Genomic DNA, 143,287 nt, shown 5'->3' with positions numbered 1-143,287 from the left:
TTTCTTGGCGATTAGTAGTTTCTTGGTCCCGAGTGCCCGTCCTGTTAGTTCCTGCCTCTTGTTCTCCAGTCCTGGTCCAGCGTTCCAGTCCGGTATTTCGTCGCGTCTCAGGGTTCCAGTCGTACTCACAGAGTAGCGTTTCACTGTTCACCGTAGTTCAAACACCGTGTGTTTCCTGGTCTCGTGTTTCCTGTTTTACTTCTACCAAGTGTCTTACAGTACGAACAGTGCACTTTTAACATCACTCTGCACATGAGGTCATTTTACTTTTCGTCCGTAGCAACGCGCGTCCGCACCCTACCAAATTCGTGATGGTAGGGACAGGGTGATGGTTTATAACTATTTCTTCTTTAACACTGATTGAGTGAACACTGACTTTTATTTCTGCATTTTCCAGACCAAGAGCAGAAAGCAAAGGTATTTTAATTCTTTTTTTAAATTTAATTCCCTTCCAGTCCCACATCATCATTCAGTCCTACTTGTCCTTGCAGAGTCCAGTGTGAAGTGCAGGATCCAGAGGTGCTTTCAGGGGCGCTGATAGATGTGGCCAAACATCTGGGTTCTCTGAGCTTCAGAGTCTGGGAGAAGATGCTGCACATTGTCACATACAGTGAGTACTGGGCACCTAGTAGAAGCCCTTTTATATACTAAATGGTTGTGTTTGAAAAGCAGCACCAGTTTTGGGGTCCCTACTCAACATGTGTCACTCTTGATTTACTATGCTTTTCCCTGTGTAAAAAAGGGACTGTCGGTACTGACTGTGGTAAAAGGAGCTGGAGGAGGCTGTCTTTTAAAGGGTTACAGTCGTTGGTCTGTGTCGGTACTACGAGAGTAACTTAGGTGTTGGTTGAGCAGATGTTTCTTTTTGTCCTGTAATTTATAGCCCTGATGAAGCTCAAAAGTCTGGGCAGGAAGTGTAATATGCAATACCTTACAAAAATATTCAGGCCCTTCACAAAATTACACATTTTAGTGCATAAGAAAATGAAGCTGTAATATTTTGTTCCATGCAACATTTTAATTTAAATTAATAAAATTTAAAGTGAATTATTTTCAGTCAACATAAGTGTCTCATCACAAAAGTTTAAAAAAAAAAAAAAAAACACTGAAACACGTCGCTTGCATTTTTGCATATTGTGGCACGCAGCACCATAGGTTTGGATGGGGCAAAGAAGGATGCAGAGGCAGCGTTCATTTTGAACACCGGCACCAGGGAAATAATGCTCTCGGTCCAAGGACCCCGTTTCCTTCAGCACCTGCGCCTACAAGCAGCCTTCCCAGCCCCAGACTCTCTCTCCCCACGCACTGGTAGGCACAGTCACCCCATCATTTTCCCCCTAAGTGCCCCCAGTGGCTGCACACCCACATTTAACATTATTCCCCACAGTGCAGCTGTTTACAATGAAACATCTTCCCACCCAAACACACTAATGCGGGTTGTTAAAATGTTTCTTTGCTCCTACCATGTGTGTGTGTGTGTGTGTCAACCCAGAGAGCATTATTTGAGATTTACATTTATTCATTTAGCAGATGCTTTTCTCCAAAGCGACGTACATCAGATTGTAGGATAATCTGAAGGTGACTGCAAACAGCCTCAGGCAAACAGATTCAGATTTTTGTCTGGACCTGTTCAAAAATGAAAAATATCAACATATGTATCCAGAACTTTGATAAAGTGACTAAACGTTAAAACAATTTTCATTGTAACCAAAATTATGAGATGTGATTCCAGCACCAAACATAACCTGAACACCATTTATTACTTCAGTTGGGATTTAACTCCTCTGAACATTATTCGAAAACTACTATAGTTCATGTGTTACAGGTACATGTGTTATGCGGTACCATAGTGGATACACACACACACACACACACACACACACACACACACATTTTCAGAACCACTTGTCCCATACGGGGTCACGGGGAACCGGAGCCTACCCGGCAACACAGGGTGTAAGGCCAGAGGGGAAGGGGACACACCCAGGACGGGACGCCAGTCCGTCGCAAGGCACCCCAAGTGGGACTTGAACCCCAGACCCACCGGAGAGCAGGACTGTGGTCCAACCCACTGCGCCACCGCACCCCCTCCCATAGTGGATACAGCTGTGTTTAAAGCCAGATGTTGCAGGTTCAAATTCCACATCCAGCTCTAGTATCTTTGAGTGAGGTACTTTGCTAAAATTACCCTGTTGTGTAAATAGGTAAAAATTAATAAAGAAATTTAGTTTTCTTCATTTAAATTACAGCTTTCTTAAGAAGTTGTTTCAAATTTGCAGTGTGGAGCTCAGTGTTTAAGTGTCTAATTCATGCTTTACATTTTCTGTGGATCCCACAGCTCCTGTGACTCTGGACCCCAACACTGCTCACCAAAAACTCTCCGTGTCTGATGATCTGACCAGTGTGAGAGACACTGGAGTCAAAAAGCAGCTTCTTGACAACACAGAGAGGTTTACTATGTATGCAATGGTGTTGGGCTCTGAGGGGTTTACTTCAGGAAAACACAGCTGGGAGGTGGAGGTGGGAAACAAAACTGACTGGACTATAGGAGTGGTGAAAGAGTCCATCAACAGGAAGAGGGAGATTACAACCAGTCCAGAAAATGGATTCTGGGTTGTTACTCTGTGTAATGGAGATGAGTATAAGGCCTGCACCTCACCAACATGTCTCACACTGAAGAATAAACCCGAGAGGATCGGGGTTCAGTTGGACTATTATGGGAGGGAGGTGTCCTTCTTCAACTCCACTGACATGTCACACATCTACACTTTTACAGACACTTTCACTGAGAAACTGTTTCCATTTTTCTCTCCTTGTTTAAATGAAGATGGAACAAACCCTGGAGCTATGAAGATCTGTCCAGTGAAGGTGTCTGTAACTGTGAATAAAATGTAATGAGCGTTTATTGTTATAATTAGTTTATTGACTTTGTGTTGTCTTGGGGCGGAAGCAGACTGGTGGTCACATCATGTGACCTATATCTCCAGCATGTAGGTTTCAGCTGCCTGTCTAGACACATTTGGGAAGAGGCGGGTGCTACCCCCTCTACTTTTGGATTTTGGTAGATGGAATTGGTTAGTTTGGTCATCCCAGATGCTGAAGACCCTTCTTGTTTTGATTCAAAGCTAGGGTAGTCTTCCAACTTGAGTTAGTTTAGTTTGGTTTTCCTAAGTTCTTTGGCACCATCTTAGCTCCTTTTCCCCCTGGAAAGTGTCTTTATATTCTGTAAATAGTCACCTGAAAATCTGCACCAATTAGCACAGTAAAAAGAACTTGCACTTAAGCACTTTGTTGTATGTGTGATCTTGTTGCCCCTTGTTACCAAATTCTCACCATTCACCTGATGATACACCCTAGACACCTGGGGTTCTAACAAGTGGGAGTGGCCAGGAGTACCTGAAGGCCATGGGATCCCTTTTCAGATGTCAGCCTGTCTTGCAACCCAAAATAAAATGCTGCAGGTCACTGGTAAGGGCATAAAACATTAAGGCTGAAGCATGGGGAGAGGGGAATGCATCAGTGTAAAAGGAGTACAGCACCAAATACACAACCTCTCACTTTACACCAAGAGCTAAGAGGAGCTCTGTATGTACATTAAATCAGCACTAAAACCCAACAGAGTAAAAGTCAAGCATGGATTTTATTAAAAAGCAAACCCGAGCTCACTATAGAGACTACAGCTTTCCTCTTCCCCTGCCACAGTACTTAAAATACTAAAATGTGGAAGAGTAGCCCACACGAGTGGTACTCATTCAAGTTAAGGAACTCTTAAGGGTTCTTACACAGAGTTAGTTTGGTACTTTACAGCCACTTGGAAGATACTAGAAGGCACCAGAACATTTACATTTATTCATTCAGCTAACGCTTTTCTCCAAAGCGACTTACATTGTTAACATTACCCATTTATACACGTTTTGTCACTCTCCTCTTGTTACCTAAGAAGAAGTTTGTGCTAAATTCTCTCCTTAAAACCAGTTAAACACTTTTACTGTGAAGTAGCGAAGCCTCCTTGTCAGCTGTCTTCTTAATTTGATTTCATGTTCTACTCAGAAGCCCTCAGTCCTGCTGCTGACATTACAATTTAAATAAACACCTCTGTAAGCTGCTGACCACCTTGAGTTATTTCCTGAAGAGAAGTTATTTAGTTGTACCTCTATGTACTGAGTCTATTTCCTGTTTTAAAGGTATGGTGTACAGTTACATATTTAGCAGACATTTCTCTCCAAAGCGACTTCCAATGAGCTCTATGTAGTCTTACCAGCCCACACACCTTATTCTCCAAGGTGATTTGCACTGCTAGATATATTACTTACAATGGATCACTCATCCATACATCAGTGGAACACACTCTCTCTGTTACTCACACACAATGGGGGAACCTGAACAGCACGTCTTTGGACTGTGGGAGGAAACCAGAGCACCCAGAGGAAACCCACACAGACACGGGGAAAACATGCGAACTCCACACAGACTTGAACGAGGAACAAATCCACGTCCTCTTGCACCACCCAGGTGCTATGAGACAGCAGCTCTACTCACTGTGCCACTGCCCTCTGTATGAGTGTAGGACTATAGGACTGTAGGGCTCTGACTGGAGACCTGAATTTCAGTGGTCAGACTGTAAGAGGTTAGTTCACATTTCCCTGCAAGGGGTGTGTCTGGTCTGAGTGCAAAGTGAAAGTGAAATTATAACAGAAGGTTTTCAAGCAGAGAGACAGGAAGTAAAAGAATCTATGGCGACTAAAAGTTTGTCTCTGGATGAGGAGCTCATTTGCTCTGTGTGCTGTGAGATCTTCAAGGATCCTGTTCTACTAGCATGTAGTCACAGCTTCTGTAGATCCTGTGTGCAGCAGTACTGGGAACAGAAGAGCTCTAGAGAGTGTCCTGTGTGTAGAAGGAGGTCCTCTATTGAACACCCTCCACCGAACCTGGTTTTAAAGAATATTATAGAGTCCTACTTCAAGCAGAAAAGTCAGTCAGAGGCTGCAGAGAAGAGTGAACTTTGCTGCAGTGTCCATGGAGAGAAACTTTTACTCTTCTGTGAGGACGACCAAGAAGTTCTCTGTGTCGTGTGTCAGACTTCAAAAAAGCACAGAAACCACCAGCTCTGTCCAGTGGAAGAGGCTGCACTGGATATAAAGGTAGTTTATTTCACATCTAATATTAAAAATACTGAAGTTATGAGAGCTGAAAATACCTGAACTTGAAACAATCAGCAATCTGTATAAAACTACATTTATGAGACTTAAATTACTCGGCAGTACAGACGCTCGTGAACAATCGGTGTTAGTAAAGATGACTCATTGGTTTTGTCAAATCAATAATAATAGTATAACAATGATGAACATGATATGTACTTCCAGGAACAACTCAAGACTGCACTGAAACCACTAAAGGAAAAACTGGAAAAGTTCAATGAAGCTAAAAAACAGTGTGAGGAAACAGTGAAACACATAGAGGTAAATGGATGATTTATTAAAGTTTTTAAATGAGTCAGTGAGTGAAGAGGTCTTTCCCATCAGCACACTGATCCTAGAGCTTGGAAAGGACACCTTGTGTTGGTTATGTTGTTCTTTCGATGAGAGACACTAACTGGTATCATTGTCATGATGATGATCTACCTGAACTGACAGCAGTATTAACTCCTCCTACAAACCCATGAAGCACTTTAGGTCACCAGGAGACACCAGTAAGAGATGAAGATCCTCACATGAGCAGTAGATCTCCTACACGGTGTCATGTGTGGTGTGTAAAGAAAGCAGTGTGTTTGTCAGGGGGTGTATCAGAGGAGCTTCTCTTTTGAATGGATCCACAGGGACATGGAGAGGACTGGTGATGATTAGATGTCACACAGAACTGGAACCAACTATTAAATGTCCATATGAGGTGGACTAAAGAGTTAAGAGTGATACCAAACGGTACAGTTTGTGTTAAATTTGACTGTAATTTTCAGAATCAGGCCCAACACACAGAGAAACAGATAAAGGAGGAGTTTGAGAAGCTCCATCAGTTCCTGCGAGATGAAGAGGAGGCCAGATTGGCTGCACTGAGGGAGGAAGAGGAGCAGAAGAGTCAGAGGATGAAGGAGAAGACAGAAAACATCTCCAAACACGTCACCACCCTGTCAGACAGAATCAGAGACATTGAGGAAGATCTGAACAATGAAGACACCAAATTCCTGATGGTAGGATGATGGTTTATAACTATCTGTTCTTTGACACTGACTGAATGAACAGACTGAGTTATTTTTACTTCTGTTTTTCAGACCTTCAAGAGCACACAACAAAGGTATTTGTTTTAATTAGTATTTTTAAAATTTTTTTCAATTCCCTTCAAATCCCACATCATCATTCAGTCCTACTTGTCCTTGCAGAGCCCTGTGTGAAGTGCAGGATCCAGAGGTGCTTTCAGGGGTGCTGATAGATGTGGCCAAACATCTGGGTTCTCTGAGCTTCAGAGTCTGGGAGAAGATGCTGCACATTGTCACATACAGTGAGTACTGGGCACCCAGTAGAAGCCCTTTTATATACTAAATGGTTGTGTTTGAAAAGCAGCACCAGTGTTGGGATCCTTACTCAATATGTCACTGTTTACTATGTTTTTTCTGTTTTACATTTACATTTCGACTTTTAGTAGATGCTTATCTCCAAAGCGACATCCATCTCATAGAAAGTACAATGTGTGCTTTAACATCAACAGAAGGAGAAACTTAGATGCAGACATGTGATTCTAAAGCACAGTTAATTTGTTACTTTCCACCATATGAACCAATGTACATCACATGAGTAGCTGCATAAAGGTTTGTCTCTTACTCAACAGTTACAATTACAAAATTATTGAATATTAACATCTTCATGTTCTTTATGCACTTTATAGATCATGGGAGAAGTGAGTCTGAAAGACATGAGTTTTTAGACCCTTCAAAATGTAGACAGAGATTCAGCAGTTCTGAGAGAGAGGGGGGAGGTCGTTCCACCACCTTGGAGCCAAAACCAAAAACTTTTGCACTTTTATTTTTGTGTGTGGAACCACCAAACGGACAGAGGTGGAGAAGCATTGCAGTCTGGTTGGGTTGTAGACAGGGATTAGGTCTTGAGAGTAGTTCCATTGATGCTTTTATCGGCCATAACCAGAGTCTTGCATTCGATCCGGGCAGCTATAGGAAGTCAGTGCAGACAGACGAGTAGAGGAGATACATGGGAATGCTTTGCCAGGTCAAACAAACCTCATCCAGTAGCGTTCTGTATCAGCTGTACAGGTTTGATGGCAGTTGCTGGAAGGCCAGACAGGATAGAGTTGCAGTGTCCAAGTGGGATATCACCATTCCTGGACAAGTAGTTGTGCAGAGCCTGTTGTTAGATAAGGACGGATCCTACAGGTGTTATGCAGGATGTATCTGCAGGTCCGGGTTGTGGCTCGATGTGCTGAGAGAAAGACAGGCTTGTTTTGAAAGGGGACTGTAGGTATTGAGAGTGGTAAAAGGAGCAGGAGGAGATTGTTTTATAGAGATTTACTGTAAGTGGGCTCTGTCGATACTTTGAGGTTTATTATTGGGGTCGTTTTGGTGTCCTGCCATTTATACCCCTGATAAAAGCTCTCAAAAGTTTTGGCATCAAGTTTAATAAGCAGAACCTTGAAAAAGTATTGCGATCCTTGACAAAAACATATTTTACTGGATAACAAAATGATGCTGTAATATCTTGTTCCATGTGACATTTGTCATTGTTTTGTTCCACACGATGACGGACTCACTGCAGTGCACTGCAGAGTTCTTCAAATCGACGTTTATTACAGCAGGCAGACGTAATCCGTGAGAGGTCGGGGACAGGCAAAGGTCGGGCAATCGGCAAACAGAATACACAGGGCAAAGCGAGAATCGTGGTCAAAGAATAAAGAAGCAAAGGTCGAGGCAGGAAGGAGTCCCAGGTAACGCAGGCATGCAAGAGAAGTCGCTGAACAAGATTCCGCATCGTCGTCTCCTCGGCGTCCCTTTTCATCCCTGTTCCCATGAGGGAACAGCAGGTGTCGCCGATGTGCTGGTGGACAGAGACGTGACAACATTTTAATTCAAGCTAAAAATACTTTAGTACTAGCAAAAAATACTTACTTAATTCAAGCTACAAATATTCAAAATTACCTGTTTTAATTCAACATTAGTTTTGCACCACAAATTAAAAAAAAAGGCTATGCGCTGTGGAGTTTATGAAGTTTTCTTTGTTTCAGTTACAGGTTTATTCAGAAAAAAATGTCAAATTTTTGGTGCAAAACTAAGTGTGTCAGTGTCATGTTTTCATGTTTTATATTCTCTGTTTATCCCACAGCTCCTGTGACTCTGGACCCCAACACTGCTCACCCAAAACTCTCTGTGTCTGATGATCTTACCAGTGTGAGAGACACTGGAGTCAAAAAGCAGCTTCCTGACAACACAGAGAGGTTTTATCGCTGTGTCAATGTGTTGGGCTCTGAGGGGTTTACTTCGGGAAAACACAGCTGGGAAGTGGAGGTGGGAAACAAACCAAAGTGGACTGTAGGAGTGGTGAAAGAGTCCATCAACAGGAAGGGAAACATTTCATACAGTCCAGAAAATGGATTCTGGGTTGTAATCCTGAGGAATGGAAATGAGTATAAGGCCTGCAGCTCACCACTAAAATATCTCACGCTGAAGAAGAAACCCCAGAGGATCCGGGTTCAGCTGGACTATGACAGGAGGAAGGTGTCCTTCTTCAACCCCACTGACATGTCACACATCTACACTTTTACAGACACTTTCACTGAGAAACTGTTTCCATTTTTCTCTCCTTGTTTAAATGAAGATGGAACAAACCCTGGAGCTATGAAGATCTGTCCAGTGAAGGTGTCTGTAACTGTGAATGAAATGTAATGAATGTTGTTCAAACTTGTGAGCTGAAATATTACTGTAAAGTTTACTTTCCACACAATATTCGTCACTTGTGAGAAATGTTCACAGAAGAGAAATTAACTGAATTATAGTGATGTATTGGAATATAATAAAAACTGTCAATATTAGTTTTTTGGAATATGTCTTTATCTGTTTTCTCCCTTGTGGGTCTGCAGGTGTGTCTGTCTACATGGAGAGACCTACTCACACACACACACACACACACACACACACACACACACACACACACACACACACACACAGTCTGAAGCTGCTCATCCCTAGTGGTGTTGTGACAAGCTGGAGCCTAGCCCAGCAGCACAGGGCATGGGGGACACACCCAGGATGGGACGCCAGTCCATCACAAGGCACCCCAAGCAGGCCTCGAACCCCTCACCCACCAGAGTGCAGGGTCCAGCCAGGGCCACTGTGCCACCGCACCCCCCTTTCATGGAAAGACCCATGATGTCCATTTCATCCAGTATGAAGCCAAAGGTTGAAATAAAAACCAGCTTGTCCAATATTAGAATAACAGGACAGCTGGTACTGTTGTGCTTAGAGCTACTACCTCTGGATCTAAAAGTCGCAGGTTTGATCCTCACCTCCAGTTGTGGTACCCTTGACCAACATATTTACCATGAATTCTTCTGATTTAAAAAAAAAAAAAAAATTGCCCAGCTGGATAAATAGTTGTGAGTTTGTAAATGTAATAATAATTGTAACCTTAACATTGTAAGTTACTTTGGAGAAAGGTTTTAGAGCAGCATGGTCCCCACAAACTCTTTACCCTCCTGCTGTCTGGTAAAAGGTACCAAAGCATTCGGACCCTCACAGCCAGACTGTGTAACGGTTTTTTCCCCCAAATCATCAGACTCCTCAATACCCTGGACTGACACCAACCCACACACACACACACACACACACACACTCACTCACACAGAGACCACACATCATTCCACCCCCTTTGCAATTTTTTACACTGTTAATCCACTATACTAACCAACTTCTTTCCTGCTACTTTGTATGTCTGTATCTACAGCAATTATTCCATTTTTTCAAGTGGTTATTGTTTTTTGTTTAGTAATTACTGTACTGTCTTGTGCTGTTTTGCACACGTCTTGCACACGTGCACTTTATGCAGTCCTGTGTCAATAGCTTTGTGTTGTCTTATGTAGCATCATGGCCCTGGAGGAACGTTGTTTCGTTTCCCGTGTACTGTAAGTTCATGATTGAAATGACAAAAAAGCCACTTTGACTTACATTTATATTTACATTTATTTATTTAGCAGACCCTTTCCTCCAAAGTGACTTCCAATGAACTCTATGTAGTGTTATCAGCCCACACACCTTATTCACTGTGGTGACTTACACTGCTAGATACATTACTCACAAAGGGTCACTCATCCCATCACTGACTTGATGATTTGAGTAAAACAGAGTGATATCAGGAGCAGAGTGAACAGGTAGCACTAAACTCCTGAAGGACTGAGGCACAGTCGGGTCCTTCTGCACACAGAGACTTAGACAGGTGACAGGTGACAGGTGTGTTCCGACTCATAGCGCCCTCTGGTGGTGACCTGTGTGCCTGCAGCCCTGTTCAGAACACTGCAGAGTGAAGGAGGTGCAGCGACTCCTCTGTGCCACAAGGGGGCAGTAGGACGGACTGTCGGGGGGCTCGCAAAACTGCTCTAGTAAATCATTAAAACTTCAGAAGAAATTACTGAAATATGTACATATATGTAAATCATTATTTGACATTATCTGATGAAAATTACTCAAATAGCAATAAACTAACAATGGAATTTTCCATATTTAGCAAACAGTAACTTAAACCTTTTTGTAGAGGTTAACATTTACAGTTATCTGACACTTTCTTCCAAAGCAGCTTACCTAGTGAGGTTACAATTATTTACCCATTTATACAGCTGAGTAATTTTATTGGAGCAATTTAGAGAAAGTACTTAAAGGTAGTACAGCCAGAGGTGAGGCTCAAATTCTGGGTCTAAAGGCAGTACCTCTAACCACCGCACTACCAGCCATGTCCTCACACGCATATGTGTTTGTATTATCAGTGTTTTTTCTGATTTCCTTTCAAAGGGTGTGTCAGGTCTGAGTCCAAAGTCAAAATGAATTTCTGTGAAAACGATTACTCATCCGGAGATATTGGAAGTAACAGAGTCTGTAAAATGGCAGCTAAAGGTTTGTCTCTGGATGAGAAACTCATTTGCTGTGAGATCTTCAAGAATCCTGTTATTCTACCATGTAGTCACAGCTTCTGTAGATCCTGTGTGCAGCAGTACTGGGACCAGAAGAGCTCTAGAAGGTGTCCCTTGTGCAGAAGGAGGTCCTCTGCTGAAAAGCCTCCTGTCAACTTGGTTTTACAGAATGTTACCGAATCCTACTTCAAGCAGAAAAGTCAGTCAGAGGTTGCGGAGAAGAGTGAATCTCATTGCAGTGTCCATGGAGAGAAACTTCTGTTCTCCTGTGAAGACGACCAAGAAGTTCTCTGTGTCGTGTGTCAGAGAGTCTATCAACAGGAAGGGGGAGATCACATATGGGCCAAAGAATGGATTCTGGGTTGTTGATCTGAAGAATGGAGATCAGCATGTGGCATCCACCTCACCACCAACACGCCTTACACTGACAAAGAAACCGCAGATGATCCGGGTTCAGCTGGACTATGACGGGGGGAGGTATCCTTCTTCAACCCCACTGACATGTCACACATCTACACTTTTATACTTCCACTAAGAAATTGTTTCCATTTTTCTCTCCTTGTTAAAAACATGATGGCAGAAATGCTGAAGCTCCGAATATCTGTCCAGTGAAGGTGTCTCTAACTGAATAAAATGTAATGAATGTTCTTCAAACTTCTGAACTGAAATATCACTGTAAAGTTTCATTTTGTTTCAACACTATTTTTCACTTCTGAAAAATGTAAAATGTGCACTCAACAGGAATGAACTGGAGATGTAACCAAATTAACAAGTAACCAAATTACAGCAAACATATAATAAAAGCTGTCAATAATAGTCGTATGGTACATGTCTGACCCGTCTTCTCCATCGAAAGTCTGCAGGTGTCTGTCTGTATGGAGAGACCCACAAAGTCCATTTCAACCAGTAGGAAGGCAAAGGTGTTTAATAAGCATCATATGGTCCAATATTAGTATCAACATTTTCCCGTTACAGCTGAAGGTGTCCAGTATGAATATGAAGCAGTTCCTGTATCTCCAGCCTTCCTCTGATGTACGTGCCACGATACCTGAACTTTAGGCTCACCTCATAATGTCATTATCAGCTAGTGACCAGGTCGAAGGTGTCGAGTAACGAGCCGCTCAGCAGATAGTCACACGGTCTTACAGAATCAGAGACACACAGCTCTTCATAGTGTATGTGGAGTTAAAAACTCATGAAGAGCTCTGTTAATCAGATATCCAGGATACACTGAGGGCTTTAGTCACTTCCACACACTGATGGAGGGCTTGAAGGACACAGTGAGGGACTTGAGTGTAACCCTTGTGTTTGTGTGTGGAGGCTGAAGAACTCATTATTCAACAGGCACTAACTGTGATGGGGGTGAGGTGACTCTTTAGTCCTCCACCTTATGGGTTGAAGTGTGAACGCTTAAGACTTGGTCAGATAAGGAACCCTTGAACATACACTGGTAAACAGTAGACTGCTGGTCATTGAACTCCCCCTTAGTGGTACAAACTGTACCAATGCACATCAAGACCAACTCATTCAGACCCAAGCTGAAGGTGAAGGGGGTGCAGTTTTTACAGCACAGCCTCACTGTGCTCTTGAAATAGTCTTTACCTCTCCAGTTGCATTAATATGGATTTTTTTCCTTTTTTCTGAATACTTATGCAAGCAGGGATTTATCCCACAATCAATGACCAGACTGTCAACATACCAATAAGATGCTGCCCAACAAAAAGTCTCGCCCTCAACAAACACCTCAAGATCATTTTCAGCAGATTTACTCACATAATCTTTTTATGCAAACTTACATTCAGCCGCAATACAATCCATTTCTTCAACATAACCAACATTTTAAATTACACTTTATCAAATATATTTTCCAAAATGCATGAAAATAAGCAAATTCTGTACCATAAACCAAAACAATATTAAAATACTGTGTGACAAAAAGGCAAATTGGTATACGAATCCATGTAGTGACAGTGTATGGGGGAGGGTAACAGAGCCAACGGGAGAGCAAATTGTGAATGAGGTGGACAGGACGTGGACAATTCCCAGGAGCAAGAGGAACAGACACCCCCAACCCTACCGACATGCGAGAAAAGCTTCTTTAGGGAAGGCATCACGGCCGTGTTGCATTTTCACAGGAAGTGAAGTTCGGCTGGTACGAACACGGCCCACAGATGCCCTCCACTAAGGACACCAGTGTGTCCTAAGCATCCCGGAATCCTTTGGAACAGTTCTCAGTATTCCTCTGAGTAGAACGGAGGAAGCACCACATTCATGCAGCTCCAGGTGGTGTTACTATGGTATGAAGCCAGTCTCAGCAGAAATCCCACTGCCACTTTCTCTTTGAAAGCCCTAAATAATGTGATACAATTAGGACTCAAACCTCTTTTTAAATTTATATGCAACAGTTAAGGGTTTTGGGGGGGGAAGCCATCTGTATTTTACGCTGTTTCTCTCCTGCCATCCAGGGAAAGGAGAAAGACGCCCGAAGTCCCTAATGAGAATTAGTCATGTTTGTGTGTTGAGTCGGGGACTCCGGTCCTACCACGTTTCATCAAGGTCGGCACCACTCTGGGGAAGAAAGAGAAGGAAGAGCATGAGAGCAGAGTGAGAGAAAAGGACACACACACACACACACACACACACACACACACACAGTACCAAAAAATATGTGATGGAAGATGAAAATGGACACAGTGCTCGCTGCTTTTTAGGGGCCACATAAAGGGGAAAAAAATTAGGGACAGAATAGAACCACAAGAAGAAATTTAGAAGTCCATCATCCAAGTGTCTAGGGACAACACGGAGACCTCACTGCCATGGTAACACCCTCAACAATCCTCTAACTTATCCCAAACCCAGTCTTGACCAGTTTCTGAACTGGGCCACTGAAAATGTACACCAGAGCATGGAGAGTGGGAGGAACCAAAAAAGAAAACCCCCACACAATTTAGTGATTAATATTTTATTCTCATGACACAATAGTGTGAGTAACAATTATTGAACATTCCACCCTTTAACATTCACTTGTTTTCATACACTGTACACACCTTGTGAAAAACACACTCACTGTGAACTGGACCAATCTGAGCAGAGAGGAAGCACAGGTCATCACCCCCAGGTGGCGTACCATACAGCATGGCTTCTTATTGCGATTAAATGCGAGTCAGGGCAACACCAACACAAGACACTTAATGATTGTTTTATTAGCGATTGGTAAATGAGTACGAATGAAGTCATCCCCGATCGAAGTTTCTCCTTCTCCCTGTACCGAGATCTCGACCTAACCTGTGAAGATTCATACGATTCCAGCATGTTTTCTGCAGACAGTCAGTGTTATGCAACCATGTGAGTCACCAAAACAAATCTTTCACTCTCACTTTTTAAGCCACCTACTGACTGATCTCTGGGAAGACCATATAGTACCGCTAATCATGGAGATTTACAAATATTGTTTATATGTATCATGTGAAGGGGATGAGGATAATAGAGACATTATAGAAGCACTTTTTAAGTATTTTAGCATCAGGAGAAGGTCGGGCGGAGGCGAGTGCTCCATTTCTCAGGTCTCTTCCAACCTTTATTGTGTGTCCTTCAAGTCTGACCAAGGTAAGGTCTTATGGAAGCGGAGAAAAGGATTTTTTCATGTTTCAATGCTAAATATGGCAGTTTCAGTAAATGTGGTTCATATGATATGAATAAATATAAAAAATATGCATCTTCACATTTATTTTTTGTCATGTTTAAAAGTTAAACACTTTCAGATTGTTACAGCACTTTTTGTCAGGTTTGTTAATGATGTAAAAAATAACACTGATGTGCGGGCTCGCCAAAGCAGAAGATATTTGTTATTAAAAATATGGTTTATTTTACACATTACTCCTTTCCAGAATTACAGACATATGCAGCAGCTGAAAGCGAATTAACATTTGTTTTGTGGAAAATGAAGTGTTTCGTGTTTTTATGAGATTTTCAGCAACGTTTCGGTGAACATGTTTGTCTTTCGCAATGAGGGACGTTCAAAAACTAAGCATAGCAAAATGTGTAAATACATTAACAATCCGATGTGAACCAGTTATCATTATTGATTCATGCATGTACCTGCAGCTCGGTTATGACTGGGATTTATTTCTCAGTATGAGATTTGTTTTGAATTTGAATTATTACACTGTCTTCAAGGTGCTTATTGCAGTGCTACTCTATTTTCTTCCTTTATTATGCAGTAGAGTATATATGAGAAATAACTGAATGAAATAGCTTCCATCAGTGTTATCATTCAACAAAAAAATTATTATTATTATTGTTATTATTATTACATACCTGTAGAGGTTTTTGGTGCCTTTTGTTTGTGTATTTTTGATCGGGTTTTTGAAGATTCCCATCTTCTTGAATTAGAACAGCCCCAGAAACGCCGGCGCTTGCATCTACCTTCAGTGTAGATGGTAAAGCAATTCTCGTGCAGCCAGAACGGGAGCGTTACACAGGAGAGCCTTGACACTTTTTAAAGCATTCCTCAGGCCACAAGGACTTATTTAATGGACTAAGCAGTTTCGTGAGGAGGAATACCACAGCAGAGAAGTTTTAACAGAAATTTCAATGGTAACCAGCCATCCCTAGAAAGGTACGCAACTTTCACTGGGTTGCAGGAGCAGGAAATTTGCTAATAGCCGTGATTTTAGTCTCAGAAGGATGAACTTCATCTTGAGCCACCTCTTTGCCAAGATATGCGACTCTAACTTTACCAAACTAACATAATGCTAAATTAGGTGTTAAAGATGCCTTTTCAAGTCACTGGAAGATTAGTCTAAGAGTTTCTGAGGTGGTCAGACCAATCAGAGAAATACACCACCAAGTCATCTAGATATGCATTATAGTTTGGTACATCTGCTAAAACTAGATTTGCTAATCTCTGAAACGATGTAGGCGCATTTCGCAGGCCAATAGCTGTAACTGCATACTTTACTGAACTATCTGGTTTATATTCGCCAAGAAACTCAGACTTTTGTCTCATGGCTCTTGTGTTTAGCTTGCTGACTCTGTTGCTATGTGTGTTTGTTTAGTTATTCTGTCTTTGGTTTATTGTTATGATTAGTTGTTTATTGACTTTGTGCCGTCTGGGGGAAAAAGCAGACTGGTGAATACATCATGTGACCTATATCTCCAGCATGTAGGTTTCAGCTGCCTGCCTAGACACATTTGGGAAGAGGCGGGTGCCACCCCCTGTACTTTTGGATTTTGGTAAACAGAATTGGCTAGTTAGATTATCCCAGATGCTGAAGACCATTCTTGTTTTGATGCAAAGCTAGGGTAGTCTTCCAACTTGAGTTAGTTTAGTTTGGTTTTCCTAAGTTCTTTGGCACCATCTTAGTTCCTTTTCCCCCTGGAAGTGTCTTTGTATTCTGTAAATATTATAAATAGTCACCTGAAAATCTGCACCAATTAGCACAGTAAAAAGAACTTGCACTTAAGCACTTTGTTGTACGTGTGATTTGGTTGGCCTCTTGTTACCACTCCTCACCACTCACCTGATGATACACCCTAGTCACCCCTAGACACCTGGGGTCCTAACAATTGTTGTTATTATTAGTAGTATTATTTTTATTATTATTATTATTGTTATTATTGAAAAAATGCAGAAGTCTTTTCTTCTTTTTTGTGGTTCAGTTCATAACCGGGTTCTGTCCCAGAAACAACACATATTAACCACAGAACATTCGGAACTGACCCTCAAGTTACATTTGGAGCAACCACCTACACCTGCTTCAGACGGAAGAAAGGTAGAGTATTGTTAAAAATATTGTACTTTTTCATGTGCATTTGCTGCTTCTTGTCCAATATTATATGTCTTTTAATCATATGTGACCGTTTCATGCTTTTTGTTTTTTTTTAAACAAATGATTGAAGCAATAATAAATTGCTTAATATATATTTGCTCGATAATGGAGCATATTGTCTTTATTTAATAAGATTGGACTGTGGCATTATTATATATGATTTTTTTCCACAAAGATGGGTATGTTCTAGATGGATATAATATTATATAATTATTTCAGGAGCGTGCTTCACTTTCTGTGTCTACATCCACTGGTGACAAGGATGAAGGTGTGTTTAGCAGACTTTTTTGAGATCATGCCATTCCAGTCAATCATATATCATGACTGTATGCTAGCTTATTAAAGTGAAAATACAATTTAGTTTTGTTACATCTCCATTACACAATTTGCTTATTTATGGCATGATTACATCTGAGGTTGCATATGGCATATTTATCATTATAATTATTGCATTTAGGCACTGATATCCTTTCAGCAGAGGAAGACTTAACAAGATACATCAAACTGCCCAGTGTAGAACAGTATCACTTCCTTATCAAACCCTCTATCCAAACAGAGGTTGAGAAGGACTACCCAAAACTGAGAATTTCTGTGGACCAAAGCACCGGCTCTCTCATGCTTCAAGGCCCTCCTAGGAGTGTCCTGGCTGCTGAAGTAAAGTTTCACGAATCACTGACAAGACTGAAGGTCAAGCATCTCTCTTTTCCCCAGACCATCATTTACTTTCTGAAGTCCAAATCACCACAGGAAGTGTCTGCAATGTACTTCCTGCAGTTGGGCATTTTTGCCACCTTGGATGTATCTGTCCATGAGGACTGTGTCACACTGCACGGCCTGTCGCTTTATGATCTGCAAAGAGGAGAGGCCATCCTAAATGAGAACATCTCCACCAGAGAAGTGGAGCTGAATGAAGACACTGAGCCAATCACCCAGACAGAGGAGTTCATCACATTTGTCAATGAGTTTAACAGCAGTTCAGTGCAGGTAATGTGTGGGCAACCAGGAAAGGAAAACCAAGAGGGAAAGTCCATTACCCTGGTTGGTCATCTGGAAGACATAACTGTAGCAAAAGAGAAGATTCTGAAGTTCCTTCAGCAAAAGAGTGAGAAGACAGAAATCATACAGTTAGAGGGTTGCAATGGACTAATGAGAAATCTGTCTTCTCTGATGGACTTTCTGGAGCTAAGTGACCTCAAAGTCAAGATCTGCTATGTCCCACTGTTAAACATGCTAGAATTAAGAGGCTCACAGAAAGACATTGATGAAGCTAAGTTGGCCATTCCAGAGAAGACAAAAGGAGTGCTGTGTGAGACTGTAAAAGTGTGTTGGCCAGGAGCCTTCACCTACTTCAGCGGGAGTGGCCAGGAGTACCTGAAGTCCATGGGATCTCTTTTCAGATGTCAGCCTGTCTTGCAACCCAAAATCACACGCTGCAGGTCATTGGTAAGAGCATAAAACAGTAAGGCTAAAGCATGGGGAGATGGGAATGCATCAGTGTGAAAGGAGTATAGCACCAAATACACCACCTCTCAGTTTACACCAAGGGCTAAGAGGAGCTCTGTATGTACATTAAATCAGCACTAAAACCCAACAGAGTAAAAGTCAAGCACGGATTTTATTAAAAAGCAAACCCGAGCTCACTATAGAGACTACAGCTTTCCTCTTCCCCTGCCACAGTACTTAAAATACTAAAATGTGGAAGAGTAGCCCACACAAGTGGTACTCATTCAAGTTAAGGGACTCTTAAGGGTTCTTACACAGTGTTAGTTTGGTACTTTACAGTCACTTGGAAGATACTAGAAGGTACCAGAACATTTACATTTGTTCATTCAGCTGACGCTTTTCTCCAAAGCGACTTACAGTGTTAAGGTTAGCCATTTCTACAGCTGGATAACTTTACTGGAGATATTTTGGGTAAGTGCCTTGCTTAAGGGTACTACAGCTGGAGGTGGAGATCTAACCTATGACCTTTGGATCCAAAGGCATAGCTCTAACTTCTATACTACCAGCTGTCTCTTCTAAACATTCTAAAAAGTATCAAAATTTGCTAATTTCAAGAATGTGGAATATTTTTCTAAAAACTAGTGACAGCTTTTAGTGCAAGTAGCGCAAAAAAAATGCTTAATCTAACAAAACTGGTTGGAAAATCCAAAAAATCGACATCATAAAATTTTTGCTATATTGTGTTATGAGTATATACCTGGAAAAAAAAGTCAAACTTTGCTAAAACAGCATTGCGAACCTCACTTAAAAAGAGGCACAAACAGTTTCAAATTTTAAAGCACACATTTATTCTTTCTAAAGGTAGTAAAAACCCTCAAAAAGCAGCAGCAATATTCTTAATCTATAGCTCCAGTTATTTTTTGCTGAATTTTTAAAAAATTGTTTCTTAAATTGATGACATCTGTACAACGATTCATGTGTTGAAATACATTTTTAAGATGTACAACTCCACCTTCTATATATTTGCAGGTGTTTCTTGAAATGCTGCGTAAAACCTTAGGTAAGGAACATAACAATTTGTGGTGCTTTCAGTTATGCCTTTAGATTCCACTGAAGTCACTGCAAAAAATGTACCACCATCATTTGGCAAAAGTTGCCAGATATTTGCTGAAATTTTCTCCTCTGCCTTTTCCTGTAAGCATTTAACATTGATTTGATGAAGGCTGGGTGTCCACACACACACACATTTTCAGAACCGCTTGTCCCTTACGGGGTCACGGGGAACCGGAGCCTACCCGGCAACACAGGGCGTAAGGCCGGAGGGGGAAGGGGACACACCCAGGACGGGACGCCAGTCCGCCGCAAGGCACCCCAAGCGGGACTTGAACCCCAGACCCACCGGAGAGCAGGACTGCAGTCCAACCCACTGCTGGGTGTCCAGTAAATGTTTTATCATATTTCACTGCATGTGTTGATTTTTTCTAAATCAAATATATAATCATGTGGGCTTCAGTTAGCATAGAGCCACAACCATATGGCTTTCCTGTGGGTGCATGAAATTTATATTATAATGATGTATTGATGCATCTTCTAAAAACACTCATGACAACCAGATTAAGTTCACCCATAATTCAGATGCACAAGTTTGCAAAACAGTTTACAGTTTACAAAAAAACGTATAGGCAGCACAATTTTCTTTTTCCTGCTGAATTGTGTGTAACCCCTATTCAGAATTCACACACTGATAAAAATATTTATCAGAAAATCTGAAAACCAAATATGCAGTTTGCATAATTCATATGTTTTGACCTGCTATGTTTCATCATTGGTGGCGTGGTGGCGCAGTGGGTTGGACCACGGTCCTGCTCTCTGGTGAGTCTGGGGTTCGAGTCCTGCTTGGGGTGCCTTGCGATGGACTGGTGTCCCGTCCTGGGTGTCCCCCCTCCCCCTCTGGCCTTATGCCCTGTGTTGCCGGGTAGGCTCCGGTTCCCCGTGACCCTGTATAGGATGAGCGGTTCTGAAAATGTGTGTGTGTGTGTGTGTGTGTGTGTGTTTCATTATTTCCAGCAGAAATTTCTGAAATAACATATGGTTATGATATAAGATGCAACAAACTAAAGCAGGAAGGTAAGTTTCCTCAAAAACATTACTTCAGCTTTCATCCATATGCCTGTATTGAAATAGTTGGAAATATTTTGTAATAGATTTATTTGACTTTGTTGTACATTATTTGATTTCAACTTTAAGTTTGAGTTCAACCATCTTACTCCTGTTTGACTTAGGTATACTATTTTTCAGGTACATTTTCCCTTCCATTTAAGATAAATTATTTAATTGTTCTTTATTTAAAAAAAAATCTTTATGAAAACCTTATGTTCTTTTTTTCCAACTTAATTTCTGAATTCATTAATGTAACCATGATTTGGGCTTTATATTGAAACCTTCTTTCAGACACCATGGTGGCATAGCACTTATTTAGACTTAAGTTAATTTATGTAGTAGACACTTTTCTCCAAAGCAACTTCCAATGAACTCTATGTCATGTTTCCAGCCCACACACCTTATTTCCCAAAGTAAGTTACACTGGTAGATACACTACTTACAATGAGTCACTCATCCATACATGAGTGGAACACACATACACTCTCTCTGTCACTCACACACTATGGGGGAACCTGAACAGCATGTCTTTGGACTGTGGGAGGAAACCCATGCAGACAAGGGGAGAACATGCGAACTCCACATGGACTGAGCAGGGATCGAATCCACATCCTCTCACACCACCAAGGCGCTGTGAGACAGCAGTGCTACTTGCTGTGCCACCATGCTGTCCCCTTTTCTTTGCAAAAAACCGCATTCTAACAGGGCTAACCCCCCTCCAAAATTAGAGCGACAGTGCTCACCCTAGTGCCATCATACAGAGTCCGCTCGAGAGTTGAACACACACACACATACTGTCTGAAACTGCTTGTCCTGAGCGGGGTCGCGGTGAGCCGGAGCCTAACCCGGCAACACAGAGCACAAGGCTGTAGAGAGAGGGGACACACCCAGGGCGGGATGCCAGTCTGCCGCAAGGCTCCCCAAGCAGGACTCAAACCCTAGACCCGCCAGAGAGCGGGACCCAGCCAAGCCCAACATCCCACTGTGCCCCCCTGACAGTTGAACAATCACGTAAATTTCCCAGGTACATACATGTAAATGACACATCTATTTACAGTTCCTCACCCCTACCCAAAGGGGCACCTTTGAGTGGTATTTGACTCTTAAATAGAAGACTATTATCAAAATATTGCACTGTGCTTATATATGTACATATTTCATACAAACAAAATGTTATATATCTGGTAGCATGATAAATACTTGTGTTATATTTCCAAGATTTATACATTTGGAAGGCAGTATGTTAGTAAATCCCATTGATTTCACTAGGTAGGCAAAGAAAGTCAATGGAGGGAGTCAGTTAAAAATAGTTATGCAGAGAGCTGGAAACTAGGACTGAAATAATGCAGAAGTAGTAGAATGTAGTGAGGAACTATTGGGTTTTAGATGTGGTACCAGTTTTCTTAAACTTGCAGATAGAAACTTATAAAGCTGAAATCACAAGCCATCCGGCATTTTAATCTAAGCAGCTTAACTTTTACCTGTAATTGAAACATAAGAATCTGTTAAATAGGTTTAAGCCTTAATCTGTATAGTGTTTATGTTAAATGTCTGGAAAATGCTCTTGAAAATGTACCTTTGGTGTCATGATCACATCTGTTTCTTCAAATGCATTCATTAATTAGTACTCTTTTCCACTGGAAATAGAAATAACAATATAAAAAAAAATTTATTTTAAGAATCTTATTCTGGTTTTGGAATAAGTGAACAAGAGACAAACCTGGTCCAAAAAATGTGACGGTCCATGTCGTCCCTGACGAAAAGGAGATTGAAATAACAGACATCATCATCAATGCTTTGTGTCTTTCCCGAACAGGTACATATTATATCCGTATTTTATATCTTAATAATTAATCTAAATGAATAAACACTTACAGTACCAGTCAAATGTGTCACTAAACTTCCTTGAAAATGAGAATTTTTGTAAGACATTCAGATCAAAGAATGAAACAGGTCTTGTCAGCTCTTCTACTGCAATCCCCCGAGATGAAGGACACTTGTGGGTTGTTTTGACTCTGCTCTCCAGATTGTCCCAAACAGGTATTTAAAAGGTTGACAATGTATATACACCGTTTTTACTTGTACTGTATTTCTACATATGTGAGAGGCTGGAATAGGGTGGCTCCTCATGTTACGATTACTCAAGTTGCACATTTTGAAACATTTTGTGGTTTATTTATTTTAATTGAACATTTGCCATTTTTCTGTTTCCGAAATTTCTGTTTGTTGTAGTATGAACGCAACTTGTTTTTACTTGCTGTGCTGACACATATATACTAATGGGCTTCCAAACAACAATTATAGGAATAGGAGTTTGTGAAGCCAGAACAGCTTTATTTTCAATAATTTTTAATTAATTTTAATTTTAATATAGCTTGAGGTGAATGGAAATATTACAGTAAAAACTCTTAAAAGTATAATTTATTCATTATAGTCCTTTAGCTATGTCCAAAATTCAAACCAAACCAATACACACACACACACACATTTTCAGAACCGCTTGTCCCATACGGGGTCACGGGGAACCGGAGCCTACCCGGCAACACAGGGCGTAAGGCCGGAGGGGGAGGGGACACACCCAGGATGGGACGCCAGTCCGTCGCAAGGCACCCCAAGTGGGACTCAAACCCCAGACCCACCGGAGAGCAGGACTGCGGTCCAACCCACTGCGCCACCGCACCCCCTACCAAACCAATAGATAAATCAAATGACATCTGTACTATTAACCTTTTCTTGATAGTTACTTAGTCGTGAAAGTACTTTAGATTGACAAATAAGTCCAATTATGAACAGACTTCTGGCAGTAAGTTCTACTTTGTAAGATGGGGAGCCAGTATACTTTTAACTCTCTGCTACCCTCTTCAAAAATATATGCAAGCAAAAGAAAAAAAACTGATGATTTTAAAAAAGAAGCAAAATAAGTACTTTTTTTTCAAATACAGTTTCATTCATTGTTTTAAAAGTCATTTATTTCTTTTAAGAAAGCAAATTACTGAATGCAGCAGGAACACGTGAAAGAAGAACTGGCAAAATTAGGTAATGTGTCTACCTGCCTTATGGCTTCTTATTAAATTTATTTTGTAATTTTATAATTATAGGATTTCCTGATAGCTAACGCTCTCATAGATCACACCTTTTAAAGCATGACCTCTTTCGCCTAGAAAGTATTTGTGAGGTTTTGTGTCTTCTTTGCAAGCTAACTGTGACAAGACCTGGAACCTTCCTCTGACGTTTCAGGTCGATGGAGAGACATCACCATCACCGGCCCAGGAAATCTTCCCTGTCGACTCCTGGTCCACGTGCCGTGCCTCTGCGGCTCCAGCATGAAGGACTACCTTCAGAGCACTATTGAGGAGAACAAGAGACGCGGGTTCAGAAACATCACAGTTTATATTGATAGAAATGGTAAATTCTGAGGCTTTTTATCTTTTCTTATTTAGACAGCAATGACTGCTTTGTCGATCTCCCTTTTTTTTAAATGTTGGCTTGTCTTGTCTGTTCTCTGATGTAGATCTTCATAGCAATTTTTGTGAAAAGCACTTTGCCAGAGATTTGATCCCTATTGCAATAAATGCCATGAGTCCTGAGAACACTCTGAAAATTGTGGTCTCCCAGAAAGAACTCTTTGAGACGATCAGAACTGAATTTCAGACCTTTTGGGAAATACATGGTAAGCGTTCCTAAAATGTAACAGATAATGCACTCCTTGTTTGGTATATACTATGTATAATTTATTTATCTGAAATACTTATTGCATGTCTCGTGTAATATCTCTGCAGGAAATTCACAGGATTCTTGTTGTTTTAGGCAGTTGCGATTTTCCAAGACAACTGATAATGTTTGGAAATTATCATAACAAAAATGTACCCACAGGTATTAATTTGCACGTCTGAGACTTTATTTAAATTAGTTTCATTCTCTGCTGATGTCTTAGCCTTTCTGGAAAGCAGACTCTGTTTTGCTGTGAAGGAGCCAGACTCACTACACCAGCACTCCAGCCTGTGTGAGCCAGCAGTTATAGATATTTTCTCCAAGAGTAAAAATCTCCTGAAGAAAGCCAAGTCTGCCATTGAGAAACACTACAGCGCCTTTATCTCCAATGAAGTGTTGGTGTGTCCTTTCATCCGCTTTGCTGGTAAGGCAGTTGAAGACCAGGTGTATATGCTCCGACAGAGTCACGGCGTGAACATGACCATTAAAGACGGTGCAGTCAATTTTAATGGTTTGGCAGTGAAGACTGAGGAAGCCAAAGAGGAGGCGTGGAGGCTGCTGAAGGAGGCCTGGGACCTCAGGGAGAAAAGAAAACAAGAAAAATTTTCAAAAAATATGCAATGGCTTTTCTACAGCCAGGATAACCGTCCAGTGAACTTACTGCCAGAAGACAACTACAACGTGGAGATCCAGTGCATGTGCCTGAAAAAGCCGGTCAAGATCAAGGGTGAGGAAGGGGAAACCTACAGTGCTGATTTGAAGAAGATGACTGCCTGTAATGAGGCCACCGGCTTGGAACACAGGCTAGAGAGGACAGAGGTGGTCGGTGAGTAGGTTTTTTTACATTTACATTTTACGTTTACATTTATTTATTCAGCAGGCACTTTTCTCCAAAGCGACTTCCAATTAACTCTTTGTAGTGTTATCAGCCCGCACACCTTATTCACCGTGGTGATTTACACTGCTAGATACACTACTTACACTGGGTCACTCATCCATACATCAGTGGAACACACACACTCTCAGTGAACAGCATGTCTTTGGACTGTGGGAGGAAACCAGAGCATGAGAACAAGCAAACTCCACACAGACTGAGTGGGGATCGAACCCATGTCCTATAGCAAGTTTTAACAAGTAAACACACTTATTCCAGCACAGTTTGCAGAGTCTGTGTGTTTGCGTGTCCTAAAGAAATATACTTTCATCTGAAAAACTCCTTAAATGAATGTGCATAAATCATAATTTGAAAAAATTAAAAATTATGTTTAGTTTTTGAAGGAGTGTCCTTCACATGACTTCTTTAAATGTATGTACTTCAAGTTTTTTACTATATAAATTTTTTTTTCATGAGAATCAGAGCTCGGTAGGTACTATCCACACTATCATTATGGTGAATTCCTGGTCCTCACATTAAGCACATTCACATCAGACACTTTATGTTCCTTTTCTTACAGCAGTGTCTGGCTTTCCTGGGAAGTGGAGTGACATGGAATCTGAAGCGTATAAGAAAGTGCCACTGGACATGGAAACACTGGAGTACATCTGGGTGGAGAGGATGTTCAGCAAAACCATGTCCAGCCACAAAATAGTGACGGTGAGACACCCACTGCTTTTAGAGCGCATGTTTCCAAAACCATCTCACACAGGTGTCATAATTTTTAAATATGGTTAAAGCAGTCCCAACCTCTGACAAATCCTCCCTTTGCAAAGTTATTTATTTTGTTTTATATTATGGAGTATAATTATTTAGTTTTGGCCAGAAGAAAGGGGTTAGCTTGAGATTCACAACTCCACTTGCGTGGCATGGTGGCACAGCGAGTCGCACTGCTGTCTCACAGTGCCTCGGGGGTGCGAGAGGATGTGGGTTCAATCTCTGCTCAGTCTATGTGGAAGTTGCGTGTTCTCCCTGTGTCTGTGTGGGTTTCCTCTGGGTGCTCTGGTTTCCTCCCACACTCCAAAGACATGCTGTTCAGGTTCACCTATAGTGAGTGAGTGACAGAGAGAGTGTGTGTGTGTTCCACTAATGTATGGATGAGTGACCCAGTGTAAGTAGTGTATCCGGCAGTGTATGTTACCTTGGTGAATGAGGTGTGTGAGCTGATAACACCACATAGAGTTCATTGGAAGTTGCTTTGGACAAAAGCATCTGCTAAGGAAATAAATGTAAATGTATTTGGGTCGATTTATATGCCATACCATAGATTTATATGCCAGCCTTTGTTCAATTAGAATATATGAAATGTTGATGTAATGCACTCATTCTATTTTCCTGTGAGATGTATGTTGCTTTGGAGAAAAGCATCTGCTAAATGAATAAATGTAAATGTAAATATAACTGTACCCACCGTTTCATTGACTGTCCCAGATTGAGAGGATTCAGAATAAAACACTTTGGAAGAACTTCTCCTCCTCCACCAGTCAGGAAGTCAGAAACCTTTTCTATGGACTCAAGCCTAGGAATGTTGACCAAGTTGTGACAAACGGCTTCTTCCGGCCTGAAGAAACTTTTTTCTCTGGTAAGAAAGGTATGTCTAGGTGTTTTCAGAGTGTCCGTAAAGACTCCCTGTGCCTGAACCCATAGGAACACAGTGTGGTACATGGATAATTCAAGTAGCCAACTTCATAAAATGGGTAAACGCAGAAGAAGTGACACCAATCTAACATAAATGATCACCTGCCCAACAGTGTTGAATTCCTTATGATACTGAGCTCAATTCAGTTCAGATAATAAATAGCAAAACAGAAATGGCAACATAACAAGAGAAATGGTGTAATGCCAAACTAACAAAATGGTAAACGGAAAACGTATTACCAGGGTCGTCAGGTAACACTATGAGTACCTCCAAAAGGATGGCCAGATCTTTCAAATCATAAGAATGCAGTTCAAACATCAACATTTCTAGTAGATACTTGGGCCAACTGCATATTCGTACAGGGAGCTTCTGGTGCGGTCCATAATGAGAAAACACATTTTCTTGCCAAATGTGTAAGGGGGAATCAACCTGCATCCCATAACGACAAAAAATAAAATTCTGGCTTCGGCTGAACAATTTACTTACAAAGCTCCTCTCCCTGCAAATCACTTAATATCTGATCTTTTATGATTGTGACAATATTCGAGGACACATGCACCAAGAGGCAAGAGTAGTTAATAGCTCATTTACACATAGTGGGCGGCCTAGTAGATAAATACGAAGATGAGTTCATACTTACTTGCTCAAGTTTTGGAGCGTAAAACACAAAACTTGTAAATGAGAAGATGAAAAATGGTCTTAGTTGGCTATTAAAATCTATTGAAGAGCTTTTCCTGGAATGGCATGGGTGACAAGAAGTATATATAGGGAAAAAGAGAAAGGGACGTTTTCTAATGGATCCAAGCCCTTTTGACTGACCATCGTTCTGTTTGTCTGCAGCCCTAGGACGAGGTATCTACTTCTATGCGGATGCATCTGCCGCACACAGGAAATGCCATTATGACGGCAATAATCGGAAGCATATGTTCGTAGGGCGAGTGGAGACAGGAAAGTTCGGCGTAGGAAGAAAGGGGATCAATGCCCCTCCTCCTGTCGACCCCAGCAACGGTGCAGTGCTTTACAACAGTGTGGTGGACAGCGTGGAAAACCCTAGTGTGTTTGTGATGTTCAACACTGACAAAACCTACCTGGAGTACTGCATTACATTCACAGAGTGAGGCACCAAAGCAGGCGTGTGTGTGTGTGTGTGTGTGTGTGTGTGTGTGTGTGTGTGTGTGTGTGTGTGTGTGTGTGTGTGTGTGTGTGTGTGTGTTGGGTTCGTGACATCAAGACAAATGCCTGCCTTCTATTTTCACCCTTTAGGAAGGTATAATTGGGGGACATGGTGGCACAGCAGGTTTGACCTGTGTCTGCTCTGTGGTGGGTTAGGGGTTCAAATCCCTCCTGGGGTGCCCTGTCACAAAGTGAGATCCTGTCCTAGGTGTGTCCCCTCCCCCACCAGCCCTATGCCCTGTGTTGCCAGGTTAGGCTCTGGCTTGCTACAACCCCCACTTGGGACAACCATCTTCAGCCACTGTGTGTGAAATTGTACATGTGCAAAAAAACATAGTACAGTTGTGATTGTTTATTACATTTTTCCTATTCCAGTAATATCAATGAATATTAGATGATGTTACTCAGTCCCACAAGCCCGTTGTCCCATCTGCAAGAATAACCCAAAGTTTTTCTTCTCGTATTGGGAGCGAAAAGCTATTTTCTACAGAAAAGTGTATTGATAACTAAGGATTCAGTTACCTCTGGGTGTGTCTGCCATTAACCAAACTTCTGCAGCAACAATGTATAATTAAAACACATGCTTGCAGGGTTTTACCAAGGTATTCAATTATATTTACATTTATTCACTTAGCAGACGCTTTGCTCCCAAGCAACTTACAATGGATACTATGGAGTGTTACTAGACCACACACCTTATTCACCAAGGTGACTCAGACTGCAACATACACTTCTTACAAGGGGTAAGTCATCCATGCATCAGTGAAATACACTCACTCCGTGACACTCACACACTATGGGGGAACCTGAACAGCATGTCTTTGGACTGTGGGAGGAAACCAGAGCACCTGGAGGAAACCCACGCAGACATGGGGAGAACATGCAAACTCCACACAAACTCCACTTAAACTCATGACAAAATACATTGGTATTGATCTTAGTGTTATTAGTAGCATTGATATGCATATTGAAACTTTTTATTTACTCCTGCTGCAAAGGTAAAAATAATGGGTTTTTGATTTTAACAAATAACTTCAAATAAATGTATATGAAAGAAAAAAATATTATGGCTTTTCATTAGTAATAACATGTGTTTGTCAGGACTTGGGTTTCCGAGTCTGTCAGACCCCCTGTGCTACCGGAAGATACAAACTGGATAAAAACAGAAAACTCATTACATAACAAATGATATATGTATACATGTGCCTGAAACTTAAAAGTGAAATAATACTTATATAAAATTTTAATGTGAAATAATGAAATGGTAGCGATTCTGCATGTGACTCTACGCTTGAGGAGGTCACTACACTGTACTGTATGATGAAATGCAGAATCTCCTGCAGGCTGGAGAAGATGTAAATAAAATGGACCTTAATCAGTAAATTGGATCATCTCATGTACAGTCACTTAGGTCTCTGTAGCCAGTTCTGACACGAGAGGAATTCCCATGACCACCCCCATTCACCACAGTATGGATGTTGTCTATCATCAAGTCCATCTCCTCTCACCTCCTAATTGTTTTACTGAAGGGTTAGAATATTAAATCACTTCACTGTCAGTTTCCTGCTTTCAGAGATAGACAGTGAAAAGGCCTAAAAACATCACAGCATCTGTCTCCTGACGATCTGACTTCTGCTACATCCACGGCACCTATGTGCCTATAGGGGGCGCCACAGAGTGGGGCATGAGCATCATGTTAACAAGACAGAAATCAAGTTGGATGTGGAAGATTTAATTTAGTTTTCTCCATATATACAAATCAAAATCATAAATCATAACAAAAATTATGCAGAAAAATTTGCATTACTGACTTCACAGAAGATGGACAGCTGGAAAACCACTCTCTGCTATTGCCAGATAATGATAAAAAATGTCTACAAGGTTGAATAAAGTTTTATATATAATCTGAGCTCCTTTAACTGTCCTGTTGGCTCCAGCTTCAGAATAAAACTATAACTCCATGTTAATATCTAGTCAGTTATTTTTCTATAAAGTTTTATTTTAGTTTAGTTTAGTTTAGAAATACTGAAAAGGAAAAGGGTATCAGCTTTTGCTCCTGGGAGGGGGTTATTATCAGGGGAAATATGAATACTGAAATGTCCTCGAATATTTTTTTACACCTGCCAATACAAAAATGAATACACCGAGAGGAAAAGAAACTCTTCTGCCTCTAAGATGGAGAAGCCATCTGCTTGGTGTGTCAGAGAGCGAAGCAGCACCGCAACCACACAGTGTGTCCTGTTCAGGGAAAAGGCAGCCGACTTGAAGGTGACATCGTGGCTGCCTTACACTGCCCGTTGAAAGGTTGAGATTAATTTATAATGACATTACATTTATTCACTTAGCTGACACTTTTCTCCAAAGCAACTTAAAATATTAAAGTACTGATAAGTATTTACTCATTTATAGAGGTAGTTAATTTTAGTGGAGCAATTTAGGGTAAGTACCTTGAGCAAGGGTACTAGATCTGGAAGTGAGGCTTGAACCTGCAACCACCAGGTCCAAAGGCAGTAGAGCTAATTGCTATGCTAGCGGCTGTGCCAATCCATATAAAACAAATAAAAACAATGAAAAACCTAACTCCACTTTATGCCCATCTGCATAAATTTTTTAAAGAAATGTGTGTTGACTGGAGGGGGTGCGGTGGCGCAGTGGGTTGGGCCACAGTCCTCCTCTCCGGTGGGTCTGGGGTTCGAATCCCGCTTGGGGTGCCTTGTGGTGGACTGGCGTCCCATCCTGGGTGTGTCCCCTCCCCCTCTGGCCTTACGCCCTGTGTTGCCAGGTAGGCTCTGGTTCCCCGTGACCCCGTAAGGGACAAGCGGTTCTGAAAATGTGTGTGTGTGTGTGTTGACTAGCAGGACTATGTGTGCGATTTTGCACATTTGTTCCACCTACTGGGTGTAACTCTGTCCTTTTCACACTATAGGAGGAGCTGAAGGAACCTCTCAGACTGATGAAGGACAAACTTAAGGCCTTTGGGCATGTCAAGGATGTGGAAGTGAAAATGGCTGTGCACATTAAGGTGAACAGAGTACACTGGCATGGCTTTTACATTGTCCGAAAATACTCAAGTGCAAGGATTTTCATCTTGGGTTTTACAATAGACAATGCTTGTTGACGTGTGTATTGACATGTACAGTATGTAAAGATCAAGGCTGTCATGTCTTGGAGCTCAGTGATGCCCTCAAGGTTTTACAACATTTAAAACACATGAATGCCACACATGGTCACACTAGAAACCACTGTTCCAGTTTCAGTACATTATTTTCTTAAAACACACCGCAGACTCAAGCCAAACAAACAGAGAAACAGATAAAGGAGGAGTTTGAGAAGCTCTTACCAGTTCTTGTGAAATGAAGAGGAGGCCAGATTGGCTGCACTGAGGGAGGAAGAGGAGCAGAAGAGTCAGCGGATTAAGGAGAAGATTGAGAATCTCATAAAAGAAATGATCACTCTGGCTTTAGCAATCAGAGGAGTGGAGGATGAGATAGAGATCCCTGATGTCTCCTTCACTGAGGTTGTCTGAATAATATGCACTTCTTGTCAACTTGCCATTTACAAAATTACTGTGAAATTTTTATGATCACAAGGTCTTTGGAGGTTCTCTGAAAGCTCAGTTTTTTACACATGGTCTATCTGTAATAGAGGCCTGGCACTCTTGCTAAACTACAGCAGATTTTAACTTTATTTTTATTTTCATCCCGAGAATTTCAACAAAATTGAGAGCAGGTGGGTAAACTGAACTTGTTGCTCTCTTCCAGCATAAATAACATGCAAGGTATTACCTAATGGTTGGTTGTCACAGAGCCCAGTGTGAAGTGGAGGATCCAGAGGTGCTTTCAGGAGCGATGATAGATGTGGCCAAACACCTGGGTTCTCTGAGTTTCACAATCTGGGAGAAGATGTTGCACATTGTCACATACAGTGAGTATGTTGTGTGTTCTCAGCTAATCTTGTAAACCTCTATATGGTCCAAAATGAGTTTCATTTAAAAAAAAGCCATGGTGACAGAATATAAACTCAAAGCACAACAGGAACCTGCCTTTATAAATTAGTCTTTAACTTTGGATGACCTTGTTCCTGTCTAACTTTTCCATTTTTCCTCATTCCCCTTGAGCACCGGTAACAATGGACCCTAACACAGCAACGTCGTCTTTGGTGATATCTGATGATCTTGCGACGGTGAACATAACTAGTGACGTCCAGGATGTACCAAGCAACCCAGAAAGGTTCTACCCCAGCGCATGTGTCCTGGGCTCTGAGGGGTTTTCCTCTGGGAAACACTGCTGGGAAGTGCAAGTTGAGGACAGGACCTTCTGGGCATTGGGTGTGGTGAGCCAGTCCAGCGGGAGAGTAAGGTTCCTGCATATTCAGCTGGCCGCAGGTTGTTGGGTCATCCACCTGAGAAAGGGCAAGTACGCAGCGTGCACAACCCCATGGACTCCTCTCACACTGAAGAAGAAACCCCAGAGGATCCAAGTTCAGCTGGACTATGATGGGGGGAAGGTGTCCTTCTTCAACCCCACTGACATGTCACACATCTACACTTTTACAGACACTTTCACTGAGAAACTGTTTCCATTTTCCTCTCCATTGGTGAAAGAGAAAACACCTCTATCATTATGTCCTCCCAGTATCAAAATAATAAAAGATCCCGATGAAGGTAACAGTGTTTGAAGATACAATTGGGTGTTATATCATGGAATCAAAGTGGGTAAAATGTTAATGCAAACAACAGAAATCTGAAATAAATTATAATGTTAAATGTTATACAGTGTAACTGCTGAATTGTGTTTTGACTGGAAGTTACTATTTGTTGTAAAGTTTTAACTGAGAAATAAAAGAATCATGGCTTCACCACTGAAGGTGTGAAACTTTCAAAAAATATTATTTCAAAGGGGAAGTAAGAATTTGTGAAAACACTTCGACACATTTTGACAATAAAAATAGTATGATTAATAGATCATCTGAAAACGTACACTTATTCAAAAATTAAAAGAAACCACATTAATGCGAAAGTGCTAACGATGTTTTGGAAACGTTTTTACTTAAAGAGAACCCCTGTTTATCCAATCGCTGGAGATGAATCGCAACTAGCTCCTCCCCTTTTTCGGAAAGCTGAAGGAGAAACGTAAAATGTCCGTAACTTGATCCATCAATCTTTAAGTATTTGAACCAATCACTGGCAAGAGTACGTGCTCGCTCCTCCCCTTCGCATCAAACCTGAATATTTATGCCGCTGACTTGAAGTGTCCGTAAATTTGGTGCTCCAATCATAGTTTAGAATTTTCAACCAATCATTAACAAGCGAACGAACACTCCCATCGCCTTTGCTTTCAATGATGAATATTTAACGACACGGAAAAACGTCCGTCAATTTGATACTCCAATCAGCAGTAGGAATCATCAACCAATCACTGTTGAGAGAACAGGCATACCCCTCCCCTTTGCTGGAACGCTCAAACAGAGCAGCGTCGTCAGGGCGCCTGAACGCAGGTAGGAACGCGATGTACTTTTTACATTAATTTCATTTTTGTCTCATGTCTTTTTCCTGTTTTAGGACCGTCGTTGTGCTGGTTGTCTGCTTTTCCCGACGGTGTCAGGCAGCAAGTTGGGTGTCAGTCATGTAGGTTGTGTGAAAGCCCGAAGAGGACGGAACTCGAACTCGTGGAATTGTCCAGAAATAAATAACGTAAAACAGTCGATAAGAGTCGGGCCCGCGGAGGTGTGAATAAAGCGGTTTAACTTGTAGAAAAGGTGAGTGTGCCGCCGGGTTCTGTCGCTTCTCACACGCCTTTTCCCTCAGCAGTGACACTACCTGAGGCGTTTTGACACACCGAACAGGCCGCAGCGCTACCAGCTGCTGCTAACCGACAGCTAGCAGCAGCTCTACCGTTAGCCGCTGACTGACTAACCAGTTACGATACCACACTATTGTCTCGTCTACTTCCTTAAGCAGCCGCCGTTTCCCGCGCTCTGGTTGCTAAGCGTCCTTACTGGGAGCTGCATGCTAAAGGCTAAGAGCTAAATGCAGTGCCAGGGCTCGCCTCGTCGTCGTTGTTATGTAACGTTACCGTCCGTTGGGTCCAGAACCTGCTAGTTCTCTACCCAGAATTCCTAGCTGTAAAAGTCAGAGTAGCCTAGCACGTATCAGAGGGTCCACTTATATTTGTTTCATAACCCGAAGGGTTGTTGGTTGAGTCCCACTCCCTGATATTGCAGCTGTGCTGTGGGTTTTGGTTCCTGTCGGTGTAGTAAAATACCCAGCGAGCTTTGCAGTTTGGTCAAAAACTGTAGTCACTTGGATGAATTTTTGTCGCTGGTCTGTTCATGGGTCTACAGTTGAGTTATCACAGTTTGTTTTGTGGTGAAGAACTATCCCTCAGGAATGCAGAAGCGTAGTGTTCAGGAAGGGTCTCAAACCCCCTCTTTCAGACCCATTTCTCTCCTGGTCTCCTGACTGCTGCATATGGGTCCAACACCATCTGCTAGTATGATTATCCATGTATTTGCTGTTTTTGTCCTTCGTATACACAGCTACTTGAAGGATGTGAATCAGTGACATGGTGGTATCGGATTAACAAGCTGTGCTTTGATAGTCCTGTCTGTGTTTAAGCTCTTTCTCTGTAGTAAAATTAAATTATTTATTCTGAGTTGTATTACAGTGGAGAAAATCATTTAAATATTGATGATTGATGTTGAGGTGCTGGGCAGAAATGCCAACTTTATTACTGGGTCTTTGGTCTCCTTTCATCCCCTGTATGTGAAGGTCCAGGATTTGAATCCCTCTTGTAGGTTTGATCTTTTTGGTTAACAGTGGCTGTGCATGTGTGCAGAAGAAAGACTCTGAAGCTGTGAACAAGGGGGTGTTTCAATGAAAACTTTGACACCAAATCGTAATGTAATGAAGATGGATTAACAAAATAACCTATTTATTTCAAAGGAATTTTCACAACTCTACAACATCGGCATTTCCAGTTGATACTGGAATAAGAGGTATACATGTCATTTAGCAACAGGCAGTTAATGCAAACATTTAAAAAAAAAAAATGTTAACTTGGTGCTACTATGATAGCATGGTGACTGCATAGTTTAATGGTCAGAAATAAAGGGGTGTTTGTTATGCCTACTTTAACATTTTCTTTTCCAGTGTTATTTAAAGGAACACAAAGTTGTGATCACCCACTTGAAACTGCCAGGTTAGGTGAGACTCTGTTTCAAATTATTGGATTAATTACATTACTGTTTATTCTGGCAGCCCAGTACAGGAGAGTATCTGAAGTTTCCCCAAACTAAGGCAAGACTGTAATCCAAACTTCTGAAGTGTGTTCCAGCCATGTTGAATGTTTTTGTCTTGCTAGTGTTTGGATTTGGAAACTCTGGGTTGCTTCCTTAAGCACATCACTTCCCATCTTGCTAAACTATGATTGGCTGATTCTGTTGGGGAGGAGTTTTGCAGTTGTTGCCCCAGTGGCAGTAGGGTTCATGTCCTTGGCTTTCTTGCATCGTGAGGTCACACTACGTGAGCTCAAGAGACAATACGTCTCTGGCTCGACTGCAGGAGACTGACGCTTGTCTGCATGAAGACCTTTGGGGAACTTGTCTAGATTTTCACCCCATTGTCTCAATTTTATTCACCCAGTCTGCAAATGCAGTTACACACAAACACAAAACCACAAACCATAATCTTGTGTAGATTTTTTTCATTTCAAAGAAGCTGCAGAAGGAAGACATTGTGTGGCATAAACAATTTACATTTATTCATTTAGCAGATGCTTTTGTCCAAAATGATGTACATCTCAGCAAAAGTATAATTTATGCATTGCATTAAGAGAAAGAGACATAGCTGCAGACATGTGACTCAAGTAAACCTAGTTTACCTACCACTTTCTGCACCGAGGTTCATCGTTCAAGTAGGTGCATTAAAGGCTTTATCTGGTGATGCTCATGAAGTTACGGTGCATGCTTATTTACACTGTACATGAGCTGGAGAGATCTTGGGCGAAATGTGTCTGGAAAAGGTGTTTTCAGACCTTACTTGAATGTAGAGTTTCCACAGTTCTCGGTGTGAGGGGAAGGCCGTTCCACCACAACGGAGCCAGAAACGAGAACCTCCGAGCTTTACCTTTTGTGCGCGGGACCACCAAGCGAGCAGAAGTAGATGAGCGAAGGAGTCTAGCTGGGGTGTAGCAGTTGATCAAGACCTGTAAATAACTGGGAGCAGTTCTATTGATGCATTTGTAGACAATAACCAGGGTGTTGAATTTGATTCGGGCAGTTATTGGAAGCAGATTTCCAGTCCCCCCCCCACTCCTTTCCTGAGATGTGGTGTGTATCTGTTGGATGATTGGCTGTGAAGTGCAAGCGGGAGGCTGCTGGAGAGGGGTGTTTGACTACTTGTGGCTGTAGCTGAGGCATGGATGTGGCAGTGTGCTGCTGAGCTGTGTATGTTGACTAATCGTGAAAAGGTACTCTGCTCAGAGTGGTAATTGAGTATGTAGAGGTGTGTGCCACCTGAAAGGAATAACTTACGATGCTGTAATGGATTCATATTCTAACTGCCTTTTAATTTTCTTTCTTTGGCCAGGTATGTATGTAAAACTGTTAAAGCATGAACATTCCAAGCCTTTTTAAAGATTAATGGGTTTTATTGTATTTCCAATTTGCACCCCAATCTGACAAGTATCATTATACCTGAAAAGATGGGAATTCCTCCTGGCTGTGCACTCAGCAGCATTTTGCATGCAAGATCTCAACTCATGTTTTTTGTTTTTTTGGTTACCATGCCAACATGTGTTGCAAAAAAGGGTGCGAACAACCTCCGAAATCCCGAGAGGTGCTTGCGTTCTTCCCATGCACCTTTTTTGGCTGGAAAGCAAGAACTGTAGATGTGGGGAGTGATGACGGGCTTCGTCGTGACTCTGCCCTGTTGTCATTATTTTAGGAGTGTCTAATGCATTGCACCACCATTGCTTCTCCAGGCAGCACAGGGTTCAGATAGTTTTTGGATTCTGTTCTGTGTGTTCATGGGGGTGGAACTGAAGCAGTTGTCTTCACTCTCCTTCAGGTCCTGTAGGAAATTGGTGTCAAAAATAACAAAGGTAATAAATGCAGCTGTTCACTCCAGCCGATCTGAAAGATTTGGCATTTCGCTTGATTGAATAAATGGCCCTTGGCCTGGGGGTGAAGCGGAGAACCTCAGATGGTCTGCTTCATGCAGACACTAATTTGACATGTTAAGCCATGTTTCTCAGGCAAGAGTTTTGTGCCTGTATCATCCTATATCATTTAACTATCAGACTCAAGCAGATATGTGTTCCTGAAGTTGTTGTCAAGCAGTTAGTTTTGGGTGGGGTGATTCTGCACACTTTTAGACTTTCTTCTTAATACTGACCACTCTGACACTCCTGCCACATTTTTGCTCTTTGGAGGGTTTCCAAAACTGAGTGTGAGTTTTGTGCTCTGAGCAGAGGACATGTTGCCGCACGCTGTAACAGCTCAAAAATTCAAATAATTGTAGTGACGCAATGAACGACGCCACAAACTTCAGTGGTGGGAACTTGACATGAGGTGGTAACTTAGTTGCTTAACTCACCCATGAAAGTGTAAGTCTCACACAGCCCCCAGTGTCCTGAGAACTCGTTGATGATAAACTAAACATTTGGATACTTGTGGTGATTGAAACCAACCCCACCTTTCCTTATGATAGCGATGTATCGTCCCTCTTGGCAGTCTGGGAATGGAGGCCTCTTCCTCACTTTGCTGTTTTCATATCTGTCAGATTCAGTGCGTTCTGCAGCTGGGCTATGTTTATGGCTTGCTGAATCTCACACCTTTTGGTTTTGTGGCACTGTGGTCTCGAGTGCTTCCTCTCAGGTTGTGAGACTCCTGCTTGTGTTTTTACAGACCTTGCATCTTTTCTCAGTCAGACCTGGTTTCCCACTCCCTAGTAGATGCAAGTGTAGATGCCCCCGGTTGAGTGGGGCCCAGACACGCTCCCTGCTGCGGCACGACTTGTGTAATCTTTGGCATTGGGAAATCTTTCTCACTTCAGCCCACTTTTTTCTTTTTTTTTTTTTTAAAAAACCTATTTAATGTTCCTCTTATTGAGAGAACCTTAATACAGAAATTTGGAGGATGATACTTAGAATTGTGGTCTTGTAGGAAACCACTGACTTTGTTACTTCAGGTTCTGGTGGTTTCTTCCACACCCTTTAAATAGTGTGAAATTTGCGTGCTTCAAAAATTTTTTTTAAAACCCCCCCCCCCCCTTTTTTTTTTTTTTTTTTTTTTTGGCCTTGCTGTTTCCTGTCACTGGAGGACTCGAGGTGTGCTGAGCCTGGAGCAGCAGGGAGGGTTCAGTGAAACAGGCCCTTGACCTTAAACTGGGTTGGAGAAGCCTCTGTTTTGAGTGTGGGGCTCGTTCGGTTGCTGTTTGCTCCTCAGCAGCAGGTATACGTCGTGTTAAATGGGAACACGTGATGTAAGAGGGTGATGAGAAATGTCTGCTGCGTACAGGAGAATATCTCAGCTGGTCAGGAGCATATGATGTGTAGCACTTAGAATTGGTGTGTCGCTTCAGTTTGCCGTGTGCCTTGCCAGGCTGCCTATGTTGCTCCTTTGCTGGTGCTAAAGCAGCTGCTGACTATGAATTGTCCAACCAGGGCACGTGGTGAGATGGACTGCAGCTGTAGCTCTGAGGCTTGTTGCATCACCTCTGGTGCAGTGACCAAACTGGGATATAAAAGTGTTTGGATACTTGTTTAAGATGTGTTGTGTTCTGATGTCACCACAGTCCTCCTGGTCCAGCTTTTTTACAGATCAGTAAAGGCCAAATGGCTCGTTGATCCCTGGGACCCGTTGCGTAGGTAATACTCTGTAGTGTCTCCTGTTTGCCCCTTTGCCTGATTTATCTGGTACTAAGTCTATTTTTGAACTGGTGTAAGGTGCTTACCACCAGGGCTGGATTAAAGGAGCTTAAAGCAGCCCCATTCACAGCACTGCAAGCTTGCAGATGAGCACAGTCCAGCTACTGCACGCCAAGAAGCTCTTCCTGTAAGCAAACAACAGAAGCTGTATAAGCTGTGGAGTCACCTCAGCTACAGTTTGATTGGAAAGTGGTCTTGTAAAGGATCATGAAGGAACTTTACATGTCTTGTAGGAAATCTCATACACCATGAGACTGATGTGCAATGATCAAGGAGACAGGTGTAGTCTGGTCCTAACCATGAGACCATATGGGTGGAATATTGACAGTGGGTTAAGTCATTCTGCAGATTTTCAGCATTAAAAGTTTGCATTTTGGTTTAATATTGCTTAATATTAATATTTAATATTCTTCCTGTAGCCAGGCCCTGGCAGCGCCCTGCACCATGGGGGCGTTTCTGGACAAGCCCAAGACTGATAAGCACAATGTCCATGGGGAGGGCAATGGGCTGCGCTTTGGCCTGAGCAGCATGCAGGGATGGCGTGTGGAGATGGAGGACGCGCACACAGCTGTGCTGAGCCTGCCACAGGGCTTGGAGAACTGGTCCTTCTTTGCCGTCTACGACGGACATGCCGGGTCCCGTGTGGCCAACTACTGTTCACAGCACCTGCTGGAATGCATTACAGGCAGCGATGGCTTTCGCACGGCCGGCCGGGCTGAGCCCACTGTGGAGGCTGTCAAGAGCGCAGTGCGTGCCGGCTTCCTGCAGATAGACGAGGACATGCGGGGCTTCTCGGATGCCCAAGGTGGGCCAGATCGCAGCGGCTCCACGGCCGTGGCTGTGCTGGTGTCTCCGAGCCACCTGTACTTCATCAACTGCGGCGACTCACGGGCTGTGCTGAGTCGCAGCGGACAAGTGCGCTTCTTCACACAGGACCACAAACCCTGTGACCCACGTGAGCGAGAGCGCATCCAAAATGCCGGCGGCTCCGTCATGATCCAGCGGGTGAACGGCTCACTGGCCGTCTCGCGTGCCCTTGGTGACTACGACTACAAGTGCGTCGATGGCAAGGGTCCCACGGAGCAGCTGGTGTCTCCTGAGCCCGAGGTGTTTGAGATCCTGCGATGCGATGAGGATGAGTTTATGGTGCTGGCCTGCGACGGCATCTGGGACGTTATGAGCAATGAGGAGCTGTGCCAGTTTGTGCGCTCCCGTCTCGAGGTGTGGGACGACTTGGAGAAGGTGTGCAACGAAGTGGTGGACACCTGCCTACACAAGGTAGGAGTGAGTGCAGCTCTCCGCAGAGCTGCTTGTTGAGGGTTTACTGTGTTCAGTTCTAAACCTCCAAGTTTACATGGGCCTTGTAGTGTCTATGTACCAAAACTGTCATGCTATGCTCCTTGTGTTGCTTGCAGAACATGGCTTTCTGTGAGTGTACGAGACCCATTTCTGATTGCTTTGGGATATGTCCACCCCTTTCCCCTGTTATTTCTAGGGGAGCCGTGACAACATGAGTGTGGTGTTGGTGTGTTTGCCAAACAGCCCCAAAGTGTGTGAGGAGGCGGTGAGGAGAGAGGCGGAGCTGGACCGGTACCTGGAGAGGCGTGTGGAAGGTGAGAGAGCCACAAAAGTACCGTTGTACTTTATTGTAGTGACGGACGAGGGACTTCTGGCTGCTGTGATTTCCCATCAGGCTTTCTAAGCACACATTTGTGTGTTTAACTCCACCTGCAGAAATTGTGAAGTCTGCAGAGGACAGCATTCCTGACCTGGTTCATGTCATGCGCCACCTCTCCACAGAGACCATTGCCAATCTGCCACCAGGGGGTGGCCTTGCTAGCAAGTAGGGAGCACTTCTTGAAACATCCTACTCATAAGTTGAAAGAACTGAAATTTCAGTGAACTGTGCTTTATATTTTGGAGACATGACACTTTTGTCTCTTGCAGGCGCAGCGTCATTGAAGCTGTGTACAACAGACTGAATCCTCACAGAGATGAGGATGGGGTGAGTGACCTTTTGTCGCTGATTTCACCACGGGCACATAACTCGGCAGCCTGCTGACATGTAGGTACACAAATGGACAAACTAGATTCAGGAACACCTTCTGAACACAGGCAGATCTAATGTTTATAATGGTCAGGCACTCCAATTGATCAGGAAGGCAACTACAGCGCTGAGGTGCACTGATTTTACTGTAGTGTCAGCTAATAATCTTTACGATACAGTGGGAATCCCACCCCCACATTCTGACATGTAAAATATGGTCCTCCTAAGATTCCCCCCCCCACTGGAGATGACACATTTTGATTATCTCCCAACAAATACTTAAATGCTCATGTCCTTACTTTTGTTATAGACAACATTCTACAAGCTCCGTGAAATGATACCACACGTTTTAGGGTGTGACATGATTCAGGAATATATCCAGAATTTTTTCTTGCTGGATCTGAGAGTGTTGTGGCTTCAGCATGTCCTGAAGGGTTGGGTAAAAACGAAAGTCTAAATAGGGAGGTGATGGATCTTAAATTCTAAAGTTGGACCAGGGCATGTTTGTATTTCTCCTGGGATGAACTTCACGTGGTTGAAATGATGAAATTAAAGTTTACATTTGAATGTAAATGTAGCTTCTGGGGCTTGGAGTGCTAACTGCTGAGGGATTCTAATGCATGATTAACACAGCTACAGTCTAAAGTGGCTACAGTGGACCTCTGAGGATCATTTTGCTGCATTGGGTGATGGTTACCTACTAAGCCAGGTAGCTATAGATCATTAAAAAAAAAAACTGCATTAAAACTGTGGTTGTTGAAGAAAACATTACCTGCTTGTTTTCCCACCGTAGCACATTTTCTATTCAGCTGCCAGTGAGATGAATGGCTTCTGCATGCTAAGGCTTTGACCAGTTGGGGGTCATCTTCACTAATTTCACCAACTCCTCCCATCCAGTGGCTGTATAGGTAGCTGCCCTTTTACACCCAGTTTAACACCTGCTCTGCCACTGACCCTGGGCTCTCACATCAGGATGCCCAGGAAGCTGATGGAGGCAATACCGCCACACACCTGCTGGAGGCGCTGCGCCAGTTCCGTATTAATCACAGGGGCGAGTACCGTCAAGTACTGGAGGGGGCGCTGTCCACGTTCCAGCAGCCATGTGAGGCACAGGCAGATAGCCCCTCCCCTGACAACGAGAGCCAGGAACCTGCCCCTGCTGCCACGCCCATTGGAGACCCTGAGGGATCTCCTTCAGGAGCTCCTTCACCCACTGCATGACCTCTGAACTTGGATGCTCCGCCTGCACCTGCTGCATTCCAACCTAGCCAACGTACTTCCTTGATTACAGGCCCCGGGGCCTCGTGGGACCCTTCTGATGACATCAGGGGGCCCCGTGCAGATCTTCTGTTCAACAGGACAAGGTTTCATGGCTGTGAGAAGTAGAGAAAAACAAATTCAAGTGAAACACTCAGTCTTCAAAGGACCTGTACTGGAATGCAGGGGACGATGGCTGGACCGCCTTGTTCTGGACTCTGCTGACAGACAACCTGGGGGAGGAGCTTCCAGGAGTCGCAGTCCAGGGAGCTCTGAGACACTGTAGTCTCTGCCTTCCTCACACCTGCATATTGCACGGCTTGTTGACCGGTCACGCAGACGTCTTTGGCTGAGCTTCCACGCGACCACATGTCGGACACTGTCAACAACTCCCCTGAGCTCGGGGCGGTGCATTCTGGTCCTTGTAGCGCCACGGGGGACTTGAGATGTTTAACAGGCACTCTGTAAAAGTGGCGGTAATTTGTAAGTTAACAAGAGGGTCGGTTCTGCGACACAGTAAGCCGCAGCAGTCAGTGTGTACTTTGGTGTTTTCCGCAAGGTGCGTATGGTGGTGTGTGCTTGCATTCCAGGTGTACAAAGGACTAATTTTCAGGCTGTTCCGCGTTGTCCTGTCGCATGCCATGGGAGACATCTGGAGCAGCAGTTTTCTTTTAAGTTAAACCTTTTTTCATAGTGTGAGCAGCATAAGGGAGGTCCTTGCTGGATTGCCGCTCTTCTCCTAGAGTTCATTAACAAGATTGTCTTTATGGTTCACCTCTTACCAACTTCTGTCACGTCATTTTTTCTGGTGCACATTGTCATTTTAGACCCGTGGGGGTGGGTCTCCTTTTTTACTTCACTTTGGCTCTGTGTACATTGACCAAAGCCTGTGTGGTCGAATTCTGTGTCTGAAGGAGGTCTCGTATGATGAGTTAGAGCTCTGTCTAGGTGAGTGGGCTGAGGCTGGTGCTCCAAGCGAAATGGGTGGGACAACTGCTGTACATTAGAAATGGGGGGGGGGGCAAGTTAGGTCGAGATCTCGGTACAGGGAGAAGGAGAAACTTCGATCGGGGATGACTTTATTCGTACTCATTTACCAATCGCTAATAAAACAATCATTAAGTGTCTTGTGTTGGTGTTGCCCTGACTCGCATTTAATCGCAATAAGATGCCATGCTGTATGGTACGCCACCTGGGGGTGATGACCTGTGCTTCCTCTCTGCTCAGATTGGTCCAGTTCACAGTGAGTGTGTTTTTCACAAGGTGTGTACAGTGTATGAAAACAAGTGAATGTTAAAGGGTGGAATGTTCAATAATTGTTACTCACACTATTGTGTCATGAGAATAAAATATTAATCACTAAATTGTGTGGGGGTTTTCTTTTTTGGTTCCTCCCACTCTCCATGCTCTGGTGTACATTTTCAGTGGCCCAGTTCAGAAACTGGTCAAGACTGGGTTTGGGATAAGTTAGAGGATTGTTGAGGGTGTTACCATGGCAGCGAGGTCTCCGTGTTATCCCTAGACACTTGGATGATGGACTTCTAAATTTCTTCTTGTGGTTCTATTCTGTCCCTAATTTTTTTCCCCTTTATGTGGCCCCTAAAAGCAGCGAGCACTGTGTCCATTTTCATCTTCCATCACATATTTTTTGGTACTGTGTGTGTGTGTGTGTGTGTGTGTGTGTGTGTGTCTTTTCTCTCACTCTGCTCTCATGCTCTTCCTTCTCTTTCTTCCCCAGAGTGGTGCCGACCTTGATGAAACGTGGTAGGACCGGAGTCCCCGACCCAACACACAAACATGACTAATTCTCATTAGGGACTTCCGGCGTCTTTCTCCTTTCCCTGGATGGCAGGAGAGAAACAGCGTAAAATACAGATGGCTTCCCCCCCCCAAAACCCTTAACTGTTGCATATAAATTTAAAAAGAGGTTTGAGTCCTAATTGTATCACATTATTTAGGGCTTTCAAAGAGAAAGTGGCAGTGGGATTTCTGCTGAGACTGGCTTCATACCATAGTAACACCACCTGGAGCTGCATGAATGTGGTGCTTCCTCCGTTCTACTCGGAGGAATACTGAGAACTGTTCCAAAGGATTCCGGGATGCTTAGGACACACTGGTGTCCTTAGTGGAGGGCATCTGTGGGCCGTGTTCGTACCATCCGAACTTCACTTCCTGTGAAAATGCAACACGGCCGTGATGCCTTCCCTAAAGAAGCTTTTCTCGCATGTCGGTAGGGTTGGGGGTGTCTGTTCCTCTTGCTCCTGGGAATTGTCCACGTCCTGTCCACCTCATTCACAATTTGCTCTCCCGTTGGCTCTGTTACCCTCCCCCATACACTGTCACTACATGGATTCGTATACCAATTTGCCTTTTTGTCACACAGTATTTTAATATTGTTTTGGTTTATGGTACAGAATTTGCTTATTTTCATGCATTTTGGAAAATACATTTGATAAAGTGTAATTTAAAATGTTGGTTATGTTGAAGAAATGGATTGTATTGCGGCTGAATGTAAGTTTGCATAAAAAGATTATGTGAGTAAATCTGCTGAAAATGATCTTGAGGTGTTTGTTGAGGGCGGGACTTTTTGTTGGGCAGCATCTTATTGGTATGTTGACAGTCTGGTCATTGATTGTGGGATAAATCCCTGCTTGCATAAGTGTTCAAAAAAAAGGAAAAAAATCCATATTAATGCAACTGGAGAGGTAAAGACTATTTCAAGAGCACAGTGAGGCTGTGCTGTAAAAACTGCACCCCCTTCACCTTCAGCTTGGGTCTGAATGAGTTGGTCTTGATGTGCATTGGTACAGTTTGTACCACTAAGGGGGAGTTCAATGACCAGCAGTCTACTGTTTACCAGTGTATGTTCAAGGGTTCCTTATCTGACCAAGTCTTAAGCGTTCACACTTCAACCCATAAGGTGGAGGACTAAAGAGTCACCTCACCCCCATCACAGTTAGTGCCTGTTGAATAATGAGTTCTTCAGCCTCCACACACAAACACAAGGGTTACACTCAAGTCCCTCACTGTGTCCTTCAAGCCCTCCATCAGTGTGTGGAAGTGACTAAAGCCCTCAGTGTATCCTGGATATGTGATTAACAGAGCTCTTCATGAGTTATTAACTCCACATACAGTATGAAGAGCTGTGTGTCTCTGATTCTGTAAGACCGTGTGACTATCTGCTGAGCGGCTCGTTACTCGACACCTTCAACCTGGTCACTAGCTGATAATGACATTATGAGGTGAGCCTAAAGTTCAGGTATCGTGGCACGTACATCAGAGGAAGGCTGGAGATACAGGAACTGCTTCATATTCATACCGGACACCTTCAGCTGTAACGGGAAAATGTTGATACTAATATTGGACCAGATGATGCTTATTAAACACCTTTGCCTTCCTACTGGTTGAAATGGACTTTGTGGGTCTCTCCATACAGACAGACACCTGCAGACTTTCGATGGAGAAGACGGGTCAGACATGTACCATACGACTATTATTGACAGCTTTTATTATATGTTTGCTGTAATTTGGTTTTTACATCTCCAGTTCATTCCTGTTGAGTGCACATTTTACATTTTTCAGAAGTGAAAAATAGTGTTGAAACAAAATGAAACTTTACAGTGATATTTCAGTTCAGAAGTTTGAAGAACATTCATTACATTTTATTCAGTTAGAGATACCTTCACTGGACAGATATTCGGAGCTTCAGCATTTCTGCCATCATCTTTTAAACAAGGAGAGAAAAATGGAAACAGTTTCTCAGTGGAAGTGTAAAAGTGTAGATGTGTGACATGTCAGTGGGGTTGAAGAAGGATACCTCCCCCCGTCATAGTCCAGCTGAACCCGGATCATCTGCGGTTTCTTTGTCAGTGTGAGGCGTGTTGGTGGTGAGGTGGATGCCACATACTGATCTCCATTCCTCAGAGCAACAACCCAGAATTCATTCTTTGGCCCATATGTGATCTCCCCCTTCCTGTTGATAGACTCTCTGACACACGACACAGAGAACTTCTTGGTCGTCTTCACAGGAGAACAGAAGTTTCTCTCCATGGACACTGCAATGAGATTCACTCTTCTCCGCAACCTCTGACTGACTTTTCTGCTTGAAGTAGGATTCGGTAACATTCTGTAAAACCAAGTTGACAGGAGGCTTTTCAGCAGAGGACCTCCTTCTGCACAAGGGACACCTTCTAGAGCTCTTCTGATCCCAGTACTGCTGCACACAGGATCTACAGAAGCTGTGACTACATGGTAGAATAACAGGATTCTTGAAGATCTCACAGCAAACGGAGCAAATGAGTTTCTCATTCAGAGACAAACCTTTAGCTGCCATTTTACAGACTCTGTTACTTCCAATATCTCCGGATGAGTAATCATTTTCGCAGAAATTCATTTTGACTTTGGACTCAGACCTGACACACCCTTTGAAAGGAAATCAGAAAAAACACTCTGATAATACAAACACATATGCATGTGAGGACATAGCTGGTAGTGCGGTGGTTAGAGGTACTGCCTTTAGACCCAGAATTTGAGCCTCACCTCTGGCTGTATTCCCTTTAAGCAAGGTACTTTCTCTAAATTGCTTCAAAAAAATTACCCAGCTGTATAAATGGGTAAATAATTGTAACCTCACTAGTGTAAGCTGCTTTGGAAGAAAGTGTCAGATAACTGTAAATGTTAACCTCTACAAAAAGGTTTGTTACTGTTTCCTAAATATGGAAAATTCCATTGCTAGTTTATTGCTATTTGAGTAATTTTCATCAGATAATGTCAAATAATGATTTACATATATGTACATATTTCAGTAATTTCTTCTGAAGTTTTAATGATTTACTAGAGCAGTTTTGCGAGCCCCCCGACAGTCCGTCCTGCTGCCCCCTTGTGGCACAGAGGAGTCGCTGCACCTCCTTCACTCTGCAGTGTTCTGAACAGGGCTGCAGGCACACAGGTCACCACCAGAGGGCGCTATGAGTCGGAACACACCTGTCACCTGTCACCTGTCTAAGTCTCTGTGTGCAGAAGGACCCGACTGTGCCTCAGTCCTTCAGGAGTTTAGTGCTACCTGTTCACTCTGCTCCTGATATCACTCTGTTTTACTCAAATCATCAAGTCAGTGATGGGATGAGTGACCCTTTGTGAGTAATGTATCTAGCAGTGTAAGTCACCACAGTGAATAAGGTGTGTGGGCTGATAACACTACATAGAGTTCATTGGAAGTCACTTTGGAGGAAAGGGTCTGCTAAATAAATAAATGTAAATATAAATGTAAGTCAAAGTGGCTTTTTTGTCATTTCAACCATGAACTTACAGTACACGGGAAACGAAACAACATTCCTCCAGGGCCATGATGCTACATAAGACAACACAAAGCTATTGACACAGGACTACATAAAGTGCACGTGTGCAAGACGTGTGCAAAACAGCACAAGACAGTACAGTAATTACTAAACAAAAACAATAACCACTTGAAAAAATGGAATAATTGCTGTAGATACAGACATACAAAGTAGCAGGAAAGAAGTTGGTTAGTATAGTAGATTAACAGTGTAAAAAATTGCAAAGGGGGTGGAATGATGTGTGGTCTCTGTGTGAGTGAGTGTGTGTGTGTGTGTGTGTGTGTGTGTGTGTGTGTGGGTTGGTGTCAGTCCAGGGTATTGAGGAGTCTGATGATTTGGGGGAAAAAACCGTTACACAGTCTGGCTGTGAGGGTCCGAATGCTTTGGTACCTTTTACCAGACAGCAGGAGGGTAAAGAGTTCGTGGGGACCATGCTGCTCTAAAACCTTTCTCCAAAGTAACTTACAATGTTAAGGTTACAATTATTATTACATTTACAAACTCACAACTATTTATCCAGCTGGGCAATTTTTTTTTTTTTTTTAAATCAGAAGAATTCATGGTAAATATGTTGGTCAAGGGTACCACAACTGGAGGTGAGGATCAAACCTGCGACTTTTAGATCCAGAGGTAGTAGCTCTAAGCACAACAGTACCAGCTGTCCTGTTATTCTAATATTGGACAAGCTGGTTTTTATTTCAACCTTTGGCTTCATACTGGATGAAATGGACATCATGGGTCTTTCCATGAAAGGGGGGTGCGGTGGCACAGTGGCCCTGGCTGGACCCTGCACTCTGGTGGGTGAGGGGTTCGAGGCCTGCTTGGGGTGCCTTGTGATGGACTGGCGTCCCATCCTGGGTGTGTCCCCCATGCCCTGTGCTGCTGGGCTAGGCTCCAGCTTGTCACAACACCACTAGGGATGAGCAGCTTCAGACTGTGTGTGTGGGTCTCTCAATGCAGGTAGACACACCTCCTGTAGACCCTCAATGAAGAAAACAGAAGACATATTCCACACACACTTTCAGAACCGCTTGTCCCATACAGGGTCACAGGAAACCGGAGCCTACCTGGTAACACAGGGCATAAGGCCAGAGGGGAGGGGACACATCCAGGACAGGACGCCAGTCCATTGCAAGGCACCCCAAGCAGGACTCGAACCCCAGACCTACTGGAGAGCAGGACTGTGGTCCAACCCACTGCACCACCACACCCCAAGACATATTCCAATCAACTAATATTGACAGTTTCTATTATATATATTGCATCACTATATTCAGTTTGTACTTCCAACACAATGTTCCGGTGTAGTTGGGTATTTGGGGTGTAAAATAGTTATTTAAATATGGAGAGGGTTATGGTTTTCTAACTTGATGTTTTTTTTTATTCCTATATTGTACGTTTTTTTGCTGTTTATTGGTAGGAAAAATGTCATTTAGGGACTTCCCAATCGGTGCTGGTGGGGAAAGTGCTCGCAACCTTGTGGGGCGAGATGTTCCGGTAAAGAAGGGGAAGAAGAGGGAGTAGGAAGGGGAGTTGGAACACCGCGTGGGGAGAAAGGGAGTTTTTTGAGACCGGGCTAGGAGAACGAGCCGGTTTGGGTTCGTTCTCGCTCGGGTGTTTCGATAAACTACGCCGCGAGCATAACAACCAGGGGGCGTCCGGTCAGTTGGTTTTGAGTAGTTTAAGGAAAGATGGGGAATGGAGCAAGTGTGTGGGAGACACCGCATTGCACCTAGACTAGTTTTTTTTTCGGAGTTGTGGGGCACTGGAAGTGTTAGGGTTTTGCCAGCGCGACTGGACCGCGGAGAGAGAGAGTGGATGTGAGGACAGGTCGCTGTCGGTTTCCTGCATCGCACGAATTTAAACCGTGGCGGGGAACTTCCCTCGGTGGTGGACAAGGAGCTCCAGAATAAAGCGCGCCAACGAGACGGCGGTACCAGAGACTGAGTCATATAATATTAAGGAAAAAAAGAAAAACGCGGGTACAAAAAGTGTTCGTTTTCTGTCTGTGCGAATACTGTAATGTTTATTTGTGTGGACCGGTTTTATATTAAATGTTCGTTGGGTTTATATTTCACCTGAATGTTGTGACAGTCCCTGTGTGTGAGTGAATGGTTCTTTTTTTTTTTTGAGGAAAGGAGAAGGGGCTGAGGTTGCTGTGTGTGATGCATGGAGGTTTGTACTCACTGTAGTAACAGTATAGCTGCACAACGCTAACTGGGCCTCTCCTCACCCTAGAAAGAGTCATACCCCGCAACCGGGAAGCAACAGTACACGCATCCCAAAGTTGTGTTGTAGACCCCACCAATTCACCTCCCATGCTAGTAATATTTAAAAAAAAAAAAAAAACATCAGAATTGAGTGGGTGGGCTACAAGTTTATTGCTGTTCTGATCACATTTACATTTCTCACAAGTGAAAAGTATTGTGTGGAAACAAAATGAACGTTTACGGTAATATTTCAGTTCAGTAGTTTGAACAACATTCATTACATTTCATTCACAGTTACAGACACCTTCACTGGACAGATCTTCATAGCTCCAGGGTTTGTTCCATCTTCATTTAAACAAGGAGAGAAAAATGGAAACAGTTTCTCAGTGAAAGTGTCTGTAAAAGTGTAGATGTGTGACATGTCAGTGGGGTTGAAGAAGGACACCTTCCTCCTGTCATAGTCCAGCTGAACCCGGATCCTCTGGGGTTTCTTCTTCAGCGTGAGATATTTTAGTGGTGAGCTGCAGGCCTTATACTCATTTCCATTCCTCAGGATTACAACCCAGAATCCATTTTCTGGACTGTATGAAATGTTTCCCTTCCTGTTGATGGACTCTTTCACCACTCCTACAGTCCACTTTGGTTTGTTTCCCACCTCCACTTCCCAGCTGTGTTTTCCCGAAGTAAACCCCTCAGAGCCCAACACATTGACACAGCGATAAAACCTCTCTGTGTTGTCAGGAAGCTGCTTTTTGACTCCAGTGTCTCTCACACTGGTAAGATCATCAGACACAGAGAGTTTTGGGTGAGCAGTGTTGGGGTCCAGAGTCACAGGAGCTGTGGGATAAACAGAGAATATAAAACATGAAAACATGACACTGACACACTTAGTTTTGCACCAAAAATTTGACATTTTTTTCTGAATAAACCTGTAACTGAAACAAAGAAAACTTCATAAACTCCACAGCGCATAGCCTTTTTTTTTAATTTGTGGTGCAAAACTAATGTTGAATTAAAACAGGTAATTTTGAATATTTGTAGCTTGAATTAAGTAAGTATTTTTTGCTAGTACTAAAGTATTTTTAGCTTGAATTAAAATGTTGTCACGTCTCTGTCCACCAGCACATCGGCGACACCTGCTGTTCCCTCATGGGAACAGGGATGAAAAGGGACGCCGAGGAGACGACGATGCGGAATCTTGTTCAGCGACTTCTCTTGCATGCCTGCGTTACTTGGGACTCCTTCCTGCCTCGACCTTTGCTTCTTTATTCTTTGACCACGATTCTCGCTTTGCCCTGTGTATTCTGTTTGCCGATTGCCCGACCTTTGCCTGTCCCCGACCTCTCACGGATTACGTCTGCCTGCTGTAATAAACGTCGATTTGAAGAACTCTGCAGTGCACTGCAGTGAGTCCGTCATCGTGTGGAACAAAACAATGACAAATGTCACATGGAACAAGATATTACAGCATCATTTTGTTATCCAGTAAAATATGTTTTTGTCAAGGATCAAAACACTTTTTCAAGGTTCTGCTTATTAAACCTGATGCCAAAACTTTTGAGAGCTTTTATCAGGGGTATAAATGACAGGACACCAAAACGACCCCAATAATAAACCTCGTAGTATCGACAGAGCCCACTTACAGTAAATCTCTATAAAACAATCTCCTCCTGCTCCTTTTACCACTCTCAATACCTACAGTCCCATTTCAAAACAAGTCTGTCTTTCTCTCAGCACATCGAGCCACAACCCGGACCTGCAGATACATCCTGCATAACACCTGTAGGATCCGTCCTTATCTAACAACAGGCTCTGCACAACTACTTGTCCAGGAATGGTGATATCCCACTTGGACACTGCAACTCTATCCTGTCTGGCCATCCAGCAACTGCCATCAAACCTCTACAGCTGATACAGAACGCTGCTGTATGAGGTGTGTTTGACCTGTCAAAGCGTTCCCATGTATCTCCTCTACTCGTCTCTCTGCACTGACTTCCTATAGCTGCCCGGATCAAATGCAAGACTCTGGTTATGGCCGATAAAAACATCAACAGAACTGCTCCCAGATCTGGATCAATGGAATTGCTCCCAAGACCTAATCCCTGTCTACACCCCAACCAGACTGCAATGCTTCTCCACCTCTATCCATTTGGTGGTTCCACACACAAAAAGTACAAAAATAAAAGCGCAAAAGTTTTTGGTTCTGGCTCTGATGTGGTGGAACAACCTCCCCCCTCTCTCTCAGAACTGCTGAATCTCTGTCTACATTTTGAAGGGTCTAAAAACGCACCTCTTTCAGATTCACTTCTCCCATGATCTTTAAAGTGCATAAAGAACATGAAAATGTTTATGTTCAATAATTTTTTATTATAACTGTAGAATGACAGATAAACCTTTATGCAGCTACTCGTGTGATGTACATTGGTTCATATGGTGGAAAGTAACAAATTGACTGTGTTTTACAATCACGTCTGCATGTAAATCTCTCCTTCTGTTGATGTTAGTGCACACATTGTACTTTCTGTAAGATGTATGTCGCTTTGGAGATAAGCAACTACTAGATGTGTAAATGTAAAACAAGTAAAAAACAGTAAATCAGCAGTGACACATGTTGAGTAGGGACCCCAACACTGGTGCTGCTTTTCAAACATGGCTGTTTTGTATGTAAAAGGACTTCTACCGGGTGCCCAGTACTCACTGTATGAGACAATGTGCAGCATCTTCTCCCAGACTCTGAAGCTCAGAGAACCCAGGTGTTTGGCCACATCTATCAGCACCCCTGAAAGCACCTCTGGATTCTGCACTTCACACTGGGCTCTACAAGGACAAGTAGGACTGAATGATGATGTGGGATTTGAAGGGAATTAAATAAAATTTAAAAATTCTAATTAAAACAAATACCTTTGTTGTGTGCTCTTGAAGGTCTGAAAAACAGAAGTAAAAATAACTCAGTCTGTTCATTCAGTCAGTGTCAAAGAACAGATAGTTATAAACCATCATCCTACCATCAGGAATTTGGTGTCTTCATTGTTCAGATCTTCCTCAGTGTCTCTGATTCTGTCTGACAGGGTGGAGATGTTTTTGGAGATGTTTTCTATCTTCTCCTTCATCCTCTGACTCTTCTGCTCCTCTTCCTCCCTCAGTGCAGCCAATCTGGCCTCCTCGTCATCTCGCAGGAACTGGTGGAGCTTCTCAAACTCCTCCTTTATCAGTTTCTCTGTGTGTTGAGCCTGATTCTGAAAATTACAGTCACATTTAATACAAACTGTACAGTTCAGTATCACTCTTAACTCTTCAGTCGTCCTTATATGGACATTTAATAGTTGGTTCCAGTTTTCTGTGACATCCAATCATCACCAGTCTTCCCCATGTCTGTGTGGATCCATTCAAAAGAGAAGCTCCTCTGATAAACACACTGCTTTCTTTACACACTACACACATGACACCGTGTAGGAGATCTACTGCTTATGTGATGATCTTCATCTCTTACTGGTGTCTCCTGGTGACCTAAAGTGCTTCATGAGTTTGTAGGAGGAGTCAATACTGCTGTCAGTTCAGGTAGATCATCATCAGGACAATGATACCAGTTAGTGTCTCTCATCGAAAGAACAACATAACCAACACAAGGTGTCCTTTCCAAGCTCTAGGATCAGTGTGCTGATGGGAAAGACCTCTTCACTCACTGACTCATTTAAAAACTTTAATAAATCATCCATTTACCTTTATGTGTTTCGCTGTTTCCTCACACTGTTTTTTAGCTTCATTGAACTTCTCCAGTTTTTCTTTTATTGGTTTCAGCATAGTCTTGAGTTGTTCCTGGAAGTACATATCATGTTCATCATTGTTATAGTATTATTATTGATTTGACAAAACCAATGAGTCATCTTTACTAACACCGATTGTTCACGAGCGTCTGTACTGCCGAGTAATTTAAGTCTCATAAATGTAGTTTTATACAGATTGCTGATTGTTTCAAGTTCAGGTATTTACCGCTCTCATAACTTCAGTATTTTTAATATTAGATGTGAAATAAACTACCTTTATATCCAGTGCAGCCTCTTCCGCTGGACAGAGCTGGTGGTTTCTGTGCTTTTTTGAAGTCTGACACACGACACAGAGAACTTCTTGGTCATCCTCACAGAAGAACAAGAGCTTCTCTCCATGGACACTGCAGCGAGATTCACTCTTCTCTGGAGACTCAGTTTTCTCCACAGCCTCTGACTGACTTTTCTGCTTGAAGTAGGACTCTATAATATTCTGCAAAACCAGGTTGACAGGAGGATTTTCCATAGAGGACCTCCTTCTACACACAGGACACTCTCTAGAGCTCTTCTGGTCCCAGTACTGCTGCACACAGGATCTACAGAAGCTGTGACTACATGGTAGAATAACAGGATCCTTGAAGATCTCACAGCACACAGAGCAAATGAGCTCCTCATCCAGAGATAAACTTTTAGCTGCCATGTTACAGGTTCTTTTACTTCCTGTCTCTCTGCTTGAAAAACCTTCTGTTAAAGTTTCACTTTCCCTTTGCACTCAGACCAGACACACCTTTGTAGGGGAACCACAATTAACCTCTTCATGACAGTGTAACCATCGAAATTCAGGTCTCCACTCATAGTCCTACACCCTACCTTTAAAACCGATAATAGACTAAGTACATGGAGGTACAAGTAGATAATTTCTATTTAGGAAATAACACGAGGTGGTCAGTAGTGTACGGAGGTGTCTATTTAAACTGTAATGTCAGCAGCAGGACTGGGGGCTTCTGAGTAGAATATGAAATCCAATGAAGAAGACAGTTGACAAGGAGGTTTCACTACTGTCAACAGCCAGATTCTACGCTCCTCTTTTGAGCAGCTTGGCAACAAAGGAGCAGCACTGAAATGGTTTGAGTCCTACCTATCAGACTGATCCTACCAAGTGGTCTGGTGGGGCTCCCGTTCATCTCCTCAGCTTCTCTCAACTAGCTTCCCACAGGGGTCAGTATTGGCCCCCCTGCTCTTCTCAGTTTACACCTCTTCCCTCAACACTGTCACACTGACTCTCATGGATTCACCTACCATTGCTATGCTGATGATACCCAGCTCTTCTTCTCCTTTCTTCCTGGAGCTACACACATTTCCTTGTGCATCGCTGCTTGCCTATCAGACATCTCTGCCTAGATGTCTGATCACCAAGTACAACTCAACTTCTCCAAAAAAGATATCCTTCACCTCCCAGTTGACCCCTCTTCCTGTCATGAACTCTCTGTCAATCTAGACAGCTCAGTGATTTTGCCTACCTGCTTGGCAAAGAGTCTGGGAGTGATGATTGGCTCAAATCTGTTTATTTCTCAACATATCGAAGCCACAACCTGGACCTACAGATACATCCTGCATAACTGCAGAATCTGTCCTTATTTACATTTACATGTATTTATTTAGCAGACACTTTTCTCCAGAGCAACTTCCAATGAACTCTATGTAGTGTTATTAGCCCACACACCTTATTCACCAAGGCGACTTACACTGCTACATACACTCCTTACAATGGATCACTCATCCATACATCAGTGGGACACACACACTCTCAGTTACACACCGTGGGTGAATCTTCTTCTGTTTAACTGCAGCTCCATAGTGTAACTGTTCATATCCACCACCAGGTGGCGCCGTCCTCCACTGAGCACTGCACCTCTTTTTCTTCAGTAAGGCCCAACGAGTCAGATTTTAGATCAGTTGAAGGTGCACTGTTTACCTCCAAGGTATCTGGTGCAAAAAATTCTAAGTACAAATTTAGCTTTTTAAAGACCTGCGTTTCCTGCTCAGCCAAGAAGGCATGCGCGCAAGCATGTGTGTGGGTGTGTGTGTGTGCGTGTTTCAAAAAAACATTTAAAATCTGAATACAATGCCTCTTATTAATTTTGGGGGAATATAATAATAAATTCATACAGGTAAAAATTACACCTTATATGTACCTGTATCAAGGATGCTCAGTTCTTACTTATGGGTTGTGTCCTCATCCTCAGCTCATCATCATCCACACACACACACACACACACACACAGTCTGAAACCGCTTGTCCCATACAGGGTCGCAGGGAGCCAGAGCCTAACCCAGCAACACAGGGCACAAGGCTGGAGGGGGAACGGACGCACCCAGGATGGGATGCCAGTCCATCACAAGGCACCCCAAGCAGAACTCAAACCCCAGACCCACTGGAGAGCAGGACCCAGTCCAACCCACTGCGCCACCGCACCACCATGCCCCCCCAATCATCACCCTCAAATTGAAATTGAATTTGACCTCAGCGGTTTTCACACCAACTATGGAGAAATACTGCACATTGCTAATAAATTCTAAATAGACGTGTTATTATAATGTTTATGAATGATTGTACTAGCATACAACAATAATAACACAATGACAGTTAAACTAATTTATTTATAAAGCTGGTTTTAATAAAGCATTATATCATTTTCTCTTATCATTTTATCATTATGTTTGGTTTGGTGACCAAAGGTGACATTGGTATAAATATTTGACTGAAGAGCTGAAGGACAAAGCAGCTTCATGCCAAAAACAATAATTTTTAGTATATCTCACAATGAAAGAGACAACACTGAGTTACTCATTTCTTGTTTTTAACCTCCATGTCAATTTTTTTAAAACCCTGATGTTGCAAAAAGGCAGTGGACAAGGGTGGTGAACGCGCCCGTCCTGTATGCACACAGGACTCTTCCTCTTTCCCTTCACTCGTACTCTCCACTGACGTTAATAAAACCTTTACGAGGAAGTCAGGAAAGGTGGCCACCGAAGCAAATGAGGAAACTGTCGCGCTCCAGTCGCCCAGTTTGGCATCCTAATGAGAAGCTGTCCTGCGCTTTTTCTGTTTTATTGTAGAAATATGGGCCTCCTGAGCAGGGAGCCGTGACCCATGAACCTGATGCGGGTCACTTAGGAAGCCGGGCCTGTTTTAAAATTAGTCAAACTCAGGAAATATCCTAGGAGTGGGGAAATTTGTGGGTGCCAATTGTTGCATCTAAAATTAAAAAATAAATTGTAATGTTATAAATATAATAAGAAACACCCTTGCCTAATAACAAAGAAACAGTTGTCTTAGGAAACTGAATATCCATTGAATATATATATTATGTAAACGTCATATGACAGATCTCTGCCCTGTGTCACTGAAATTTAGGTCACATTTTCTGTGAAGCGAGCAGTTGCTTTACACAGTAAATACAATATAGTTATTTATTCCCTTAACCAACTTCAATCTTGAAAATAACTTTGGTTTTCAGTCTGTATAAATTTGATTCTGTAATGGTCATATGCACACATCATAAATAAGTAAATAAAATACATTCACTGTGACCCAGTGTTGCTAATGTTTCAGTGAAAAAAAATCAATTAATTAAATAAAAACATTTCATTTTATTCATACATTCAGATTTTATTTTTCATTGATGATCTTATGTAGGGGGGCGCGGTGGAGCAGCGGGCTTGACCGGGTCCCGCCCTCTGGCGGGTCTGGGGTTCGAGTCCTGCTTGGGGTGCCTTGTGATGGACTGCCGTCCCATCCTGGGTGTGTCCCCTGCGCCCTGTGTTGCCGGGTTAGGCTCCGGTTTGCTGTGACCCCACTCAGGACAAGCGGTTTCAGACAGTGTGTGTGTGTGTGTGCGTGTGTGTGTGTACTTTCATTAAGTTTCAGATGGATGTCATTGTAGCAGGATTGCTCCCTCACTAGGGGGTGCTGAAATCCACAGCGATGGCCCTGCCACCAGGACTTGTGACCAGGTGCGTGACCTTCTATGGAGTCCCTGTTGGGTCCAGAGGAGTGGCTGTGACCAAACAGAAACGAGGCGGGCACTGTCGTCCGTGGTCCAACTCCGACGGCGCTTGGAGGTCACCCAGTGCGGAATTCCCCAAAGTCCCCGGCATGCCGCGAATAACCCTGCAGTGAGGGTGCTGCCCTCTGAGCAACGTTGGCTCCAGAGGCCCAAAACGTGACCTTCAACTTCTGGAAGCAGCCGTCCAAGCCTCAGACGGCACCCGAGCCGGGCAAGGGCCAGCTGTAGGAACGCGGTGCAGCGGCTTCCACACCTTCTTTTCCTTTCCGTTTCTCGCCTGCTATAGTTTTTCTTTTCTTCTCACTTTTCTTAAACCCTGCACTTGACTTAAAGCAGGTGCTCATTGACCTTGTTCCAGGTTCTCTTAACCATACTTCCTGAAAGTGGGTGAAATCCTTGTGCTCGAACCCTACTTTATTGCATGGCCTTGGAGCCCTTCTGCTGAACGATGTGACAGATTTTAATGTAGATTTTGTACTTGCCCGTGTGTGTGTGTGTGTGTGTGTGTGTGTGTGTGTGTGTGTGTGTGTGTGTGTGTGTGTCTGCGTCTTTTCGGAAACCGTGATGATTACGTAAAGTATTTAGTAGTAAAGGCACATACAGTAATAAATCCATATTACTGAAAATGATATCCTTTAAGGCCTTGTGTAAGAAGGAAACTTAATTCTCCTTTTTCATGGGGTGTGTCCCAGTAGCTGCAAGTCATCTTCTCGTCCTTCACTCGTAGACCAGAACATGAGATGGTGCAGCTGTCTTTGTTGCCCTGAGTACAGCGGCACATCCTCGGGACACACACACACATTTTCAGAACCGCTTGTCCCATACGGGGTCACGGAGCCTACCCGGGAACACAGGGGCGTAAGGCCAGAGGGGGAGGGAACACACCCAGGACGGGACGCCAGTCCGTCGCAAGGCACCCCAAGCGGGACTTGAACCCCAGACCCACCGGACAGCAGGACTGCGGTCCAACCCACTGCGCCACCGCACCCCTCCTCGGGACACAAAAAAGGACAAATCCATCTTCACATGGTTTGTTGTGGGACACAGCCTTGACATTGATCGTAGCGGTTTACTTCTTCATGGGTCTGGGTCACAACAACATAGAGGCAGACACAGTTTGCCAAGAAGGTCAAAGAATTACAGTATTTCATGGGGGGTGATTGTGTAACACCATATAAAAGGGTGTCCAGAAATTCTAGAATCATGTTAACTTTTCAAACTAGAGCTGCTGCCTTTGGACCCAAAGGTTGCAGGTTCGAACCCCACCTCCTGCTGTAGTACCCTCAAGCAAGGTACCCTAAAATGCTCCAGTAAAATTACCCATCTGTGCAAATGGGTAAATAACTGTAGGTACCTTAACATTGTAAGTAGCTTTGAAGAAGAGTGTCAGCTAAATTAATAAATGTAAATTAAATACTTTGGTCATCCCCATATTTGCAGTTGGAAGATCATCTGTAGACCATAGCATTAAAATAGCTACAGCCATAGTTTTTTCATAGAAACTCTGTCAACCAGTAGAGTTTTTCCTGAATTATAAATTACGAGAAAAGTGGGCTTCCAAATATACTTTGGTTCATAAACACAGATGTGCAGACTCACACCGACTGTGACATTAGCGCCCGCAGTCCATGGGGTGAAACCGGGTGTTCGTGATGCCTGACATTAAGCAACCTAACTCAAGTCCTTTCCAAATGAGGAACAGGGTCCGAAGCACATCGCTTGACACTCTTGAGTTTTCACATGTTGAGTTTTCTGTGGCTTCGCATTTCTCTGATGGCTTTAGGCTCCGGCTCCATAATTTGCTCACTGCACCAAAAAGCTGTCGAAGTGTCTTGCCAAAAGGGTCCTCCTGATCTGACACGGAAGACGATGGAGGAGTCGCAAGCTTTCCTGCTCATACGTGCTAGCTAATACAGCTAACTGCCCTGGCCCTGGAGCCCCCTGCCCTCTGCCTTTTTCCTACGTTTCCTCATCGTGACGCAACCATTTTTCGCAATGACTCTGAAACAAAAGGGGTCTGGAGCTAAAATCCAACTCCGACGTCTACCGTTCGAGCAGTAAAAAAGTGTCGACACAGTAGATAGACTCACAGAAACGCAATGCCCATGATCGCGGCTGACACGGCGATGACACGGAAATGACACAGCAGTGAAACAGCGTGCTTTGGGTTTGACTGGGTTTCTTTCAGACCAGGGAGGACACCCACTGGAATCGTTTACCGTAAGGAGCTGTGGGTCAATGGTGACTGACAGTTCTTGTAAGTAATGGCTGCTGAGGCCTTGTGGCGTTACTGGAAGAGCATGAGGCCTGCGTGACCAGGACTGGTCCACATGGTGCAAGCTGGGCATGGACAGTTCCAGGGAGGAGACGAGGACATTAGTAGACTGGATTACCCTCAGTCGCTGATAGTGTTCATAGCCCTTAACCCAGCAGGTCAAAGGTCATGAGGGATGGGATTCAGGATGCTTTGTGTGTGAAAAGTTCAGTGACTAAGTGAGGAGATCCAGAGATCTCACCCTGTGTGGATGTTCAATTCTGAAACACACAATTGTCCAGCTCTTCATGCTGGACTCTCACACACACACACACACACACACACACACTTTCAGAACCGCTTGTCCCATACGGGGTCGCGGGGAACCAGAGCCTACCCGGCAACACAGGGTGTAAGGCCAGAGGGGGAGGGGACACACCCAGGACAGGACGCCAGTCCGCCGCAAGGCACCCCAAGCGGGACTCGAACCCCAGACCCACCGGAGAGCAGGACCCGGTCCAACCCACTGCGCCACTGCGCCACCGCGCCCCCTTCTGCTGGACTCACTTTACTCTGTATTATACCGCGGTCTTATTGCTTGGCTTGACCTTTGACTCAGTTCAGCTGCTGTCTCTGATTCTGCTCCCAAGGGTTATCCTTGTACGACGTTTGGTGTCGTATGCAAACGAGAAACTTCCTCCAGGTGATCTTCCACATGCCTGCGTGCGATCTCTGCAGATGCAGGGGATTCTGGGAGGAACTCCAGTGTTTTACTCATCAGAGATGAGCGCCAGCGGTCGGTCCAGCAGGGACACACATTTAGATCCGAACGCAGCTCCTTCAAGCCACAAACTGCACTGCCTTCCAGCCGACTGTTCACAAACCGAAATAAACCCAGAAAGAATGCCCTTGAACGGCTCGATTTAGATTCAAGATTAATTAGAAGTCATTAAACATGAAGTGGGGTTTGTGGGTGTCGGAAACCGTCTCATTACAGGCTGCACCAGCTCCTGGGGTTTCCATATTCCAGAGCCTTCTTTAGATTTATGTACTGCTCGCCATCCCGGGATGCATGCGCATCACTGCTGGCGTTGGATTTATGATACTTCCGTGCTATTTTTAAGCCTATTTACTCCAGTGTTTTTTTTCTCTCTCTCTCCCTCTTGGCAACTTCAGAGTGTGTTTCTCCCAGACGAAAAGAAAACAGCAGTTTGACATACTCAGAGGACTGCCGCGGGCAGCGGCTCAGAGGTGAGGAAGCGATTGGGCTTCAAAGGCAGGAAGCTGGAGGTGCGGGAACGGCGGAGGGCAGGGTGCGAGAGTTTGCAGGTTGAAGCTGTTGATGGTGTGATTGTCCTGTTGTTGGGGAAGTCCTCTCGACTTTTATCTTCGGGATGCTGGTGTGTGTGTGTGTGTGTGTTTGGAGTGGGAGGTGTGCAGAAGGAGGTTGTGATGTCACACGCTTGGCAGAGCAGGTAACATAATGGTCAGACCCATATCCTTACTCTCAAAAATCTCGAGTTTGAATCCCCTCTCCCACTGCGTTACTCTTGATCAAGGTACTTACCCTGATCTGATTCAGTAAATATTACACTGCTGTATAACTGGGTAAATCCATGTAAGTAGCTTAGTGTACAAAACTTACAGTGTAAGTCACTTTGGAGAAAAACATCAGCCAAAAGCATTCATGAAAAACAACAGCCAAAGTGCCAATCAGAGAGCCGCATCCTCAGAGGGAGACTAGATCACACACAAATTTTACTGTAAATGTGAGTAATTCATATAAACCATGTTCACCCACAAAGATGTGAGGAGAATACAGTGGGTTGCTGGGAAATCATGGCCTCGATGACTGGGGCAGGGGGAACCATGCGCACAAGTGTGGGTGTGGGCATACGGGCCTGCGTGTGTGCGCGTGAGTTTGTGTGTGTGCGCGCGCGCCTCTTGGGTGCGGCCCGGTCTCTGCGAGGGTGTTGCTCCCCCCACTGGGTGTAATGAAAGGCTTCCGTACTGCAGCTGGGCCCATAACGGTGCACTTTAAACCGAGCGCACTGTGGCTCTGCCTCAGCTGGGGGGGAGGGGGGGGTGGCTGAACACACACACACACACACACACACACACACACACAAAAAAAACATCTCAACAATGAGAACGGCGGCTTCACGGCACATGTTTTTCTTTCCTTAAAATATGCGCGTGAATAATACACCCCATTATGTTATTTCTATTCTTAATAGCACATTTCTCGTGACTCATTCCGAAACAAAAAACAAATGTTAACATTTTTTTTTAGCTAGTGTGCTTTGAGATGATTACACATCTGTCAGAACACGCAGGCCAGCAGAAATGTGTGGAAAAAAACTATAAGCAGCACTCGGACTGAGATAACCAGATCCTACTTTCCCTTCCCCTTCCTCTTTTGGCTTCCTCAAAGCGAGATGTTGCTGCTCATAATTTTGTTTCTGCGCAGACACCGCGCAATCAACCCATAGTCGACGGCTCTGTGACATCACAGGGGCAGGTTTTGGCCGTAAGTTTGCGACACTCGATGCTTCTCGACTTCTCCATCTGGCTGCCATTCGGCAGACGTAGGTGTCCGACAAGCGAAACGTGCCCTCGGCCTCCCTCACCCAAACGCGGGAGCTGAAGTCGATCCACATTGCAAACCATCTACCGTGTTTCCCTACAGCAGATGACATATTCCTTCGTTTAGTCAGCTTTATTATACAAGTTCTACAGAACGTAGCATATGTTCCTGGGCTCCATGCTAACATGCTAACTGCTCGTCCAAAATGGCGTCTCATTCCTGTGCTACACTTTGCTGGGGATTTACATGAAAAATACAGGCAAACTGCAAAGTGCAACTATTAAAACATACACATTTTACATCTCCCTGCACAAATCCATAACATTTCAGTTGGTGGAAAAAAACTGCTATCCAGACTGAAGCACACATTTGTAAGCTCACAGACATTGAAGCTAGCATTGTTTTTCATATAATTAAAATATAACGTCAGGGTTTCATGAAGTTCTACATTTTTTTCATTATTCTGAATGTTTTATTGCATTATTTGTTGTATAGTATTTACTGTATTAACATTTACATTTATTTGTTCAGCAGAAACTTTTCTCCAAAGCAACGTATATCTCGTAGAAAAAAAAATGTGTGTATTATATCAACAGAAAGAGAGACATAGATGCAGACATATGATTCTTAAGTACAGTTAGTTTGTTTCTTTCCATCATAAGAACCAGTGTTCATCACATGAGTAGCGGCATAAAGGTTTATCCAAACAATCAACAATTCCTCATCACATTTTTTTTAAAACTAAACATTTACATTACAGGAGTAGCTGTGTGAAACTTTATCCATTATTCAACAGCTATGATCTCAAAGTTATAGAACATGAACAGTTACACGTTACATAACCCTAAGCGATCATGGGAGCAGTGAGTCTGGAAGAGGTGAAGTTATTTTTTGCTGTTTTGTGTTAAATGTGACAGAAAGAGCTGAAATCACATAAAATTCCTTGTATGTGCTAATGTACTTGGGCAATATAGCATTACTTTGTCTTATAGTAACGTACTGAGTACTAAAATACATAAAGTATGACATGCATATATGGTTTTTATAGACAACAAGCACTAAGCTGACATGGACCCCGTGGAGGGTTGTGACAGGGAGCTGAAGGCCTACAAAACCAGTCTCTAAGATGGGTGGATTTTGGAGGATTGGACCCCCCGAGCCTGTCCTGAGCCAGACATTAGATCAAGCTGGGCCCTGGGGACTCCAGGGGACTCCAGGGGACACCAGGGCACTCCAGCGGGGACAATCCAGCGGCTGCACTTCAAACAGAGGAAGCACTCCAAGGAGAAATAAGTGAACAAACCTCACTCAGAAATGCTCTTGGACTTGGCAGGGAGGAAGTGTGGGACAAAACACAGAGCTCTGTGTCCACGAGGAAGCCGTGTGCATGTGAGACACAGCCCTCTCAGCTATGAGGACTCAGCACTCACTGCCAAATTCCTCGTGAACTAGCTAAATTATTTTATTCAGTTTTTTTATTATGTTTAGGATAATTCCTTATAAAATCAGAATAATCTGTTATACTTGTAACATTTTTTTCTAATATTTGCTCCTTTCTCATCAAACATACGCTACATACGTCAATATACAGTATGGGACACATACGGTGCACAGATTTATACATACATGGTACAGTACTCTAATTTATTAGTACTTGTAATTACTTAATAGCAGATGCTGGGAGTTTTTATAATTGATTCTCTGGTGAGTTAGGGATAATATTTCATATGGTATCTTGGGTTTCCGGGATTTTTGGGATTTCTGGGAAGAGGTAAGAATTTTCCACATGTAATGGTATTCTGAGTAATGAGTTTTCATCCAACAAAGCGTGGGCACTTGTTTCGGGTGGACTCTGGTCATCACAGTATTAGTATCATTTATGGATTTTACTCAGAGGTTGAACAGGGGCCACCGCTGGAGGGACAAGCTATTTTCGTAGCAGCGGTGAGACCAGCCTCCAGAATGACTGCAGCTAAACAGTTAATGCGCCTCTCTGAGGAACTGCGGTGTGAAGCGGCATTTCAGCAGCCCGGTTTATTTAGATATTTGGAAAGTCCCTCCGGACGGAAATAAGCAAGCTTTGCTATAGCGATGCACAGCTCCACCCAGGAGGGTGATGTGCCCCCCCCTCTCTCACTGACATACGCAGATACACACAAAAACAAACACACACACACACACACACACACACACACACACACACATACACACACACACACGCGCGCGTGCGCGCATACAGATCAGGCCTGCAGATAATCAGTTCCCTTTGTGGCCAAAAACTTTTTCAACAGTTCCTCTGTGCACCACAGTGAACAGTGCATAGGGGTGTATATGGGTAGTGCATGGGCTTCATTGTGTGTGTGTGTGTGTGTGTGTGTGTGTGTGCGTGAAAACTGCACCATACCCTGTGTTGCTCAGGGCAACTACCCTTTAGAAAAACAATCATTTCCTCAGAGAATCACGGTCCAGTTCCTCTAATGAACTGTTTAGAAACCTCTCAAAGTGTGTGTCACTGCGTTGGGGTTGGGGGGGACCTGTGTTTCACAGTCTCTTCGACCGGTGAAGGAGGTCAAAGCGGCAGATCATTCAACCGGTGTGGTGCGAAGATAGAAACCCTCATGCCTTTGAAATGTGGAAAAGATCAATAAAGGTGTGGTTGTCGGGGGTTGGGGGGGCTCAGTGGACCTCAGTGGATCAGGCAGGAACTGGGAGGGGTTAATTAACTGTAGTTATTTGCCTATAATAACGTATAATAGTCACCCAAGTCATATTATACCTGGTAAACCATAAAACAGCAGAGTGAAAAAGTAGGAAAAAAGAAATAGTGTAAATTATAGTAAAGTACTTAGAGGGGTATGTGTGATCATGTTGAAATAATATGAGCATAGAGGCATAAATAAACTATGATGCATTTTAAATAAATATATTATGTTAGGATATATAGTATGCTACCAGTACAATGGACCAATTTGATTTTTTTTTGTTTTAATATCTTTTCGAGTGGCTATGGGTCATAATTTGTACTTCAGAGGCTTATAAGGGATACTGGTTGAGGGAAAAGGCTATTTTTCATTATAATTACAATAATTTTCTGAGATGGATTAAAAAGACATAGGCTCCGGATGGCCACGGTCCTGATCAGTACAAGTGGTTATTGAAAATGGATAGATGGGTGAATAAGGCTGTTTCAGCAGAAACGCAGTGGAATTAGTTCACCCTGCATCTGATCCAGGGCGCACGCACACACACTCACACACACATTAATTCAAAAAGCCCAGTTTCCTTCAGGATTCAATAAAGTTTTAATACATTCACACAAACTCTGTCACTCACACGCACACACTCATATCTCCAGCTGGTCCCCACACCTCCAGTCGGTATGTGTGATCACGTTGACCTCACCGCATGCCTGCAGCTAAGGCCAAATTTCATCATTTCATCATTTCATCCTTTAATGTCACATCTAAACTCATATCACATCGACACAAAAGACAGGAAAGTTCAGTCTAATGAAGACTGAGGAGTGAAGATTGGTGCCTGAGGTGGGGCACCGCGGGTTCAATAAAACCCCAGAGACGCCCCCTACCAGAGACCCCCCCCCCCCCCGCTGGATGCCTAAGGGGCAGATAAGACCCCCCGCTGGTTCATCTGTCCCACAGCAGGAAGTGAGGGCTGTAAACAGAGTTAATGTTTCTTATCATCACACCTCTACTCCTCTCTCTGCCTCTCTGTCTCTCTCTCCCTGATCCCAGTGGTGCACGACACCTCTGCCGTCTGTGATTGCGTGTGGGCGTGCACACGTGTCACGATATCTATGTGTGACATCGCAGCTGGAGGAGGGCAGGCTTCACGTGAACTTGCACGCAGGGCGGCACGCATCTGCAGCGCTGCAGGGCCTCGCTCCCCGCTTGCCATCAAACGGCCCGAGAAGGCAGAGGGCGGGAGACGTTCGAGATACCGCCACCCTACGGGTCTCTTCAGGTCTCTCCAAAGGCCCCGCGGGGGCCCTGATGCTGGATGAGCTCTTCACGTTGGCCGTCAATTCCGGGACACATCACATCTAAGTATTCAATGGATCTCAAAACTGGACATATTTGGCAATAAAAAAACTTCTCTAGAGCTACCCCTCCTAATGACGCACGAAATTGTTCAGTGTGTGTGTGTGCGTGTGCGTGTGTGTGTGTGTGTGTGTGTGTGTGTACGAGAGACCTCGTCTTCTCCAGCACTTTCTGCGGGTGTCCGTTTCAATACGCACTTTCAAGTCTGTCTCTGGCCGACGTCAGCTCTCTGAGCTCAGCGTTCATCTGAAAACCCTTCCAGAGAGATAATCGAGAGAAGCCAGAATGTTCCCCAAAGGGGAATATTTAATTTTAACAGAAACGAGAAATCAATCAAAGTTCTGCTTTAGCAAGAGGAGCCCCCTCGTTGCCGTGGGAACGTGTTTAGGTCAGCACAAAGGCGCAGTGTCCAACGGCGAAGACGTTGCGCAGACGTCTTGGCGAGCGTCCCGCGAGCCTCTGCGCCCGTGAACTCCCCCCACCACCACCATCAGGCGGAGGGTGACGTCACGCATCCCCAGCGAAAAGACGTCATGCAGAAGGACCTTGTGTGAATGGAGTTTTGTTTGACTTGTTTGGGAAGCGATGTTTACATAGTCGCCTGAACGCTCCTCACGATAAGACGTTAATTAAACACGATTCCAACGATACATCGAGCGTTCCGGAACATTCCAGAACGGGGTGCAATGTCAGAGTTTCTTTCCGAATTCCCTTTCATCTGTGCATTTCATTTCCCAATCCTCGCCCGGCTTCCATGATGAACCAAATTATACAAAAGGGGGATTGTCCAAATATCTCTAGTAACAAATTATATAATCCAAAAGGCCTAATCATCCAAGAAAAGGACGCTTTGTGGTGAGCGGAGAGGAGCAACCGGCAATTTATGGCAGCAGGAATTTTGCAAAATTGTTACATGTGACAAACAAAAATAGTTTTGGAACGCGGGTTCTGCAAATAGCGCGGCGCAGGCCGTGAGCGTGCAACTCCCTTCCTTGCCGCACATCACCACCGCGTCCGATCATCTCTATTCCTACATGTGTTTCGCCGAGCACTGAGGGCACATTTCACTTTATTAACAGACAGCTGTAATGCAAATGGATTTACTATGGTACTTTATTGGATCACAGCTGATTTGTATTTGGCAGTAAAATGAAGTTCAGCTTACAGAACCAGGCTCTTTCAGGTATTAAGGTATTTTACCAGTTACCCAATGACTGCAGATGACACTATATTTCTCGAGGTGTTTTTCACAGCCAGTATGTAACACTAAATCAGACTGATCAGTGGAGTGTGCCGGTGTTTTCCACTTTTACACCACCACTGTACTATGTTTCACAATGTCCAAAGACATGCTGTTCAGGTTCACCCATAGTGTGTGTGACAGAGAGAGAGTCAGAGTGTGTGTCCCACTTGATGTATGGATGAGTGACCCAGTGTAAGTAGTGTATCTAGCAGTGTAAGTCACCTTGGTGAATAAGGTGTGTGGGCTCATAACACTACTGCTAATAACACCAGAGTTCACTGGAAGTCACTTTGGAGAAAAGCATCTGCTAAATAAACAAATGTAAATATGTGTAAAATGCAAAGTTTAAATTCTGCGTGACCGCAAGGCGGCGCTAAAGTCTAACTTCAGAGACCCATTGATCCCCATTGTATAGATGAAGAAATAAACCACAAAGGGTCGTTGGCCTCTTCGCGAAAGGATACTTTGTAAATGATTTGAAAATCAATGAAAAATTAAGCTGTGCCCGTCTCATACTGTGTTAATCTACAGAAACTCGGGAAATTCGAACAGTTTTCGCCCAGTAATTTAACGAAAATGTATTAAACACGCTTATATTAGTAAAATTAAGTGTGTGTGGGCTAAATTATGTTAACAAAAAAACAAGGATCTAAGAAACCTAAGTGTTGAAGTAGCGGCAGAGTCGCGTATAGAAAAAGTAATGTCTGCGTGAGGCGAATATTTGCATTATTATTATTTTGAATATTAAGCGTTATAAATGATTAAAATTGATTGTTGTGCTGTTTTCTGGAACTTTTAAGTTTTATATAAAAACGTTTGATTCGGTTTGACTTGGTCAGGTGGAGACGGAGGGACTCGGACAGGTGCGTTCAACGGTGCACGTGGCTTCGGGGAAGGGAGGCCATATTTTTAAAAAATATTAATTACATTTTTCTTTTTAATTATTTTAAAAAGTGAAACTAAAAAGAAAAGCACCCGCCCGGACGCAAAAATGCTGAAGAGATGAGTGTCGAGTAGATGTGGGGAGATTGTGGAGGGAAGTGTCAACAGCGGTTCGGTTTTAATGAAGAAGAGACTAAACAAAACCAAAACAAAGCGGAACCAAAACAGGAGAGAAGTTTTGAGAGAAGTGTCCGCCGCCGTTGAGAGATGTTTGGATGGCTGCGAGAGAAGAGCCGGGAGGAGGAGAAGGAGGAGGGGAAGGTGTCACAGAGGAGGTGGAGACGGAGGCGGTGCCCTGAGCCCAGAAAGGGTTTAAAAAACACACACCCGGTGGACGACACACAAGCACACGGAGATACACACATACAGAGAGCCCGGAGATACGGGTATAAATAAGAACGAGTCGCGAACTACTGCGTTTCGAGGCATCTCTAAGGGATCCGTTCCTTATCTTCATCGGTACGGTGTGTGAAGAGTCAGTCGGTGTGTGTTTCGTCTCACCGAGGGGGACATGTCCGCCGCCACCATCTCCTCCTTTTACGACATGGACTTGTTCTTCACGGTGAGTCCGAGCGCTGAAAAGTCCTCAAACTTCTACCGGTTTTAAAAACGTCATCCGTCCTCCAAACATCTCGGTTTCTAACTAACTTCGAACTTCTATCTTCTCAACTTTGACCTAGACCTGCTGCCGTCGAGTAACTGAACTTCTTACAGCTTTAAAAACCCTCTGTTTTGACGTAGACTTCTGTCTTCTAACATTCCAACTTGAAGACTGAATCTTGTGATTCCCAACCCTATTGAGCTACCAGTTCAAATAGCTGAACTTCTAACAGCTTTAATGTTTGTTTTTTGACCTGCAGTCATTTCAGCTTCCACTTCTAGCAGCTCTAGAGCACCTAATGTCTTCAAACATCTCAACTACAGCAGTGTCCTCAGACATCCTAGTTTCAAATACAAACATCTCAATTGTAGAAGTGTCTCTTTTCAAACTTCTCAGCTGGAACACCTTAGCCCAGCCATCAAACTCAACTGCCTTTGTGTGCGCATGTGTCTTGGCTAACTATGACATCCTAACTCAAACAGTTTGTGGTTGAGCTTCCCACTAAACTCAAATTATAGTCCTGCAAACTGCTCAACCTTGGAGTCTGTGTCTCTCTAGTTCATCTTTTAAATGATGTTTTCACTAACGGTTGTCTTCCTCCATCCTTCTCTTTAACAGGGAAAGAGTCTGAACATGAACCCTCTGCACCTGGGGAGTGTTCTGGACAAGCGGGCTGTGGGGACCCCCTTGTCCAACTCCCACAGCTGCTCTTTGGCTCCATCCTTCTTCAGGAGTCACTCTGTCAACACCGTAGACTCTGCCATGGTCAACAGCAAGAGTCGAGTGGCCCCATTCAGCTCCGACAGCTCCATGGGGTCCCTTGACTTTGGCTCTGGGCTCGCTGACGCCAGTGAGCGGCTCCTGCAGCTCCAGGAGCTCCTGCAGCAGAAGAATATGTCCCAGGCCAACTCGACACGCTACAAGACAGAGCTGTGTCGCCCCTTCGAGGAGAGCGGCTCCTGCAAGTACGGCGAGAAGTGCCAGTTCGCGCATGGTTACCATGAGCTGCGCAACCTGTCGCGCCACCCCAAGTACAAGACGGAGCCGTGCCGCACCTTCCACACCATTGGCTACTGCCCTTATGGGCCGCGCTGCCACTTCATCCACAACGCTGACGAGCGCAGGCTGCCTTCTGGCAATGGCAGCCTGCAGGGGGAGCCGAAGCAGAACCGCAACCTGGGCGGGTTTCCGGCCCAGGAGACCAAAGGGACCAGTCGCCCGGCTCTGCACCACAGCGTCAGCTTCGCAGGCTTCCCCAGCCTCGGAGGGTTTGACTCGAACCCGACGTCACGCACGCCCCCTCCTCCGACTTCATCCTCATCTTCTGGGTTCTTCGAGGACCTGCTCTCGCCTTCATCCACTTCGAGCGGTGCCTTTCCTTTTCAGGGGCAGGACCCCAAATCTCTCCTGGCGCCCTTGCTCATCAATATTTGCGGCCCCCCTTCACCCCCATACAGCATGACCCACCAGCAGTCCTTGCGCCGCCTCTCCCCGACGCCCAGATTCGACTGTCCCCCAAGCCCACCCGAGTCCCTCTCGGACCGGGACAGCTGGGCCAGCGGCTCTCCCAGCTCCTCAGCCAGCGTCAGCGGCGCCGATTCTCCCACGATGGACCTGGGAAGACGTCTGCCCATCTTCAGCCGGCTGTCAATCTCCGATGACTGATGGACTAATCGACTGACTCAATCGATCTTCCCGTTAACCTCGAATCAGGTCTTTGACACCGGTGATCTGGCTCACTGGTGACATGCAGCTGTTGATCAAAGTGGAACGTGTTTGTAAGCCCTGCTTGAGGTCCACCCCTCTATCCTGGCATTACTATAGACATGTTAGCTGATCGCCTTCATCCTCGACATCAGGACGATCGAAAAGACTTGGAAGGCCAATGCTTTGACCCAAGGCGGAATGCCTGGTTCTAGGTCCAGTTCGATGCTAGGTGTTCAGCTGGTTTGGCGACGGTGGGACTTTTTGACCTTCCGCTGCCAACCTGGACCCTGCATCATAGTGGATCCACACAACTTGTGCAGTTAGAGCACTCTGTTTTGGTTGGGAAGGCAGGTTCTTTTTTTCTTTTTTTTTTTCTTTTTTTTGATTCCATAGCAACTTGCTATGACATATTTATCTTATTTATTGAGAATATAGTCTATGTTCAATTTTGTTTTCAGCTTATTTATCGAAATTGGATTAAGCGATAGATTTATATTCATGTTTAAATTATAATTGCCATTGTGCCAAGTGTTGCACGTTTGTGTATTTTTGCATTACTCTGGTTAAACTAATATTTATTTCGTTAAACTTGTTGTTGTTTACGTTTATATGAAAAATGCAAGTGAGCTTGGAGGTTTAGTATTTTTGTGTTATTGTGTAAAAGGGTTGTCCAAATGTGAAATTTTTACTTTTTTTAAATTAAAAAATGTATGGAAAAAGTGACAAACCCCTTTCAAGAATAAGCCCGAGAAGTATTTTATACAGGACCACACTGTGATGCTAGGCAGAGAATGTAGCATTTCAACGTTTGTACCCCCAGCCTTATCTTTCAGTGCCTTCAGGAGTTGCACTGATTTACATGCCTTAAGATTTAACCAAATATAGTGTTTGCCTTTTTTTCCAGTCATGTGAATGTAGTGTTGAATTTGTTCCCCTTTTTATTAATAATTTGATCTTTTTTGTCCTCATTGTGTTCCTCATCCTCTATCTTGTCTTGATCTTCCAGGCATCCTGGGTGGGATATCTGTTTACATGGTGGGTTTTCCATGTGCCTCCTGCATCTTGTTTTGACTACTTTGTCAGGAAGTAAAGCTTTATGAATGTAACTTAGAAAAAAGTTGTATTTAAATATGCATAGGGAGACAATTCACTACAAGCAGGACTAAACTGTACTGTATGTTATTTTTTTGCAGTTCTCCCAATAAACCTTTTCAAAAATATCTGCTTCTCAGTCTTCTGTTGTATTGCTGTGGTGGATTTGAGAGCTGTACATGAAATCAAGGGGTGTGTGTGTCTTTTCCCCACCAAGTTTAATGATGTTGGCTTATATAACCCACACACATTTTGTATTGGCAAGCTGATGGTCTTTGTGCTGAATATCATGTGTAAACATGTTCAGTCTCTCCCTGAAACATTACAATATACTGTCCTGTAGAGCATTCTTGTTCCATCTTGCTGGAAGGAGCTGCTTCTGTCCCTCAGAGCTGCTGAATCCTTCTAAGCATTCAAAAAGGGTCTCAAAACCAATGTGTTTCTGAAGCATTTCCCACCTGGTCTTTTGCCAAGTACATAAATGAGTTCAATGCTATCTGCTACAATTATATTTGCTGTTTGAAAGTCACTCCTCTTGGCAGACAGGAGTGATGTGAACCAACATCATGGCGATATCAGGGCAACAAGGTGTGCAAAGATAATCCTGTGTCTGCCTGTGAAGCTTTGTTAAATGTTTTTATTAGTTCAGTGTTATGTCACTTTGGAGAGAAGCACCTGAAAAGTTAATATGAATGTAATACCAGAAAATATAAATGTAGTAATGGAAAAATGAATGGACGGCATAGCAAGCAGCACTGCTGTCTCCCAGCATCTGGGTGGTGAGAGAGGATGTGGGTTCAATCCTCGCTCAGTCTGTGGAGTTGGCATGTTCTTGCCGTGTCTGCGTGGGTTTCCTCTGGGTGCTCTGGTTTCCTCCCACAGTCCAAAGATATGCTGTTCAGGTTCCCCCATAGTGTGTGTGTGTCCCACTGATGTATGGATGAGTGACCCATTGTAAGTAGTGTATCTAGCAGTGTAAGTCACCTTGGTGAATAAGATGCATGGGCTGATAACACTACATAGAGTTCATTGGAAGTTGTTTTGGAGAAAAGTTTCTGCTAAAAAAATAAATGTAATACTGGGTTCAGCTATTTCAGGGTAATGGCCTTTTGGGAATCATAGGTATTGAAAAGTATGATCCTCGTATAGATGAGGTGCATTGAGTCTTCATTATGAGCCCTTCAGCCCCAGTGGACTCTCTGGAGCTCTGCCCCCACCTTTAACAAGAAAGAACAAGTGCTTCAGTCCCTTGCTAAAGTTATATAGTATGTCGCACCTCAAACCTTCATGTTTGCTGGTTCAAATCCAGCTCTCAGTGAAGTTAGAATGTTTTGATCATGTTCACATTCCGGTTTCTTCACGGCATCCAAAAATATGTGGTTTAACCGAACCGATGACTCTACATTGCTCTTGGCACGAGTGCCTGCAGTAAACTGACATCCAGTCCAGAGTTCAGCCATCCTTGGCCCCTTGGCCCCCCCCCCACTCCCAGGGTGCCTGAAGTACGGTCTGGACAGGTGTGGTTTTCTGGAAACCAGTTTGTAAAAAAGCTGTGGGAGTTTTAAAAATAACAGGATGTCTTTTCATTGCTTTCCAGTGAACAGTCCAATCAAGGCTATTTAACTTATAAATTTCCATGTCAATGTGGGAAGGCGTGAATGAGTGAGTCGAGCAGATCAGTTTGGCTCAAAGAAACTATCTCCAGATAGAGACCCAACAAACTCTTCCTTTCGTTGGAGATAAGACCGTGAGGTCATTCCCAGACAGGAACGTGGACGCACATTAGCTGCGTTTGAGGCGGGCGTTGCTCGACTAGAAGGTCCGTTGGCGTGTCACCTGGGGACTCGGAGATGGACAAAGACGTGCTCTTCGGAGTGTTCAGGCCCGCGGCAGGAAGCCGGTCATCACGGTAAAGCAATAAAGAGAATAATTTCTCCTAGCAACCACGCACGACGAGTGCGCGCGCACACACACACACACACACGCCCAGAAACACACCGATCCCGAGAGCATAACGCCAAACAATGGAGTCACCCTCGTGAAACGCGCACGAACGCAGACATTTGGTGTTTCTCAATGGCACCGGGAAAGAGGATAAAAATCGAAAGAATGTGTGTTTACCCTCGACGGAATTGCTAAACGCGTTTTAACTGCTTGCCTGGCATTTGCGTGTCGAGGAACTGCAGAAGGGAAGAGGACGCGTACGTGCGAGACATAAATTATTGACGCGTAAACAAACAGGCTGGAGCAGCCCTGGCTGCGGGTAGCGCTGAGCAAACCCTTTTCTGCCAGCGGGAGCCGATGCGGCGGGGCCCTTGCGCAAGCGCAGACGTGCAGGACTGGGGATTAGTCTAAATGTTTAAAGTGCGGAGCGAGTCGACGAGCGTGCGGCCGCCGATTGGGGTGGACGTCACCAACGGAATGCGTGTTTACACCAGCAGCGGTCGTCACGCTCCGTCGCGCCAGCGGAGAAACACCGAGTGTTTATACTCTTCGGTCGTTTGGTCTGGTTCTGGTGCGGTTCAGCCCTGCTGTGGGGTACACGCGAGACAGCTGTTGGGGTCAAAGGTCAAAAGCGAGTGAAACGGTTTGGTGATCTCCATGAGCTCTTTCGCGAGCGATCGCAGCATTCGCAGCCATTATGACTTCTCACAACGCGAAACTTTCCGAGGAAGCGTTCGTGAGAATTCAGTTCACACACACACTGACTGAAACCGCTTGTCCCAAGAGGGATCGCGGCAAACCGGAGCCTAACCCGGCAACACAGGGCGCAAGGCTGGATCGTGGATATTCAGATAAAGTTTGTGATGTACATTGGTTCTAATGGTGGAAAGAAGCAAACTAACTCTATTTAAGAATCATATGTCTGCAGCTATGTCTCTCTTTCTCCTAATGTAAAGCACACATTGTATTTTCTATGAGATGTAAGTCACTTCGGAGAAATCGTATACGCACCACCTGAGGCTGCGGCGAGCCAGGGCCTGGCCCGGGGGCGCGGGGCACGCCCCGGACGGGACGCCAGTCCGCCGCAGGGCACCCCAGGCAGGACTTGAACAACAGACCCACCACAGGGCGGGCCCCGGCCAAGCCTGCTCTGCCACCGTGCCACCACACCTCCCTCTTAAATGAATACATGTAAATGTAAATGATTAACTTCGGCAGAAGAAGGTGTAACATTTGGCGTGGAACACCACGTCTGACCGTAATACCTGTGCTTCAGCCGCTAGGCCCGGTGAGATCACGCTTATATGCCGGATGATGTCATTCTAGCTCATGCTGCTCTCCTTCTGTTGCATCATTAGAGGTTATGAGAACAGAATTCCATGTGCGACTATCCGGCTGGTGCTTACGAAGCATAACTGCTTTGGCAAAACACGCCAAATGTGCTCATTTTCGGAAAAAACACATGCACATACCAGCCACTAAGAGATGCTCAACAGAGGAGTCTTTAGAAGTGTTTTAAAAGTGTGGTCTACTTACATTAATTCTTTTCGCTGGTGCTTTTCTCCACAGCGACTTATAACATTAAGCAAGATGCAATTATTTGCCCATTTATACAACAGAAGACAAACTGTGAAGAACAATCAAGGTCCATTGACATTAAGCCCATGAAAATCACATTTTAATTTTTAAAGACTAAATGAGGCATGTTCATGTAAAAAAAAATTTGGGGTAAAGCTCTAGAAATGGGTGTCAGACCATCAACTCTTACAGCTTAATCCTCCTTGTCCCTGGTGGTGGTATCTTTGGCTTTGTTCACCAAAATAGTCCATCCTTCATAGAATTTTCAGATTTAAACTTTTTCTAAGATGAAATCGATTGACTGATCGCGACCAAACTTTACTCATGACTGTGCACCACATCGAAAGCACAAATAAAAGGATCCCTGCGTACTTACGCTATGGACTTCGATCTTAGGCTATATTTACACTGTCTGTTAAACACATAGACATTGATCGCTAACCTACTCTAGTTTTAATTTGTGGATCGGTGTCACTTACTAGGTAGTACCAGCTTATAAATTTCTCCAAAAAGTGGACGTTGATCGTTCTTTCCTCTGCATCTTCAACTGGGTAATTAATTATTTTATTTAAGGGTTCTACAGCAGGAGGTGGGATTTGAATGTGTGACCTTCTGGCAGCTCTTACCACTATACCGTTCTGCCCCATCTTATCGGAAGTGTATCGAGTGCGAGCTCTGTTTCGTGTCATCTGCTGACTTAAGACAGATGGAGTGTGAGCCAGTTTTGGTCAGAACGAGTGACATCATGTCATAGGCTTGAGTCACCCACATAATGGTAGCAGTCAGCGCTTTTCTCAAGGTGAAGTCAGATTCCAGGGAAGCTTGGCATTGTGGATCAGGGCATTGCTCAGAGTCATGCTTCCTGGTTACACTTCCAAATTGGGTGAAAGGGAGGAGTCAGAGTTGGGGACACACCTGTGGGGCAGGTACATTCCGCTGGGGCGGAACACGCGACTCTGCGTCAGCACCCAGCAGGGGTGCCACGCCTCTCAGCCTCCTGCTTCCGCCGTTTCTCTCGGCTCTGGCACTCTGCCCTCCTCTCTCTTTTTTCTCTGCCTCATCTTCTTTCCTTGCTGTCCACCCTCCACCCCCTAGAACATACAACTGGAGACATTGTGTCTCCAAGCCTAGGCCAGACAGTCATTCAGTTCTGATCAAGAATTTCTATATTAAATTTACCTGACACTTTTCCCCAGAGCAACTTGCAATTATTTACCCATTACACAACTGCATAGTCTTACTGGAGTAATTAAGGGTAAGTACTTTGCTCAAATGTATTACAGCTGGAGATGGGATTCAAACCTGTGACCTTTGGGTCTAAAGGCAACAGTTGTAACCACTACAGTCCCAGCTGCCCCTGTTTTCATACGTGTTCCTTGAATGTTCTCTAACGATGACCTTGCACTCCTTATCTTTCCTTTTGGATGTTAAGGTTCACACCTCATAAACACACACACACTTTCACCAGATCTCCAGCATCAAGGGGATCGAGGTCATCTAACCTGGGACCCTCAACAATCTGGGTGTTTACTTTCTGAGCTCAACACTCACCTGGCCTGTAAGATGTGCAGGTGGGTTAGGACTCTTGGACTTGTTGCCTGAAGGTTGCTAGTTTGAGTCCTGGCTGTAGTGCTGCTGGAATACTATAGTAAAATGTAAAAACTGGTATGTGGGAGCTGCTTTTGATGAAGAGCCAGAAGTGAGCGACAGCATGAATTAACAGAGGCCTGTTCTGACCTCAAAGCTGTGTGTTCGAACCCCAGCGCTACCCGTGCATCTCTTTGTGACGCGTTCGGAGCAGTTTCTTTCGGACGGGGGCAACAAGAAAAGAGCCCGTGGAAGATTCCAGATGAGCATCTTTCATTATGATGGACGGGGCGGGGGTGGGTCTGCAAATGTAGGAACAATAGGGTTTGACCCCCCTCCCCCAACTGCCCCAGAAAGACTATACTAGGTCAGGGCTCTTTTCTGCTCATGGCAGATTTTTGAACCTGTGGTTCAAAGTCCTCCCCTCCCTCCCACCCCCTCATTTTCCCTCGTGTCGAAAAAAGGTGCCGTCAAAAAAGAGCGCCACTTATTTTTAGACTCGAGAGCTCATCAGGTGATTCTGAAACCACCGTCTCCCTGAGCGTTGCCACGGCAGCAGTGCAATTTACCCCATATACCTCAGTAGGAAGGTAAGCAAAGGAGGCCGTTTAAACAAGCGGACCGTGGTCTTGGTTACAGATGGGTTTGCGTCTGCAGAGGTTGGTCACATGTACCGATGGCAAATCTTTGATGTAGCTGGTATGAACACAGACAGACACACACACACACACACACACACACACATATATGTGTTGCAATAACAGCTCAGGAATAAATATGGCTTAATGCAACAGTGAACTTCCCGGTAATGGTTGCGAAGACCTGAGGTCTGAAGCCCCACACATCACAACAGTCAGCATTTATGACATCTCCCTTTGCACACTCCCTACACGATGCCTGCGACCATACACACACACACACTCACACATACACACAGAGATAAGTCTAGGACATTTTGCAACACTTCATGACTCAATGCTTCTCTGATTTTCCAGGCCAGCTGATGAGTGCGTGCAGCACACGCTGATGCCCTCAGACTGGAACGAGTTGTGTCTCTGCAGCGGTCATGCACTCGCACACAATCTTTCACACACATTCATACACACACATGGGCAGATGCATGATGAAACACGCACGGACACACTTGCTTGTGCACATTCAGACATTCGCCGTACCTGCCGTGCCCATGAGAAGGGACATTATAAAGGTTCTCGTGGATTACAGTGAGATCTTGGATTTAAGGGTTCAACAGCAAGAGGTCTGTTGTTGAGTCCAATCAGTCAGACCTCAGCAAGAACTTGAAGATTAACCAGAGCATTAAAGGTGTTTAATGTAAATCCGGCCTTACAGTGATGCCTTTCATGGGGAATCAATGACCAGGTGTGTGTTTAAAACTCATCAGTACACCCTGTCGGGTGTGTGATGACCGTGAGAGTGTAACCATGAGGAACGGTCGGCAGCAGCCATGCTTCACCCCGAGGTTTCGGAATATATCTGAGGCTATCAGCTGTCATAGTGCAACTGGAATAGATTACCTTATTATGCAGAAAAGAAAAAAACACATACACACAGTTACCGTCAACGGAAACCATGCAAAAAAGTCAGTTTTGATCAAGGGGATGCTGTCTGTCAGCTCGTAATCAAATACAAAGGGCACACGGCGAAACCTCTGATGTGGCGTCCGGGTCGCGGGCAAATGCGTGAGTCACATACCGCACCGTGGGGGAGGAGCCTGTCTCGAGTCAAACTTCTCCATTGTCTTACGCTTCCTGTTTTTCAGGCCTGACGGAGGAGAATTGGAGACGTGTCTGGAAGTGTCTGCGGCAGCCTCGTGACCCGAGCAGGCGGGGTACTTCCCGATTCAGGCTGCCGAGTTAGTGTTTGTTTTTGTTTGGTAACCTTCTGAGAAGCCATCAATCATCTCACCCAGGATCTCCATCTCCAAGCCTGATGGGCGATACGTAACCTTCGGTTTCACTCTATTTCATGCTGGTGACACTCTAGTGTAAATTCATCTTTTGGAAGGAATGCACTTGTTTGAATTTTAGGTGCCACCTTCATGAAGGTTCTGACTCTGAACAGTAAAATTATCCATTTACTCAAAAAGGTAAATCATGGCAATTTGCATTGGAGAAAAGCATTACACACACACACACACATTTTCAGAACCGCTCGTCCCATACGGGGTCGCAGGGAACCGGAGCCTACCCGGTAACACAGGGCGTAGGGACACACCCAGGACAGGACGCCAGTCCGTCGCAAGGCACCCCAAGCAGGACTCGAACCCCAGACCCACCGGAGAGCAGGACTGTGGTCCAACCCACTGCACCACTGCACCCCCTTCTAGAAAAGTATTAGCGAAATGAAAAAAAAATAACTATTATACTACTAGTTATATATCAAAGATGGTCAGCTAGCAAGGTAAGACCTCAGAAAGCGTTGGTAAGGAAGGCACCGATACTGACTGCTGTTAAACCCCACACGCACACGAGTCAACTAGTCACTAGTCAACCAACCAGTGACTAACTTGGTAAGGTGGCAGGTAGCAGTTAGCAAGGTTAATAGAGAAAAATCTTCAGGGGTTCCAGTCAAGAAAGAACGAGAGAGACAAAGGTGAAAAGAGGAACGTTCTGGAACGTTCTGTTTGTTACTGTGGCTGGAAAAAGCGCTTTATGACACTTCTCCTCCTCAAGGGGCTTCAAAGGGGCCTGATGGGCGGATCTTCGTCAGCCGAAGAGACACTAAACGCATCCGGACCTCCCGAGGACCTGGGGTGCGCTGGTGGGGGGGGGTGTTCTACTTTTATGTACTCATCTCTAAACGTGTTTCATACGCCCCACTGTCACCCGCCACTGTGACGCTCTGCGACATGGCAACAGTGAGGTCGCAAACAGGAAGTGATTCACAGGAAGTGCTCGTTATCTGAGTTTACCCCTCCAACAAGGCCAAAAACGAGTTCACAGCGCACCTCTTGAACTCAGATAACCCTGTCGATCTCTGATCGCCAAACCAGCAATGGGTTTGCAGAGGGTCAAACACTCGCTCAGCCATTTAATGTCAAATTTGCATTATGGGTAATGAGCTACAGTAGCGCTGGGGAACAAGTGATGAGCTGCAAACTCGCCCCATGCCTATCGAGAATACTGCTCTAGACCATCGGCAGGGCAAAGGACCTCTTGAAAGGTATGGTGGTTGGGGCTGCCACCTTGCACCAGCTTCGAATCCCACCTCTTGCCGTAATACCACTGATCAAAATACTCACCACAAATGGCCTAGCTGTAAAAATGGGTAAACTGGTACAAGTAGCTTAACACTGAAGATTGCTTTGGAGAAATGGTGAGTAGAATAAATAAATGTAAACATGTCACAGGCAAGAAAACATCTAGGGGAAGGAATGGATTCTGGGAATTGAAGGTTAATGTATGAGACAGACATGGTGACATTTCACACTCTGTTGCTGTTTACTGAACGGCCGTTTGCGTATCATCACACTTGTACTGTCGGGCTGCTGCCTCAAGCCCTAGGAGGGGAACTGTTTTTGGACCTTTGACAAACACAGTCAGCCTGCATTGACATTTACATTTGCATTCAGTCATTTGGCAGAAATTTATTCATTTCCTCCAATCTAATGTACACTTCATAAAACAATACCAAAGTTGCGTAACATTTGCTCTATGAGAGGTTAGCGTTGCACGTCCTTGCTATATATAATTAAACATGACAGAAACAGCTAAGCTCAAGCACACAAAAAGGACACAGATGGCGGCAAGTATAAGAATACACATCTTCCAACATGTAAAAGAGGAGATGAATGGCCTTTTCCTTTCCGCATCGTGCTGCTGCTGTCATGTGCAGTGGAGTCATTTTGCCTGGAGCACCTTCCGTTACACAGCATCATGACGTATCAGAAGATGGTAACTGTCTAATAAATAAGCCATGAAGAGCAGGGGATGTGGTGGCTTGGCTGGGCCCTGCTTTGTGGTGGATCTGGGGCTCGAGTCCAACCTGGGATGCCCTGCAGCGGACGGGTAAGGCTCCAGTTTGCCGCGAACCCACTTAGGACAAGCGGTTTCAGATTGTGTGTGTAAGCCATGAAGTCAAAAGTCAGACTAGGGGATTGGAGGAGGTCGCTTCATGCCATTTGGTTTAAGTACTGCCGCATTGCCGGGGCCTGAAGGATGTGAAATGACAGCAGGTGTTTCAGTTGAGATGAAACTGAAATAAACGACATCTTTAGATGTCTATGAAGTCATATTCGGAGATCTCTTTCTACTGGATCCCGGAGGGAAACCGAGGCGGGAGTGAGTTGAGTTGAATGTGGTTGAAAAGCAACAATGAAACTAGACACCCAAAACTGACTATTTGACCTTTGGCTTCTCTGAATGTCTAACAGGGTTGTGGTGCTCTCCCCCCTTCAGGCAGGACTGGAGATGTGCGGTTCAGGACAACCAAAGAGGCGATGTCCGCAGCAGAGCGCCCCGTCATTCAAATGGAGTGCAAGACCGCGTAAGCAGTGTGTGAATAAACACAAGTACATCTTAAAACCACCATTTCAACTGAAATTCTAAATAAATGGAATTGTTTCAATGACTTAAGTAACAGCACTTCTCATACAATAATATTTATAATAATGAATTTAATAATATTTGTCACATATCAAAACGATACGATCAGCCAGCAGTGTCCTGATGAAACCACAGGGCGACTGTTGGTCCTGAGATCAAGGTCATTCCTGTGTGGTCCTGGAGACGCTGAGACCGGGATGCTTTTCGTGCCGTCCCACTAAAAAAATACACAACTGCTCCCAAACACATACGCAGTACAAACACGAAGCAGGACGAGTCGTGTCACATGTTTATCCCGTCCCGAAATTGCCAGTGTGCCGAGTGTGAGTGAAAGAGCAACATTTTCCAAGAGCTTTTCATTGCAGTCATGAGAAAGGTACACAGACATCTAAGAGCACAAACAATGTGCTCATCGCTGCGTCTTTGCTGCCGGGCGTTTTTACTCTCTTAGTCGGCCTTCTCGTACCCGGCGTAGGGTTTTTCACAACCATAGGCATGAATCAATGCAGGACCCCTTAGATTCCCTCTACTATATTAATGAAAGTACAAATACATACTGTATACACACACACATTTTCAGAACCGCTTGTCCCATACGGGGTCGCGGGGAACCAGAGCCTACCCGGCAACACAGGGCGTAAGGCCGGAGGGGGAGGGGACACACCCAGGACGGGACGCCAGTCCGTCGCAAGGCACCCCAAGTGGGACTCGAACCCCAGACCCACCGGAGAGCAGGACTGTGGGCCAACCCACTGCGCCACTGCACCCCCTCCATACTGTATATATAATGACAAAAAATATTTTTACTCTTTACTGAGACAGATTACGGAGAAGGGAAGACACTTTTTCAATTTATAAATAAAATGTTTATTATGTAATAACTCATGATGGCACATAAACATTATATATGCTCAGAAAACAAGTGTAGACTTTACTGAAAATGAACTGAAAACTACACTTATTTTCAAGGCTGAAGGGAACAAGTGGGTACAAACTTTTATCCTACAGCTTGTTTCGTAGAAAATGTGACCTACAAAGCTGCAACTTTTCAAAGACACGGGACAGCGGCGAATTTTATATGTTTACATAATATACGGTGGCAGATCATCACACTTCTGATAAATCTGTCTATTATTAATCAAGTTTTTTTAATAAATCTTTGCCACCGTTACAATTTATTTTTGCAGCAAAATTTGGCGCCTCTGAGCAGCTGCCTTGGTTCACGTGACCATCAGCCCGAGGAAGCCGACATTGGCTCGGTGTGATACTATAATATTTACTGAAGCTTCTCTCAAAGCACGAGTTACGGTTTTATCTGTTTGGACCGCTGGGTACTTTCAGTGGAGCAGTTGAGGTTAAGAACTGCGTTCAGCTCCGCAGCAGCAGCTTTTCGCCTCCCGAATCCATATCTAGTCGGTGCGGCACCTGCAGCCGCGCACAGGAAACGGTTAATGGCGCTCGTACGGCTGTGTGTAAGATCGAGAAGAGAGAACAGGAAGCGGGAGAGCCTGCAGAGCGTTCACGTGAGACTGCGCTTTGCCTCGGCAGCGCGGAACAGGAAGCAGGCACCTGCTCCGCCTCGGCCGCGGGGGTGCGGGGCACGCGGGGAGGGTGGCGGTGGGCTTCGCAGCTCTCTTTCCACAGCGCTGGGCCGTCATTGGCCACACGGCGCTTGTTGTTTTTTTCTTTTTCCGCCTTGCGGGCAGCGCGTGTTATTTTCAGGTTGGAGACGACACTGAGGTTGACACCTTGTCAGTTTTGGGGACACGTCTGCGCGGCTTTCCACCTCCGGTTCCTGCCGATAGCATGAGGCGCGGCTCGCTGCTGCGCATTGACGGTTTGAACCTTCGGCATACCGTACTGTACGGGAGCACAGGTGCACGTTTCTGCAGGTGGACGTGCAGTGGACCCAGTTGGGACGGTACCTCTAGCGATGGCCGATCTCAAATACGGGATCTCTTCTCACCACATGAGTCCAGTCGTCCCAGACCCTTTCCTTCAACATCTACTTCCATAATTCAGGGACGGTGGACGCGGTGAGAACTGTGTCGCTGGAACGGGCTTGTTCTGTACGAGCACATGCGCAAACCCACACACTCACGCTTACAGTACCCTACTGTCACACGTCTGCGGCTCACGGAGAAAGTCCCTCACTTTCCATTGCTTGCCTCACTGCAGTCAGCGGACAGTTGATAACTTTCCATTTTTAAAACTGAGTCCCACACACACACACACACACACACACACACACACAGAGTCTGAGTGTTGCATCTCTGGAGCTGGGGGTTCGGGTTTAAACAGGAGGCAGTGCTGTCGCACCACCGTACACCTGAATTCAGTCGTGCAGGAAATTACATCACAGCCGTAGATGTCAGTCGAGGGCCAAACCAAACATCTTAGTGCCATCTGGATTCTGCTGGCTTCTCGCAAATTATACATTTAAAGGACTCAACTCTACGGCCAATGATGGAATGACTAATCTGAACCCTGAGGCTTACGTTGTGTGAAATGCGCAGAAGGCCCATAACCTCATTTATAGCTCTTACTTCTCCATTCAGTTCCCTAGTTCAGCTTTCAAGGGAGGGGCTGCGACTCTGTTGCCGTGGCGATAACATCACTCTGTTTTAGCCAAACAGACGAGTTTGTCTAAAGGTTGCCTTCATGAGGCCGATGTGGTCAGTTAGCATTTTAGTGTAGATGATTAACTGCAGAGCGCTAAGTAGGGCCATAGCGGTTTGTGTGTTATTGTTGTGAAAGTTTTAAAAACAGGTCCAAGGGGGTTTTTCTCAGACACCCACCTCTCACCCGTTTTAGGCTGACCACAAACGTCCAGACTTCATAAGCCATGTACACCCTGTGAGCCTGAAATGTAAATGTCACTGGCTGCAGGTCACCATGGCAACTTGAGGGGTAAACAAGAGCGTTAAAAAACTCAGCACACCTCACCTGATTTTATTTGCTCTCATCATTGAGAGGTGTGCTCTTTTGATTAGTTTGTATTATACGTCTTTAACGCAGTTTCCAAGAATTATCACCTAGCTGCTCTTTTTAATAATGTAAACATAGACTATGGTACTTCCGGAAGGTTCGTGCTAAAATAAGTTAATGTGTTAGTGATGAAAGGAAACTAAATCAGGTGCTGACCACTGATTTTTTTTTAAAGGTCCCTGTTTTTGCACCCGGGGTTGCCATGACGACTTACCGCCAATGGTAGACACGTGTGACACTGGTAGGAGAGACTGACGCAAGGCACCAACGTCATGGGTCACCCAATCATAGAAACAGAGCATCTTGCCCCCTGGAGCCGACTGCGGTGTAAGCAAGTGGGTCGAGAAACTTTCGGAACACAGAACCGGCCGTAAGAATCAAAAAACCACCCATCACCCGCTCTCACGTCTGATGTGTGCCATGACAGCAGAGTGACCTTTATCGACCAAAAAAGCCATTTCCCATTATAGCCAAACTTCAAAGGGGCACCTTCCCGAAAGTTCACCGAAGAGAGAACAAGAGCAGTCAGTATCAACAGGTGACTTTCCAGGTCTGCTCTGATAACCGTCACACCCTGAGCTTCTGAGCTGCTGTGTTTCGGCGCGAACCTCGAACATCTCGGAAGCTGTCGTCCTCGGCCCGACTCGACAGGCAGCTCGGAGCTTGTTGTACATTTCATATCCTCTGGCGCTCCTGCGGTGAATGAGCTGTCTTGTGACATCTGTGATCGGAAAGACATCACCTTAAAGGTGAGAAGATAACAGTGTTTTTACAGCAGCCCTTATCTGGCTGGAACAAAACAGCAGGTGAAACAAGGGAGGAATTCAACGTCAGGACCAAAACAAATAGATCTTCAAAAACATACATAGGAAATTAGTCTTTTTTTTGGTTCTAAAAACAGCAGCTACACATACACAGGTCAATGTGTGAGTGTCAGCAAGTAGTAGAGGTACAGTACGTGCGTGTGTACTGTGAATGTGAATGTACGATGTGTTTGTGTGTGTATTTCTTCGTGTTTATGTATATGTGTTTTTTGTGTTGTAGGTTATACGCAGTATATTCGCTTATAGCTTGTGTGTGTCTAAATGTGCGTATGAGTATCTACACAAGCATTTCTGGTTGACTGTGTATGAGAGTGTGTTTGCTGATGCAAGTTTCCGTGTTCTGTAAGTGTGTTTCTGGGACTCCTTCTGGGGATTTGGTACCATTTACACCACTGTATCGCTACAGCTTGGTGTCCGGGCCCAGAGCGAGGGCAGAAGGGGGAGGGCAGTCTAGCGGTCAACGTATCATCGCACCCCCGCATGGCCATGTCACGTGTTGTGTCATCATGGGTGTCGACACAAATGGGCTGGTTTCCTGCGTGGGCAGAGAGCAGCGTTAGCGCAACCCCAATTTGGTGCACTTAGCACAACCATGAGCTAATTACCATGAGCCAATTTAGCCACCGAAGCAGTGCCGCCTTAGCGCTAAGCAAAGCTAGCTATGATTATTAGGTCAAGTTTGTCATTTTCTTTGCGCACGTTTCGCAACCAGTCCAGGTGGCATCTTCAGACACTTATCTTAGTCAGACGGCGCCACTTTGACTGGTGCGTAAGCTAATAATCAAACTAATTCCCCTGAGCTATATATGTTCTATCACCAAGTTAGCTCTGTTTGAGTACTTGTGTGTTTTGGGGGAATTTTTTGTTAGTTTTATGAACAGCTGTGGGTCACAGCAACATAGAGGCAGAAATAGTGTGCGGAGAAATTACAAATATATCCACACAGATAAAACAAGGGTAGAAGGCCACAAGGATGGAATATGTTACAGTTGTGATCAAGTATCTAATGCGTTCCATAAGGGTGTCCAGACCTTCCAGAATTCCTTTGAATTTTCATGCGGATCAAATGTTAATGTGTCTAGCAGAAGAAAGTTTGACAGAAACACTTTGGTCATCCACGTATTTAGAGAGGGAACTTTAGGTGTGGACCATAACAATAAAATGTAAGAATAATTAGCCATGTTCCAATGCATTTTATCAATGTATTTGTGATACCTGTGTCTTAGGAAGAGAAGAGAGGGGAAGAAACTATAGTTTGAGCTTGAGTCACTGTTTGCGTGTTTAGCTCTTAGTTTAGCAGGTAGCTCTTTTCCCTCCATTGTCCATGACACCCTTCTCCATCGCAGCAGTTTCAGTTAATATTTAGCTAGGTATTTGTACTGTTTGTACCTTTTAATTTCCCCACAACACCGCTTGTCTTAAATATGAGCTGAGTCATAAATAGCCACATAAATAACTTCAGATCAACATTATCATCACGGTATGGTTAACTGAGCAATCGAGAGATGAGAGATTAAATCTGAGTGCAAGAAGCCTTCCAGGAACAGAGTGCGAGAGCTGGTTTTAGATAAATGTGTCACGTCTTTTGTGAGCTTTTCCTTGGATTGCTCAGCAGCGAAACAATGATACGGCCCCATAGAAGACTAATGTGACGAACCCATCATGATCTGGGCCTTACAGATGATATCCTGACAGGAAGTTGAATCAAGGAAATGTTTCCATGAAGAGGTACAGAGAAAATTAAAGGCCTTCTGATCATGTCACACTTCATGCTAAAGTCAAATGTTCCTTAGCAAGCAAACCTTTGTACTCCCCACACCTCGTACCCTGCCCACCATTACTGCCTCATACATATATTTAGCACCTGAGATAACCCCAGTGAATGATGTCAACAAACCAAGGCCATAAAGTCTTTGTGTTCACGTTTCCCGAGGTTATCGGCTCTTCTGTGTTCTTATATTTGATTTTACAAATCCCGACAAGATTTTCCGTAACCATTGCTAATCGAGAGACATTCCTTGACGTCGCCCGTGAGAAGGGCTCCACCCTGTTTCTCACGCCTGTCATCTCTCTCTCTGTGCTCATCTTTGCTTGCCCGATTTGCAGCCATAGTCAAGAAGTAAACGTTACGCATCAAAATATTTACTTGATTGAAAAAGCAATAAAACGACTAATAAGTAGAATATGGTATGTTGAGCTGTCGCACAAATTGGTTCACAGCTACACACTCACACGGTGAAGTAGTCCCCTCAAAGTAAAGTGAGGGCAAAACATTTACATTTATTTAGCAGATGCTTTTCTCTAAAGTGACTTCCAATGAACCCTGTGTAGTGTTATTAGCCCACACACCTTATTCACCAAGGCGACTTACACTGCTAGATACATTACTTACACTGGGTCACTCATCCATACATCAGCAGAACACACACTCTGTCACACACACACTATGGGGAACCTGAACAGCATGCCTGTGGATGGAAACCAGAGTACCAGGATAAAATCCACACAGACACAGGGAGAACATGCAAACTCCACACAGACACAGAGTGGGGATCAAACCCATGTCCTCTCACACCACCCATACACTGTTAGCAGTGCTACTTGCTGTGCCACCTGGATAAAACTGTGGTATTTGAATGCTTTGCCCAAATAACAATAAAAATTCAAGGACTACATCTCTGGATCAGGAGTGGCCACCTCTACAGTGGCGAGCAACAGGACTGCACTTTACCCAGTGAGCTGGTGAGGTTTTTATAGAGCAGTCACCGACCCCTACAACCAGCCGACCTGAGCGATGGTTTTCACGTGCAGCCTCAGTACCACACATACAGGTACAGCCAAAGCTGCATTATGACTGGTCAGCTAGTGGTCACATGGTAACTGTACAACATGATAATTTAATTTTTGAGGCCTTTTCCCAGTCAGCAGCTAAAGAAAAGACTGAGGAATAACAGACATGGTAGTCACAAGTCCTGTTATTACTATCATACACACACACACACACACACACACACTTTCAGAGTCGCAGGGAACCAGAGCCTACCCGGCAACACAGGGCATAAGGCCGGAGAGGGAGGAGACACACCCAGGACAGGACACCACTCCGTCGCAAGGTACCCCAAGGGGGACTCGAATCCCAGACCTACCGGACAGGAGGACTGTGGTCCAACCCAGTGAGCCACCGCACCCCCACTACTATAATATATAATTATAATACACACACACACACACACACACACACACACACACACACACACACACACACACAGTTTCAGAACCGCTTGTCCCACACGGGGTCACGGGGAACCAGAGCCTACCCGGCAACACGGGGCGTAAGGCCAGAGGGGGAGGGGTCACACCCAGGACAGGACACCAGTCCGTCGCAAGGCACCCCAACCAGGACTCGAACCCCAGACCCACCAGAGAGCAGGACTGTGGTTCAACCCACTGCACCCCCCATATAATTATAATAAGTAAAGCATAAAACATGTGAACAAAGACTGAGGATGATAGTTGCATGAAGAGGACTGAAAGAAATAGTAAAAAATCACAAAGTAAAAGAAAAAACGGTGAATGAAAATACATCAAAGTGCTCCAAAATAACAAATATATTCCGAGTTACAGACCGTTGAGCACTATGAAATACTAAGGCGGCTTGCACTCATTGCGGTAGTCATGCTGTAGAAGGACATTGCAGCCCATATAACATAATTTTACAAATGTTGTACACTGGCGTTCATCTGTGCAATATGCTAGTTTCATTTTTCTTGTGGAAAAAAAATACACGCACATTTTCCTTTTAATGAATGGTGGTGCAGTGGGTAACATTGGTGTTTCACAGCCCCTTAGCTGTTCACTCAGGTGTGGGGTGAAATCCAACTCAGGTGGTGCAGATTTCAAATTTTCTCAAGATGACACTCTGAAGATGATGATGATGATGGTAAATGCCTCCCTTAGCAAAAAGGGATGGTTATATATGTGTTGCAAAAAAAACTTTTTCTCCCTATTAGTTCTATATGAAGTTACTTGTGTAATGTGTGCGAGTAAAAATAGCGGCATTCGGTTAAGTGACTGGATGGTTTTGTATTAAATGACTGTACTTCGGTAATCATGTGTCTGTAACGTCTTTTTGTCTGCTGGTAAAATGCACTTTTGTGACTCAGTTTTATGAAAAGCAACCGCGAAATGAATGTATACAGTATGTTCATGTAAATGAGTGAATGTAAATGAGTGATCACTATACTGGACTCTTCAGTGCCAACCACAACTCTAGAAGGACCCTTGAAGTCCAGTTTTCCACAGTGAGCCCATTGACCCAAATACTGAACAATAAATTAATAGAACAAAGTCATGGAATGGGATTTTGGTACACTGCTAGCAGCAAGCTGGACTATTGTACAGTAGAATGACTGAATATTAAACTGTTACAGAATGACTGAATACAATGACAAGATAAGTAGGGGTGGCACAGTGAGTAATGCTGCTGTCTCACAGTGCCTGGGTGGTGCGAGAAGATATGGGTTTGATCCCCACTTAGCCTGTGTGGAGTTTGCATGTTCTCCCTTTGGCTGTGTGGGTTTCCTCTGGGTGCTCTGGTTTCCTCCCACAGTCCAAAGATATGCTGTTCAGGTTCACCCATAGTGTGTGAATGAGAGAGAGTGTGTTCCACTGATGTATGGATGAGTGACCCCTTGTAAGTAGTGTATCTAGCAGTGTAAGTCACTTTGGTGAATAAGGTGTGTGGGCTGATAACACTATATAGAATTCATAACAAGTTGCTTTGGAGAAAAGCTTTTGATTAATAAATGAAAGCTTTAGGCATGCACAGTGTTATTAAAAGTGCGAATATAAATGAGAAATTCTGTAATACATTAAGCCCTCTTATTTAATAACTTCCAAGAATTGGAGTCCAAAAATATGGTCTTTTTTTCTTATGCATTCCAGTACGTTTGAATAGGATAATAGTAGTTAAATTTTCTACAACCAGGTCTGTAGAGAACAGAGCAAGGACCTCACACTCAGGAGCACTTCGGAACATTAATTTTCATGTCAACACACACTCTTATGTCCCTGGACAGTAATGAGGTGACAGACGAGGTGACGGAGACCAGAATCCTATGGAGGACACTACTTATATTTTAATGTGGGACAGTCTTCATTTCCTGAGAAACACTGTGAGCTTAGGTGCGAGGTAAGACTCCACATGTAATTTCAGGTTATTATCCTCATAAATGACAATGGCTTATAATGAGCTGAGCTTCCATTAGTGTTTTCTATACATCATTGTTTAGTTTGCCACATGGAATAGCGTGTGTGGTTAGTAGTGGTGGTAGGGGGGGAGGGCAGGAGGTTTGGCTGATGCCCACCATGTGGTGGGTCTGGGGTTCAAGCCCTGTTGGACTGCCTTGCAACAGACTGGCATCCCGTCCTGGGGTCCTGTCCTGGGTGTGTCCCCTCCCCCTTTGTCCTTGTGCCCTGCATTGCTGGGTAAAGCTCCAGCTTGCTTGGGACAAGCAGTTGTTGACATTGGTTGGTTAGTGCTTGGTGGCATGACAGCTACTGTACATTAGTTTTAGTGTTTCACTGGTCAGTACTAAGGGCTGCTCTATCTCCTAGGTCAAAAGTGAGTCCTACTCCAGCACTTGCCCTCCCAACCCTGGTACAGGCCGTTGATGTCACTACCTGATCTCCCCAGGCCAGTATCCCCAAGAGACCAAAACAACCAATGGTCCAGTGGGTCTCGTGATGGGTATTATGGTGGCAGTTAACTGGCAGTCGAAGTCAAGTCAGAGCTCTTGACTTCATTAGAGTTCTTCACGCTCATGATTCCCTATTGAATTATTCACTTTACCAGGAGCTCATGAAGCTGGTGTATTTTTTCTCAAAGTTCATTCTACTGACCCCTGCTTCTGAAGTCATGTATAAGAGAATAAACCCTTTGAATTGGTGCCTTCAGTCCCTCAGTTATGCAGCAAGAGATCTTGGAGAGCGTCCACTGATACGTAACTGGCTGAATTTAAACTCATTTGCAGAACTTCAAAAGATCTGCCAGCATGACAATACTAGGAAAATTCCCCCTAGAAAATGCCGGCTATGTTTGCGTAAGCTGATGTCAAATATTTGATCTGTGAGGAGAGCGCTGGACGCAGCTGGGGTGACTTCCTGCGGTATCATCCACGTGCTGGCATGACCGAGTTCAAGGGTCACGGGAGATACATCTGGCACAGGAGCCAAGTGAACAGAGTGGCACATGTCCAAAATATTTCTTTAAGGCTGAAGAAGAAGTTTTTTGGACAAGCAAGTTCAGGCGACTCTTGCTTCTCCTTTTTTCAGTCTAACAGTGAAGATTGCACATATATATACTATATATATATATATATATATATTTTTTTTTTTTTTTTTTTTTTCCTCAGAATAAACATCACTTCCCGTTGAACATTCATCTGGAACAGCTACCTGGAAAAGGCCTCTTTCCATAATCTAGACCAAACTCTGCATCTGGTCCAGAAACTTTCCCCTGGTTTTCCCCTTCAGCTCGTGACCAAAGGACTGCCAGTTAAGGCACCAGGAGGGGGGCTCGCTGCCTTCTGCCTGATTGCCGCTATTCGACTTTCTCCGTTCTTACTCATCTCTATGAGCTACTAATAGCATTTTTGTAAATCATAAATTGCTTAAATCATTCTCATGGGCACATCGCTCCCCCCATAAAACACGAAAATGTCACATTTCATTGGAACGGCACATCCAGGGGCTTCCAGAAAAAGATCACGGAGCAAGAAACGAAAGCGCTCTGACTCCAAAGCTTTGGATCGAGCCTCAACCCTGGAACCTCCAGTGGGAGGGTGTGCTGGTTCACACAGCGCCTCTCACCAGTGAAACCTTGGACCCAGTGAACTGGGAACATTGAGTGCAGTTTCATTTCCCGCTTCTGCTCTTCCGGTAACGATCCAGACGCAACGAGGAAAGCCCGGCACGTCCCAGTGGGGGCAATACCAGAGGTAAAAAATAGCTTCACTGTTTCCCCCCCTCGTCCGCCCCCCCCCGTCACTGCGAGCAGGCTGATGAAACTCGGAATACATGCTTGGCATTACTGCCCCTCAACGGGGTGATGTCAGGGTCTTCCTGAGGGTGGTGGGGGGGGGGGTTGTGGTGGGGACAGGACGTTTCGCTCGGATAGCGGAACAGAAACAAAACAGGCACCCCAAAAGAATACGGCCTGCGTGCTCACAAGCTGTGGGGGTAGAGGGTCAGCATCGCTGTGGGGGAGTAAGGGGGTAGAGAGATAGTCTCCAACCCCCGTGTAGCTTTATCTCGCCGGGACTGTGATTTCAGGACTCCAGGACAGGGAGTCATAAAGGGGGTACATACTTGGGTAAGGACAAGCAGTCAACTCCCCTTCACTGTTAGGATCGCATGCTCACCCACATCGCCCAACTTGGTACCTTTCTTGTAGCTTTAAATATAACTAATAACAGAAACCCCTGCTCTAAAAACCATGCGGTATATAACACGGACTAATAAAGGAAATTATGATGATAGAATAACAACAACATAAGAGGCAGCAATGGGTGTAGTGGTTAGTTCCACCTTTGGACTTGAAGGACCCAGGTTCAAATCCCACCTCCCGCTTTAGTATCCTTGATAAAGGTACTTTCCTTAAACACGTACAGTATAAATGGGTAGATCTCTGTAAGAAGTTCAACATCATAAGTCATTCAGGAGACAAGCGTCAACTGAACGGATGAATGCAAATATGAGAGCGTCACCCGGCTCACATGCAAGAAAATGTCCAGGGGGAGGGGTGGATTCTAGGTAATAAAGCTTGATGTGTGAGACAGACACAGTGACATTTCACCGTCTTTTTTAGCACACGGTATACTCTGTTTCCCGTATTGTCATTGTTTTGTCGTTTACTCTGAGTTACACCGGGGCCGCTGTCTCAAATTCCTTGAGGGAAGTTGCTTTCAGACCTTTGACCAAACCAGTTGACCTGGATTCCTGGAACCTGGAAGTCACCTTTGTAGAAAAGCATTACCAAAATAAAAAAATTCAAATGTAATAATAAGCATGAAGATAAGCAAAGCATGCTGGGTAACTTCTCAACATTTGGCACCTTTATGTTTTTTTTTGTTAGCCGAGCCATTTAATGCGAGTTCCTTAGACAAAGTTGATTTGGCAATAATTTGGCTCTTCCTTGGACTGACCTGTTTCGTTTACAAGCAAATTAAAAAAAAAAAAACCCAAAGACTAATAAAAGTTTTTAAGCACCAAACCCAAAGTCTTTAGTCACTGCAAAACATCATCGTCCAAAAAGAACACGTTGTGAAAGAACACGGCGTGGGCGAGAGCAGACTGACGGAATGGCCATGGTCTCCACATGGGTACATTTACAGTAAGTTGGCGGTTGACATGTGGTGCGGAGACTCCTGCCTCCACTTTTTCATTTCTCTTGAGCTCCCTGGGGGTCCCGGGCCTGGGGTGCGGCATGACCCGGTGGGGTAACGTAGGACTCCAGACCAGTCAGACAGCTGGGAGATTAGATTCCCAGAAGTCGCCGATTAGCAACACCGACATTTCCAGTAACTTCTAGCAAAGACCTTTGCGGAAGATCATGGAGAACGGTTGTAAATTCTTGTAACATCACCAAGGCTCTATTAACATGACGGGAGACACGATGGTTTTTTTTCACGTCGAGCATACGAACCACGCGGTGTGACGCAGCGGCACTGAAACTTTCACATATGTCAACGTGCCGCCGAACTTCCTGGAAATGCCTGGTCATGATAGCCGAGGACCTCTGGAGATTATCTGAGACGCATCGCAGAGGGTGTTCGCCGCTTCGCTTCCTGTGGACATCAGCCTGGATCTCGCTCACATGACTCACAGCGCTTATCAAGGGCTGTCAGCGAAGGTCCACCTCAGAGATCGGCAGCGGCCCCTGTGACACACGGCCTTTTTGACTCCTATCAGGCCGAGCGCCGAAGATCTAAACGGCCGCACCCTTCGTAGTGGACCTGCAGCAGGAAGGGGGTCACGGGCCGCAAGCGCAGCAACGAACTGAGAACGCAGTCTGAGCCGCGTCGTAAGAGTCGCAAACACCAAGGGACGCGTCATCACGCTGGCAAGGCCATGTGGTCACCACCGAGGAGGTGTGTATGTGTGTGTGTGTGTGTGTGTGTGTGTGTGTGTGTGTGTGTGTGTGTGTGTGTGTGAGGTTATCTACCGAGGGCCAAATGGCAGTCGTCTGGACTTCTACAGGAAATGAGCTCTCTAAAGAGATGCTCTCGGCCCCCGGCCCCAGAGCAGCAGCTGGAAGAGGGAGCGGAAGAGAGAATTGACAAAAAGAGATGGGCAACCATGGGACAGGAAGCCCTGCTGCGGTTTCCCAGAATGCAGCAGGACACTGATGCTGGATAATGGTTGGAAGGCAACCGTAGCCTGAGGGCCACTGGGCCTGAAGAATCAACATGTTGTTGTTGTGGGGGGGCAGGTGAAGCACAGGGACTCCTGTTTACAGCCTACTGAAATGAATGAATGAATGAATGAATGAATGAATGAATGAAATTTTTATTCACCCATGAGGCTACACCAGCACACATACAACAAGGTGACAGGGAAAACAGCAGTAAGTGACACAGACAGACAGTGGACGGACTGTCGAAGTGAGCAAGGGTGAGCGACTGGGTGCCTGCCTCAAGCAGATGTGTTGAGTCCAGAGCAGCACGAGTCTCCTCCGTACGTCTGCCAAGTGACTAATGTGGCATCTGGTGACAGGCGCTCTTGCGCGCTGACGCCTCACATGACTTTACACAACGCGCTGTAAAACCCTTTGTTGACGCAGACATGCTGTCCAGATCCAGGGGTGGAGATGGAGGTGAGATCTTCGGGGTGGGGATGGTATGGGGGGGTTCCTTCTGGAGTTCCCCACGTCTGGGATGCCGTTGTCCTCCTCGCTCCGTGATATGGAGGCCAGGTTCACCCTGTGGATGAATGCAGAACGTTCCCTCACCAATCCTTTAATTTCCAGCCAGTAGGAAGAACGAAAAAGGTTTTTTTCTTTTTTGGCATAACAAGAGCCTGATTTCATCATATATATTTTCACTTTTTTTTCTTTTTATAATTTTTTTACATTGCCAGTTCACACACACACACACATTTTCAGAACCGCTTGTCCCATACGGGGTCACGGGGAACCGGAGCCTACCCGGCAACACAGGGCGTAAGGCCGGAGGGGGAGGGGACACACCCAGGACGGGACGCCAGTCCGTCGCAAGGTACCCCAAGCGGGACTCGAACCCCAGACCCATCGGACAGCAGGACTGCGGCCCAACCCACTGCGCCACCGCACCCCCTATTGCCAGTTCATAATAGTTAAATTTCATACACACATTAAATTTAGCTTTTTCCTCATTTCATTTGCAAACTAATATAACATATGATATAACAGATATAGTAATAAAATGTTACTTTTCACACAGAGTAACTACTATGTCGTCACTGTAGTGTTTCACTAATTGTTCTGGTAACACACCCAGTGTGGCGATTAAGCAATACAGGGTAGTTCTCTGCCCCAGGAGGGGGACACACTCTCACACTTGTGCCATTTCAGCATTATTGTTGCTTCACTTTCTCAGGCCGCCTCACAATAGAGCCATTGCACACACATCCCCGGCCCACGGCAGCACTGTAAAGAGAAGAGCGCCACCTATAGACAATAGCCATCACGACACAATAGAGCTGTCAGAGTTAGTCATAGTGAAGTTTATTCATCTAGATACCATAGAGAAATAAGCTTTAAAAGGGTCCATGACAACCACACCCAGCTACACACTCACATAGATAAACAAGCACACACGAACAAACATGACTATACACATATCCAGACGCGAACCGCTTAAATTCCATATCTATTTGAATCCTGTTCGTACAAATTGTATCATCAACAACACAAGATCACTCTTATAAAGCTACAGCAGAGCCTTTTTTAAAGGGACCATTAACTGTTGTTTACTTTTGCCCTTTAACACTATGTGTTCATATTTCTCTCCCAGTGACCTGTGTTATGTTATTATGTTATTACTCTTAACAGATGCCTCTATGTAGGGGTGCAGTGGCGCAGTGGGTTGGACCACAGTTCTGCTCTCCGTTGGGTCTGGGGTTCGAGTCCTGCTTGGGGTGCCTTGCGACGGACTGGTATCCTATCCTGGGTGTGTCCCCTCCCCTTCTGGCCTTATGCCCTGTGTTACTGGGTAGGCTCCGCGACCCTGTATGGGACAAGCGGTTCTGAAAGTGTGTGTGATACCTCTATCTTAAAAAAAAATTGCCATTTACTCATTTAGCTGAAACTTTTCTCAAAAGCGAATCGCAATTTTAAGGTTATAATTATTATTACGCTTACAACAGCTGGGTAATATTTTTTTTATTGGAACAATTTAGAATACGCACCTTGCTCAAGGGTACAACAGTCAGAGGTGGGGATCAAATCTGCGACCTTTGGATCCAGAAGTAGTAGCTCTAACCACTATGCTTCCAGCTCTCCCAGCATTTATTTAGCAGGAGCAATTTGGGACTTAATTCAGGGTACAACAGCATGAAGGGGATTCAAACTAGCAGTGCTCAGGATCCTATGCAGTGTGGTACCAGCTGCTCTGAAATGTGTATAGTCATGGCCATGGATCATTGGAAGCAGCAGCCCAAAATATTAAGATAAAGGTTAAAGGCGATGCTGGACACCATCCTGAAACCCATGACTCAATGAAAGCACTTTCCGTCTTGAGCATAACACCCCCTAACCGCGCTGCCCCAGCCGCACTGTGCTCTGTGCCCGAAGAACGCCCTTCTCGGTGCCGTGTGCTCCCCGTGTGCTGCGGAATGTGGAAATAGTGTGGAAATGTGCCGTTTTCCCCCAGGCGTCCTCTGAAGAACACAATGTTCTTGGCTTGGCTTCCAGCGACCGCCCCTTAGCCTCGGTTCCGATGAACCGCTGGCCACCAGCCAAGTAACGGAGGGAAATATTGACGTGGGCCGCACTAGTGCAGAGGCTGTGTGGAAGGCGATTGGTTTGTGACGTTCTGCTGTGTTGGCGAGTGTGTCTGCGGATAAATCAGTAGTAATGTGAGCATATGTGAGACATTTGTGTTGCTGAGGGTGGGTGTGTGTGTGGATCTGTTTGGAGGGGAACCACGTGGTAGTTATCAGAGCTGTGATCATCCACTCTAAGGACCCAGGTTCAAATCCCAGCTCCTGCTGTAGTACCCTGGACCAATGTACTTACCACACACACTGGCCAAAACCGCTTGTCCAGAGCGGGGTTGCAATGAACCAGTGCCTAACCTGGCAACACAGGGCACAAGGCTGGAGAGGGAGGGGACACACCCAGGGCAGGACGCCAGTCCATCGCAAGGTACCCCAAGCAGGACTCAATCCCCGGACCCAGCAAAGACCACCGCGCCACCACGTCTCCTTCCAATGCCCTAACCCTGCAGTATAAATTCATAAGTTAACACAAAGTTATTTTACATTTATTCATTTAGCAGACACTTTTCTCCAAAGCAACTTCCAGTAAACTCTATGTAGTGTTATGAGCCCACACACCTTATTCACAGCAGTGACTTACACTGCTAGATACACTGCTTACAATGGGTCACTCATTCATACACACACACTCTCTCTGTCACTCATTCACACGCTATGCGTGAACCTGAACAGCATGTCTTTGGACTGTGGGAGGAAACCCATGCAGATACAGGGAGAACATGCAGACTCCACACAGACTGAGCAGGGATTGAACCCACGTCCTCTCGCACCACCCAGGCGCTGTGCCACCATGCCGCCCGATTTTGAAAAGAAGTGCCTCATAAAAAATCTGGATAAGTGTTTGTGTGCCATGGAGAGACTCTTCATGAGCTTAGGGTTTCTCCCACAGCTTTCAGTGCATATTCCACTCAGAGCGTCATTCTTTTATCTCCCTTGTCGTTCACTACCAAGACACTGAGGTGCAGACCTTCCCTGTGGGATTTAAAGCCTTTTCAGGAGGTTTCTATTCCAGATGTCGAACCTCCAACCTCTGACCCCCAAGCTTCCATTTCCTCTCCACTGTGCCCCCACTGACTGCTTCCTCCTGGACCTTCTTTGGGACTTTTTGTTTGCCGTCTCGCCTTCTCACCCTCGCTTTGTGTGCCATGACCACTGTTTGTTTGATTTCATTCTATATTTAATTAATGGCCACGCGTTACTACATTAAGCACTCCGAGACATCATGTACAGAAGTGACTTGCGGAAAAATACACCGTGGAGAAGAGAGCTGAGTCACACAGGGACAGAAGTAAACAGTCGTTAAGTATGAGGACGGATCCTGCCGCTGCGCCCCAGTACTTCACATTGCTTTGGGAAAAGTACCTTTGAAATAAACAGTACAAATAAAGGTGTGAATGAATCACTGCGAAAAAATCTAAGTTTACACCCAGCATGGTGACGGCCAGAATCAACCGGTCTCACAGACACAAAATAAACACTGTAACACACTGTGCATATGGTGTGTGTTCACAGGTGACTGGATTTCCTTACAGAGGATGAGTCCTGGTGACACCACTATGTTAATGGGGCTGATTTGCGCAGGAGAGTGACCCAAAAACAAGTGTGTGTGTGTGTGTGTGTGTGTGTGTGTGTGTGTGTGTGTGTGTGTGTGTGTGTGTATCTTCTGGATCCCCTAGGCAAGAATCAACCCGACTTCCATCTCTAAATTAATATCGCTATACATACATAGACAGACACACATACAGATTGAGAAGACAAATAAAAGCTGACTTTCTAAATGTTATTATTACATAATTATTTATGATGACATGTGAGCACTCCGTATGCACAGGAGACAAATGTATTATTGAATTACTGAAACAGGCTGAAAACAAAACTTTTTCAAGGCCAAAGTGGGTTAAAGGACCAAACAGATGCAAATATTACTTACTGAGAAGACTGACAGCTCATTTCATAGTAATTTCATCTTCCAAAGACACGAGGTGGCAATGTGTTGATTAAATAATATATAAGGCAGCAGATATTTAATTTTATTTTTTTTTTTAATGAGGAAATTTTGTTTTTCCTTATTATTATGCAAGGTTTTCCATACATTTTTTTCACAATTACTATTTATTTTTTAATTTTAGTGGCGAAATTTAGCACCCCACCCCACAAATTTTGGTCCCCCAGGCAGTTGTTTAGGTCGACCTTATTACAACATCAGCCCTGCACCCTCGTTTCGGCAAAGCTGAAGGTCAGATCCCCACCAACGGTTGCACAATGTTCTGGAGAAATTTCTCCGAATCTCTAATGAGCAAATTCAGACATGCAAAATGTTTTTCTTCCTTTCATTTTTTATTTCTTCCTCTGGAAAACTTCCCTGTATCTCCACTGCAGTACAAAGGCCCCATTCCTTCACTCTATCTGTTTTGGACCCAGAGCCGCGAGCGGGCGTCTCCTTCCCGGAAATTGCACAAGGAGCGTTTTGGGTGTCTGTTTGCTTACCAGATGTACTCATTCCGAAGGATCGTTTTAAAAGCAGGACTATAACAGGAGCGAGGGGCCAAACAAGTTCCATACGCAATAGTGGCTAAAGCCAAAACCAAACTAATATGGATGACAGGTTCAATTATTTCCAAACTTCCTCTCACACCCACTGCACACACATACATACACACACAAACAATCACCTGTGAAGACTCAAATCAGCATTTTGCACTAGTTCAGCACAAGACTCTCATTCACTCCAGCTTTTACACCTGTGTGGCTTGTCCTCTACCAGTGAAATCTATTTCACCTTAGGCACAGTTTCACTCTATCCTTTAATCGCTGATAAAGTATTCGCCTCAGGTGAGGATTGCTGCTAAAACAAGTCAGGAGAGGGAGGGACATGGTGGTTCTAACCTGAAACTATGAAATGGTTGAACTCTTCAGTGACTTCCTTTTGCTATATCTGGACACATTCCTACGATTTGAGGGTCTTCCGCAACTTACGATCACAGCCTAGCATGCGTGCGATGACCATACGGGCTTGCCACCTTCCTGCTGGGCAATTATCTTGAGTTCCTCCTCAAGAGTAATCGCCTTCCTCTTCTTCTTCCCACCAGTAGCAGGAGACGCACATGGGTGTTTCTGTGACGTTATGGATGCACAAAACGCAATGCAGATATGTGGGGTATCTATATAGCGACTGGGAGAAGCGGATCGCTGCCACTACCCAGCATCGCAAGAGTGTATTGCACCACACATCGCTTGCCCGGGAAAAAAAAAAAATCTAAATTCTAAGTATGGTTTCTACTGGACTTCTATAGCTAGCTCACCATTGTGAAGTCGAAAAATTATAAGTCAAAAGATCATAAGTCAAGGAGCATCTGTATTACGTCCAGCTGCACTCCGTTAGCAGAAGTCAACCTCAGTTTTGTCTGATGCTTATAAACAAGCTCAGACAGACGCAAGTGACGAAGACAATATGCTCAGAATCAGCAGAGCCATAGAGGAAACATACTGAGGGATGGGACCAGGTTACCACCAGCAATAGCTGGACCTACCTCAAAGAACCTCTGCCCGTCCTGTTCTGGTGTTGATGCTACACTCTTCTGTGATCAGGACACTGCTAAATTCTCACTCGTTTTCTTACTTTCAATCCCTACAGTGTGTCTCTCTGACCCCTGCTGACCTTTAACCTTTTGTTGAAAACTGCTGATCCTTCTCTCATAGTTAGATGTCCATGTTTTTCCAAGCTTACGTGTTTGACAGACCTGTGAGTATGCTGGAACTGTGTATGTCACGCACAGGCAGCAGTAAAGTACCAGTGGTGGGTATGTTGACACATGGTTTGGGTTGGAATGTAAAAATTTCGGATGGGCAAAGAAATTCTACCCTCTGTATTCTTATGCAGATCCCAACAGGCTGTCAGGAATCCAGCTTATGGTGTGTTTTGGGGAGAAAAAGCTGGTACCAGCGCTGTCACCTTAACGTCCAAGCAACACAGAGCGTGTTCAGGCTGTGATGTGTAATAGTTGGAGGGACTGATAGTTTTGAGGCTTCAAGTGTCCTTGTTGAAGATACCACTTCTCCATGAGCCCACAGTGTCCAGAGAGGCACTTAGAGGGGAGAGCACTGTTGTGACGAGGACGCAAACAGTTCGATACGAACAGAACCTCTCTGTCAAAGTACAGCCTGTTCTCCGCTGGACCTCGGGAGCCCGCACAAAACAGAATTATTGCATCAAATGGCACATCTTCAGCAGAAAGTTTCAGCTGATGTTTGTACCATTCTCTCGCATGATGTGTGATGTCAGTACTGCTATAGCTGTTCCAGACATATGACGTTGTTGTTTTCAGTTTAGCTGAAACGTATCAAATTAGGCACCTGGTTACTCAGTCTTCATAATGAAGGGCTGGACTTAATTTGTGAAGTTCCATATAAATGAAAAGGGTGAAGGAAAAAATGTATTTCTAAATTGAAGCATCATCCCTCATAAACAAGGATTTCCAGGGATTGTGTGACTTTTCCACAGACAGCTGACGCTACGAGACAGCTATGGAACAGGACCGATTTTTTACGCTCCGTTCCAGAGAAGATCTCCATGGACAGAGATGAAGAGCCAGTGTAACATCTGGCTAGACCTCTGGATACCATTATTTATCTTCTCCCTACATGGTTTTACTCAAGACAACACACTTAGCAAGCTTTTTTCACACCTTTCTCTCACTTGAACAGCTAGATAGTGATTAACAGGAAGCAACTTCAGCGTACAACGATTAAAAGATTTGAAGTAATGATGTTTTAGATTGGGGGGTGCGGTGGCGCAGTGGGTTGGACCACAGTCCTGCTCTCTGGTGGGTCTGGGGTTCAAGTCCTGCTTGGGGTGCCCTGCGACGGACTGGCGTCCTGTCCTGGGTGTATCCCCTCCCCCTCCGGCCTTACACCCTGTGTTACCGGGTTGGCTCCGGTTCCCCGTGACCCCGTATGGGACAAGTGGTTCTGAAAATGTGTGTGTGTGTGTGTGTGTTTTAGATTGTTATAAACAACTGGCCATCTCTTCCCTGTATAATAATGTACAACAACTGTAATCACAATTTTGATTCATTTTTAGTTTTCAATGCTAATCCAATAAGCATGTTGACTGCAGTTTTGGGGGGATCTTACTGCTATTGGAATGATTCTCCAGAGTTGTTAAAATGGTGACAAACTTGTTCCATCAAGGTGATTTCAGTCCCAGCCACTCCCAACAAATCTCATAAGCATAATGAGATCACTACCCTGCCTTTATCTTGCAGCAGCATGTACAGAATATCTGATTGTAACGTATTTCGCATTCCCTTGCTTTATACAAATAAGGTAACACTCTAGAAGAAGCAATAATCATGAATCTGTACACAATCAAATGTCACTATAAATTTTAATATGAGGTAATGGAGTTGTAAAGATGAATCAGCTGGCCAGTTTCTGTCAAACTTGAGGTGTGGAGCAAGAAATTGCAGCATGGTGGCACAGCGAGTAGCAGTGCTGGCTCACAACACCTAGGTGGCACGAGAGAATGTGGGTTCGATCCCTGCTCAGTCTGTGTGGAGTTTGCATGTTCTCTCTGTGTCTGCGTGGGTTTCCTCTGGGTGCTCTGGTTTCCTCCCACAGTCCAAAGACATGCTGTTCAGGTTCCCCCATAGTGTGTGAGTGACGGAGAGAGAGTGTGTGTGTTCTACTGATGTATGGATGAGTGACCCATTGTAAGCAGTATCTCTAGCAGTGTAAGTCACCACGGTGAATAAGGTGTGTGGGCTAGTAACGCTACATAGTACCCATTGTAAGTTGCTTTGGAGAAAAGCATCTGCTAAATGAATGTAAATTAGAGAGATCCACTCCTCATCCTGTCAACTTTTTGTTTTCTTCATCACTGTAGTTTTTCCTCCTACCACAGATTGATTTAGGAAGAATGACTGGCATACAAGGGAGAAAGTTCAAGGGTGAGGCTTCACCTGGAAAAAAAAATCACCCACTTGGTTTGGAAAAAGAGTTCATGAGCTGTCACTAGTTTTCATGGGGGTGCAGGCCTTGGGCATTGCCTTGCAGGGAATTCCAGGCGTGCCTCCTTTCTCCAGGAAGTGACATAAAAGGAGAAGTGAACAGGCAATCTGATCAAACAAAGGCGGTTGGACTGGATTTGCCCGCTATTCAGAGTTACTGTAACCTGGGTCAGGCCTGTCCTCTGGAAGCCCATCGCTTCCCTTCTGGTAAACTTTCAGTGAAAGATATTTCATAAGAGATAGAGCATAGATTTCATTGCCAATGGTAGAGCAGCTGCTGTTTGCCTTTCGTATGGAACTCATTGTGGGTAGCTTCAGATTAATCGGTGAAGACTGCCTGTTCCATTTGGCATGAAGTTTTGAATTGTTGGACTATCTGGGACAGGTCCCACTCCTATTAGCCCCAAGGTAACCCTTCCTCATGTGGTTTCTCAGTCCTGCATTATTGGACTGCTGTTATTGAGACTACGTGCTTTTGTTCCCATTTAATCATCTAAATGAAAAGCACAAGTTAGCTTCTGAAAGGCCTGCAAACATAGCGGTTTGATGACTTCAGCAGCACGGGGACGATTCCCCTCTAGGAAGTAGTATAAAAGGGAACGAAGACAGGAAATGGGCGCATCTGGATGCCATCAGTTTGAACTGCTCGAAGAGCTCAAGAAGGAAACGTCTCAGCCGTTATGAATGCCACGTTTGCCGTTGCCTTGGAGAGCTGGCTGCTTTCTTTGCTGCCTTCCGGCCCTGCTGGCTGGAGGAAATTCCTGCATCGCCTCCCGCGTTTCAGAACTACATTCTTCGCCTACTCCGATCAGCTCCTGTGCCAGAGTCCAGGCTGGCTGGGTGTGTCTGAAGAAGGTCCCCGGCTTGCTGATTCCACACCACTGCTATCCAGAAGTATATACAGACAAACATACACATACAACCTTTGCAAACTCAGCTTTTTTCCATTCACTTTAATAAGAATTTAAATTAGTATGTTTATAAATCCAGAGGGGAAGGTACATATTCCTCTTTGTGTAATACATACTGCCAATGAAATAGTTACACTTTTTTCATGTGTTGAAATATTTTCACAATATGAAATACATTTTTCTGAATAAACTGTTCTAGGACCCCTCCCTTTGCTCTGAGACCTCAAGACTTCGCTGGACTCACTTTCTGGAATTCATACAGGGGAAAACACATTCAGTCCTGAAACAAAAGTTCAGAGAGAGGACTCTGACTTCACTTGATTGCAAAATTATGATTAAAGTTTACATTAAAAGTTCTGATTTTAAACTGATTTAGATCTGGTATCAAAGCACAGATTTTTTTCCTTGTATTCTTGTTCTAACATATATGGGTTCATTTGGAACCACATGCAATGGTCACACCCTCTGTTTCCTTCGGACCACAGAAAAGGTCAACTAGGTGAAAGAAAAAAAACCAAGAGCAAATGACGGAGCAAAGGGGCATGTGGGAACATAAAGCCATGCTAATTGTGCCCTTTTTACCTTTATCCTCGCTCCTCCTCATTTTTCCAGATTTTTGAAAGACCGGTCCTGAGCAATGGATTGAATAGTAGATTTTTAGTCCCAGGCCGTCTCCCTTCAGAAGATTTTTTCAGAATGTATTTCAGAAGAATCTCTTCAGAAGCATCTACCAAGACAGTTCTTCAGAAACCCTGTGAAGAATGATTGGTGAATTCATGTGACATAACTGGAGTGCAAGCAAGGAGTTTCACTTATTTCTATTGCAATTTCACTATGCATGGCTGTACCGCTCAAGCAAAATATGTACGGAAGTTAAACATAATTCCACCAGGTGTGACACCACGTATCAAACAGTCTTCACATATTAAATACAGACATGTATTACAAATAGACAATACTAATACCGACATGGCAAAAGACATAGGAACACCAAGTGCTAGCATGTGAATCAATTTGGTCCAAATTTTCTCTAATCAAGCAACCTAGCCCCTAGGCTATCCTCATTGACCCTCAGATAGTCCCACCAAGGCATCTGGGCCTTGAAACAACCAACTTTAGCAAGGGTGCTACATTTTTAATCGTATCTGCAAGATCATGGGACAGATACAGTGCAACATGGTAAATCAGTAGCAGGTACATGTTAAAAACATCACTGAAGTTGACAGAGTACTTCCACCCTTTGTATGTTAAACTTCCCAGCATGGCAAAAAAAAGTCTTCACAGGTCCAAAGTTCTGTCAAATATCCAGTCTTCTGCATGTTACTCAGCATTTCTAAAACAAGCCTTAATTGTAATTCCCTTTCAAGCTTGCTGGGGAAAGGAAAGTTTGTGAAACCCTGAAAATAATGGTCTAATCAAAACCTTTCAGCAAACCCAGTCTTGTAGGAAGTGTCACTTTCCCAGGCGAGTTCAGTCAAGTGTGGAGCCCTGGTGCACACCTAACTCTCTTTTTCAACTTAAATGAATACTCTCCAATTGCTCCCCTGCCTTTAACCCCCAATAACAAACTCAAAAAAAGATAAAGAAAAATCCTGACCACAGCACCGCTCCCTGTTTCTCCTCATCTACCTGCTCGATCAGCTGCGCACTTGCTCCCCGGTAAAACGTTTTCTCTAAGCATTCCATTTAACATTGAGGACATCTGTGTGAAAATGATAAGAGTCTTTCCCTTCAAGAGACACTGATGAGTTCAGGTGCTTTGATCCACACTGCAACAAAGAGTGAGACACAACACACATATGCAATAGCAGGACTTGGCACACAACTTGCCTTTGTTACTTCCCTTGCCATATGTTTCCCAGAGAAGACCTTTCCCAGTACACTGTAACACATCTCAACAAACCGAGATGAGGACACTATGTCACGTCAAAGATTTCACCTCTGCGTGAGAGACCAGATAGGGAACATTGTTGGAGTCGGAGGTCAAGGGTCAAGCCACCTCTCGGCACTCCGGCTTGAGTGAAACAAGATGGCTAAAAGCATAAAAAGTCCACATTGTAGCCATTTGTCATTCCCTTTATCTGAGAGTCATTATGTAAATGCATAACAGACGTGATTCAGACATAATCTAATTAGCAGCTTCCTCATTAAAAGACACAATAACTTAAGACAGACATTTGCATAAATCACAGGTTCACTGTTATTTCAGGTATACTGAAGGACAGAAAGCCTACCCCAGTTCAAACATTCAGAGGACACACTTAAAACACACTCTGTATGGTACAAGTCTTGATTCTCAGAACAGAAGCCCACCATAAAAGTGTGAAAAGTAAATTCTGTAGGCAGGAGCTCCTTACTAAAACAATCTTGGGCCAGCAGAGATTAGCAGAGGGTCTAGACATCACAAAACATCACTCAATCATAGTACACGAACCATCAGTCAGTGTGAGCGTTAGCAGGTGTTTGAGACCGAGTCTCAGGACTGATGCACTCTTGCTCAGAGAGACAAGTGATGACTAATTTTCTTGTTCCAGATTTGCCAGGTGTTCCGTGACAATACAGTCTTGGGTTTAGGCACCAAGAAACAGGAATAAACCAAGAACCTTCAATCCTTGCCCCACCCATATTACTGATTAGAGGAAGTCCTGACCATATATGGCACTAACTGGGTCAACTGCTAATTTTATCAAAGTTAACAAAAGATTATTGTAATTTGCCACATTTGCCCTTTTCTTTTAGAGTATAAAATGCACCCAAGTGATGCATTTAGAAGGACATCAGGCTATAAGCACAATTTACCTATTCCTCTGGTGTTTTAACTCATTTGTTTTATTCTGGACAAGTGCCAGGATTTTCTAATGAATATTTATGTGCAAGCTAGTCTTTTATTTTATTTGTCAGGTTAATTTCCTACTGTATATGGGGTATTTGTTCACGTTACAAGTTCACTGGAATTCGTTTTTTTAAATGAGATGTTGTAAATGAGATTGCACAGTGACTGGGTGTAAATTTTGAAAGGATAGGCAGCTATCTTTACTGTCATCCAGAGCAATACAAGAAAAGTTGTTTTAATTACCTGTATAGAAATCTGCTGTGTGAAAGAGAAGGAAAGTTTCTGAGGAGTAGTGAAAGTGGATATCAAACAAAATGCAGAAAACTGGAGGGAAATAAATGGCAAGTTCATTTTTTTATGAATGAGCAATGAGATCTGCGCAGACCCTGCAGTCTTTCACCTTACTTTGGTTCTGGTATGCATTTCCAAACACAGGCTACAAGTCGGCACAGCTGTCACTATAGCAACCAGACCTCAGCACTCCAGCTGTACGTAAATGGTGTGTGTTTTTAAGGAAACCCACGAGCCAGCCGGTGACGTGAGCACTTCAGCATTCCTCTGCCCCCTTCCCTTTCCTTTTACCCCTCCATACTTTTCATACCCATTTCATAGCATTTACCATACTTTTTTGGCATGTGATCTGATACCAAAACACAAATGAGAGCGCACTAAAACATGCACATGTGTATAAATAATAAGTCCCTTACTAACTCCAAAGAAGGATTTAAAGAGCAAGAAGGATGTTTGGAAAGACTCAGAGTAGTTCTTTATAACTACAGCTATGCAAAACGGTAAAATGTAATGAGATGGACATCTCGGGAGAGCACTGACTCACATTCCGAGTCCCGCTGCACTTCTGCAGGTGCTGCCTGCCCAGAGCCGCTAACCGCAGCTGCAAAGGGTTCATTCGTAAATCTGTCTGGCACAAAATAACTAAGAGCATTTTTCCCCTGTCGTTTCTTTACTGGAAGCATCAAGAACCTTTGTGCAACAAGTTTTTAAAAAATCTGATACAGACATCAAAGACAAAAAAAAAAAACGAGAATCTGTGTACTGAATGTTTTTTGCTTCTGCTGCGTATTTACGTCATGCGTTTATTGCTCACGTTGGTCGTTTTCTCCTTCAAAACACGGAATACTTTTTTAAAAGCCTTTGAACAGAGGATTTGTCATATTTTTAAAATTGAAGTCTGTGAACCACACTTCAGTGAAAAACCCATATAGAAAAGGCCAAAGAACTGTTTTGAAGAGGATATTTAATCTCATTTTAATGGTTTTTCGGTTTGCTATTTTCTTAGATGAAATTTTAGATGCCAAATTTATTCAGTTAAATGCAAACATAACTGTTCTCTTTAGTCCATGAGGTCCTAGACAGAGTGTTTCAGTAGTAAATTCAGTGACTTCCTAGCTGTTCTACAATATATCTGGATCAATGGATTGAGATGTTTTTGTAAACATCTTCTTTTCTCTTCTGGATCTTTTCAGCCAGGTGCTCAGGTTCTCTCGACCCACCAGAACCTCTCCTGAGCGCTTGGCAACTGTCAGCGCTCAACCAGGAAGGAGCAAAATTCGAGTGGCAGCCCTCTAGGAAACGGCCGAGGGGCTGTGAACAAAAGAATCTCTCTCCAGAAATTCCATCTTGATGCTCCCCTGTGAGTTGCTGCAGGATGTTATCTGTTCCATCCTGAAAAGATGCAATCAGGAAACTCTGAGGATGGGAATTTTGGGTTGCTGGTGGCTGACTGAATTTCACAGTTGCAAGAGATCACATCTGGAACATGCAGACACGCGCAAACATGTATGGTAATCTACCATGGAAACCAGGTGGGGCTTGAAGGGAAAAATGTTTATCTTACAGGGGGTGAAAAGACTTATGACAAACATGCTGCTTTGCAATAATTGCAATCCTGGCAGTTGACCAAACGCCTGTCTCTGTTTGAGAGATTGAAGCACAAGTCAACACCAGTCCCTGCCATCAACTGCTGGTATCCAGTCAGATTACAGTTTATCCACAATACACCTAACGGGCAGGCCTTAGCCTGTCGAGATTGTTTTACCACTCCAATTTTGGATTAACAGCAGTCACTGTGACGACAGTTCGACTCATGGGCGTCATGGAAATCCAGAGTGACGTCTAATCATTGTCCGATCACTCTGCAACACTTGGTGCGTGTGATAATGCCAGGAAATAAGTCAGGTATTTTTTACACTCGTAATAAATTACCCCAAAAATTATGGCAAATGTGTGAACTTAGGAGATCCTCCAGGACAAATTTTTCAGTCAGTGCCCTAGGTGTAGCAGGAGTCATCAGACGTAAACCACACTAAGACCAGGAGTGAGCCAAAAAGCTGATGCTGATTGAATGTGTGCCAATTTCAGTGAACATGCTGTACTGCTCTCATGACAAAGGAAGTAAAATTAACTCAGGTAGCTTACCGCCAGTTGGCTGTGACCTCCTGCTTTTCACTTGTGCAGCACAGACTCATTCCATGCAGGGACGTCAATGGAGAAAGACCACATCTGATCATCAGGAGATTTTCAAAGTGCCTCGAAAAACATCACACGCTTCACTGACCACCAAGCAATTCCGTTATGAGAAGCAGCCTTTCATTTCCCATTTGTAATGAGGTTCATTACTTACGTTACTGCACCACAGGAGCCAGCAGGTTGAAAAGTGGTCAAGGACTTAAACTTATCAGCTAGAAAAGCACTGCCGTTGCACCTTCGAAAAAGGTGCTTAATTGGGCTTTTAACTGCAACAATTTACCACTGTATTAATGGGTCAAAAAGCACAATCACACTGGAGGAAAATGTCAGAAAACTGATACTACAGGACAGCTGGAAGCATAGTGGTTAGAGCTGCTACCTTTGTGCCTAAAGGTTGCAGGTTCAGCCTCTACTTCCAACTGTAGTACCCTTGAGCAAGTTATTTACCCTAAAATTCCTCTAGTAAAACTACCCCACTGTATAAATGAGTAAACAATTGCAAGTTTCTTTGGAGAAAAGCAGCTGCTAAATTGTAAATGTAAACCATAATATAACCCATGTTGATGGTCACCATGAGGGTTGCTTTCAGCTCTTTATTTAGAGTGAGGCTGAGATAAAGAAACCAAACAGTGCTGATTCATAACATGATGGAGGGAAGTCACAGAAACCCAGCAAAAGAAATCAATTCCCTGTGTACACAACATGACTCATGTATTAGCTGGCTAAATTGCTGACTCTGTTACTTGACCCATGATCACTGAATTATCCTACACCTACAGTGTGTGTATCATAACCAGTGCTGTTTATTTTTATTGTGTTATTGATATGATTTACTTCCATCCTCTTTTAATGCTGTGTTCCTTTAACTGGTAAACACTTTGTGATACTGGAGATATCAGATGAAAGGTAACTCAGTGTTCATGTTTTTAGCTTTTGCCTTCTGTTGCAGGCCTACATAAGTAAAGCAATCAGCAGCTATGGATGGATGGATGGATTTTTATGATAGCGGAACTAATTTCATACACAGTCATCTTGAAGGTCTGCATCCAAGAATGACACAACAGAATGGCTGAGAGGAAAAGCATCCAGCATTGCCCTGAAGGCCCTGGACCAGCATAATGAAGAAGTTAATGGTCTGGCAGCTCCACAGAATTTCTGCAGTGAAACCAAAGCAGATGCAGCTGATGACCACAATGATCACCACACAAACACATTCTTCTAAAGGTGTTGCGAGCACCGTAAGTGTCACAAAACAGGAAGTGAGAAGAGCACCTGGTTTACTGCAGCTCAAGGAGCTATTGTCTGCTCTGAAAAAAAAAAAAAAAAAAAAAAATGATTGGGCCTGGGAAAACAATGTCTCTGATTACAGGGAAATTTTGTCCCCTTTGTACCCTCTTAATGATGTGGACCACAATCCTAACCTCTTCTGGGAAGCCGAAACAAATTATTACTATAAAAAAAATTCAGCTCAGTAAACATGCTGTAAAAGTAACTGATAACACGTGAATCTGAAGAGCAGGTTCCAAGTGACTGACATTTGTCGTAGAGTTCAGTGGTTCCTTTTTTTTTTTTCTTTGAGAAGATTCATTGTGAATTTTCATGAATATGATCTCACCACCTAAGAATTTGTGTAAATCCTGAATCAAGGATGTAGAGTTCACACCCAAGATGTGAACTAACCCCCTTCCTTTCAGAGAGGTGAAAGATGTACAACACAACTGGTAGTATGATAGTTAGAACTGCTACCTTTGGACCCCAAGGTTACAGGGTTGATTCCCACCAGTGTAGTATCCTTGAGCAAAGTACCTACTCTAAATTACCCAGCTGTATAAATGGGTATATACCCTTGTAGGTGGCTTTGGAGAAAAGTGTCATACAAATGTATGTTAAAAAGTCCAAATATAGCACAAAAATGCTGCTGAAACTCAACTTTCACTCTGTTTTATTGTGACACTGCAGGTCCAAAAAGGTTCTCAATCGCAACGCAAAACACCCTCGATGATATGGAGATGGCGCTCATTATTAAATGTGCTTGCAGCGCCACCTGCTGGTGTGCAGCACAACAAGCGCAGCTGTCAAGTGGCGCGACGATGCTGTGGTATAGCGCCTCCTTCTGGACGCCCTGAAGAACACACTGTGGCTTATTTCACTCCTGATACGTGGGGGGGTTGGGAGCTCAACTGACCGTTTTGTTCACTGATGTAGCACCCCCTGTAAGGAAGGCTGTCATTTTTTAATTGAATCTTTATTTAATCATTATGTGGGCTCCAATGATCAGTTCTTTGCATTCGCAATATTCCTATTGTAAGCGTTTATGTATTTTACTACATGTCAGTTTATTGTTCTGAGATTCTTGTTTTGGTCATCCTCGTCTGACATGATCAGGTGAAAGAGCACTGATGAAAGGATGCAGCAGATTTTTTAGATCACCACCACGGAATCGTGAGCGCAGCACGCAAGACTTTTTTTTCTCGAGCTCACACGCGGGGCTCAAAGTCACATTTCGATTGGCTGTATAACTGAAGGCTACCTGGCCATGTCCTCACGCGCGCTCCAAAATGTTGTGCTCCAGGTGAGGCTCGAACTCACAACCTCGGCATCGCTTCGCGTTGAACTGCTGTATAAGTACCGCGCGCTAACCGATTGCGCCACTGGAGCTCCGCTCAGGCCTGCGCGCATCGCGCCTTTTGGAGGCGCGTCTATCATGCGCGACGTCATCGTCTCATCATCTTTTTCAATACTGTATCTGTGGTTTTCATTGCCACGTAACGCCGTTGCTTTTTCGCACTGCTGACTGTCAACATTTGTTATGGCTGCTTAAACTATTCTTTTCACATTTTTGTGTCTTTATTAGAGGAACGTCGGTGTTGTTGTTCCGGCGCGTCTTTCGTTTTGAACACCGCGCTCTCCGAGCGGGACCGGTGGTCGTGTTGTGTGAACGGGCTACTGGACGGGGGGCAGCTGGAAACCGGAGCAGAGTCCCGAATGAGAGACCTGCGTGTTGGTGTTTTTAGCGACTTTGCGATTCGACAGACTCAAAAAAAAAAAAAAACCACATTCCCCTCATAATAACGGTTCCTAAGGCAGCGAACCGGAAGTAAAACGAGTGCACCGCTTGCACTAACTGAGTTAAAAGAACCGGAAGTGCAACGATTGCAACGTGCTCGTTAACCAATCAGCTGAAGTAACCCGGAAGTATAATGCTGCAGCGTGTTCGTTTATTCGTTCATCTATTTAATTTGCCAAGATTTTCTTCTTTCTAACGTTAAGAAACAATAGCAAAGCTATTCGTGGCTTAGTTCAACAAGACATAACTTTCATATCCTACATCCACTCATACAATTCCTATGGGTAATAGGCCTGTGTGATGGAGGAAAATATGGTTGTTGCCACAGAAATGTCTGCTTAAGCTCAGACTCAGAGGTTTCATTAAGCCGATCCTCGGAATTTACCCAACAAGTCATTATTTTAAGAAATGTAAAAAAATAAATAAATAAATTGGCAGAAACTGTATATTCTGTCAAGAGCAATCTGAAACTTCTGCACTTCTAGTAGTTCAATTATGGTAGAGCTCGTGTGCTGTAACACTGACAAAAATTCATCAGTGTAAACAGCATCACAAACCATTGTCACTATTGTGGGAACATGTACTGTTTGGTTTCTTTGACTGCTGCAAGAGGATGACAAATGATTTCATTTTATCAAATCTAATTGTATTAACCAAATTTCCATAAATGCAATTCCCTAATATTAAAGAAACCTGACTTTAAAGTGCTCTTAAATGAAATCAAACCATTCACTACTTTTCATTAATAAAAAGGCAATTAAAACTATTAAACTCATCTTTCAACATTTTCATCTAAACTGTATTTGTACTTCCCTGGCACCTTTTTCTTTATTTCTTCAGTATTGTTATACTTTTCTGCTCTTGTTGCCATCTTTTGTACTATTGTGATGTATTCATAATAATAATAAAAAAGTTTTCATTAACCAATCAGCTGAAGTAACCTATGGACCATTTAATATGGACCACTTCCCCTTTTCGAGCTGGTACAGCAGATTTATCAATACATTTTAGACATTTCTGGACAGAAGTTTGCACTGTTAAGTGATACTGCTGGGTGCAGAAATATTAATTGTATATTAACAACTGAAAAATGTATTTCAAAGATTATTTGGTTTATTATTGAAATATTTATATGCATTGTTTATTACAGTTGTGCTTTTAGTAACATAAAAAAAACAAATAGCGTTTAGCCATTGAAAGAAAGTACCTCAGTGCTTTGGCTTGTAAAATGATGAATTAAAGTTGTTACAGCAGTGTTAGGCTCCCACGACAGGCACCATCAACATAATTATTAAACTGTCATTTGATGAATGACAATTTTTTTTTGGAAGCTTAAGTATTATGTAAATGTTTATGGTCCGGACGTGTTTTTGTCCACTTCATTTTAGAGGATAATATGTAAACTACTAGCACACACAAGGCCATAACTCACAGTATGTTTTATTTGAGAATATTAAACATCAAACATGACCTACAGGGAAAGCACAACAAAAATGTTTAAGGGGAGGGGGGGAGAAATCAGTACAATGAGTAAATAATAACAGAATGTAATCGCTGAGAATTTGTTAGCACAGTGCTAGCAAGTCTGGAACAAGAAAACAGGTTTTATCTTCAACGTTCTCACCCGGGAAGGAGTCAGTGTTCAGTCTGCGTTCACACCGCTGTGACATTCTGACCAGAACCATGTGGACTAATAGCTTACTTTTGATTCCACCCTTGACTCGTCTGTTCCTGCGGAGAAGAATGATTGACACTTGCGCGGGGTGAACGGAGATGAGATTACACCGGAGAGTAGTGTGCATGTGCAAAGCACAGCTTGGTGTGTGAAAAGGCCCCCCAAACAGACATGCTGGACCAGAAGGCCGTAATATGGCTGACAATGGATGGTGTGGACACATGATGTCTTGCATTCATCCTGCTGATACTTTTCATTGTCAGAACAACTAGTAATTACACATCTACAGGTGAGAGACCCCAAGTAACCCCAGAGCAAAAGCCCCCCCAACTGGTTTACTCTCACCGGTTCCAACATAAAACATGAATAAAAGTATAAGACCTGGAAAAAAGCATATCTAAAAAAACCATTTAACATCTACTGTTTTTACACTTAGTGTGTGAATGAAGAAGTGATGCACTCTCCAGGAGAGTGTTTTTTACAGTAAAAGAAAAAAAAATGGCTGAGTTTATATCTGCTGGAGGTGCAATGCTTTTCATCGCTACCTCGGGGTCACCATGCCTGTCCTCCACTTTTAAAAACCATCGTTTTTAATAGCTTCGCTGCATCATTTCCTTCTACGCCAGTGATGTCATGGGGCCGCAGTGTACGCGCGCGAGTTCTGTCACTGGCGCACAGGAAACTGGGGCCAGGAAGGTGTCAGTCGTGGATAACTATCGGTCCCCGGTTCCTCAGGCTGAGGTGTGGAGGATGTTGGAGGGGCCCCTGGGAAGCCCTCCGCAGTGCGATCTGCTGACATGGCTGCCTGCAGGCTCGCCTCAGCTGGGAGCGGGAGAGAAGCTTCCGGGCCTTCCTACAGGGGGCGACAAAAGAGCGTGCTGATGTGGCGACTCCCAAGCAGCACTGTGTGGGCTTGGAGACATGGCACCCCAGGAGGTGGTGTCCCTCCCCAGAGAGTGTTTCCATGGGTTTCTACCTTTCTGGTCAGAGAGAAGAAACAGCACACACAAGTGGAAATCTCCCACACATACACACATTCTCCCCTTGCAGATATGCAAACACAGGCATACCGCGGGCTGCTATTAACTGTTATATCTTATTTGGACCATGTCTCCTTTTCTCTTAACATAAGATGGTGTAAAACATGACTCTCATGCCCTCAGCTCCAGACTGAGAATCATCCATCTTCAGTTGCCGCTGCAGCTGAAGACTCATTCCTCAGACCGCCGGGGCTCTATATTTAGCAATGGCGTCCGCGCAAGAGGGGCAGAGAAAGAAAAGCATGGCTCATTCGGACACCACATTAATGGAAACGCATTTTTCCCGGCGCATGTTGATGATCTTACGTCAGCTCATGTTCACGAGACTTCTATCCATCATCAGTCTGCGGTAATTTTCCTTCCTCCTGAATCCTCTCAGAGCTGTAAACTGGAACAGACATTTATTTCGGCCTTTCTCTTTGCCTTTGTTCGAGTGCCCTTCCTCGCTACAGCCACACCCCCACCCCACCTGGTGTATTACCCTGGTCAGGTAAAAATCAGACAGGTGGCACCGTTAGCCTAAAGTGATGCAGAAGATCAGGTGTGCAGAGGTGTGAAGGTGTGCCAGGGTCTGAAGACTCCATGTGGCACAGATTCAGCCTGCTGGCACATGTGTCTATGCAGATGTGCACAGATGCGTGCAGACAAGCTGAGCTCTGTGCACCCACAAACCGGGGAAACCGTAAGGCCAGATGTTCCTCAACCGTAGCACTGCACCAAAACCAGCAGCCTGTCATTCACTGGACATTCTGCTGCTGCGACCCATCATGCAATGACACCCCGCACGTAAACATCCTCAGTCCTCTACCACTCGTTTGGCATGTGCATAATACCCTCTACAAATTCATAACTAGCCCCCATCAAAATATAGCTTATAGCCACAAATAGCATAATCGTCGTACGTGTTTTATGTGCTATTTCAGTGGCCCCTTTTTTGGTAACAGTGCACATATCTTTCTGCAGAAAACTAAAGATAATAATTACAGCGTTATGGAGACCTCTGTGTTTATGGTTCGGACATTTGGGTTTGCTTTGGCAGCGCATTTGCGCTAAAAGAAGAGGCGTTAGCACTGAGATTGAGCAGATGAACTGCCAGATGTGCGTCCACAGAAAGCATGAAGTCATCTCCCTCTGGGTTATACCTCTGTGGAACCATAATTAGCAGTGCTTAACAAGGCAAGCGAGTCTCCCTGAGGACGGAGGGGACGATTCTGCGACGGCGGGGTCGCTAACGAGACCCGCTTCTAGGTACGCGCGGTCTCCTGGGCGAATCCCACTAGAAGCACCTCACTAAGATGAGCTTAGAGTGTAAACGTCAAAACCAGCAGCAGTTTCCCTCAAACACTGATGTCAGAACACATTACTTCTTCTACTCCCTTACAATTCCTGTTATTCGTTATTCATTTAGCTGACGTTTCTTGAAAAGTAACAGTGGCTCTGATCATTACACCACCTGTTGGACCGGCTGCCCAGTTACACTGATCAGGCCCCAGTTTTAATCATGGGAATAGAATGAGAGGCCATGACCATTGCTGACCCCAGTTCAAAGCCCATGACAAATATGTTCAGTTAATAATTTAGCTAACAGTTATTTTAATCCCAATATAGCAGATGGCATGCTGGTTAGACCATCCCCGCAGAATCTAAGCCTGAATCACACATCCCCATGTCGTTAATCTGAATTGCACCAGTAAAAGCAACCCAGTCCTTTAAATGGTTAAATTACTGTAAGTAACTTAATGTTGTAAGACGCTCCGGAGAAAGTGGCAGCCAAGGGAATTAATCTAAGTAAAGTAAAGTATGGGTCAATGTAAGCAACACTCAGAATAACATCATGAGATGGGTAATTGAGATCTCCTGACAGACACACGCGGATGAGTTGTGCTCCAGAGTAGAAGAACTCTCTGTTAAAGGCAGAGGTCTCCCAGTCTGAGGCTGATGTGCGTCCGCTCAGCGACCCGTCCCAATGAGCGTGGCCAATCTGGTAATTAAACACCAACGCTCCCGCCATTAAGAACTGTCGCCGCTAGTTAAACGAGGAACGCATCAGTTTGAGAGCAATTTAATTACCCGTTTCATGCCACTTAAAGAAATTATCACTATGGGTGCCAATCAAAGACTCCCTCCTGAATGCCAGTCCCTTGTTTTTGGGATTCTACCCATGATGCAATGCAGTGACCTGCAGCGTGCAGTACCAGTGTGCAGCTTTTACTGCGTGGTTCGTAATATTCTTTCATGCCAAAAGACCTGTGATGATTAAAGTGAAATGCACGGACAGGTGCAAGCTCTGCTCTGTGATACCAAGGAATGGACTTTCCCACCTGATCTCCCGGGAGACGAGGAAGAAGCTGTCGTCGGGGGCATCGATCCAGTTAGGCCGTCTCTTGCGGAACATGTTCCCGCCAGTCCGGGAGCCGCTGCTGCTGTTGCTGCTCCCATTGTGCTGGTGGTAGGAGTTAATTAGTCAGAAGGTGTCACTAACCTGCAAGGTGCCCCTGTGCCACCACACTATTTCACCTGAACTGGGTATGAATCTTGATAAAAATGAAAGTAACTCACCAAAAGGGTTCCCACCATGTGACCTGAGTTCTCTGCAATGGAAACCAAAGACACGCCAGACAGACAAAAAGAACATGACAGGATCTTCTAAAACAACATTTGTTTATCACTGTTGCTTAGCAACAGTCAGTGTGGAAGATGCTCTGCTGCAGGACAAATTATTTGATATATCATGCTTAACAGTGTCATTGATAACTAGTGTTACTAGGGTTTCAGTGGCAATACAAAGGAGGGGTCACCTCTGAGACACCCCCCACGTCCCATTGACAACTGGCAGGATCCCCCCCCGGGTAACGGTCACTAATGAAGTCCAGATGCTAATGAGCAAACGATCACCGAGCTGTGGCCTGGAGACAAGCAGGTGTGATTTACACCAGTTTCACACTCTGTCTTGTTAAATCTTTCTCGCACCCTGTTTTAATATTTCTCCAGGCCTTTTTTTTACTCCCAGCTGCCTGCACCAGCCTTTTCCTCCCACCCCTCTAATTCTAGTACTTATTCCAGGCTTCCTTCTTGGAGTGGGGCTGGCACATAATCAGATAATCAGATCCAGACAATCTTTTCTGAAAACATGTGGACTAATTGCCGCCGCACGGAAACTGGTGCAGCGTGATGAGTTGGGGTCATCGTTAAACAGGGATTTCTAAACCGTTGCTCCCCACCAGGGCCAAGTGATTTCCAGACCATCATCTAACCGCAGGGGGTGGGGTTAACTTGTGTAACAAGAGGGGTGAGCGGTGTGTGTTGCCCCAATATTCAACAAAGCTTGATATGCCCCCCTCCCCCCCAGTATATATGTATAACTCCACTGAGTACTATTACTAATATTTTTGCTCTCTCAATACCTAACAAGTTGTTACACCACTGGGTTTTAACACTTCTTTAGTTTTATCCTCTCGGAACCTTGTGGCGCAGGTTCATCCTGACCTCGAATGCATGTATGCACATCTCCTTGCATCCACGTGTGGGTGTGCATTTGTGTGTGTGCACGGCTCACCTTGTCCTGCGCTCGCTCGTCTTTCTGCGCCTGTCTCCAACCTGCTGTGATGGTGGTAACTCCGCTTTCCCAGCATGCCGAGCGGACCGTGACTGGGCAGGGAGGAGAGCAGGCGTCGGGGTGGTGGGACCTGTAGGCCGGGCGTGCGGGGGCTCCGGGTTGTATTGGGAGCCGGGCGGGACTCTAAAACACATGGGGCAATAAACTCTCACACCCAGTGAATGACTCAACCATCATGTAAAATCTGACTGCAACCATCACAAAGGCACCACAATAAGGTCCAGCAAAGAGGCCATGGTAAATCAGTGCTCCCATAAACTAGTGCAGCGGCTCATGAAGAGTCAGAGGTTTGGGTTGAATTCGGGGGAAGAGCAATGTGTGATATGGAGTTTGTCCACCACTGCAGCGGAACAGGGTAAATGACTCTGCAGGGAGCTCTTTGCACCCCCCCCCCCCCCCCCCCCCCCCCCCATGAGACAATCCTGCAGACGGAGGACTCAGCAGTAGGAGATGCTAAACTTTACAGCAGCTAAGCAAAGCAGAAATCTTCCGAACATTATCGGCTCCTGCAGGAGACGTCGCGCCCTGAGGGACGCTGACGCCATTGATCTGGCGTGAGCCTCTTCTCCACAAGGAAAGAGGAAAACTCTCTGACTATGTTTGTGGCACTGACTGTCCGTTCGTGTGTGTGTGTGCTTGAGTGTATCCCACTCACCCAGATACTGCAGCACGCTGGCCAAGGTGCTCCTTGTTGAGGTCCGGATCTGCGATGGTCGACCTCCCAGTCCTTCAGAGGCCCGGGTCATGTCTGCAGGAGCAGCAACACTTGAGACGTGGTGGAGGGAGCACACATATATATATATACACACGCATGTCAAACACACAGTAACACTCACTCACAGGATGATAATGGAGGACCATGATTTATGTCCTATCCCAAAGGGGGACTGAAACCTGACCCACCACACCCCATGACCACAAAAACTTACACACCCTACTTCCCATGTTAATGGCATTACTGCAGACCATCATACTGGCTAATGTAGCACTCATTACCTTCCACCGGTCCTTGTGGTTCATTAGGAACATATTAAAGTTCTGAGGGACTGGAAACCCTCTTTAGACTGTCTCTACAGCAGAGTGGCATCATCTGAGAAGCCATTGCCGTCATCTTGCTCATCTTTGAGGCCAGATGCTATGTTAATTTTAACATAATAATACTCTGGAACTGCAGAGTCCCATTGACGTTTCGTCCGATCATTTTCCAGTTGGGTTTTATGCTGGGGTGTCCAGAGTATATCTCCCTGGATGTTTGAAGACCAGGTTGTGTTTTCTGCTAGACAACTGCCATGCTAACAATTCTAGAAATGACATGGTGCCAAGCAGGAAAATAGGAAATGATTAGAGAAACGAGGCTTTGACAAACTGAGAGGCTAGAGTTTTATAGATCGTCTGAGACAAATCAATTTTCGGGTTAATTTCAGAAAGGGCTTTTTGGGCAAGAAAGAAGAGGTTCTCAGGGGCTTTATAGACAGAGTTTAGTTGAGTTCTCTAACATCTGAAATAGGAGTTTATTACTACCATTTTCATTTACTAGCTTAAGACATCTTTTTCAGCACAGATTACCGGAATTGTAACATTTGAGAAGAATACCATCTGAAGGATAATAAGTCCAGTGTTCATTGACAGCTTCAGTGGACACTGTGTAGAGGAATAACTACAGTAGGAAGAAAACATGTTGGGTTTAAACCTTTAGTAGACATTGCCCTTATACCTTTAGCCTGAGAAATGTCAGAGTTCTTCAGCTGCATTCCTCGAGACAGCAGTGTCTACACTCCGTCATTCCAGAAACATTCTGGACCACCAGTTACTGGACCATCATGTATCTACAAGTGAACTTTCATCCAGTCATTGGTTTAAACAACCCGAGAACCTGATGACCCGCAAACCTACAATGCCAGAATTTAGTAACCAGGGGAGGGAATTAGTGATTGGTGTTGACTTTGATACAGGGGTAGGGTGATCTACAATGCACAATGACAGAGGCGGAGCCATAAAAAGAGAAGCATGTTTCATGATCCTTCCTTCCACATTATTGTTCCTTCCACCTCCTTGTATCACATTTATCAAGCCACAGGGGTCCAGGAAACCTGTTCAATAAGCAACACCTCATCTTTAAAAGCATCAAAATTATAACAATTCAGCATCAGTTTGGCAGACAGAACACAGGACATTGCTACAATGCTGAGATATAGATGGGAAGACAAACCCTGTTCCTAGGCAACTTGGACCTAACACTGATAATTCCAGTGTCTGAGACATGATCACACTAGTGTACAGATGAATGAAGATGCAGAGCTTATGTTTGGTGAAGTGTGGCAGGACACTATGGAAAGGGCCGACAATGTGAGTGGCACAAAATGGTAGCGATCAATGGGCGGCGCCATGGCTGTCATAGGGTGGAGCCTGGAGAGCTCCGCCTCATCCATGAGCCAATTGCACGTAAGAGATGTGACCAACAGGCAAACAAGAGACAGGAAATTACAGACTCCAGAAATGTACTTTCAGCCATGATTTTATTGTTTTTGTGCCCACAGAAAGTGACAAAAAGAACAAGAGACAGACAGGACAGGATGCCACTCGTGCTCCCGAGTGCCAACAGGTGAGACTGGGGGAACACTGAAACTCATGGAGTCTGTGGGGGCAGGGAGTCACAAACACACCAAGGACAAGGGCAATGGGGAAATCATGTGAGGGAAAAATGGAAAGTAAGATGGAAACAAAGAAATCTGAACATATAAAACAAACAGTGAAGAATTATATACACTGGACACTAGTAGAAATTGAACCAAACCAAATGCTCCACCCATTAAGAAATTATGGGTCGCAACTTTGTAGTTTTCGGTTTCTTGTTTCAGTGCTTGGTGGATTTATGGCTCATTTAATCACATTTATGGGTGGGCCAGGTGTTAGCATGGACAGTGAAAGAGTGTCTTTTGGGTATAAAGCCCACAGCTACTTCAAGGAGACGTCAACATGACCTCAAGAAGAACTCAACAGAACCGCTGACACAGGGAACCAATCAGAGTCAAGGAAATTGTTGACCGCTAGGACACCGGTGGTGGTTGATACTCACTGGTGGAGACAAAGGCTGAGTACTGCTCCACTTACCCACCCACTCGAGGCATGGAGGGCCAGGCACACTCAGCTGTTGATGTGTGCATGATTAAGTGAGCAATTAAAAACAGTTAAATGGCTGAACACACACTCTGTGATAGATGTATACTACATACTCAATCTCATCCACAAAGATATCCAGTCAGACACACACACTTGAAAGATGCATCTTTCTAAGATTAATATCAAGGTTATGAAAAAGAATAAATGAAGCCATGTTATCGTGAAGAAATGGGCTCAAGCGGAGGAAACACATTTTTTTATATATATATCAGACTAATGTGGCCTATGAACCCTGAACACTACCTTAAGTGTGTGTACCAGCCTGGAACAGTGAGTGTCACAGCATGTTGTGCAAAATATAACTTCTAGTAGATAAAATACACTGTTTTGGCTATGTACAGACTGATCGTAAAAATATAAGACTCATAAGGCTCATACTACAGGAGTTCATGTCTTACTAAGTCTGTTGAGCTATCAGTAAAAATAATTCATACCTTTTTGGATTCCCCCCCACTGTCTGTCTGCAGCATTTGTGTGTGTTTGCCTGTGAATATGTGTGTTTGCCTATGTTTTTACCATAATGACCACACTCAATGTACCGGAAACCCCCAAGACCCAACAAAAAATGACACCTGAATGTGTGAGATTCAGTTTGGGGTGACAGTTATGGCAGAACAAAAACCAAAAACATCACAAAAATGATAAACACAAAGTAATGTGGGGCAGGCATTCTTTATTGGAGTCAGGGGGAAATAAAAATACAAAAACAATACAACAATAATAATAATAATTAGAATTAAAATAAGACCAATAAAAAGTAAAAGACAAAATAAGGAGGAATGGCAACAGGAAGTGAGGAGATGGTGACCAAAGTTAGGAATTGAAAGAGCTCTTACACTCCGCCTTTACAGCGCCACAGTTAATGGGCACAAAGGGGCGTCGCGCAGCCCGGCGCAGTCTGATGATGTCACGGCACATGTGACGGGCCAGCTTGGTGAGGCGTGTGGCCTGCAGCAGGAAGGCCTGCTTGGTTTTCACCGAGGATCTGGGGCTGCCGCTGTTCCGCATGGGGGCCAGGTGAGAAGACTGACGAGCGCCGTGAGCCCTGGCCCGCAGATCCTGGAGGATGGAGGGGAGTGACGAAGAAGGGCATGGGAGAGATGATGGAATGGGTTAGAGAGGTGTGGGGGACAGTGTTTTGGGGTGTAACAAGACGGTTTATGCAGGAGAAAGATGCAGAACAACAGAATGCAAGATAAATCAGGTAAAAGAGTTGGAGTGTGAGAGGAAAAGGAGAGCAGAGTTGCATTTGTAGAGAAAGGAGAACAAGTGGGAGGGGGGAGGAGAAGGGTGGTTGCAATGTCAGTGATTCACACTCCTGTTGACACATTCCCAAGGGTGTTGAGATCGATCGGCAATCCTGTGGAAAGTGCAGTCAGGGCACTTGAGAGACCCGTTTGTGCACAGGCACACACACACACACACACACACACACACACACATTACTGATCACCCCAGGCTGCTCAATTAGCAGCTCAAAATGGTCCTGTTCTGCTCTCACAAGATGCTACCACATGCCCCAGTGGCAGCATAGTGGTTAGAGCCGGTGCTGCCTTAATATCCAAAGGTTGCAGGTTTGAATCCAACCTACTGCTGTAGTACCCTTGAGCAAGGTACTTACTCTAAAATTACTCCATTAAAAAAGTTACCCAGCTGTATAAATGTGTAATAACTGTAGGTAATTTAACATTATAATTCGCTTTGGAGAAAGCATTAGTTAAATGAACAAACATTATGCAAATGGGCACAACAGAAAGGGAACCTTCTGCAAGAATCTCCTCTGACTCAGTGCCACTGAAGCGCTTCTGCTGCCACACCAACCCCACGGACACACGTTCACGTAAGGCCCACCTTTACACCTTTCAAACCTGCTTTCCACACACCCCTACATTCTACAGCACCTATTCCTGCCCCTAAGGAGGCCAATGGGACAGAGGTGAAACCAAATATCACTGTTTTCCTTCTTCAGTGAATATGGCTGCTGCCTTGAGATTGTGATCAAGGAGCAAAATCAGCAGCTTATAGCTGTTCTGACTGAAATATGGACCGTATCAGAGGAGTCGCCATGGTGACAAATGTGGTCTAAATACTGATTTCTGTTATATTCAATTACTGCCTTTTATATTACATTCCTGTTAATAATAAATTCAATAATTCAATATCTAATCTCGTCACAGGCACGGCGGTACTCCTCAGCATGTGGTGGCCCAGCTACTATCAATATTGATACTCATAATCAAGTTAACAACATGTCAAACTAAGTTGTATGTCGCCATAGGAACAGAACACAGTAGCAGCAGCCACTGACAATTTCCCCACAGCGATGATGTTGTCATGGTGACCGCGGTGAAGGGGGCGGGGTACTTACGTTAGGGGTGGGGCTTGGCGGTTCCCTCTCCTCCCCTTCGGCTCGACTAGGCATCTTGAGACCCCCGTACTTCTTCCAGTACATCCAGCAGGACACGCAGAGCCTGCACTGCATGTTGGGTGGCCCCCAGGAGTACCACTGTGAGGACTGCATGGCTGGGGGTGGGTGAGAGGGGAGAGCCAGCAGTTAGCTAACACATCACATGATCAGAGACTAGTTCTTCTGAACCCCCCTGATATTAACTTTCCATAGTGCAGATCGCAGCAACACTAAGCAGGAAGCGCTAACGGCTTCCTGAAACCCCCACCATGCCCGGTCCCACAAAAGAGAACAATCTTCCCATGAAAAATTCTCTCTTTCCTGTTTGTTGCACTGAAGGACAGCAAACCCTATGAATAAGTGACTGTGCACAAAAGTGCTGCCTCGTATCGGAGTCGAATTTACAAATCCACGTTAGGAACTCCCTCCGTTTCCTACTGCTGCCATCACTTCCTGTTTCCTGTGTGGCAGTTCCTGCCTTACTCACAGAAGCAGCTCTCGCATGCCCGCCCTGCTCCCGCCGTCTGGTGCCCGGCCAGGCTGGCAGCCCCGTTCACAGTGGCCATCTTGCCATTGCTCACAGAGATCTGGTTAGGGTTCGGCTTGTTGCTACAGGGGGTTACAGCCAAAGTGAAATGGTGGTCACAGTCAAGCAAGCTAACAGCGGCACCTTCAAAAACACATACACACTGACCACAGGCAGTGAGACAAACGTCACTTACTATGTGGGGATGTAAACTTGCTTCAATTTGCTCTCCGCCTCTGCTGCTTTTAGTCGTTTCTGACAGAGAAGGGAAAAGCAATTTGTTTCACACACCGTCCTGCAGACCGTTGAACAGTCTGTGTGAATATCTCTCTTTCTAACACAACTTTTCCTGACATGACCATCATCACATGATATAAACCACAAGCCCAACAACAAGAGGCTGACCCCAGCAGAGCCTCACCTGCTGCACGTATCTGTCCGTGGTCTTCCACATGTAGTAGTACTCTATGATGCTGGTCAATGACTTCCATGGCAGCTGGAAGGAGAGCAGAGGAAAATGTTCTTGAGACGGCCTTCTGGGAGATGTCCTAGGGGGTCTTTCCCCCCGACAGGGTGAGAAATGAGGCCTATGAACTCGCTAGACCACTGTGAAGTCAACCTAATGACTTGAGACCGGCCGCTTCTGCAGAAAACTTATCAAACTGATGTGTGTGGGGAGGCTGCTCCCAAAGGCAGAAACCACCAGTGATCACATTTAAACTCAACGTTTAATCACTTGAGGGGATGGATACACATCAACAGGATATCCAACTGACCGTGGTCAAACCACTGCCTTGCGCAGATACCAGGAAGTGCTCCAACATCCAGAGAGCTCTTGCTGCTACTCTGACAGAGAATAGATACCTCTTTACTTGTCTCCTCATAGATCCTTCCTCCAAAGAGACAATTCTGAAGGCCAGATCTGCTGTCCTCATCTTATTAACCATCTGCAGTCCCTCAGCCTCTACAGCAGCCAGCCCTTTTCACCCAGTCATGCTCTTAAACTCTGCTCTTCTCTTTTGCTCTCAACTTAGACCTCCCACAACAAGTTCATCAGGAAGCTCCTCGATTTGCATCCCCCTCCACCGAGTCACACTGTCCTTTCCCCTCTCTTCCCCTCAACCCCCACCCTGCCTCTCTGCCGCCACCCACTGTAACTCACAAAGTCTTGCCGGATGTCGTTGAAATCCTTGCCGTACTTCTCCAGCGCCTCCTCAAAGAGGCTCGCCTCCGAAGCGCTCCACTCCTCCATCTCGTCACGGCAGAGCACAGGTCCCCCCTGTGGCACGAGGATGCCGATGGCACTGGACAGGTGGTACCCGTGCCGGTGAAGCGTGTCCATGGCGTGGAACTGCAGGGAGCACAGGTCACCGGGCATCCAGAACATGTCCCACTCCTCCTGGTGTCATCCATTACTGCTACCCTCAGAGATCATGTGGTCAAGAAGTCACTGAGTACTATGTGCTAAACAGCGTTGATGCAGATGGAAGGTCTCACTACCCATCAAAAGACCAGTATCACTAGGTCTTACCAGGGTAATGTCTCGGGAGGCTGCTGCTGCACTCATGTGAAGACTGGGCTGCCTGACAGAGCTGCTGCAGTCCAGCGCTCGGGCAAAGGTGCCAACCGCACTGTGGAGAGCAGAGGATGGGATGACCCCTGAAATCATTATCACTATCACCATCCACAGTCAAGAGCAACTCTGAAATTGCCAAGCCTCAGGCTATGGTGCAGGACTGAGTAACAAGAACTCAACGTTGCTTTTCATCATTACCCCACTATGACTCATTACAACCATGCAACAAACAGCATCCAATACCATCACATAGATGGGAAAACAGTGGGGAACAAAAGAGAGGGGAGGGGGAAGGCAAGGATATCTGGAAGAAGCCAGAGGTTAAAAGTGATAGGAATTTGATGTACCGCGCAACCACCAGGAACTGGTCAATTTGCTTGTTGGTCAGTGGACATTCTGGGTCCCACATCTTCACTTCGAGCTTTGACTGGTCCCGGCCATCGGACTCGCCTGCGGCAGCGACACACACGAGGGTCCAGTGAAGACGTAATCATTACTGTTGCATGAAGTCCATTAATCATGCTGAGGCCCCAGAGCAAAGACCTCAACCGTAAAAGGAAGAAAAAAAAAAAAAAACTGTCATAACTTGGGGCCAAAATCATTTTTAGAAATGATTAACAATGTGAACCATGAAATGGCAAAAAAGAAGGAATGCAAGTTTATCTCAGCATGGGGGGGTGGCAACGGGGAAAGAAAACAACAGGAAGTGAATGAGTAAAAGCATGAAGCCCACTGGACTACCCAGAATGCACCTCTCAGCACCACTGGTGGTAAGTGGTCGCTCAATGGTTACTGAACATTTCACAAGAACACAAATGTCCTCTGTCCAAGTCCACGTGCTGTTGTGATAGGGTCCAACTGGCAAACCGATGAGACAAATGGACACAGAGTTTGTGTAACCCGTTAAACAAATGACAGCTGCTGTGAGGATACCCACCAACGCACAGCCTTCATCATAAACAGCATCGCTTGCTTTCCCAGGACAAAGCGTCTTAGATACCTCCTCCTCACATTACCTTTTCATCATCCACACAGCAAATCATTGAAGGCAAAGACTCACAATTCAGACCTTCAAACAGAAGCCCTTTTCCACAGCTGACCTATGACCCCTGGAGTAACCGACCCTGAATTATTTATTGTGTCAGACTAATTTCTTCAGCCTTTTTTTGAAGTCACACTGAAATGCTCACAGGACTCTGTTCTTTGGGGGAAAAAGTAAGGTCCTTAAAAGCTGGAACACACTTCAGACAGGATCTTTTAAAACGGGTGAACACCACAATGGACATCTTTCAGTGCGAGGAAGGTTGTTTCTCCTCATATGGATGTGACCGGAAAGCTGATGAGTAAAATGTCTACAGGAGGCCTACAAATTACTACTGATTGAATCATCACTGATTGAGTACAAATTTGAGACTTCCAGAACAACATCAGCATCATATCATCTTCCATCACAACGGTAGCCCTGCTCCATGGAGACAATGTGTGAGTCTCTCCATGGAGATACCGGACACATCTTTCCCTGTGGGTGCTACATACCCTTTAGAAGTTGCTTACCATGGTTTGAAAGCAGGACTGAGGCCGGGTGGAGTCTGGAATCCGCACATGGACTCACCTTCCTGGAGCATGTCTGGGATGTCGGCCTGGAAACGGGGACCCACCCGGATCTCTCCTTTGTCCGCAAGTAGGGTCTTCTGCGTGGGGTCGTACACCAGCGAGTAGAAGAACGTATCCTGTCACGGGAGAAGTGGAGGGGTTGCCGTCCAAAAAAATATAACTACAGCCAAACTTAGGCTTCACCCACACCCACTCACCACCTTCCATTGGACCCACGTTTCAAATTTCATCAGTGAATCATTTAGAGGAACATCTAAGATTTGAATCAGTGACTTTAACCATTATGTCATCTTCTGTCCATATACACAGTGACCCCTTTACCCCTGGCAACAGAACCCATACTAGCATACCTCTTTTTCCAGGTAGGAGAGGACTGACTCGGTTTCATTCAGGAGGGCCACGGTGCACTTGCCCCTGCCAGACATACACACAGTCAAACACACCATGTATAACAAGGTGCTTGCTTGGTTTCCTCTATTACAGGGGTGAAGTGACTAAGGAGGTGGTGAGGAAGCAGCTGGAGGGCTACCAGGTAGCGGTGCCCTACCTGATATGCGTTGCCGGGAGCGACTCGTACTGCCGCGACAGAAAGAGCTCTCGGTGGCGGAGCTGATGCTTCTGCTTGTCGCTGAGCTCGGGTTCACTGGGACTTTCCCTCTCCTCCTCCAGGTCCTCTGTGGAAGCAGCAGGAAAAGGGTGGGGTGTCATGTCACAGGTGGGCAATATGAATATATGGGGAACACACACACATACTTACTTGCATGTTTGTCTGCCAGCTGGATCAGGCTGTGGGAGATGTCTCGGCGCCTGTAGAAGCACACGACTTTGGCCTCCACGTTCCCGCTGGCTGTCTGAAACACAGCACGCACGTCGTGAGGTCATCCACTGAAACCACGTCCACAACCAAATCAAAGAGAGCGCTGTTAATGATGTAACCTTGCATCTCAAAAGTTCTGTATGAAATCATTTTTATTTAATCCTTAATCAGACTTTTATTGACGGCACCTAACATTGACTATAAATTAAACGGTGTAACCCTTGTCTGAAGGACATGACACCAGGATATGTTTATGGTGTCCCGTCCAAGTTTTTAAATATTTAACTTCTTCAATTCAATGTATTTTCATAGAGCGCTCTTCTAACGCAGTGACACAGAGCACTTGAACAAAAGCATAAGGAAAAGAAACAAAGAAGACAATTGACTACAGATTAGCATAATACATTATCAATGCTTTTATCTAAGTTATAAAGATGCCTACTGGCCATGGAGGAAAGGAACAAAAAACTCCCAACTAAAAGTCAAGGGAAAAAAGAAACCTCTGGGGGTCCAAGTGCCAGTGGGTGCCCACCTCTCCTGGGCATACACACATTTCCTTTTGTTAACTTCTTGGCCTTGGAATAACTGAAACACTGAGGTCATGATGACCTGTGGGGTGTCAGCGTGGTAAAGGATAATGAATGCTGCAGTGGCTCCTTTGGAGACCTTCAGCCATTCCATACACGAGTTTTCCTCCAACAGCAGAACCCCAGAACCACCTAAGGAGGTGATCATCAATCCCTCAGCTGGAGCACTGGGCTCCAGTTGGGCAGAGCACATTTACTGTACATCTGGAGGTCAAAGGTGTTCAGGAAATACTGATTTAAGTGAGTGAATAGAGCTAAAATATGGTGGTCCTGGTTCCGGGTTATTATCTGTGGTAAAATATAGCCTAGCTGTCACTAAAGAGAAAGGGTCACTACGGGGGTGGGTGTGAAAATGAAAACTTGAAAATTGAAGCCACTGCCTCCCTCCCTGAACCCTGGCACTGAAAATAGCTCCCAGGTGGGTGTCTGAAGCGAGGTAGCTTGGCCTCAGAGTGACCCCACCAAGATCCCCCCGCCCTGAGGCTACAGTACCTTGTTGAGCTCTTCTATCCGTCTGATCAGATATGGGTTGCTGGAGGAATTCTCGAAGAAAACATAGTCTGGAATGATGGAAAGAGTTTGAAATCTTTCACATTTTAAATACTTGCACTGTCATCAGGCATAAATCATATTTGTTTAAAAAAAAAAGAATGAATTTAAACTGAGGTCTCCTGAAACTCTGAGAAGAAATGAAGAAAAGTCCAACATTTTTGATGAACCATCTCTCTGTGTTAAATGAATTTCGGTAAAAACCCACTTATGAACGCACAGCGCTGGCCGATCCGTTAGTGAGGATGAGTCTCATTGGGAGACGTGGTCCTCGTGTTGGAAGGCCAACCAGTACAATGGACTCCTTGACTAGCAGGTTGGCCATGTAAACTAGCAGATGACTACATTAGAGAGAAACCCTTTGAATCAAGAGCATCAATGTGGATCCTGAGCTCTGCAAGGCCACAGCTGTGAGGCGTGTGTGAACCTATGTGCCCAAGCAATAAGCCCCAGTGTGTGTGTAGACACAACAACCCATAGCTCAGCATTAAGCTGCAATCAAGAGGCACCTTGTCGTGCTCGACTGGACTGACCCCAAATGGAACACGTCCAGCAATGTCAACCTGCCGAAGGAGACTCCCTGACCGAGATCAGGCTGCTCTGTGGTTCTGGTTCCGATGATGTTCCACAAGGATGCAGGTAAATAAAGGCATTAAAAACGAAGGAAATACAATCTCAACATGTTCAAAGTGTTAAAACCACACACCGGTGACATCAAATTGGCCTTGCGGTTTATACTGCAAAGATCCTGTTCCTACATTGTTTAACCAGCCAGGCTTCCCATCAGTCATCATTGGTCAAACCATCATTAGTCCTGGATGGGAGTCCATACTCAGTCCTTACTCTGTTTTCACTGAGTTACACAGAAGGGGGAGGGGGTGTCACTGAACAAGTGTTCACCCCAGTGCAACGCAATCCAGTGTGTCATGTGCCATTTCATGCTGTACTTCTCAGTGCTCACACTGTACACTTTGTATAAGTGTACAGTGTGAGCACTGACTGTGCGCACGCGGTGTGTGTTGACGGGGAACAGAAACCGCAAATTCAGCCCCAGCTCCATCCATCGGGGCAACACACACACACACACACACACACACACACACACACAGAACGACTGCTTTAAACACCCCTAGAGATCATACACACACACCGGTTACCTTCGCTACATCGCATCACCAATGTGTTCAGTAACGAAAGCGAAAGAGGTACAAACAAAGTCAGTTCCCCCGCAATGTATGAGAACCGTATCCGCGCTGTAACAAATCATGTCTCCACACACACACACACACACACACACACACACACAGTAGTCCAGCAGCAGTGTATGAACACACGCGCCTGTCCTTTACAGTGTATCGACACACAGATAACAACGTTATCGGCCCCGTCCCGCGTGGACACATTGTTTCATTCCGAGGGAAACGTGTCCGCTCAGCGGATCCTCCGGCAGATCCGGTTTGATTCGTCGCCCGAGCAGCGCATCCAGACGGACGCGCGTGGACCGACGCCAGAAAGCGCACAAAAACAAAGAAAGACCGCAATCCGACGCGCCTATGAGGACAAAGCGCTCGCTGCCACGGATCGGGGCTCGGATCGAGCGCGACGGGTTCGGGGAGTGCGGGTTTTAGCCCAGGGTGCAGTAATTGTATGGAGGCCCGATCCACTCGGGAGTCCGGCGGCGAATCGTCCGGATGAGCGGCGCGCGGCGGCTCGAATCGCCCGATCGCGAGCCTCTCACCCTCGGTTGGAGCGACGGCGGAGACGGCCGATCTGAACCCCCGCTGTGTGTGTGCGTGTGTATCTCCGGAGCGCTGTCGATGCGGGAGGAAAGCGGGCTGACATGCGGACACGCGGACATGCGGACATACCTCCGACCCGGTACATGTTGGCCGCCATGTCTGCCCTCCCGCGGTGTCGGCGCTCAGAGTCGCGGTGTCAGTGCTGCGGTGTCAGTGTTCGCAGGCGCGCGCTCTGATGATGATCATACATAAGCAAACCACGTAAGAAAGGCTTTAAAACACATACACGCGCACACACGTGTGTGTGTGTGTGGTCTTTTTGGGGAGGGTGAACCAGGGAATGAGCGTCAGGTACCCCCCCCATCTACAGTCCAATACAGAGAGTCGGAGAGGGGAGGAGAGGAGGGTCCTCATCAGCGGGGTACTGTTTCCTGGGGGTGGGGGTGGGGGTGTACACAAACACACATACATGCATATATATGCATACATCAATTCATATGTTCAAACAGACATGCAAACAAAAGAACATACATAGACACACAAGTACATGAACACGTATATGCGTGCATGTATTCACACAGTGTGGATACTCACGCAGAAGTGCTCATATATTGCATTTCACCATACACGCTCATATTGTTGCATCCGAAGTTATGTTATTCTGTTAAATATGATTACATTTACATTTATTTATTTAGCAGACACTTTCGTCCAAAGCGACTTCCAATGAACTCTATGTAGTGTTACCAGCCCACACACCTTATTCACCAAGGTGACCTACGCTGCTAGATAGACTACTTACACTGGGTCACTTATCCAAACATCAGTGGAATACACTCTCTCTGTCACTCACACACTGTGGGTGAACCTGAACAGCATGTCGTTGGACTGTGGGAGGAAACCAGAGCACCCAGAGGAAACTCACGCAGACATGGGGAGAACATGCAAAGTCCACACAGACTGAGCAGGGATCAAACCCATGTCCTCTCACACTGCCCAGGCGCTGTGAGACAGCAGCGTTACTCACTTTGATTAAAAATAAAACCATGGTGATCGGTCCAGCAGTTTCATCATTCATTGTTAATATAATTAATATACCATGAGTTGTACTTAACTTTCCAGAAAAATGTCTGCTGTATGAAAATGTAATAAGGAAAACTGACTCCATTATTGCCCACCTGTATTTGAAAATAAATATTAGACATATTTTGTGATAACTTCATCAATAGTGTCATTCAAAGGAAAAGTCAACAAAGAACCAGTAATACACACAGCACATCGTACTTTAAATGCTGCAAATGCATTTCAGATTTGTGGTTAAGGTCTTAGAGCAAAGATCAGTGTGAATCAGTGGTCTGCGGCTGGACAAGATTTTCATTAAAAGGCCTCAACCCTCTCTAACAGCAACATGGGGGAGGGGATGCATAGAGTAATTTCTAAGGTCAGATGCTCTCATTTCCTCATCTGTCTTTAGTTCTTGGAGTAGCTGGCACCAGATATTTTTCATTCTGCTATAGTGGGATTTCTCACCAGAATGACATGGCAAATTTATCTGATGCTTTTCTCCAAAGTAACTTATAGTAATTTATTCACTTGTCCTACCAGGTCAGTTTACTGGAGTAGTTTAGGGCAAGTACTTTGATCCAGGGCCATATATCTGGAAGGGGGATTTGAACCTGCAGCCTGTCTCCTACCTGGAGCCAAAGGCAGTATCTTTAGTCACTATACTACCAGCTGCTCCTGAGAGGTGCCAAACACTAATGAATAAAGCTTGGCGATTAATGCACTTGCCACAGTGCTCTTCTCAGCCATGTAAATATGGCCAAGCCTGGCAACATCAGCACTGCCTTTATTTCACCTGCACAGGTGGTAAGGTTCCAGCAACCTGTGATTTCCATTTCGAAATAAGTGCCATCTAGTGGACGGTTTTGAGCTCCGGTCCTCTTTATTTAGTAATTTAAAACCCCAGTGGCAGTCAAACCCTGGTTCAGCTTGCAAGCAGTTCCAAACAGGTCATGTTGAGCCAAAAATTGGGCATTTCTGCCAGTGAGAGAGCACTGATCCCCAGCGGGTCAGAAACACTATCTGTGAGAACACACATTACAGAGGAAATGGTGTATCCAAACTGCCCCCCCCCACGATGTTTTTCATTCTTCAGAAGGTCTTTGTGACACCTCACTTTGAGACAAACAAGTCTCGAACACCATGAGTTCAACAGCAGCGTCCCAAAACACTAGAGTCCTACTACAGCAGGAGGTATTTCCAGAGATAAGTGTGTGCAGGAACAGTCCTGTACTCTTCATATCCATTGCTCTGGGGAAGGAAACCATGAGAATAATAAACACATAATAAATAATAGAATGAAGAAACACAGCGCTGTTGCAGAAATCAGACTGAGCTGATTGTAGTTTTGTGTGCAAAGTGTGTGCAGGTGAATCTTTGAGGAAATTTATTGCTGGGCAGTAGGTGGCGCAGTGGTTAGAATGGCGGGGTCGAATCCAGCCTCATGCTGCAGTTCCCTCAAGGAAAATACTTTCCCTGAATCGTTACAGATAAAAGCACCTTACTGTTTAAATGGGTAAAACATGGTTAGTCGCTTTGGAGAAAGGCGTCAACTAAAGGAGATGTTTAGTTTCTTTGTAAAAATCGATGGTTTATGAAGTAAAAACAATTCAACGCACGAAAAAAATCGAACGTACAACAAGTATATAAAACAATCAATCTTAGGACTGAAACGACAAGGAGCCATCCGATCGGTGCGCACCGGGCGCGCCGCGCGCGCCGTGCGTAAAAACTGCGCTCGAGCTCTTGCGAGTCCGGAGCAGCTCCGCCGGCGAGGGACCGGAGGGGGGTGGGGGTAGGGGGGTCTGGTGGTGGTAGGGGGGGGGCGTGCTGCTCGTGACATCACAAGTGCAAAAGTGGAGCTGCCCTCCGTGGACGAGCCCAGTCGAGAAAAGGGAGCGAGAGGAGCCGCAGCCCAGCCCTCCATCCAGCACTCGAGCGAGAGAGCGCGAGGGAGGGGAGGGGAGGGGAGGGGGGTGCGCGCGCCGTTGCGCTCCTTCCACTCCGGGCTGTCAGAGCGCGTGTGCCAGGAAAGCACAGGGAGGAGGTCCTCCTGGGGATATCCGTGATCCCCGCGACTCCTGGACACCCGCACGGCCACCTGACACTCACTGGACTCGGGACTCGTACTCTGGACTCTGCGCCATGCATCCTGCACACTGGGGGATGTGGACTCCGGGCTCTAGACTCTGGACACTGGAATCTGGACTCTAGATTCTGGACTCTTGTACCCCAGACCACTAGAATCTATACTTTTGGACTGCAGACCCTGGACACTGGGCACCGGACTCCGAGCCTTGGACTGTCTTCTCTGCACTTCGGACTCAGGACCGTGGTGGACTCTGAGCAGGAGTTCCCGCACGATGGAGGTCCCGCGCGCGCGCGCATGACCCGCAGGGGGGCCACGGAAGACCCCCGGGGGACGAGCCGCTCCGCGATGAAGTTCGGCAAGAGCGTGTGCATCCTGAACGTGGGCGGCACGCGCTACGCGTTCCCGCGCGACGCCATCAAGGACTTTCCGCTGCGTCGCGTGAGCCGCCTGCACGGCTGCTCCTCGGAGAAGGAGGTGCTCGAGGTGTGCGACGACTACGACCGCGAGCGCAACGAGTTCTTCTTCGACCGGCACTCGGAGGCCTTCGTCTTCATCATGCTCTACGTGAAGTCGGGCAAGCTGCGCTTCGTGCCGCGCATGTGCGAGCTCTCCTTCTACAACGAGATGGTCTACTGGGGGCTCGAGAGCTCGCACCTGGAGTTCTGCTGCCAGCGGCGGCTCGACGACCGGATGTCCGACTCCTACACGTGCTTCTCCGAGGAGGATCTCAGGGGCGACGAGGAGGCGCGCGGCGGCAGCAGCAGCGCCACGTGGCTCGAGAGGATGCGCAGGACCTTCGAGGAGCCCACGTCGTCCGTGGCCGCGCAGATCCTGGCCTCCGTGTCCGTGGTCTTTGTCATCGTGTCCATGGTGGTCTTGTGCGCCAGCACCCTCCCCGACTGGGAGACGGCCAAAAACAGGAGCTCGGAGGAGCACAGGTAGCCACGTCGCCCCGGTCATCAGTCACCAGAGCATCACTCACAAAATCAGAGCATCATCCACATGACTTGCCATGAGAGCAGCGCATCACTTACATTTCCAGAGCATCACTCGCATCATCAGTCCGTCATCAAAGCATCACTCACACCATGAGAGGATCACTCACCTCATCATGAGAACCTCTCTCGGGGCCATTCTCGTACACCTCCGCTGCTTATGGCCGTTTTTCTTCATTGCAGTTATTACATGTCATTTTGCGCATCATATCTGTGAGGATCATCCACACACGCCGGGAAAAACAGTTATGTCGCTTCAATGAGCCTGATTACCTTTGCAAATTCACTCACATGGTTATTTTTCCAGAGTCTGGATGACTGAAACGGACCCGACGGGGACCTGCTGCGTTTGTTCACGCTCGGACATTATTATTGTTGTCATGTTTCGTGCCCAGATGCTCACCTCTTTTGTTCTGTTTTCCACCATAAAAACTGCACAGTTCCTCTTTATTCCACAGTGTTACTCTGTACATTACAGTCTCAATTGCTGGGTGTGAAAGAGTTAGAGGCGTCTCACCTTCATTATTCGGAAATCAAAGGGGTTTTCCCTCATTAATGATGGGTTATTGGTTTTTTCACAGTATTATGAGTTTTACCAGGGTAAGGACTGACCCCCATCAAACACTGAGCCCTGCGGCTCTATTAATTATTGCAGAACGTGGCGCATCTCAGGTACGATCCGTCATCCTTTGGACAGGTGGGGGGCCCTTGAGGGAACTGCACTGCCATACGCCACATTAATGACTTTAATATTCTTCTTCCACGTGCACGGACGAACAGTGCGGCCTTTTAATAAAGACTGAGAGGCGGCGCACCGACCCGGGTGGGGCGCGTGGTGCGGGTGTAGCCCTTGCACGTGCAGCTCTCAGCAGCGGAGGTCACGTGAGGGTGGAGCAGGTGCCTTGGTCTGCCAGTGATAATGAACCCCCTCAGACACCAGCAGGATGTTCCAGAGTACATCAGATTACACTTATTTTTATTATCTCTAAATTATTCCCAGATTCAGCCGCCTCCCCCCCACTTTTCTTTGTCTTTCCTCCCTGAATTCGCCCCATTGATCATCAATGTCACAGACTGCAGATTGTCAATATTCAATCAGTGTCTGCCAAACAACATGAAACAACGCATTTTAAAAAGTCCACTCAAGCCGCTTTGATGATGACTTTGCGGTCAGCTTCCCCACAGTCAAATACTGATTCCTCTGTACAAAACTAATCTAACACAGACCCCTTAGAGCCTTTTAAAATTGCCCGTAAAATTTAAATACCTCTTTCTCTCATATTTTATAACCATTCATCACCAACCAGGAAGGTAAAAAAAATGACCTTTCACATGTGCAAAGAAGTAAAAATTACTTATAAAAGACATGTGACATGAAAAAAAATGAGGAACCTCCCTTGGTCAAATTTATTAATGTAGCTGATGTATTTGACATAAAGTGACTTACAGTGTTAAGCTTCTTACCCACTGACACAGCTGGCTAATTTTAGTGGAGTAATTTAGCATCAGTACCTTGCACAAGGGTACTGCAACTAGACATGGGATTCAAACCTGCAACCTTTTGTATTTAAGAGAGGAGCGCTAACCACTGCACCACCAGCTGCCCTCTGTTAATTGAGTTATATTGCGTCGAGATGAAAACCGAAGAGTAACCTTTCTTCCATACCTCAATAATGACATTTAATATCCAGCCCTGGATGTGATTATTTCCATAAATATGAGGTGATGGCATCATTTCCGAAACCTTGGGCTGCTAGGCTTAATAATGGAGATTCCAGAACATTCGTTAGCCTTTCCTACAAAGCCTTTGTGATTAAAAAAAAAAAACTATACCCCAGAACCAAAATACGATTTATAGATATGAGCCTCGGAGAGATTTATTCAATATAAGCACCCATCATTCTACTGTGAGCTGGCAATTTGGTGCAGACTTAAATGATATATTTCCCCTCTTCATACTGGTGCTCAAAACCTGCAAGATTAGATCTAAGAGAAGGAGGTAAAGGAGAAAATTGTTCTTTACTCAGTAACTTCGCAAGGTTGCAGGGGGCATTCAGAGCTTAGTGTGGTAAATTATCATACTACATTATTTAGATGATTGCTTGCGTGTTCAAGTGGGGGTCTTTATTCAAAGTGACGCACGCAGTGTATAATTCCACAGCATTACCCAAGTATGCAGCAGGATGTTATTTATGGACGTAACTCAGGGTAAGTGCCATACCGTGGTCCTGGGGCTGGGGGGCCCTGATCTCAAAGGCTCCTTCCTGGATGCTGAAACCTTTGGTCATCGCTCCAGTTTCTTAACAACTTGACTCCCCGCAAATAGTAAGGACTTTGTCTTCAGTTCCAGCATCCCATCGGTGAATTAATGGTGTTTTCTGTAGATGAGACAAACCACTGAATAAAAAAATGACTTTTTAACTGATTTTAGAACTTTTTCCGAGTTTGACTTTGCATTTAGATTTCCATCAGTGGATCTTATGCCTTCTGAGAAATATAATGTTATTATGGCTTCCTTATCAGCAGTGATCCACAAAGGTTACATTTCTATATATGTAAATATTACTTGAAGCGATTCAAATTAAGCACACAGCAGGGGGAGGATTCAGCCATAGTGATAGCTGAAACTCCAGATCACGCACCTAGTTTCTCAAGTTAACATAAATTCACCACCACTGGCTCCGAGCCAACTCCTTTATGGCCAAGTCCCAGAGATCAGAATGATCAATAGGAAGCTCTTTCCATTTTTTACTGTTGTCTCCTCAAGGGAAAACACCATTGAGTCAGTAGCGCAAAGATATTTTAGCACATTGAAAAAAAACTGCTGACAGCATGGTGCGTATCATGCATGATAATATGTGTTCTAATGTAATTTCTATAAGACAAATATAGAAATTGGGGGACTGTCACTGGATGAATGCATGGCTTTACAGAGTGTAAATACCTTCAGCTGAGCATTATGCAGTCAAGCCACCTTGCTGCTCTCAGAATAAGGACCAGATACAAATTTCAGGTGCTGCTTGCTGGAGGTATCTACCTGCCTGGTGCTTCTTCTCTTTCTTGCCTTGCTGCGTTAGGATTCGCCTCTGCTCTCTGTGAAGTGTGCAATTTTCGGTGTCCTCAGGGTCATCGAGGCGGTGTGCATCGGCTGGTTCACTGCGGAGTGCATCGTGCGCTTCCTCGTGTCCAAGGACAAGTGCGAGTTTCTGCGGCGACCGCTCAACGTCATCGACCTGCTGGCCATCGCGCCCTACTACGCCTCGGCGTTGGCTTCCGCCGTCACGGGCGAGAGCCCCCAGCTGCAGCGGGCGGGCGTCACGTTGCGCGCCCTCCGTATGATGCGCATCTTCTGGCTCATCAAGCTGGCGCGCCACTTCCTGGGCCTGCAGTCGCTGGGTCTGACGCTGCGTCGCTGCTACCGCGAGATGGTGATGCTGCTGGTGTTCGTGGGCGTGGCCATGGCCATCTTCGGCGCCCTAGCTCAGCTCCTTGAGCATGGCCTGGACCTGGAGACCAGAAACGATGACTACGCCAGCATCCCGGCCGCCTGCTGGTGGGTTATTATCTCCATGACCACGGTGGGCTATGGAGACATGTACCCCATCACCATGCCCGGCCGCGTGCTGGGGGGGCTCTGTGTGGTGAGCGGCATCGTTCTCCTGGCACTGCCCATCACGTTCATCTACCACAGCTTCGTGCAGTGCTACCACGAGCTCCGCCTCCGTACCGCCCGCTACCACCGCAGCCTGTCCACAGAATTCCTCAACTGACTCCTCCACTCACCCTGAGACCTTCTGGCCTTCCAGTTGTCTCCCAGGCTCTTGAAGTGCATTGCGTTCATTTTCCTCTGCATCCGGAGCCTTGCTCATGTTGCTCCGCATCAATTCCCTTTAAAACTCAGATTTAAACATGCAATTGATGCAGTATTTTGTTTATGTAGTTCACCACCCCCCACCTTTTGACCCTGGACTCTGACATGAAGAGATATTTCGGGTTGGAAAGGCGGGGTGTGTCAATAATGATGAGAATACCTAAACACCTATCTTTGTTCCAATAGATACAGTGACCAAAGTGCATCTTGACATGAGAATCCAAGTAAATGTTACAACCTATTGATACCCCCACCTGCGCTGAGAAAAGCAAGGTAAATTGTACTTGATGTTCCATCCTGGCCTGGAGAAAGGACACAGAATCCAATTCGGAAGGGATGATTATGTCGAGCTGCTCACTTGTAGCCCGAGGTGCACTTTGCTGCAACAAGCTTATCCCTATTAGTGTGTTTATGTTCACCTTATATCACATGGAGTGTCCCTTCAGGAGCCTTTATGGTCATCTCTTGCGTTGGGAGATGTACATGTAGGATGCAATGCAGAAAACAGAAGGAAGCAGTGGAGGGGAGGACGGGGGGACGGTGTGTAGGAGGTCTGCTTTGCTGAACACCAGGTGCTGCAGAGTGGCAGGGCTGTCGTGGGGAAGCTGGTGTTTTGGTTAATGCTGCAAGTTCACGGACTGAGAGCTTGATTTTCAGCGAGACTCTCATCCATCGGGGCACTGTGAGTAAGAGCCACGCCGAAGATCTTGCTCTCTTTTTCTTTCCAGCATCGGCCAACCCACCCCCTTTCCTGCGACTCCCCATCACCACGCTGTTGGTGGCCAGTGAGAAGCATTTAACCTCCTGCGTAGAAGTCTCTGAGGCCTTTCCAGAGCTCTGTTGAAGTCTTGCAGCTTCTCCAGGGCTGCCAGAGAAACCATGCTGTTGCTCCACACAAAAGAAACCTTGGAATCCGAAGTGTGACTTCGCAATTCTATGTGCGGAGAAAAGACGTACAATGAAAAACGTCTCTTAATTTATTTATATATTCATTTCACTGTCTGTCTTCGTTCCATTATGTGTTAATTTAATGTGAAGCTGTCACACTCTGTCCCACAGATGGGCAGTAGCTAGGCGCCTGTGAAAATGCCAGGACTGCGAGGGACTGAATGGAGCCTTTTTTTGTTTACTAGCGTATCGAACAGAGTGGTTCTAGAACATTAAGTAGCCTTTTCATGTGATGCTTATTCAGAATGACAAATTGGATGGAGCAACGTGCAAAATATTGATTTAGAGTGCCGTCACCAGTGTAAGTATCTCACATCTAGAATCCCAACTGCAGGGAGTTTGTCTGTGATGATCAGGTTGATACCCTCTTTACTTTTTACGAATCTTATGCAATGTTTTGTATCAGATTTAACAATGAATGCAACTTAGAAATCTTTGAGCAAAATCAAAACATTTCAAGTAAAACCTAATTTCTTATTTAACATAAGGTAACCTGCAAACAGAAGGTTTGCCGCTGCAGTACTCTAGATGAAAAATAGCACGAGGCTGTCCAGTTTAAGATTCTGTGCTAGAATGCATGATGGCTTCAGGTATTTTGCACAAAAAAAAACTATATACTAAAGATTAAAATCAGCCGAGTTTTGTATAACTTATGACAAGAATTGACTATAAATGCTAGAAACATTTTTTCTTTATGCTGTATCAGAAGTGGAATTGGAAAATGCTCAGTATTGACTGGGAATAAAGTTTGAACTAGACGTGTTGATCTGACTCAGCAGTTGTTTCTGGTTCTCTAGGTGCGGCAGAGGTTAGAGGCTCTTCATTGTGTTTTCGCCTGAGGTCTTCATCACAGGGCCTCTGTTGATTGTGCTTTTGCACTGGAAGAGCAGATTGCCATGTCTGCTTGCCAAGAACAGTTTGTCAGCTGAGTGTCAATGAGCCCAGCTCAGGTCCTTAACAGAAACCTGCAGCTGAGCAATGAAGTGCTGAAATTGAAATGCTTAAAGCCAATCTGGAACCCGTGATAAAAATCGTCATCCGTTGTGCCGTGAAGATCTTCCGGCGGTCTTTCTGTGTCAAGGTTTCGTCGAAACAAAGCCGGTGTCTGTCTGCTGTATTGAAAGTCTCCTCCGGCCACGGATCCATCGAGAGCTGGCAGCTGCTTGTTTTACCGCGGGAGTGGGTGTTAGCATTTAGCGGAGCGATGGCACTTTTCATGTTCGCAGGCCATTCACAGGAACACACAGTGTCAATTGCAACTGCGCCATGTTTGTGCCAGCATGTGTTATGGGGACAAGTGTTCGAGCTCCAAATTGACATGCTGCTTTCAAAGAGACGTCCTGACTGCACCCCAAACGAACAATACATTCCAGGTGCGGGTGCGCACGCAGCTGCAAGCAATTTTCGAAAAAATTGTTTGAAAACCGAGTGTTAATTCAATATTAAACAGTATTAGGCAAATGAAGTACTTGTACTGCAGATGCAGATGGTGGCCTTGCTCCTGGGAAGAGGTAAGCTGGAAGCACAGAATGCAAGCTAAGACAAATATTTACGCAAATTGTGTTAATTATTCATGTGATTGGACGGTCTGAGTGAGTTTAGATAAGCAAAGATCTATCCCTCTTGAGAGCAGAACGGTTTAGGATGCAACCTGGGGCCTCTTTTATTTACAGAACTGACTGTTCTGCAAATTGATGGATTTTACACTCAGTGAATGTTTCATTGGGCTGTTGTGAACATTGGACATTTCATTTAATTTACATTTACATTTCATTTACCTGAGGTAAATGAAAGTTAGAAATTACAAATACTTTAATTATTGTTACATTTAGTTTAACACTGACATGTTAACCGCACACGTTTAAGCTCAGATTTAAAGCCACTATGCCACCTGCAGTACAATTTTTTTGTACAAAACCAAACAAATATCGAATGTAAATGAAATAAGTAAAAAATTAAACGAAGTTGTTTTAAATACAGCATTTATACTAACTTTTAAAGTACATATTTGCCTCTCTAGAGGTGAATACAAACATGTAGGCAGAGTGATAACATAGGTGAAA

General features: G+C 44.9%; 6 protein-coding genes, 1 long non-coding RNA gene, 1 other non-coding gene and 2 pseudogenes across 12 annotated transcripts; 7 read left to right on the top strand and 3 right to left on the bottom strand.

Annotated features, from left to right (window-relative positions):
• LOC108932631 (zinc-binding protein A33-like) overlaps positions 1–2,940 on the top strand; it is a 4,361-nt pseudogene extending 1,421 nt beyond the window's left edge.
• Positions 2,941–4,722: 1,782 nt separating this feature from the next.
• LOC108932632 (zinc-binding protein A33-like) lies at positions 4,723–8,948 on the top strand. Its single transcript, XM_029250527.1, has 6 exons — positions 4,723–5,141; positions 5,364–5,459; positions 5,954–6,184; positions 6,266–6,288; positions 6,374–6,492; positions 8,322–8,948. The coding sequence occupies exons 1-6, from the start codon at positions 4,734–4,736 to the stop codon at positions 8,879–8,881; spliced, it is 1,437 nt and encodes a 478-aa protein (XP_029106360.1). The 5' UTR covers positions 4,723–4,733; the 3' UTR covers positions 8,882–8,948.
• Positions 8,949–25,746: 16,798 nt separating this feature from the next.
• On the top strand, positions 25,747–32,683 carry LOC114910177 (E3 ubiquitin-protein ligase TRIM39-like; annotated as a pseudogene).
• A 741-nt stretch (positions 32,684–33,424) lies between these two features.
• On the top strand, positions 33,425–44,781 carry ppm1bb (protein phosphatase, Mg2+/Mn2+ dependent, 1Bb). 4 transcript variants are annotated; one of them, XM_018747375.2, is made up of 7 exons: positions 33,457–33,502; positions 33,567–33,763; positions 39,354–40,212; positions 40,430–40,547; positions 40,669–40,777; positions 40,882–40,939; positions 41,954–43,602. In XM_018747375.2, exons 3-7 carry the CDS (start codon positions 39,379–39,381, stop codon positions 42,200–42,202), a joined length of 1,368 nt encoding a protein of 455 aa, XP_018602891.1. In that variant the 5' UTR covers positions 33,457–33,502; positions 33,567–33,763; positions 39,354–39,378; the 3' UTR covers positions 42,203–43,602. The 4 variants fall into 4 exon arrangements, with proteins under 4 accessions (XP_018602902.1, XP_029106357.1, XP_018602912.1 ...); XM_018747386.2 differs by lacking the exon at positions 33,567–33,763 and having other exon boundaries at positions 33,425–33,502; XM_029250524.1 differs by lacking the exon at positions 41,954–43,602 and adding an exon at positions 43,977–44,781 and having other exon boundaries at positions 33,449–33,763.
• A 5,164-nt stretch (positions 44,782–49,945) lies between these two features.
• Positions 49,946–54,263, bottom strand: LOC108931514 (nuclear factor 7, brain-like). Its single transcript, XM_029250523.1, has 6 exons — positions 53,823–54,263; positions 53,505–53,600; positions 52,790–53,020; positions 52,686–52,708; positions 52,483–52,601; positions 49,946–50,621 (listed from the first exon to the last, which is right to left on the bottom strand). Exons 1-6 carry the CDS (start codon positions 54,246–54,248, stop codon positions 50,062–50,064), a joined length of 1,455 nt encoding a protein of 484 aa, XP_029106356.1. The 5' UTR covers positions 54,249–54,263; the 3' UTR covers positions 49,946–50,061.
• Positions 54,264–68,913: 14,650 nt separating this feature from the next.
• On the top strand, positions 68,914–72,157 carry zfp36l2 (zinc finger protein 36, C3H type-like 2). Its single transcript, XM_018747189.2, has 2 exons — positions 68,914–69,264; positions 69,922–72,157. The coding sequence occupies exons 1-2, from the start codon at positions 69,214–69,216 to the stop codon at positions 70,966–70,968; spliced, it is 1,098 nt and encodes a 365-aa protein (XP_018602705.1). The 5' UTR covers positions 68,914–69,213; the 3' UTR covers positions 70,969–72,157.
• A 6,303-nt stretch (positions 72,158–78,460) lies between these two features.
• On the top strand, positions 78,461–86,224 carry LOC108931464 (uncharacterized). Its single transcript, XR_001965906.1, has 4 exons — positions 78,461–78,591; positions 78,992–79,084; positions 81,630–81,717; positions 84,940–86,224. It is a non-coding gene; the product is annotated as an uncharacterized LOC108931464 (long non-coding RNA).
• A 26,203-nt stretch (positions 86,225–112,427) lies between these two features.
• trnai-uau (transfer RNA isoleucine (anticodon UAU)) lies at positions 112,428–112,521 on the bottom strand. Its single transcript has 2 exons — positions 112,484–112,521; positions 112,428–112,463 (listed from the first exon to the last, which is right to left on the bottom strand). It is a non-coding gene; the product is annotated as a tRNA-Ile (tRNA).
• A 1,897-nt stretch (positions 112,522–114,418) lies between these two features.
• Positions 114,419–132,653, bottom strand: mta3 (metastasis associated 1 family, member 3). Of its 2 annotated transcripts, XR_001965924.2 has the most exons (20): positions 132,386–132,653; positions 130,461–130,528; positions 129,322–129,415; positions 129,112–129,238; positions 128,915–128,978; positions 128,563–128,680; positions 127,298–127,400; positions 126,906–127,005; positions 126,537–126,725; positions 125,796–125,870; positions 125,571–125,629; positions 125,336–125,457; positions 124,810–124,964; positions 123,278–123,500; positions 119,917–120,009; positions 119,202–119,384; positions 118,205–118,236; positions 117,967–118,088; positions 115,952–116,033; positions 115,201–115,458 (listed from the first exon to the last, which is right to left on the bottom strand). XR_001965924.2 is itself a non-coding variant. In XM_018747421.2 (19 exons), the coding sequence occupies exons 1-19, from the start codon at positions 132,411–132,413 to the stop codon at positions 115,305–115,307; spliced, it is 2,109 nt and encodes a 702-aa protein (XP_018602937.2). In that variant the 5' UTR covers positions 132,414–132,653; the 3' UTR covers positions 114,419–115,304. The 2 variants fall into 2 exon arrangements, 1 of the variants encoding a protein (XP_018602937.2); XM_018747421.2 differs by lacking the exon at positions 115,952–116,033 and having other exon boundaries at positions 114,419–115,458.
• A 2,565-nt stretch (positions 132,654–135,218) lies between these two features.
• Positions 135,219–141,077, top strand: kcng3 (potassium voltage-gated channel, subfamily G, member 3). The gene is made up of 2 exons (XM_018747297.1): positions 135,219–136,348; positions 139,530–141,077. The coding sequence occupies exons 1-2, from the start codon at positions 135,705–135,707 to the stop codon at positions 140,173–140,175; spliced, it is 1,290 nt and encodes a 429-aa protein (XP_018602813.1). The 5' UTR covers positions 135,219–135,704; the 3' UTR covers positions 140,176–141,077.
• The last annotated feature ends 2,210 nt before the right edge of the window (positions 141,078–143,287 follow it).

Source organism: Scleropages formosus, chromosome 3 (genome assembly GCF_900964775.1).
Source record: "Scleropages formosus chromosome 3, fSclFor1.1, whole genome shotgun sequence".
Classification (NCBI taxonomy): Eukaryota; Metazoa; Chordata; class Actinopteri; order Osteoglossiformes; family Osteoglossidae; genus Scleropages; species Scleropages formosus.
This window is presented reverse-complemented; position numbering and strand designations above follow the sequence as displayed.

Bases quoted from the DNA above. Each gene is read 5' to 3' on its own strand.
- kcng3 (XM_018747297.1), top strand. From the start codon at position 135,705: ATGACCCGCAGGGGGGCCACGGAAGACCCCCGGGGGACGAGCCGCTCC. The intron at 136,349-139,529 runs GTAGCCACGTCG...CGGTGTCCTCAG, and splicing joins AGGAGCTCGGAGGAGCACAG to GGTCATCGAGGCGGTGTGCA.
- mta3 (XM_018747421.2), bottom strand. From the start codon at position 132,413: ATGGCGGCCAACATGTACCGGGTCGGAG. The intron at 125,630-125,795 runs GTGAGGCTCTGC...CTTCTCTGTCAG, and splicing joins CGGACAGATACGTGCAGCAG to AAACGACTAAAAGCAGCAGA. The intron at 115,459-117,966 runs GTGGGAAAGTCC...CGCCCCCTGTAG, and splicing joins CTCGTCTCCCGGGAGATCAG to GAAGGCCCGGAAGCTTCTCT.
- ppm1bb (XM_018747386.2), top strand. From the start codon at position 39,379: ATGGGGGCGTTTCTGGACAAGCCCAAGACTGATAAGCACAATGTCCAT. The intron at 40,213-40,429 runs GTAGGAGTGAGT...TGTTATTTCTAG, and splicing joins TGGACACCTGCCTACACAAG to GGGAGCCGTGACAACATGAG. The intron at 40,778-40,881 runs GTAGGGAGCACT...TGTCTCTTGCAG, and splicing joins GGGGGTGGCCTTGCTAGCAA to GCGCAGCGTCATTGAAGCTG.
- zfp36l2 (XM_018747189.2), top strand. From the start codon at position 69,214: ATGTCCGCCGCCACCATCTCCTCCTTTTACGACATGGACTTGTTCTTC. The intron at 69,265-69,921 runs GTGAGTCCGAGC...TCTCTTTAACAG, and splicing joins ACATGGACTTGTTCTTCACG to GGAAAGAGTCTGAACATGAA.
- LOC108931514 (XM_029250523.1), bottom strand. From the start codon at position 54,248: ATGGCAGCTAAAAGTTTATCTCTGGATGAGGAGCTCATTTGCTCTGTG. The intron at 53,601-53,822 runs GTAGTTTATTTC...ATGTACTTCCAG, and splicing joins AGGCTGCACTGGATATAAAG to GAACAACTCAAGACTATGCT. The intron at 53,021-53,504 runs GTAAATGGATGA...TGTAATTTTCAG, and splicing joins AAACAGCGAAACACATAAAG to AATCAGGCTCAACACACAGA.
- LOC108932632 (XM_029250527.1), top strand. From the start codon at position 4,734: ATGGCGACTAAAAGTTTGTCTCTGGATGAGGAGCTCATTTGCTCTGTG. The intron at 6,289-6,373 runs GTATTTGTTTTA...TTGTCCTTGCAG, and splicing joins TTCAAGAGCACACAACAAAG to AGCCCTGTGTGAAGTGCAGG. The intron at 6,493-8,321 runs GTGAGTACTGGG...TTTATCCCACAG, and splicing joins GCTGCACATTGTCACATACA to CTCCTGTGACTCTGGACCCC.